We start from the raw sequence: 134716 nt of genomic DNA, 5'->3' as shown, positions 1-134716 counted from the left end.
GGTGGAGGAGGCCCCCACGTCGCAGTCACCGCTGTCTGATGTGGCGAGCTAGCCACAATGCTTACCACATCAGTGTTCCCAGCCGAGAAGCACCATCCACCCCCTGGCCAAGACAGGGAGAGGCAAGGCTGCAGGCCTGCTAGTTGGCCAGGAATGATTGATTGCTCTAAGCACTGGAGCCTTGTCTGTTTCCATAGAGCTTTGTAGAAAGCCAAGTCCTTTTCTGGGAGCTTAGACAGCAGGGGGCTGACCCTGTACAAGTTAACCCTTACCCCAGAGATGAGTGTATTGAAAACGTTTCATCTCAGAGTCTGTCTTGTTGACAGTAAGGGTAGAGAAGAATCTGGTACTTAGAGACTCCTATTTTCCTTATTTTGTGTTTGTGCAAAAATTGTACCTTATTTCCACATACCATTCATCAACTGATGATAGTATCAGTTGTTTTTGTCTTTGGAACAACTTTATTCAAGTGTATTTAAATACCAACTGCAAATATTTAAAATGTACAATTTGAAAAGTTTTGATGTATGTCTACTCCTGTGAAACTGACACCACTGTCAAGACATAGAAACAGGGGCCGGCGCTGTGGCTCACTTGGTTAATCCTCTGCCTGCGGTGCCGGCATCCCATATGGTCGCTGGGTTCTAGTCCCGGTTGCTCCTCTTCCAGTCCAGCTCTCTGCTGTGGCCCGGGAGTGCAGTGGAGGATGGCTCAAGTGTTTGGGCCTTGTACCCGCATGGGAGATCAAGAGGAAGCACCTGGCTCCTGGCTTCAGATTGGCGGAGTTCTGGCTGTAGTGGCCATTTGGGGAGTGAACCAGTGGAAGGAAGACCTTTCTCTCTGTCTCTCTCTCACTGTCTATAACTCTAGCTGTCAAATAAAAAAAAATAAGACATTGAAACAAATCCATCACCCTCGCAGGTGTCCTCACGGCATTTTGCAATCCAGCTGCTGTTCACCACGGCAAGTATCGGGTAATGGATTTGGTCTTCACCTTTGTACTTTATGAGGAGTTGCTGTGGCTTTGACCAAGTTATGCAGCTTCCATTTCGTCATCTCCATAACAGGTATAAAACTAACTTTTTAAGCCATAATATTTGAATATTAGGGACTGTAAAACAAGGACTAAAGGTACAAGTGCTAGTATATTAGTGGATAGTTCACTCTGAATAGGTGACACATGAAGAAACCATTCATCTCAGTGAGTGACCATGGGGGCCAGACTCCTGCAGGGGTTTCACTGTATCTCTAATAGCATCAGGCTGGAAGAAAACATCCAGCCTGCTGTCCGCCTCCCTGTTGCTGGCTTCCAGGTTTCCACAGGCTCAGACCAGTCTATCCTCGGAGGGAGACTCTGCCCTGGGCAGGGGAAACTAAAGACTTCTTCCACCCAAATTATGAACTCAAAACATCAAATTGCATTCTTGTCATTGCTGTTAGCATCTACCATGCACATAGGAGGGTGCCTGATCTCTCCGAGCGCAGTCCTTGGGCTTTGGTGGCTTGAACTCACAAGTTCCCAGTCTCATAGCAAGAGTCCTTTTCCCTTCTGCCCGAGTGTTCTGCCTTCACTGCACACACACGAGCCGTGAGCAGCCACTGTTTCCTCCTGCAGCTCTGACTTGTCGGCCGCATCAACCTCTGCCCAACCTCGCCTCTGCCACCTGCCACCAGCCATCCGCACCAAGCCTGACTGTGTAACTCCCACGTCCGTCTTCTCTGGCCCTAATTATTTTACACTGAAGCAGCTTCCATGATAAATTATACTTTGGTTCCTCAATCCCCGGAGTCAGCTTAGGTCCTAGTAAAATAGAAGCAAGATTTTCCCATCTGAATTCAGGATCGGTGGTTGGAAAATTGTCTTTGTACGATAATTCACCTGTGACTCCCAGAACGTGTGTGAGTGAGAATGGGTGGACAAGAACCCCATGCTCCAGAATTTTCAGTGCACACTCCCCAACTACTGGGCCTCACTGAAGAGCACACATGTTGAAAATATACAAAACATTAAAATATATTAAAATATATAAATGTAAGTTGAGCTTATTTATAAGTTGGGTCAATTTATAAGTCAGACTGTAGCTGTGACTATAAAAATATGCAGTCTATAGTATAAAATTATGATTATATATGCTAAAGAAATATTGTCTTTAAGCCCTTTAAGCCCTTTAAAATATGAAACATCTGTTAGTCATCACTACAGAGACAAGAAATTTAAATGGCAGCAAGGAAACCTAAGTTGGACACAGGGGAGAACTCTGAAACACTGAGAATGGTTAAGCCAAGAACAGGCTGGGATGATCTTTCTATCTCACCAGTGAGTTGCCTTTTGTAGACTTGAACTATTGAAGGTTTTGGAGATGATTCTAAATTGGGAGTAGTTTACACTTGCAGGGGGTAAGGGTATATATCAAATGGTAATTTCAACTATAGACAGAGATGCATGGTTAAGAGGAAGATAGTTACAGAGATGGACAGATATCACAAAACTCAATCTCATACAGCTTTCAACTTGTGACCCTAAACTTGGATATCTTTACTGGGACTTGATATCACTATTTCAGTTTCTGGCTCAGGCAATTTCCAGCCTGAGTAGAGGAGGGATTAAAGTCCAGGGCTAGAGGCACCACCTCCTGTGACTCTGAAGTTATTTGGGGCAGAGTGGCTGCTCTGGGTTTCACCTCTCACTGGTGAAATGCAACAGAGGCACCGCGAATTCTTTAGGGCCACCTCTAGTGGGTTTTCTCAGTTGGTTGGAAGGCCTCAAAGGTAAGGATTTAATTAAGAATTTAACATTGGCTCCGAAAAAGAAGCCACAACTTCTAGGTATCTCACAGAGGGGACAAGTTGAGCCACTCACAAAAGAGTTTCCTGCTAAAAATTCTTCAGTGGCATGGAGTGTGTCTCACTAATTGGGGTGATGACCAAGACGACGCCACTGGCCAGCCCTTTGCCCAGGGTGGCTGCCTCCATTAGCAATGGCAATATGGCCTTTTTGTGCACTCTGAAAGGTGCCCGGTGGGGAGGCCCGCGGAGCTCCTGGCCGCCTTTGTGAGGGGGCAGGGCTGGGCAGGCTGTGGGCCAGCAGGGCTGAGCAGCCCCCTGCTGACCGGGCCTTTCTTCCTCTTGAACAAATCCAGGGGATTCCATTAGAGAAAGTGCTGCTTTAAGCTCACCACGGCCACCTTTAATGATTTCCAGGGAAGGAAATGAGTCTCCCAAATCAATTATGACACTCAATTAGGTTATTTAGGCTGATGAATCCCCAGTGAAATCAGAGGCTGGATGTGTGAGGGAATGGCACGCAGCTCCCCCAGCTTTGGTGTCTGAGGACTGCAACCCTAGTATTTTGCTCATATTCCTATGTGCCTCTGATGTACAGTGCTTGGGGTCAGCCCAGTTCCGGGCACAGAGTGAGAGCCCAGTTGACACTGGCAGAGTAGAATCTGCAATGCCTCTGTTTTCTCTGAATGGGGCTGCTATCGAAGCACTCACTTGAGAGCGAAGAGATACTTGGTGTATGCATTCGTGAAATGAAAACATGTTGAACCTTCACAGCAAACAACTTTTCATTTCCTTACTGACTCAGCTTTTAAACAGTAAATCATACATGTAGTTTTGAATAGTACAAATGACCAATTAATTTGTTTTTCTATGAGCTCCTCTGAGCAAAGAGAAAGAGATGAGAAACAAATATTAAATCCATGCATAGGAGCCATGCAACTCTAGGGGAGCGTATCAGTATTAGAAGGTGACCTGCTACCAGGGACAGAGTGTGTGTACAAGTGTCATTGGAGACCGACCTGAGCCCCAGAGAGCTTTCCCTGATGCACAGCATGGCGAGTTCATTGGTCCTGAGGCTTCTAACCCTAATGCAGTGTCCAGTGTCCTACAGCCACCGCTAATCTCATCATTTCAGGGTGCTTCCAGTGGCTGTGGCAGCGTGCCTAGACAAAACAATGTAAGGGCACAGCGGGGGACTAAGAACCAACCCTGAGCCCCCTTCCCCAAGCCATGCTCTGCTCACTCCATCAAATGCCCCTGTCCACCTGGTGGAGGTGACGCCTCTGACCTTGTATAAAAATGCGATTCGAGCCAGCAGGGGCCCTGCAGTTGGGTCTGGCTGCCATGTCTCTGGGTCACTTGGAGCTACCTCACTGAAAATGCGTGGTAGATGTCCATCCCTTCTGACTTACACTGCAGCAAATCCCACAGAGAGACAAAAGCAAATGTGGAAAAAGCTGACATCCCAAATAAAGACTCAGAATTTTCCAGAACTGAGGAAACATGAACCCACAGGCTCAGGAAACACAAATATTCCAAGCAGAATAAAAAGGAAATCTATACCTAGATGCATTTGGTGAAACTGTAGAACACCAAAGTCAAAGGGAAAATTTTAAAAGCATCAGGGAAGAAACTGACCTACAAATTATAGGTGGACTCTCCACAGCAGTAAAGGGAGCCAGGAAACAGGGAAATAAGAGTTTATTATATGTGCGGACGGAAAACAACCGCCAACCTATCGTCTCAGCACAACTGTCTCTCAAACAAAGGCAACACCAAAGCTAAGATCATCACCACAAGATCTTCCCTGAAGAAACTGATAATTGAGGAGACAAAAAATTATTCCAGAAGGAAAATCCAAGAGGTACAAGAAGAAAAGTAAGCAAAGAACTGTTAAAACACAGACGTAAACCTAAACATCATTATTGGTATAAAACACAATAATTCTGAATTTAATGGCTTAGAAAGAAACACTGAAGATGGGAGAGAAAGCACTTACAGAGTAGTAAGAGTGATAAAGTACTTATTACTGCTTTTCTTATATTATCTGCAAGATTTCATGATGAGCACAAAACCAGAAGCAAAATCAATAATTATAGGGGAAAGTGGAATTAAAAACAAACAAATAAAAGATTCCACAATGTCCCAAAAGGCAAAAAGATGAATAGAGGACGCCTGAAAAATGCAAATCAAAGGAAAGAGACCAAGCAGGACGGTAAACAATGAGCCCAAACATATCAGGAGTCACAGCGGGTGTAATTACATGGATTGAACTTGCCAGGTAAATGTAAGACTACGAGGATGGGGGCCGGTACTGTGGCACAGTGGGTTAAGCTGCCACCCACAGTGCCGGCATCCCACACGGGTGCTGATTCAAATCCCGGCTGCTCCACTTCTGATACAGCTCCCTGCTAATGCATCTAGGAAAGCAAAAGAAATTGGCCCAAGTTCTTGGGTCTCTGCACCCATTTGGGAGACCAGGACGAAGCTCTTGGCTCCTGGATTTGGCCTGGCCCAGCTCCGGCTGCTGCAGCCATTGGGGTAGTAAACCAGTAGATGGAAGATCTCTCTCTCTCTCTCTCTCTCTCTCTCTCTCTAACTTTGCCTTTCAAATAAATAAATAAACCTTAAAAAAAAGAATATCAGCCTAATGAAAAATAAAACCCACTATATGTTATCTATAAGCAGTACACCAAAAAACATGTCTAAGGACATGCGCTAGCTGAAAATCAAAGGACTGAGAAAACTAACCGTGCAAATACTAATCAGACTGAGCTGTGACAACTACAATAACAGCAGATGACATGGACTTCGAGATAAAAACCATTTTTATGGCTACAGAATGTCTCAACATAAAGAAAAAAGCTTCAACTCCCCAGGAAGGTCTAACAATTCTAAAATTGTATATAACTAATAAAATAAGCTTCGAATAATATAAATCAAAAGTTGATAGAACCATATATAGAAATCCTTTCTTGGCCGGCACCGTGGCTCACTAGGCTAATCCTCCACCTTGTGTTGCCGGCACACCGGGTTCTAGTCCCAGTTGGGGTGCCGGATTCTGTCCTGGTTGCCCCTCTTCCAGGCCAGCTCTCTGCTGTGGCCAGGGAGTGCAGTGGAGGATGGCCCAAGTACTTGGGCCCTGCACCCCAAGCACCTGGCTCCTGCCATCGGATCAGCGCAGCGCGCTGGCCGTGGTGGCCATTGGAGGGTGAACCAACGGCAAAAGGAAGACCTTTCTCTCTGTCTCTCTCTCTCACTGTCCACTCTACCTGTCAAAAAAAAAAAAAAAAAAAAAAAAAAAAAAAAAAAGAAATCCTTTCTCATAGTGGGAGACTTTAACATATCTCTTTCAATTCTTAAAGGCCAGAGATTTGAAAATTAGAAGTACAGCTGTATTTTTATTTTCCAATAGTTTCACTTAAAACACACACACACACACACACACACCCCTCACCCCTACATCAAGAATTCATCTGAACCCATGAGAAAGCAAAGAAACCTATGCTTTACCACGAGAAGCTGCACTGTTGTTGTACACATCATTTCCTGCCTGCATGTAGAAACTGTCTTGCTTCAGGGTTTTTTACATTGTTCTTTCATGTTCATCCACTGATCTTGTGGAAACCACACATTTTAAATATAGCAATGTGGAAGACTGGAGCAATACAACTCATAAATTCGATTAAAGAACATATAGAGAAATCTCTACCCAGTTATGTTTTAAGAGTTCATGGCACAATTATGACAATTGATCAAATAGAGCAATTCTCAAAACATTTCAAACAAATGACATTGTACCACAACAGAACTAAGTCTAAAATCAATATATAAAACAACTACATACATACAGAAATAGAAGCATATAATTGATTTTGGATTTTATGAAAATAAAATTGATCAATAAAGCTAAGACATTACTGGAAAGGAAGAAAAAAAGTGAGGAGGTTTGCCTCACTAGATGTAAAGACTTGGCATATACTACATTAATTTGGGCAAAGTGATAATGATATAGAAATAAATTTGGCCCAAGAAGTCAGAAAGAGACAGAGACAGAGAGAAGACAGTTGACTTTTATATGATAAAAGTGACACTGTGTATCTTTAGGTGCAGAACAGACTATTCAATAAATGATGTTTGGACAACTAGATATTCATACGGAAAACTGAACTCCTTCTTCATTTCGCACATACAAATAAAGTCCATATGATTCAAGGCTTAACTGCAAAAGAGTTGAAAAAATTAGAAGGCAATATAAGAGAAGATTTTGTTGACCTTATGGTTTGAGAGAATTTCCTGAGCCAGACTTAGAAAGTTTAAGCCATAAAAGGAAGAACTGATTACCCAACTACATTAAGATAAAACATCCTGTTCAACCCGAAAAAAAAAAAAAAAACCCTGAAAACAGATTATTATATGATATTAAGAAACAATACATTTTATTAGAAATAATGGTATCATTTGGCTTTTGTTTTTCTAAGAATTATTTAATGTTAGATGCGCATAGTGAAATATGCCTGAGTAAAATAATATGATACAGTAGTAATTACTTTAAAATTAAAATTTCAAAGTTGATTGCATAGAAACAGGCTAGGAAAGGAAGAAGGAAAGAGGGAGGTTGGATAATGGAATGGGTACCAAAATACATTCAGATCAGAGGACTAAGTTCCAATGTTCTACAGCCTGGGAGGCTGACTATAGTGTACAATTTATTACACATTTTACTAGGAACCAGAAGATTTAATCGTTATACATTGTATACTTGAATCAAATTAGCACACTATATCCCACAAGGGTGTACGATTATTTTGTGTCAATTATAATTTTTTTAAAAAAATTTAATTTATAGACTAGAAGTGGAGGGAACAAAATGTGGTGAGGACAGGGAATTTATTTTATAATTCATTTTACTTTTTGGCAAATTCTTTAATTTCTTCAGTAAAGCAAACAGCAATAAAAGAAGACAAAGAAAAATTCCATTCATCCAAAACCACTGAGTTTCAGCCGTGCAGAAGGAGGGAGCCGAGGTGGAATCAGAAGTGAAGAGATCCGTGGGGGGGCCCAGTGAAGGACAGAGGAGAGAGGACGTGGGGCCCGTGGGGCCCGGGAAGGACTTGGGAAGGGAGGGGAGAGGAGGGATGGCACGGGAAGTGCTCAGGCTGCGGGCCACATTGAGCAAGACTTGGCTGGCAGCAGGTTATCCCAAAGGTGTGGCAGATGAAAACTGTCACCTCATTCCGTGTCCCTCAGCAGGTTCTCCCTGAACAGTGCACTCCCCAGGTTGCCACAAACATTAGCAAGGGAGTGAAAAGATAGCCGCATTCATGAGAGAGATATTCTCAGCACTACCAAGTATTCCTGCAAAACCAACAGAAGTGAAACAAGTATCAAATCGAAAAAGAGGAAAAAGACATGGAGGCATTTCGCAGGTAATGATATACATTGAATCCATAAATAGATGAAAAATCTCAGTGATCAAGAAAATGAAAACTGAAATGATTAGATACCATTCATTCCTCTCAGACTGGCAAAAATATTATCTTTTTAAAAATACGTATTTATTTTTATTTTACTTGAAAGGCAAAGAGACAGAGACAGACAGATCTTTCACTTGCTGGTTCACCTTGCATATGCTCACAACAGCCAGGGATGGACCAGACTGGAAAAAGGAGCTGGAACTCAAGCCAAGTCTCCCAGGTAGGTCGCAGGGACCCAATTCCTTAAGCTGCCTCCCAAGTGTACATTAGCAGGAAGTGGAGCTGGGACTTGAACTTAGGCACTTGCGTATGGAATGTAGCCTCCCAAGCAGTATCTTAACCTCTGTGCCAAATGCCTACCCCAGATCGCCAAAAATTCTAAAATAAAATACACCGAGCTATTGGAAGTTATGAAATAAGAAAAATGATTCATCTACTGCTGGTGCGTGCAAACTGGAAATCAGTGTGTCATTAGCTAACAAAGCTGGAAACAAGAATTGGGAATGCTAGGGACTGACAGTGTGGCACAGCAGGTTAAGCTGCTGCTTGCAACACCTGCATCACTTATCAGAGCACCAGCTCAAGTGCCAGCTGCTCTGCTTCCAATCTAGCCTGCTGCTAATGCACCTGGGAAGGCAGTGGATGATGGCCCAAGTACTTGGGCCCCTACCACCCATGTAGGAGACCTGGAAGCAGTTCCTGGTTCCTGGTTTCAGCCTGGCCCAGCCCTGGCTGTGTGGTCACTTGGGTAGTGAATTAGCAGGTAGAAGATTCTCTGCTTCTCCCTTTCTCTCTGTCACTCTGCCTTTCAAATTAATAAATACTTATATATATATATATACACACACACACATATATATGGGGTGGGGGATATATATATATATATATATATACACATTAGCTTTCTGTTGCTGTTGTAACTTATTACCTCGAAGTTGGTGGCTTAAAGCAGCACCAGTTTATTCTATGACACAGCTGTAGGCCAAAACCCTGTATGGGTCTCAGTGGACTAACACTAAGGTGCTGGCAGGCCACATTCCTTCCTGAAGGCTCCAGGGGGAAGCCATTTCCTATCCATTCACATTGTCACTCCAATTCCATTCTATGAGGATGAAGGACTTCAGTTCTCGTGGCTTGTGGGCTGTTAAATGCAGCCATTACTGATTTCCACAGGCCACCACATTTCTTGGCTTCCACATTTCTTCCTTCTTCCATCTTCAAAGACAGCACTGAATTCATGAAGAATGATATTTGCCCACATCCCCAGTGGAAATAGATGGAATGTGGCAGATTCTTGCATAGCTCATGGAAAACTCTTTGGACTCTGAACTATCTACATAATTTCAAAGAAATTCGATTTTTATAGATAAAATTTCCTTTAAATTCTGTTATACCCCTGCCCAGAGGATTGTGACTATAAAGAGTTTTCAACTTGTGGAGAAACTGGTCAATGAAAATATCGGATGATCTTAGTAAATAATCCTTACCAATATTATCTTCTAGGGTGATCAGTTACTAATTTTTATAATTCTAATTAAGTGTCTTGATATACTTCGTGTGGCCAGTTCCAATTTAGGGGTCTTTGGAACTCTAAGACCTTTACACAGAAGGGGTCACATGAGTGTTGCCCAAATAAGGACACTTTGGAGACTGAACAATTAAGATTTTACCTATCAGTCCACAAAGGATGATCACCTCCATTCTGTGCTCTTTCAATAACCAGTTGTACCAATTATTTCTAGGCCAGCTGACACTTTAAAGAAATTATTGCACATTTGCAGTGCTTTGGGGATCATGATACGCATCTCTTTTCTGTGGAGCTCACCTTCCCGTTAAGCCAGCTAACACTCACAAAGGTGAGCAGTGGACACGCAGTGGTATTTCAACTTGTTTCCAATGTCTCCTGATTCAACCCAGTTCCCCCCACATCCTCCCCCGTTTACAACCCTATACCTGCTCAGTGGATAAGCACTGGCACCGGGGATCTCAGGCCTCCACAGGCATTGGCTTCCCATCATTCCATGGCTGTCTCTGTAATTCTCTACCCAATACGGGCAGCTCTCTCCTGGCCTCTCCCTCAGAGCCAGACTCTGAGCAGCTCTCAGACTGGACGTACTCTTGTCTGCCAACCCCAGAAGGGGAGCGAGGCACAGCACGGTCACAGGCTTTTCTGCAACATGGGAGCTTCTCAAAGGGGAAAATGGGCATGTGTCAGTGGAGCTTTGCTTTGTCGGGGAAGATGACAACCTGCTTTGGAGGTGTATCCCCACCCTAAAACCGCGCCCTTGCTTTCTTATCCCTGTCTGCTACTCACTGAATAGCTGAACTGCAAACCTAATAAAGGAAAGGAAATGCAGCAAATAGGAACTTCTGAAAGAGTAAATATGAAAAGCTGGTTCTCTATTTCTAAATAAGAAAACACTCTTTTTATGGTTAAGATTTAGCCAGGGTTATTTTTACTCAGGAATTTCTCCAAATCTTTGCTTAGACTGGGGAAGAAAATGACTTTCTCCTAAACAAGAGAAAATTATTCAGCACTTATACTTTAGTCTCCAGTCTTGGCTACACAACGAATAACAAAGTGAACTTTAAATAAATACTATTATCTGGATCCCAAACCTAGAGATTCTGAATTAATGGATCTGGAGTGTGTGTGGGCATCAGGGATTGTAAAGCCTTCCGGGTAGCCAGCATTTGGCCTAGCCGTTAAGATGCCAAAGTCCCACATCCAAATATAGAGATTCAGCTCCTGGCTCTGGCTCCCATCTGCAGCTTCCTGCCAGTACAGACCTGGAAGACAGTAGTGATGGCTCAAGTAACTGGGTTCCCGCCACTCACGTGGAGACCCAGATTGAGTTCCCAGCTCCTGGCCTTAGTCCTGGCTCAGGACCAGCCACAGCAGGCACTAGGGGAGTGAACCAATGGATGGGAACTCTTCTGCTCTTTGTCTCTCAAATAAATACACGAACAACTCTCTGGGTGATTCTGACATGCAGCTAAGGTTAAGGACCAACGCCCTATCACCAGGCTAACAACGTGTACTCAAGTCCTCGTGGACAACCATGCTGTGCAGATGAGGAAGTCATGGCTTACAAGGGTTAAGTCACCTACTCATGACTACAGAGCTAGTAGACCTAAAACAGGGTCTCGAATCAGTGCATGACTTCAAAGTTTGTGCACTTAAACACTAGTAAGTGAAGAAAACCTGTCATTGTTGATAAGCACGAAATTAAACATGAGTAAAGACCTGCTTAGAGCCTCCGCTTTCCACTCCAGACCCATTGTGTCCTTACTTGAAGACACAGCTGAGGCCTCATCACTAAATCCAACTTTGGGGCCAGCGCTGTGGCATAGCAGGTAAAGCCGCTGCCTGCAGCACCAGCATCCCATATGGGCACTGGTTTGGGTCCCAGCTGCTCCACTTCTGATCCAGATCTCTGTATGGTCTGGGAAAGCAGTGGAGGATGGCCCAAGTCCTTGGGCCCCTGCATCCCAGAAGCAGCTCTTGGCTCCCGGCTTCAGATCCGCGCAGCTCTGGCCTTTACGGCCATCTGGGGAGTGAAACAGCGTTGGAAGACCTCTTTCTCTCCCTCTGCCTCTCTGTAACCTTGCTTTTCAAATAAATAAATAAATATTTACCAAAAAAAGAAAGAAATATTAAATGTTTTCCCCAGTCCATCCCTCAGCCTTGCACTCTGGACCTGGAAACTGGGTTCTGACCTAATGCCCACGGACTGCGGCCCTGACATGTCCTCTACTCCAGCAAGGATGAGCATAAAGCAGAGGCAATAGAACTGGAGGGCTGGGTTCCAGTCCCTTCTCCATCTTCCCTGTGATAGTGACTTTGGCAGTCAGTTTGCTCCCCTGAGACTCACTTCCTGTATCCATAAAGTGTGACCATTGAAACCTTCATTGTAGAGCTGCAGGGAGGAGTGGACACGATAACAAATACGAAGACACAGCATAGCAGCGGCTCAAGGAGGTGCTCAGGGAGGAGTAGATGTAGGGCAGGCCTGTGGTTAAGACACCACTCAGGCTGCTCTCATCCCATACTGGGCCCTAGGTTTGAGTCCCCACTCCACTTCTCCCCATATGGGTCCTGCTAATGCCTTCCTTGGGAAGGAGCAGATGATCCCTCAAGTACTTGATTTCCTGCCACCCACATGGGAGACCCAGAGGGAATTCTGGGCTCCTGGCTTTGGCCTGGCCCAACTCTGGCTATTGCAGACATTTGGGGAGTAATCTAGTGGGTGGAAAATTTCTCTCTCAATCTCTCTCCCTGCCTTTTAAATAAAAAAATACATACATATGTGAAATTTTTTTTAAAAAAAGAGCAGGTGTAGTATAATTATTGATATTACATACGAATGGTTATTAGTTGGTACCCCTTTTCCAGTGGAATAATGCTTTGGTCTTTCATGCATAGCTTTGATGCTATCATTGAATCCTATGGTTTGGGCCTCAATGCACACCCTAACACCCCTGCACCACCACCACTGATGCTTGAGGCTTGCCCTGTAAGACTTCAGCCCGGAACTCACAGCCAGACCCCAATTCCAGCACACACTTCTTCCATATTCCTCCTGCCTGTCTCCTGGAGACACTGAGGTTTTCCTGATGCAAGAGCAATGACCATTCAGATCCCTGCCCCGACTTGCTGTCTCCATGGCAACCCCTGTTATGACTCCTGCCAAATAGAAGGTATAATGTTAGCACATTGATCTGTGCATTTAAAAACTGGGGCTGAAGGGTGAGGCAAACCTTCCCAGTTTCCTCAGAGGGACCCCAGCTTAACCCAAAGCCACAAATGTGGTGGGGACAGAACCCTCACTTATTCCAATCGTTGCATAATCAACATAGATAAAGAGGCATAATTCTCTTGAGATATTTTCAAGGTCCTCCTTAGAGTGTGTTTCCCTCACTATTGTGGTTCTAAACTATGGCCACAGCCTCAGGACCAAATTACAGCCTTTGGCGGCCGGTTTCAGTCTGGTGGTTACAGCAATGAATTTGGAGTCAGGAATCCTGGAGTCTCAGCCAACTATTCCCTGGGTAACCACAGGCAAGTTAGCTGCCCTTCTCAGTTTTTCTATCAGTCAAATGGGGCAGTTTTTCCTTCCTTCCATCAACTTCAAAGGCATGTGTTATGACAATTAATTACCACGTGACCACAGCTAACTTGGAACCTTCTGTGCAGTTACAAAGCTATTGTCAGCTTTTTCCTTCCAAGCATGCTTGTTTCATGTTGGGATGACTTTAGGTTTTAGATGTCTGAATGTCACAGCTGTGGGCTCATTCAGGGTGTTTTTCTCTAGGGTGACTGAGCCACATACCCAACTGACTTAGTGCTGGCTGACAGAGCCAGGGGCATCTTCCAGAACATTAGACCAAAAAGCCTGGATTCAGCCCAGGGAAAAACGTTGCTAAATCACACTAGTGGCTTCTGTAGTCCAACTGCCCCAGTTCCCCATAACAGGAGCATCTGATACCACCTGAAAAATGCCCTAAAGAACATGATTTGGTATGCACAGGTAGACAAGACCCTCTCCTGTCCTTGTCTGACACCAAGATCTCTCTCTGCCATATTTCTATTACTTTCAGTTCTAAAGGAATTCTTTTTCACACTATATTTTGGTGATAATTCAATAGTGGAAAGTTCAATTAGCTCCTTTTGTGCAAGCATTAGCAGATCTGTGGGGGTGGGACCCACCTACAAGTACTGCTTTTAGAGTAACTTTGAGAATGAAATAATCTTAAACTTGAGTTCAAGTAGTTGAGAAAGTGATAGCCACTAATAAAAAAGTACAGATAGCACGTACATCTTTAAAAGTACTAAATTATTCTATTGCTTATTTTTCTCTTTTGTGTTGTTTTTGTGTTTTTGTGACTTCTGAATAAGAATGTAAATGTTGCACAGTTTAGTAGAATATTAGTGTTGTGGACTACTTAGAATATGTGGACTGTTAGAATATGTGGACTGTTAATACATTTGATTCTGTTTTCCAAAATGATTAACTGGCAAGGGAAGCAGGAAAACAAAATAAAGCAAAACAAAAACTTCTTCACACTTATCCTTTCCTGCAAAGAATAACAGAAATGATAATAGTGGAGGTTTTAGCCAATTACATCTCACAACTTTAAATAGGGTGTTCCATCATTAATGCTTAAACAGGTATGTCCTAAAGAAGACTTGGTACAATAAGTGTTGCATATATACTAGCTGTGAGAGATTAATTTGCTTTGAGCCTATGTGGCACAGTGGAAACCTTATTCATCAGTTAGCTGTAGACTTAGTTTCAGGTTCCAATCTTAGTTCTGCCTCTTAGTTCTCTGTGACTTTGGTTAAGTTCCTTCAGTTTTGGGGATCCAGTTTCCTGATTATCACGGATTGAATTGTGTTTCCTTCTGTAACTCCCCGTATCTCAGAATGTGCCTTTATCTGGGAGCAGAGTCTTTGCAGACATAATTAGTTTAGATGAGGTCACAGTGAATAGGGAGGGCCCCTCATCCAACATGACAGGTGTCCCTGATTCCAGTCCCGGCTGCTCCACTCCAGTCCGGCCCCCGCTAATGCACCTGGGAAGGCAGCAGAGGATGGTACAAGTGCTTGGGCCCCTGCCACCTACATGGGAAACCTGAATGGAGCTCCAGGCTCCTGGCTTCAGCCAGCTCCAGCCCTGACCATTGCAGCCATTTAGAAAGTCAATCAGGCTGGTGCTGTGGCTCAATAGGCTAATCCTCCGCCTTGCGGCGCCGGCACACCGGGTTCTAGTCCCGGTCGGGGCGCCGGAAATCTGTCCTGGTTGCCTCTCTTCCAGGCCAGCTCTCTACTATGGCCCGGGAGTGCAGTGGAGGATGGCCCAAGTGCTTGGGCCCTGCACCCCATGGGAGACCAGGAGAAGCACCTGGCTCCTGCCTTCGGATCAGAGGGATGTGCCGGCCGCAGCATGCTGGCTGCGGCGGCCATTGGAGGGTGAACCAACGGCAAAAGGAAGACCTTTCTCTCTGTCTCTCCTGTCTCTCTCTCTCTCACTGTCCACTCTGCCTGTCAAAAAAAAAAAAAAAAAAAAAAAAAAAAAAAGAAAGTCAATCAGTAGATGGAAGATTCTCTGTCTCTTCCTCTCTGTAACTTTTCCTCTAAAAAACAGTGTGACCGCTGTCCTAAGAAGAAGATGGTCTTGTAAAGACAGAGACACACAGCAGCAGCCATGCGGTGGTGAAGGCAGGGAGTGGCGTTCTACAGCTGCAAGGCAAGGATGGCCGCAGACTCCAGCAAGCCACCCCAGGAGGCACTGCAGGACTCCCCGCAGGTTCGAGCAGGAGCACCGCCCTGCTGACCCCTTGTTTCCAGACTTTGGGTCTCAGACTCTCCGGCTCCACGTGGGCTGGCCGTGGGTCCCTGCTGTTTTGAGTGAGTGTGCTGGACTGTTCTGGAAGCCTCGTCCAGAAATACATTTTTATTTTCCTCCATCAGGGGTCAACAAACTTGTCCCGTAAAGGACCAGTTAGTAAATATTTTAAGCTTTGCGGGTCAAGCAGTCCTTCTTACAACTACTCTGCCCATCGAAAGCAGCCACAGATGATAGGTGAAGAAATGAATGTGGCTGTGCGCCATTAAACTTGAGGTATGGACACAGAAATCTGAATTTCATAGAATTTTCCTATATCACAAAATATTATTAAAAATGTTTTTCCCCACCATTTAAAAATATACAAACCATTTTTAGCTCCCAGGCCATCAAAGCAGGCAGAGGGCTGAATTTGGTCTGCAGGCTGCAATTTGTTACAAGTTGTTGACCCAAGTTTGACCCACTTGGTATAAAACAATACTCAGCCTTTTATTGCAGACACGTGAGCTAAACGGCCTGACTGCAGGTGATAACTATACGCATGGAGCCATATCTTTCCAAAATAAAAATATATTTTATAAAACCAGCTAATAATCACATTTCAAGATGCTAATAGAGTAGCAATTTAAAAAAAATATTCTTGGGGCCAGTGCTGTGGCATTGTGGGTAAAGCAGCTTCCTGAAGTGCCAGCATCCCATATGGACACCAGTTTGAGTCCTGGCTGCTTCACTTCTGATCCAGATCTCTGCGATGGCCTGGAAAAGAAGTACAGCATGGCTCAAGTCCTTGGGCCCCTGCATCCATGTGGGAGACCCCAGAAGAAGTTCCTGACTCCTGGCTTTGGATCAGCACAGCTCCGGCCATTGCAGCCAACTGATGAGTGAACCAGCAGATAGACTTCTCTCTCTGCCTGTCCTTCTCTCTCTGTGTAACTCAGACTTTTAAATAAATATAAATATATCTTTAAAAAGAAAAAATTATTCTTATTTATTTGAAAGATAGAGTTACAGAGAAACGTAGAGACAGAGGGAGAGGGAGAGGGAGAGAGAAAGAGAGAGAGAGAGAAAGAGAGAGAGAAAGAGTCTTCCATCCACTGGCTCACTCCCCAATTGGCCGCAACGGCCGGAACTGCGCTGATCTGAAGCCAGGAGCCAGGAGCTTCTCCAGGTCTCCCACACAAGTGCACGGGCCCAAGGACTTGGGCCATCTTCTACTGCTTTCTCAGGCCATAGCAGAGAGCTGGATCGGAAATGGAGCAGCAAGGACTCGAACTGGTGCCATATGGGATGCCGCCACTGCAGGCAGCAGCTTTACACACTACACTACAGTGCTGGCCCAAGGAGTGGCAATTTTTTTATAACTCCATTTTATTAATTTAGCTCTTTGCTTTAGCATTCAAAGTTATTTTAATGGCACAAATGTTAATATGAAACTGATCACCATTTATTGAGCCCTTACTGGGTACCAGGCACACCACTGAATGCTGCACACAGTCACTGCATTAATTCTCCAGGAACTCCGCAAGTTACACATCCTTGTTACATGTCACAGATGAGTTGTAGCGAGGCTAAGTGATGTGGCTGAGGCCACGCTACTGCAAGCCAGGAGTAACTCAGGTGATTCTGACTGTGAGGTTTATCATTTAAATCACTTTACATACTGTTGTCAATGTTTTACCATAGCTAATTTTAAATTCCCAACATCAAGGACCCATGGTTGATAATAAAATCTATAAGTTTATTATCAATAGTTAATTAACTAATGAGAATTCATGCTAAAAACAAATAATGAGAGAAAAATGTCCTTTATTCTAACTCATTAAATTAGATAAAATATAACATCCAGCTTCTTTCTCAAATACTGGAAGTACGTGAACAGCCTTGGCCTTAAACCACTTAGCCCTGGGGGAAAACCTAGAGTGCAATGTCAAACTAGATACTGTTTTATGATATACTCTTCTCACCATCCAGGGAATAAGAGGATGGGACAAACCCTGGCCTGTTGGTAGCATGTGATTAAGTTCCTTATTCAAATATATTGACAGATGGCAGAAAAGAGAAGAAAGGACCTAGGTGCCAGGGAGATGCAGGACAGTGTAATCAGATACAAAGCCATCTGGAAGCTGTCCCGAGTGACCCAGTGTTTGCGCCTAAGTTAAACCTCTTGTAGGAGTGGGCGTTGCGGCACAACAGGGTCAGCTGCCACTCGGAACGCCCACCTCCCACACTGGAGCACTCGTTCTACCACTGGTTGCTCTGCTTCTGACCCAGCTCCCTGCTAATGCACCTGGGAAAGCAGCAGAACTTGGCCTAAGTGCTTGGGCCCCTGCCACTCATGTAGGAGACCCAGATGGAGCTCCAGGCCTCTGGCTTCAGTCTGGTCCAGACACACTTGTTTGGCCACCTGGGGAGTGAAAATCTCTCTTCCTCTTCCCATCACCCCTCACCAGAACTTCACCTTTAAAGTAAAGGTAAATAAACATTAAAAGTACCCTTGTTTGTTTTTTTTTTTTTTTAAATCATCACCTGATAGATCACAGATTGAATTTCTAACCTGAATCATTTCTTTCAGCAAACACAGAGAAGCGAATTTGAGGAAATGATACACTTAGTCTATATAAAGTTTAAGTCAAAGAAATCGTTAAAACGGTAGAAGAGGATGTGAGGGCTTTCCCTGCAAGGATGCCCTGAGGCTGGCACAGAGAGCACACAATACGCCTAACAGAAGATGTCCAGGGAGTGCAAGCCTAGCAGTCTGCTCTGTGTTACTTTCCAATAAACGTCAACCGGGTAAAGAGTGTTTCTATCTTGAGACTAGGGAGGGAGGAAGTGCAGTAGCTTGCCACATGGGAATCCCTCCTCCTTGTTGATTCCAGGAAAACGTCAAATCCGTACAACCGCTCCGAGATGAGACGCTTGGTCTTCACTCTTACGTTGATTAAGCTGTGCATGCTGCATTTTTGGCATGATGAGCTGTATTCATGGTGTTGACTCAGGAAAAAGCAGGCGCCACAGAGTTCAATGAATACAATATTCCCACCTATTTTGCAGTTAGACAAAGTAAGATAGCTCAAATAAACAACCTGCTTCAAAACAAGTTACATTTGGAAGTCAGCAATAAAATTAAAGTCCAGCTACAGTGCCTTTTATGAGATAGTTGAACTATGGAGTTTAATCTTGGTTCCATCGTTTCAACCATGGCTAGGTAGAAACAGTGACTGCTTCCAAAGCTACAGAACAATTACAGAATGCTTACTACGTTTTATCAGAAACTAGTTTTCAACCATTCGATGTGGTTTAGCTCACTTTTATTGAGAAGTTTACTAGTTCTGGGGGTGAAAATGCTGACGAAAGGCTCCCCCACTCATGAGGACTTTAGATTCTCATGAAAGGAAAAGAAAAAAAACAAACAGAACCCTCGAAGAGGATAATTTTACTTAAATGAGCATAAAGAGTAAGATGAAGACATCGAGTACAATGGAGAGCTGGAGGAGAGGCACTGAGCCCAAGCCGGGAGTCCCAGAGAGGCTCCGAGAGAGCACCGTGCCTAGCGTGAGTCCTGGTGGCTGACGGAGCACTCAGCCCCTGGGGACGGGAGGAAAGGCCATCCTAGCTGGGACTCTGCCGTGTGTGCCTGGGGAGGGCGCTTCTCAGAGAGCAGAGCCACTAACCTGAAAATGCCAATTCATGGCCATTCCTACATGGAAAAGATTAGGTGTCTGGAAAATATTACTAAAAGCTTTAAATTTGTAATATACTCTGTAACTGGGAAACATCTATTGCTATTATATGATGGCCATATCAGGAGAGAAAATCTGGTCCCAGAAATATCTTTTATAAAAATAGACTTAATTTTAGAAAACCAAAATATTCCCTTTGTCTCACGGCTGGTCCATGCCTGCTCTCAGACCTTGCTCTGACTCTAGGCAAACAGAACCTCAATGGCCCCTCAAGTAGAAGTCCCTGAAAATTACTCACTACACATCCTGCACCCCCAGTGTTTCTTCCCAGGCCTTCCAGGTGGCACTCTGTGTTCCTATTCCAGTGCCACTTCGTACAGGGAAAGAACACAGTGGGTGGCGGCCACCCTGCCCCATGTCACTCACTGCTGGGCACCACCCTGCAGAAGGCTGCAGCAGCCGCTCCCAAGTTCCAGCATCACCATCAGTGCAGACCCACGTGGGACGCACTGTGGGGAGGGGAAGCCCTGGGGGTGGACATTCAGGAGGGAAGGCAGGACCGCCAGCTTCTTCCCCTCTGACTTTCTCCTCTGCTTCCTCAGGCTTTGGTTATCAGTCCGGTCCTCTCCAGGACTGTGACCCGGGCCCTAGAAAGGTGTGGCATCACTGGTGCTCCAACTGAAACAGGTCATAGCATCCAAAAACGCAGAGTGCAAGAGAACAAAGACAACACCGGAAAGGCCACCTCTAGTCAAGTACCAGCTGACACGGCTCACAAAGCCCTGGCTTCTCACCATCCCAAGTCAGATTCTTAGGATAAACTCTACTCCACACAGGACTAGGACTTCATGGGCACTGTACACATGCTTTTTTCCTGGCCTCCATCCTTCTCCCTTCAAGGTACAATTTCCTTCTTTTAAAAAGTTTTTATTTATTTTCACTTTATTTGAAAGGCAGAACAGAGAAAAAGAGACAGAGATCTCCCATCTGAGGGTTCATTCTCCAAATGCCCACAATAGCCAGGACTGGGCCAGACCAAAGCCAAGAGCCCAAAACCCAATCCAGATCTCCCATGTGGATGGCAGGGATCCATCACCTGCTGCCTCCTGGGCACAGCAAGTGAGCAGGAAGCTGGATCAGAAGCAGAGGAACTGGGACTCAATCAGGTACTCTACTACAGAACGCGATGTCCTGAGTGATCATTAACAACTGCACCAAATGCCCACCCCACGTTTTCTTCTTTAGGACGCAGCACCTGCTCAGAAGGGCCCTTCCTGGCCAATACCAGGAAAACATTGCCCAGCAGAGTTAGAGGACAGGGGCTGAACAGAGCCTGCGTCACACTGCCTGGGTTTGAACACCAGCTCCGTCACTTCCAAGCTGTCTGACCTTAAGGAAATCCGTTAGACTCTCTTTGTTTCCTCATCTGCAAAATGTGGATAACAGTACTTAGACGAGAAGATGCACATGCATATTTTTCACACATAGCATATGATTTTAATTACATAACCTGCCTTCCATATAGGGCTCTAAAATTTATGATCATTTTTTATACAGAATGCATGACTTTCAGTGACCTGTGGTGACTAGAACAATAAGTAGTGTCACCCTTCAGGTGAGCTACAGGGAGCACTGTGACCCGTCAGTACGTAGTGCACTAGCCACAGCCCTGCCCCCAGACCCTTGCTGTCCCCTCTGCCTGGGCAGCTCCAGCTCCCCGCTCACCCCTCGCACGCTGAGGCAGTCACGACCAGGACACGTGGTTCCTCTCTCCTTCCTGCACGTCCCAGCTCTTTGTAGTTACCTAGGGTCATGAACTCAGCTCAGAAGAAAAGCTCTACACCTACTTTGCTTTTGGCATAGTACACAGCAGCCACGCGTGGACATGGGGATCCAGGGGGGCACCCAAGGAACATGGCTGCCCTGGAGAACAGACTTTGTGTAACCAAGAAACAAACTTAAGTACCAGCTACCATGATCTGGTGGCTGCTTGTCATCACAGCATAAGCCTAGCCCATCCTGAAAAATGTATGCAACTTAGCTCCACCCCTGCCCACACTGCCTTCCCCACCCTTGACTTCCACCTGCCGGTACACTTCTATCTGTGCAACAAGAGACACTAGAATTTCAGAAATATCTTCTTTCTCTGAAGAAAAATGTCTTTTTGCACCCAGTATGGGGCAGACTACAGGGAATCAAGAGGAGTAATGAATTCATAAAACTGCTCTTAAATATTCCAGTATGACCATGGACCTGAGGTTCTTCCATTCCCTGGCCAGTCACTTCTGCTGCCACATCTATGTTCTGAAACTTCTCAAATTAGTGGAGTCAGGTCCCAGTGGACCCATCATAAACTGGACATATTATATGATGAAAATGCATTTTATACACCTAATCCACTGAACATCTGGCTTAGCAACACAGCACATCGTGGAGAATGTGTTACCCTTGTGACCACAGGGGCTGACAGGGAGCCGTGGCTTGCCGCAAGTGGCTATCTACCTACATGTCGTGAGTCTGGGGAAAGGTCAAAAATTCAAAACCAGTGCAGTTTCTACTGGATGCCTATCAACTTTTTAGCTATTGTAAGTGGAACCACTTTGAGCTGGGCACGCTCTGTGCAGAGAAATGGACTTGTACTGAAACGCAGTCAGGGAAACTCAGAATAAAAGTGTCTTTAGTTCCAATACTTCTTACAGCTCAGTCTCCTGAGCAGTTTTGGATGGAAGCCAGCACTAGCTGATACCTTGAGCAGGTATTTGCACTTCAGCCCTCTAGCAGACATCTGCCATTTCATGGTCACTCAGTATCCCAGTCTCCCCATGGGGATGACTTAAGAGCGTGTGTTCTCGTGGGAGAGTGCTAAGTGCTACTTCTCATTGCTGTTTCCCACTTCAGAACTAGCAAGCCTTCTTCCTCCAGTTGCTCCCACCTACACCCAAGGAGGCAGGCAGTCAAACACCACTCATGGGAGTGTAAATCCTCAGCAAGCAATAAAAAGGAACAGGGCACAGGCAGAGGTCAAGCCCAAGGTGGCGGCAACCAAAGTCAAGAAGCAGTCAGCCCTAAGCGGCATCCAGGGTCATCCATGGTCCTGATGCGGGAGATAACCTCGCTCCTGTCACTTTCTCAGCTTCCTCCTGAGGTATGTGCCTCCTGATGTATTCTCCTTTTGCTGAAGACATTTAGGGATGGTCTCTCTTGCAGGTAATCAACAACTTGCATCCGGGCTGCTACGTACAGCAATGTAGGTGGTAAAACCCAGCAAAAGAAACTGTGGGGGACTGAAATCTAGCCTGTGCACCATCTGTAAAACTCACAAGGCCACAGTTTCCTGGAGGAAGGCTCCTAGGGTGGCATTTCCAATGCACACAGAGGCACTGTATAAGCTGGCAATGGCCTTGCCCCTGACCAATACATCTCTATTTTCCTGTTGTGAAACAGAGGGCTAGAGATTAAGTCATGGACATGTAAACAATGATTACAGTAATGCAATGACAATGCATTGAGCTATTCTGCTGCCTTTCTCTTTACCTGAGGAGTGAATGATTCAACCACCTATTGACTCCTGCAAGCTATGTTCTTGCCACAGTCCATCTTCTTATGATAGAGCCCACCACAGTCTCAGGTGCCTAAAAGTTGCCTGTGATTTTTAAAGGAGTTGGAAATTAAATGTAAAAGATTCTTATTACCATCTAGTACTTGGTGCTATGCTGCAGTTTTGATAGTTCAGCCTTTCCATTCATCAACACTGGCAGAACAATGAAAAGACTTTTAATTTCCTACAACTACATTTTCCTCCATTTTATAGATATCATGGAAGGGTAAAGACAGAAAATTATACTGCCCAATACTCTATTCCAATTGCTGCAATTTCCCCATAATTGTTTCACATTTCCCACTTGTCTTTTTCTCCCAATTTAGCTCACAAGTCTATCCAGAGGTTCCGTGGGCTAGTGTATGTACCCCACGCCCCATGCCTAGCACGGGAACGCCGTCGACTGTGGAAAATGAAATTAGAAGAGTCACACTCCTTCCATTAGGAATCTAACCCTGGGGCTTCCTTTCCCTTGCAACGTTTCCCTTTTGCCATATTAAATTCTTCAGTCTTCTTTTCATGTTACTATAAGATGCTGATCAAAATCTTTTGTTCCTACTTCGCTTCCCTATAAAAGAAAACTAGATTTGTTTTCAGGCTTTAATCCTGCTAAGATAAAGCGAATCAGCTCTGTTTTCATTACTGTCTGGTCAGTTCCATCAATCACTGAAGGGAATCACTAAAAGCAATCAGCCAACAAGGTCAACAGCACTCAGCAGAGGGTACTTTAGCGGATCGAAATGAACGCTGGGGAAGGGATGACAGTGCTTCACAGCCCTAAGAGGGCCAGGATGGCTTCTTAGGAAGTCGTCCCTAAACGGGAGAAGATAAGCCAGAAAGGGAAGTATCTTTATTGCGTAACAGGTCTCCCGATACCACGCTTGTTAATGTAACGAAGAGTTAAACGGTTCACTTGGGGGTTAGGGCTCTCTATTCTGGGCACTGTGGCTCAGGTTTTAGACTTCGAGACAAAAAGCCTCAACTCTCAGACCCTGTTCCTCCCCAGTAGTTGGCGTTGTCACATCCAATAAAGAACCGTGGAGACGTCCATGGTCAGGCATAGCGATCAGCTGGAGCTCACTGGTTGCAAGTGACACAAACTAACTCTGGGTGACTTACAGAGAAAGGGAATTTATAGGAAGGAATTGAGGAAATTATCATTTTATAGTGAGGTTGAAGAGCCAGATTTGAAAATAATAGGATCCAGGCCGGCGCCGGGCTCACTAGGCTAATCCTCCACCTGCGGCGCCAGCACCCCGGGTTCTAGTCCCGGTCGGGGCACCGGATTCTGTCCCGGTTGCTCCTCTTTCAATCCAGCTTTCTGCTGTGGCCCGGGAGTGCAGTGGAGGATGGCCCAGGTCCTTGGGCCCTGCACCCATATGGGAGACCAGGAGGAAGCACCTGTCTCCTGGCTTCGGATCAGCGCAGGGCGCTGGCCGTAGTGGCCATTTAGGGGGTGAACCAATGGAAAAGGAAGACCTCTCTCTCTCTCTCTCTCTGTCTAACTCTGCCTGTCAAAAAAAAAAAAAAAAAAAAAAAGAAGAATAGGATCCAAGACGCTCTGCTGGGGAGAAGGTCTCAGGAGCAGGCACTATGATCTGAATAAATTCTGACAGTCTTTCCCATCTTTGTATCCCTCAGCCTGAGACATGCAGTTCAACTGGCCCAGGGTGGGAGGTGTACCTTCACCCTGTGATTGGGGCTGGACGGAGACCTTTAGTTTTGGCTTCACCAAGACTGCAGAGAGATGCAAGGGATGGGGCACGGAATGGGGAAGAGGAAGTGGAATGCTCGTTCCCCATAAGGAAACCAACAAAGGCATGTATCCCAGTTGGCCCGGATGAAACCAACGTCCATCCTTAAAGACCAGGAGCCAACTAATTAACTTGCATTAGCAACCATTGCGTAAAACACATGAAGATTTTTCCTAGGTAAGCTAACCAACTCGTTTCAGTAAATGATCCAGGGCCAATGCATAGTAGCTACCCAATGAGCATTTGCTGAATGAGTAACTTTCTTCTGCAATAGTATTTGTTCTTGTCTTTTCATTAATGCCATTTATATTTCCTAACTTCTAGCAAATACTCTATATTCAAGAGGAATGAAGCATTCTCTCGAGGATAAAGCTTGATGCAGTGAGAACAGCACTAGATTAGAATCTTCCCTTGCCTCTGCCCAATGTGACCTTGGGGATGGGCTACACTGCTCTGGGTTTGTTTCTTCATCTGTAAAATGAAGTGGTAGAGGCAGATGCTCTTTAAGAATCTGTCCAATTCGGTAAGCCTAACATCATGGTCACAAATACATAGATGACAGAGACTCAGCAAACTTAGAAAAAATGTTTATAATTTTCACAGTATGAAGTGGCTCTACCCTGAATCTGGACAGAAAGTAAAACCTAACTTACTTGGTAGTATTTAGGAGAAATTGCCAATATTGTGGAAAATCTAGATCACTGTTATCAAACTTTAAAAGAAAGGCAGCAGAATCAATTTTTCAAATGAAATCTTACATTGAATCCCAATGTCTAAAACAAATAAAGGTCAAACACTGTGATTGAAACGAAGGAGGGGTGCCTGGAGCCCCATCCCCTCACCTTCTCCCTCAGGTTCCTGGCAAAATTGTTGACATCACTCATCTAATTCCTCACTGACTACTAGATTTTTCTGTAACTTGAAATAGTTTTAAAATGAAGTTACCAATTTTATTCACACAAAAATTAAAGAAGAGCTTTCTGTGGAAAAGTATCTATGTTCTCGTTCAAAGTCAAATGACTTGGAGACAATTTTAATTTGAAAAACAAAATAAAATCAAATAGTAACTAATCTCTTACATCATTGACTAGAAATGTGTAGACTAAGATAACTGTACCAAACAACGAAAACGTAACTTCCAAAATGTTTTACTAGCCTTATTTAACAAGTGAAATGATACAATATGAAGAAACATCTCCAACATACAAATAATAGCCTTTAAATTTTGCTTATAATGTGGCAAGTTTTAGCAAGTCATTTTTCTTTTGCATACCTTTTTCCTATAGTCCTACTTCAGAGAAATGATGCATAGGTCTCCAACACCAAGTAATTTACTGTATGTCCCTTTTAAAATCACCAAATGGCAAATTACTGAAAAATATTAAATGACATAAACAGATTGCCATCTCTTTGGTTAATGACAGTGACTTTCTTAGCAGAGAGAAATAACTGCTCTTATAAAATCAGTGTTCTGTCCATTCCTTCTTGGACATATCATCCAAATAATTCAGAAACATCTTGTTAATTTGGATCATGAATTTCTATACATCTAATACTAACCATGAGTATTAGCTTTGAATAACTCAAAAATCCCTGCTTATGTCATCTTTATTTATTATGAACATGGATGTAGACAAAAGCACACCATTTTACCTTAAGTAAGGGATTAATCTTGGAAGTCAAAGTAAGGGCTGGTCCATGTGATTAATTTGCAGAGCTGTTACTGAGGTTTAAGGATGCCTATTTTGACCAAAGCAAAAATTGATGGAGATTTTTCTGAGAAACACTTCACCACTGGCAGCAACACAAAAGTGTGTTTCAGCCATTAGTGATCCCACTGACCTTTTTGGCAGGATGTAAGATTTGAAGTACCCTGGTACAACCAATCAGATAAGAAATGGCTTACATGAATTTGTGCCTCACAAGCAAGAAGACAGCAAAGGCCACCTCTCATTGCATGAAAGGTCTCCACTGCTTGCTGGCGTGAATTGCGTCTGCTCATCTCCTGATCTCTTGAACAACGGTTTCAAGATCCACTTCATGGGGCCAGCATTGTGGCGTAGCAGGTTAAGCTGCCACCTGCAATGCCTGTATCCCATACAGAAGCCGGTCAGAGTCCTGGCTGCTCCGCTTCAGATCCAGCTCCCTAATGTGCCTGGGAAAGCAGCAGCAGATGACCCAAATGCTTGGGCCCGTGGCACCCACGTGGGAGACCCGGATGGACTTCCTGACTCCTGGCTTCAGCCTGGTCCAGCCCCGGCTGTTGCAGCCATTTGGGGAGTGAACCAGTGGATGATCTCTAACTCTGCTTCTTAAACACATAAAGCTGAAAGGAAGAAAAGAAAAAAAGGAAAGAAAAGAAGAAAAGATCCACGTCATGGCAAATATTTAAGACACACCTAGTACAGCCTAAGGATGCAGCAGATGCTATTGATGTCCGGCCCTATTCCTGCAACATTTACCATTTGCAGACAGGATAGCTCCACGTCACACTGCAGCCAACGGTGATTCTGCCTGAGCACTTTCTCTGGTACCAGCACGTACCCAGCTAGCAAATGGGCCATACCTCAGAAGTTACTGGGCAGTTTCCCTCTCAGAATAACGCCCACCCAGTGACCGAGTGAAGCTGGTGGACACCCTGGCTCCCCAACCCCCTACATGGCACCACTCCGAATTACCCTGCAAACAGCCGTCCGGAGTCCCGGGTGGAATGAAGTTCTCACAGTTACTGATGCAGTCTCTTCATTAGCTGCCTCTTTCCCTCCCTCACATTCCTACCCCTATCATCTCAGTAATAAAGTACTCACACTAATCAAGTCCCTCTACACTAAATCTACTTCTGAGGGAACTCAAGCCAAGGCAAGGGGATATGAAGAGGACTGCAATAGGGTTTCCACCATTAAGAAATCCACAATCTAAGACAGGAGACAACTAGTAAATAGAACAAGCAGGCCCGGGGAAGAGACAACATGGAGTTCTAAATGCCTGTGCACTATTGGTATGTTAGCAAATTCTCCTTCCTGTTTCTAAATGGTACCTCACTGAGGGAAGGAAAAAAAAGAACCTGAAGACTATCTGACCTTGTCACCTGGTCTAAAAGGTCATCCGGCCTTGTTGCCGTGGCCAATACTGCTCTAATACTTCCTGAATATCAGAATGCAGCCACAGGGTAACAGAGTGGGAGCATGAGCTTGTTCCATGTCAGCTATCGAACACAGGAAACCGTGACGCTACAGTGATTCTGCCTGGTAAGTGAACTCCAGCTGTTAGAAAATTATATTCATCCCTGTATCAATCATTTTAACAGTCCACCAACCTCCATGGCAACCATAGAGAGAACAAAACAAATCACTATTATGGCCATTGTTAGAGGTTAGTTAATGGCTTACATGGACATGGTCATTTGCAAAGCAACAGTAATGAACAAAAAACCAAGTAGTGTTGCAGAGCCTCTTTTGGAAGGTAATGTGCTGTGACCAGTAGATACTTAGAGGAGATGACCAGGGAAGACCTGACTTGTGAGGACTGAAATAAGCATCCCAGGGAACAACTGGTACAAAGTCCCGTGCTATGTTCAGACAACTGCATGCAGTTTAATCACTTTGTCAACTGTTTAGGTGACATGTTTTTGACTTACTAAGTGACTAAAAAGGTGACAGTTGAAAGGCAGAAGCCAGATCCCTTTTGGATTTACAAGAGTTTAGATTTTATGCTGCTTTAAGAAGCATTTAAGAAAGCAAAGGGCGACACAATCTACATTTTAGCAATATCTCTGTGCTGGGGCTGGTGTTTGTTGTGGTGGGCAAGATGCCACTTGGAATGCACACATCTCGTACTGCAGTGCTTGGGTTTGAGGCCTGGCTCATCCCCTCAGTCTCTCTCACTGCTGGTGTGCACTCTGGGAGACAGCAGGTAGAAGCTCAAGCACTTGATTCCTGCTACCCATATGGGATACCCGACTGAGTTCTGAGATCCGGGCTTGGGGCTGACCTAACCCCAGCCCTTGCAGGCATTTGAGAAACAAACCATGAAAGCTCTGTCTCTTCTGTCCCTCTCTCTCTCTCTTTCAAATAAATAGTACTAAATATTTTTGAAAAGAAGAATATATTGTAGGGCAGAAAAAGTAAAAGCAGGGAGACCAAATAATCACTACAGCAATGGTGGTTAGACTGACACTAGTAGTAGTAGACGGTGCATATATCAACCTAAGATGAATTATTTTTTTAATTTATTTGACAGGTAGAGTTATAGACAGTGAGAGAGACAGAGAGAAAGCTCTTCCTTCCGTTGGTTCACTCCCCAAATGGCCGCCACAGCTGGCGCTGCACCAATCCGAAGCCAGGAGCCAGGTGCTTCCTCCTGGTCTCCCATGCAGGTGCAGGGCCCAAGCACTTGGGCCATCCTCCACTGCCCTCCCGGGCCACAGCAGAGAGCCGGACTGGAAGAGGAGCAACTGGGACTAGAACCCGGCGCCCATATGAGATGCCGGCACCGCAGGCAGAAGATTAACCAAGTGAGCCATGGTGCCGGCCACCTAAGATGAATTATTGAAGGAAATCTGTAGGCTTATTTTACAGCAAGCCTTCTCCTAGAGCAGGCTCAATGACATCATCAAAGTTCCCCGTGTTCTTCCATATTTTCTAACCACCCTACCCTCAAAATGGAATGGTTGTTACGCTGTCTGCCAATAGCTGTTGAGACCAGATGCTCTCAAATCTAAATTTAGAAAGGATGGCTTTCTGTGGCTTAACTTTAATCAGGGCCCAGCCCGACCTGTGACTGGACTGGCCTTGAATCTCATGGTCTACATAAAAGGGTACGTGAAGCTAGGAAAATAGGAATTTATTAGGAAAGAGGTGGTGGGGAAGGAACGCTGAGCAGGCAAACAGTACTAGCAACCACATGGAATCTTTTAGGTCGAGTCGGCAGGCTTTCCAATGGATTAGATATTGAGAAAAGAGAAATCAAGAATTGTTCTTCTTGTTTTGGATTCAACAACTGGGTACTAACTGAGAAAGGGAAGGCGAGAGGAAAGACGTGGTTTGCGCAGGATAATTAAGGCTATTTTCAACAAGTTAACTTTAAGATATTCATTAGAGAGGCAATCAAGTTTGTTTGTTTTTAAGATTCATTTATTTGAAAGACACAGAGAGATAGAGACAGAGTCTTCCATCCGCTGATTCACTCCCCAAATAGCCACATTGGCTGGAGTTGAGCCAATCCAAAGCCAGGAGCCAGGAGCTTCTTCCAGGTCTCCCATGCGGGTGCAGGAGCCCAAGGACTTGGGTCATCCTCTGCTGCTTTCCCAGGCGCATTAGCAGGGAGGGAGCTGGACTGGAAGTGGAGCAGCCACAGCATTCAAGTTTTTAGCTGGATATTTGAGTTTGAAATTTCAGGGATAAGCCCAAACAGAAAATAGACTTGAAATCATATTTAAACTATTTTTCCTTAAAGCCAACTGAGATGGGATGAGATTACTAAAGACATAGCATGATAGAGCAAGTTAACTCAGGTCAGAGTCTAGACACAAGCCAAGATTTGTTTATGTATTTTTTATTTGAGAGGCAGAAGGGGAGGTGGGTGTGTGTAGGCAGGAGGGAGGGTAGAGACAGAGAGAGAAAATGCACATTACCCCCTTCTACTAGCTCATTTCCCAAATGCCTGAAATGGCTAGTACTGGTCTAGGCCAAAACTGGGAGCTGAGAACTTCATCAGGTCTCCCATGTGGTGGCAGAGTGCCAGCTACTTGAACCATCACCTGCTGCCTCCCAGTGTCTGTCTGCGCTGTTGGTAAGCTGAACAAAGAACTAGAGCCAGGAATCAAACCCAGGCACTCTACCATGGGAGGCAGGTATCTTAACCACTAAGACAAATGCCTGACCCAACAACAAAACTTGGACTTGGAATACAACAGCAATCATTAAGGTAGCCAGAAAATCCAAGAACATCCCAGCATTTGCATGGGTACCGTGATTGTGGTGCAAGTTACAGTTGTCTGCCAGAAGGGTGGGTTATACTCTCTCTTGACAAGTGTGGGATGAGAAACGGTATATATGGGGGGCGCCGTGACACAGTAGGCTAAGCCTCTGCCTGCAGTGCCAGTTTGTGTCTTGGCTGCTCCTCTTCTGATCTAGCTGTGTATGGCCTGGGAAAGCAGTGGAAGATGGCCCAAGTGCTTGTGCCCCTGCACCCACTTGGGACACCCAAAGAAGCTACTGGCTCCTGGCTTCAGATCGGCCTAGCCCTGGCCATTGCAGTCATTTGGGGAGTGAACGTAGATGGAAGACCTTTCTGTCTGCCTCTAATTCTGTCTCTCAAATAAGATTAAAAAAAAAAATGACAAATTGTTTTCAAAATTCAGTGCAGACTGTGACATGTCATACAAAATAAGGTGTTAGTATTTCACACAAACTTCTAAAAGGCTATGCTAGTCCTCTAAACATTTACTGGGAATACAGCATCCATAGCAATTCTAAGCCAAGACCTAATGAAAAATGCTGATTGTTACATGTAAAGTATTTCAAGTATAAATGAATTATGGAAAATGATTACTTAATATTTATGAAAAAAAGTCATCCAAAAAACAAATACTACAGAAACTTTTTTTTTTTTTTTTTTGGACAGGCAGAGTGGACAGTGAGAGAGAGAGAGAAAGGTCTTCCTTTATCGTTGGTTCACTCTCCAATGGCCGCTGCAGCCGGCATACCATGCTGATCCGAAGCCAGGAGCCAGGTAGCTCCCATACGGGTGCAGGACCCAAGGACCTGGGCCATCCTCCACTGCACTCCCGGGCCACAGCAGAAAGCTAGACTGGAAGAGGGGCAACCGGGACAGAATCCAGTGCCCCAACTGGGACTAGAACCCGGTGTGCCGGTGCTACAGGCGGTGGATTAGCCTATTGAGCCATGGCGCCAGCCGGAAACATTTTTATCAATAAAAACTACTGTGGAATAAATTTTCGGTAAATTTCATTTCTCCATCTATCCACTCAATTAAAATTCAAGGAGCACTTAATGTGGAAGAGACTTTAATAGGTGATACTGAGAGAGAAATCCAAGTTGTATAGAACAGAGGTTTTTTTCCTTTTCCCATCACTTCCTAGCTGGGTGACTGTAGGCAAATTACTCAGTCTCTTGGTACTTCACTTTGTGAAATATGACAACATGTCCTCTATCAAGTTATGAAGATTAAATTAAGGCACATAAAGAGCTTAGAACGACGTCAGGAACACAGTACTTAGTTATTAAGGGGCGATAAAGAAACTTAGTAGTGGTAGAATAGCTCAGCAAGGAAAGAAACAAGAACTTCTTGATTACCACTGTGTGGATCATTACTGGGAGTTATCTTCAGCTCTGCAGGTATTCTATTTCTACAGAACAGGAAAACCGTTTTGAAACTTGCTTGGGGCCGGTGCTGTGACGTAGTAGGTTAATCCTCTGCCTGCAGTACCGGCATCCCATATGGGCGCCGGTTCAAGACCCGGCTGCTCCACTTCCAATCCAGCTCTCTGCTATGGCCTGGGAAGGCAGCAGCAGATGACCCTGCACCGTATGAGAGACCTGGAAGAAGCTCTTGGCTCCTGATCCACCCAGCTCCAGCTGTTGCAGTCAACTGGGGAGTGAACCAGTGGATGGAAGGCCTCTGTCTCTCCTCTCTGTGTATAACTCTTTCAAATAAATAAAACTTTAAAAAAAAAGTTTACAAAGACTCCTTCTGCCTACTTCACAAGGTCGTTGCCAAGATCAAAAGTTAAATTTATAAACTGTAATATCTCATAATTTTTTCAGATGCCTACCTCTACTACACTTCATCATCCTGATGCCAAGAACCAGTTTTCAGGTACCCAATCCAAACTACAGATAATTCATTGAATCCAATGCTCAATTACTAGGAGGTTTCAAAACTGTACTGTACAAGTTAAACTTAGGTCACATAAAACAGACATCACTCTTGGTACTGATCTGATACTGTTAAGGTGAGTACCTCCGAACAGAATCTTGAAAAAATATACATCAAAATATTTCTTAGAATATTATAAGATTAACATGGTTGCCTGTGCTTCACTAAACAGCAATAGTGCATTTGATCTTCTAGTAGTTCTGTCAGGGGAAGCAAGCCAAGTTTATGCGTGTCTTAGGAGAGAAAACATGTTGGTATTCAAAATCATCTTGAGACATAATTTGTATTTCAGGTCACTCCAATTTTGGTGTCTACATTGCATTATGTTACACATATATTTGAAATTACTCAACAGTACAGATGAGTCTACTTTGTAATGAGCAATAAATTTAACTCTGAAAATATTCCTAATAAAAATTCTGCATGAGCTTCCTTCTGTCATAGCAGAATGAATCCTCTGCATACAGAATAAAATCTCACACTCTCAAAAGTAGACAACAGTGATCACTTTGCAGAAACTTAATTGTACTACTTAAATTCGCTAGTAGGGGCCGGTGCTGTGGCATAGCAGGTAAAGCTGCCGCCTACATTGCTGGTATCCCATGTGGGTGCCAGTTAAGAGTCCCAGCTGCTCCTCTTCCAATCCAACTCCCTGCTAATGTGCCCGGGAAAGCAACAGCGATGGCCCGAGTGCTTGGGCCCCTGCACCCATGTGGAAGCTCCTGGCTGCTGGCTTCAGATCAACCTGGCTTCCAGCCATTGTGGCCATTTGGGGAGTGAACCAGCAGACAGAAGATCTCTATTTCTCCCTCTAACTCTGCCTTTCAACTCAAACAAAAAAAAAACAAAAAAACAACAACCCTGTTATGTAGTACCTGAGAATATGTACATGTCATGTTGATAAAGTATCTGGAGCCTGCTTACCCGATTTTAACGGGAGATACTGTTCTTAGAACTGTCATCAAACCACACTGGACTTTAAGACTTTAAGTACTAATAATACTCTACCAACCATTAATAATATTATTAATGGCTCAGGAACTGAGTAAATTACAGCAATTTAAAATGATTAATATTTTAAAAACATAGGTTTTGAAGGGTCACCTTATAAATGTCAGTAAATGTTGTGTAAGCTATCAAAATACAAACGAGATTAAGGTTTAATGTGATAGAAAAGAAGTACTTTATGAAACAGGACTAGCATTGATCGATGCAGTTTAAGAAAAATACTGAATTGAGGAACATATGAATTGTAGCCCCCGCTCACTTGAGATTTAAAAAGAAAAAATTTCATAATATGAAATTTCACTTTCTAAATATAATAAAGTTCTGTAAAATCATTAATATAAAATTAACAAATAGAGGCAAAAGATCAAGACTTCTGAGCCAAACCAAACTTAGAGCAAAACATTTATTTTTCTTGTGCTACAAAAACAAAAATAAATCCAAGCAGATCCTGGGTTCTCCATCCTAGAATTTAGTCAACAGTTCAAGTTTAGGTTACTTCAAAATTTCTTCTGAAAGTTATGAAGTCTCCATCTTGTAACCATGTTTCTCCAGTTCAGCTCTACAAGAAAACACAAAGAATAACTTAGCATCCTTGATAAATTCTTAATAAGTATAGTAAATTAATGAGTTAAACATGGGGCACTAGTTTAAAATATTACCAAATAGCTTTGTTTCAGTCCCTAAAAAATCTATGAAGGAGACTGGATGTGAGTCAATATAATACTAAAAAATTTTGCTTTTGCCATTAGTTAACTGATATTTTATCTTACTTAATTTCCTGATAAATTTACTAATGGAAGAAATTTACGCAATTTATTGCTATTTCTGAATACTACATGTATTTTTTGTTCCTAATAAATATTTAAACATCAATTTGAGAGTCATTAATCTTACTGCTAAATACATACTGAAATGAAGCCTTTAGGGATTTCATGATCACCAGATGCAGCATTAGTATTACAGATACAGAAAAAAATAAACAGTTTGACATGTATCTACTGCTCTAACCAAGAAAAAGTTATTCATCAAACTTAAGGATATATGACAATCTTCTGTATTAACTATTTTTAGTCAAAAATAAAAATAACACCATGACTATTAAATAATACTTTACTTTCCTAATCTCAAATGTGGATGAAAATCTCAAATGTTTCTATAGGTATGGGGTCAGCACTGTGGCGTACAAGGTTAAGCCTCCACCTGCAGCACCAGCATCCCATATGGGTACCAATTCAAATCCTGGCTGCTCCACTTCTGATTCAGCTCCCTACTAATGCACCTGGCAGAGCAGTGGAGGATGGCCCAAATACTTGGGCCCCTGCACCCATATAGGAGACCTGGAGGAAGCTCCTTGCCCTGGATGTCTTGGCCATTTGGGGATGGAAGGTTTCCCTCTCTGTAACTCTGCCTTTTGATTAAATAAGTGAATAAAATGAAAAAGCTTATGTTGGTATAAATACAAAGACTTTTTAAAAATAATTTTAAATCATTTATCCAATCTGATGTTTTAGTCATATATTTTGAGAATTTCCACTGCAATTGTTATTTGCCTTATATAAAACATTTGCTCAAAAGTTTACCCCTGTAATCAACTTCAACATTAAACTACTATTTCAAATATAAACAGCAACTTATCTGCCACAGATTTTACAACTTATTTGCCACAGTTCATGGCGAAATTATCGGAGGTCTAATCTGTCATAAAACATTGTATAAATATGATTAATAAACTTTATATCCAGTAAGATAAAAAGATGTGTTCCCACGTATAATTTGGCATAGATACCATCATACTATCCAATGGAAACACTTTGTAAAAAACACGTAACAGGAATGGTGTGTCGTGTTTATTATTCATTTCCCCAAACTCCTTCATTCTCCTAAAAATTTGTTATTTATAATACTGACCTAATTTCCATGAACTATTTAAAGGCCAGAGATTACTCAAATGAATCATCCTTGTCGTCTTCTCAGGTGCAGAGCACAGTATGAGCTGCTGGGATAAACAGTGGATTAGGGGTCAGGAGTCCAGCGCAAGCCTTCTATTCTGACCCTTCCTTTGGGAACTAAATTAAATAGCTCCCTTTGGCCTCCTTCCCCTTCTTTAGGAAACCCAAGATTACAGTATCCGTTCTTCATTCACAGTAACTCATCTCCATTCTCTGAGGTTTAAATAAGAGTTACACAAATGTAATGTAGCATTAACATAAGAACCGAAGCTGAAGGGAAAAGATGCTAGCTTCACTGACCACAGAAAATGCTGTAAATATTTCCTAAAAACCTTTCTTTAAGGAATGTGATAAATGTCTTTGAATTTTATCTTCTGGTAAAATTTTTTAACTTTCCTATTTACAATGAAAATGATTTTACAGCTTTCTTAAACATTAGTTTTCTGCTTCCTTTTACAAATAGAAGTAGAAAGAATGGGGCCATCTTTGTCTCCAAGTAACTAAGACATCATGGTTTTTGTTGCTTCTGTTATCATTTGTTACACACAGTAGAAATTTACAAGATGTTTCCCAACCCTGTGCCCAGTCTTAGATAAAATCTCCAAGAAGACAGTATAGTTCCTGATCTACCATGTCAGATAGAACCACTGTAATAAAGCCAAATAATTTCTTTGATAGAGGGATTCTCAAACCTGCTAGGGGCTTAGACTTTTTTCTTGTTTTGTTGCTTTTGTTTTAAATAGGCTGTATCAATTATGTGTCTTATTTCAGTTGTGCTGGATTTCTTCTTTTTGTTGGATTTTTTTCTGTTTAGTAGCCTCCTCACATTAGTGTGTTTTATATTTGTGCTTTGTACTTAGTGACCTCAATTTCTTTTTCTTTTGGTTTCTTACAAATTCTAGCAAAGAATTTTTAGTCTTGTTTAAGAACTTGGCTGACTGTAAGCATTTCATCATCTCCCTGTTTGTGAACAATTTATAAGTAAAATTGGTGACCCTTTTTTTTTTTTTTTTGGACAGGTAGTTAGACAGTGAAAGAGAGAGAGAGAAAGGTCTTCCTTTTCGTTGGTTCATTCCCCAAATGGTCGCTACGAGTGGTGTGTTGCAGTTGGCATGCCGCCTATCAGAAGCCAGGAGCCAGGTGCTTCCTCCTGGTCTCCCATGCAGGTGCAGGGGCCCAAGTACTTGGGCCATCCTCCACTGCCTTGCCAGGCCACAGCAGAGAGCTGGACTGGAAGTGAAGCAGCAGAGTCTCGAACCGGCGTACATATGGAAAGATGGCGCTTCAGGCCAGGGCATTAACCCGCTGTGCCATAGCACCAGCCCCGACCACCTCTTAACCACAGTGATAAATACACAGAAACTTGAAGACCAAATTTTATGTTCTTGCTATTTAGGTCTGAGGTTGAACTTTGGCTTTTTGCAATGACCAGGGCTGGGCCAGGCCAAAGCCAAGAGCCAAGACTTCATCCGGGTCTCCCAAGTAGATATGGGGCATGAGTACTTGAGCCATCTTTTGCTGCTTTCCCAAGTGCATTAGCACGTAGCTGGATTGGAAGCAGAGCAGCTGGAGATTGGAACCAGTGTCCATATGAATGCAGGCCACAATGCTGTCCAGAAGACAACATTTTTTCTTTATAGAGAGTATGAGAGACAGAAAGGTCTTTCTTTTGCTGGTTCACTCCTCAAATGGCTGCCAACAGCCAGAGCTGAGCCGATCCAAAGCCAGGAGCTTCTTCTGGGTCTCCCATGCAGGTGCAGGGGCCCAAGCACTTGGGCCATCTTCTGCTTTCCCAGGCCATAGCAGTCTGGATAGAAGAGGAGCAGCCAGGACATGAACCAGCACCCATGTGGGATGCCGGTGCTGCAATTGGAGGCTTTGCCTACTGCACGACAGTGCCAGCCCCCAGTAGACAACATTTTTAAAACAAGGACTGTCCATGGCTCTGAATTCAGTACAGTAGTCATGTGGTTATTTAAATTAAATAAAATACAGAATTCATTTCCTCAGCTGACTAGGCGCATCACAATTGCTCAAAACTCCCAAAGGACTGATGGCTTCTCTGCTAGATAATGTAGCTTACAGAACATTGTCATCACTATACTCAATTTGACAGTACTAGTGACAAATCAACAATCTTAGCGAGGAAGAAACTCATGACTCAAATAAGGAAATAAATACAACAGAGAATGTAAGAGCACTTGGAAGTGTATTACAGAAACAGTAAGCCACAAAGAATATATAGGTCAGGCTTTATTTCTAAACCATTTCAAAGGAAAGAAGTAGTAGTGATGAGGAATTCAATTATCAACATTGACTACTAAAAATCCCTTGAAAAAATTCATAATACTCAATTATGTCTTGAAAATTTTAGATAAAAGTGTACTTTTATGGCTAAAAGAAAACAAAAGAAGCAACTCTGGAGAAATTGAATTCTTTTGAATGGCAAAGGAAGAAAACTCAACCTCAACTTTCAAAGAATTCACCCCCCCCCCAATTAAAAAGCCACCCAAAACCGTAAAATATGATTAAGAACTTGGAATAAAGCTCAATAGCACTGGAAGGTCGAAAATAATTTAATTCCAATGAGGAAGAAAGAGGAGAGAGGTATTTCATAATTTTTTAAAAAAGGTAGCAGGGTGTTCTCTGAGGTCATTTTTAAAAGACAAATGTAGGCTGGCGCCGCGGCTCACTAGGCTAATCCTCCGCCTAGCGGCGCCGGCACACCGGGTTCTAGTCCCGGTTGGGGCGCCGGATTCTGTCCCGGTTGCCCCTCTTCCAGGCCAGCTCTCTGCTGTGGCCAGGGAGTGCAGTGGAGGATGGCCCAGGTGCTTGGGCCCTGCACCCCATGGGAGACCAGGAAAAGCACCTGGCTCCTGGCTCCTGCCATCGGATCAGCGCGGTGTGCCGGCCGCAGCGCGCCGACCGCGGCGGCCATTGGAGGGTGAACCAACGGCAAAGGAAGACCTTTCTCTCTGACTCTCTCTCTCACTGTCCACTCTGCCTGTCAAAAAAAAAAAAAAAAAAAAAGACAAATGTAGGGTCAAATGTGGTACAACGGGATAGGCTACCGAGTTTTTGGCACTGGCAACTCACATGGAATACCAGAGAGCTGGCTTGAATTCCAGCTGCTCTACTTCAGATCCAGGTCCCTGCTGATGTACCTAGGGAAGCAGCGAAAGATGGCCCAAGCTTGGGACCCTCCCTCCCCATGCAGGAGATCAAGATGACATTCCTGGCTCCTGGCCATGGTGTGGCCTACATCTGGCTGTTGGGGCCTTTTGGGGAGTAAATCGGGAGATCAAAGAGGCCTCTTTCTCTGCCACTCTGCCTTTCAAATAAATAAATAAATTAACCTGATCCCAGAATGGGCTGAGATTTGTAAAAAGAACAGAAAAGCCTTTGGCCAACTGTTTATTGGCCAACAAGAATCAGAAAGGAAAGGGCCAATGCTTGGAATACATGGTGAAACATAAACAGATTTTAGAGAAAAAGCACGATTATTGTTCAAAACTGTCATTCATATCTTGCCCACAAAACTGTAAAAGGAAAACGCGTCATCATTAAGACAAAATTGAAAACTAAGACAGGTGAGACAACTCCAAATTGCATTAAAGCAGTTTAAAGTCTCAAGGTAATAATTACATCTCAGGGTACTGGAAGAGCCAAAAGACAGTCAAAATTCAGTTAGCAAGGTTTGAGAAATCATGCAGAGTTGCAAAAGAACCAGAATAATAGTAAAACACAAATTGCACTATTTCCAAAGAGGAGAAAGAAGATGGGTAAAAGTATTATCAGCCTCCAGCAAAACTGTAGTCTTCAAAATACAAAGGTTTTAAGCTAATTTTTTTTAAATATTGATTTTATTTATTTGAAAGACAGTTACAGGGACACAGGTAGAGTGAGAGAGAGAGAAAGAGAGAGAGAGGTCTTCTATCTGCTGGTTCACTTCCCAATGGCCGCAACAGCCAGAGCTGAGCTGATCTGAAGCCAGGAACCAGGAGCTTCCTCCTGGTCTCCCATGGGGGTTCAGGGACCAAGCACTTGGGCCATCTTCTACTGCTTTCCCAGGTCATAGCAGAGAGCTGGATCGGAAGTGGAGCAGCTAGGACTTGAACTGGCACCCATATGTGATGCCAGCATCACAGACCCAGGCTTTAACCTGCTGCACCACAATGCCAGCTCGTAAGCTCATTTTATGAAAAATGAAGTGTAAATCAAATACAATTTTCTCACTATTAAAAATACATTTTTAAAACTCATTAAAAATTTCTCACTTCCTTTTTAAGCAAGCACACTAGATTAGTTGATTAGAAGATTACACTAATCCTTCTGTATCATGAATGGAGCCAAACATGCTTCGATATCCTTATTACTAAGACAGGTAAAATCAAACTGAAACAAAACAAAATCAGGAGGGGAACAAGACCTTATTAAGACTGCTGCTGAGATAATGGTATATCCACATGCAAAGGAATAAGCTGGATCCCTTCTTCAAATCATATACTACAATTAATTCAAAATGTACAAACACCTAAATGTAATAGCTAAATTATAAACTCTTAGAAAAAAACATAAGAATAAAACTTCATTACTTTCAACTCAGCAATGAATTCTTTATTTTTTTTTCAATGAATTGTTAAATGATACAAAAAGCAAAGTAACAAAAGAAAAAAAAAAACAGGTAAAATAGAATTCATAAAAATTAAAATCTTTTGCAGGGGGCCAGTGCTGTGGCACAGCAGGTAAAGCCGCCACTTATGATACCAGCATCCCACATGGGCCCAAGTTCATGTTCTGCTGCTTGACTTCTAATTCAGCTCCCTGCTAACGGCCTGGGAAAAGCAACAGAAGAGGCCCAAGTGCATACCTGCCACCCACATGAGAGACTTGGATGAAGCTCCTGAGTTAGGCCTGGCACCATGCTGGCCACTGTAGCCACCCTGGAGGGGGCGGGGGGGGGGGGGCGGTGTTGTGTGTGAACCAGTGGATGGAAGATCCGTCTTTCCTTTTCTTTCAAAATAAATAAATAAATCTTAAAAAAAAAAAAAAAACAAACCAACACCTTTTGTGCAAAAAACACTATATGAAGAAAGTTAAAAGATGACCTAACAGAAGAAAGTATCTGCAAGTTCTTTATCTGATAAGGATTTAGAATCCAGAATACACAAAGTCTTAGAACTCAAAAAAAAAAAAAAAAAAAAAAAAAAGACAAAAGAAGCCCAATTTAAAAATGGGAAAAGCATTTGACTTGAGTAGACATTTCTCCAAACAACATACACCAATGGCCAATAAGCACATGAGAACATTAGTCATCAGGAAATTCAAATCAAAACCACAAGGAGGTAATAAGGTACCACTTAACATTCTTCACTTATAGAAAGTCATTAATAAAAAAAGAAAACAACTTTTGTGAGGTGAGGATCTGGAGAAACTGGAACTTTTATACATTGCTAGTAGGAGTATATAAAACTGTTCAACTGCTGTTGGCAGTTTCTCAAAAAGTTGAACACTGAATTATACAACCAATAGAACTACCAATTTTACTTTGTGGTATATACCCCTCAAAGTTGACAACAGGCACTCAAATACATGCCCATCTTGTTCACAACAGCCAAAGGGTGAACACAGCCCAAATGTCCATCAGCTGACGAATGAATAAATAAAATACATCAATATAATGGAATATTATTTAGCCTTAAGAAGGGATGAAATATTGACAGGTGCTACAATGTAGATGAATTTTTTAAAAAAAATCATGCTAAGTGAAAGAATGTAGACATATAAACACACACGCTGTATGATCCTATTTTCATGTAATATCCAGAACAGGTAAATCCATACAGTCAGAACGCAGACAGCCACTGCTAGCAGAAGGGGAAATGAAAAGTGACTGTTTAATGAGTATGGTATGAGGTCTGCTTTTGGAAATACTGGAACTAAATAGAGAAGGTAGTTATACAGTGTCATGTAAGTATACTAAATGCCACTGAATTTTGTACTTTAAATGTTTAATTTTGTGTTATATGAATTTTACTTCAATAAATAAAATTTGGTAGATTTATACATGAATATGGAAAAATATACTCCAAGCCCCCAAATCCATTCCAGTTTGAGCAACAATCTACTGGGTCTCAACCCTCTATGTTTCAAATTTCTGAGTTTTTCAATTTTGGTGGGAAATTAATTAACACAGAACAGAATTAAACATACAAAGATAAAACAGAAAAATATGATTCCATTTAACTATCTTTGTAAAGAAACAAGAATAAAATTTATATATACACAATTACACAAAATATTCATGTTCAGAAGCACAGGAGATGAAGGCAATGTGTCTTACTTTTACATAATTCGAATTTCAAAGATTAAGTGTCTTACCCTGTGCTTATAAAGAATACTGAGCTATATTAAAAAATTGGCTTGAAACTTACCGCAACTGATTGGAGAAGTCATCCTCGACATTGTCATCATCCCAATTATCCTCCCAGACATGTGCATCTTCATCTTCATCTAAACCAGCCCAGTCTAAAAACAGAAAAACACATGCTGTCTAAATACTTCTCAGACATTATTTCCACAAATAGAAAAACTTCAGAAAATTTTCTGATGAACATAGGACAACTATGTAGTACTATGTAATATTATGGTAATCTTCTAAAATCTCAAAGTGCATGCTGCCTTGTTCTTTCACTCTTAAATTTGCAGGAAATCTAAAACATGACTTAATAAAAACGAAATCCCACTTGCCATGAAAACTTTAATTTCAAGATGATACTTTTTCTTTGAGCTCATGTTTATAGTCTATTTCATATTCTTTCAAAATAGCAGCAGCAACTTAAAGAAAGCAGACAAGCAGAAAGATAACAGTGTGAAATTCAAAACACGAAAAAGGATCACTCACATACAGATGCTGAAAAGTACGCGAGGAACAGGCACTCAGTCTAGCAGTTAAGATGCCGTGATCCACACCAGAGTGGCTGGGTTTGATTCCCAGCTCAAGCTCCTGATTCTAGCTCCCTGTCAATGCAGACCCTGGAGGCAGTGATGACTCAGTAACTGGGTTCCTGATACCAGAGACCTGGACTGTGTTACCAGCTCCTGGCTCCTGCTCTGCCCAGTTCTGGCTACTATGGGCATTTGGGGAATGAATCTGCAGATGAGAGTTCTCTGTTTCTCTCTACCTTTCGATTAGAAAAAAAAAAAAAAAAAAAAGTAGATTAAATTATAGGCCATCATTAATGTTTGGCTACTATCATCAATATAAAATTTGGGCTTTAATTATAAATATACATAAAGAATTAAATAGTTTTTAGTTTTCTAAATTTCTTCTTTTCTTCCTTTGCTTTTAGGGTACAGGGGAGATTTAGACTAAGATTCTAGCTTCTGTTTGGAATATTAAAAATATATACATATATAAACTAACATCTCCAGGCAGGTTAATAATAAGAAATATTAAGAAAGTAATACTATTAAGACAGAAATTAGAGACTATTAAGTACTATCAAAAAGACAGCTTTCCTACAACCTAATCTCTAATCATCACTTACATTTCAGAAACCAAGGAGCACACAGAGAAATAGGCTTAAGCTCCTGAACACTACTCCTGAGGCAGAACGTTCAAATTAGGACTGCATTCCCAGGTCACACTCTCCTTTAGTGCCATCCTAAGTGATGTATTTTAGCAATATGATTTCCAAATTTGTCTCCCATGCAGAACTCTTTCTTGAATTTTAGCATTCTACGTATAATTGTCTACTGGACACAAGCTCAACACCACCAAAATCTAGTTAATTTTCTTCAGTTACTAGTACCCCTAACCAACATGCTTTTCTGGCATCACTAAGGAAATACGCAAACGTATCCACTCAGTCATATCAAATGCTGGGTGAGTCATCTTAAATTTTTTCTCTTCATGACCCAGTCCTGCCATTCTATCCCTTGAATCATTTTCCAATATATTCCTGTGTCTCCATCCATATCAGACACTCCCATTACTCTGTCTCACCTATACAATGCTAATATTCTTCCAAGATATTCTTCTTGCTATTACTGTCTTATGCATTAAAAATCGGGTCTGTAGGGTGCTAACATCACCAAATCCTCTTGTCATCTTAATTACCTCAAACAATCTTGGAACCAACAGTTCCAAGCACACCCTGCTCTCTTCTTTTGGTTTACGCCTATTATAATTTTATCACGGCATTACATTTGAAAACACACATACACACTGCATTATACTGTATTATGCATTTTTTAAATAAAAAGATTTTAAATTATTAACATTAAGACCCATTGGGAAGACTCCCTGATATTAGTCACTGTGGCTCTCTCCTATACATACCATACCTGAAAAATCTAACAGAGAATAACCCACAAGATCTTCATTTTTAATTCAGCTTCAGCATGGTTTGGCTTTGTATTTTAAGTTTCTATAAAATGGCTAAAACTGAAGACTGCTTACAAATTAGGGGCTTTTGGAGACACAGAAGGTCTTAAAGAAAACTGTATCATGGAACTTTAAAAAGTTCGTGGAAGGGCCTGCTCTGTGGTGTACTAAGCTAAGCTTCCACCTGTGGGGCCAGCATTCTACATTGGCAATGGTTCCAGTCTTGCTGCTCCCCTTCAGATCCGGCTCATTACTACGACCTGGGAAAGCAGTCGATGAGCCCAAGTGCTTGGGCCCCTGCACCAGCATGGGAGACTTAGGAGAAGCTCCTGGCTCTTGGCTTTGGATGGGTGCAGCTCCAGCCATTGTGGCCATTTGGGGAATAAACCAACGGATGGAAGACTGTCCCCCTCCCCCGTAACTCTGCCTTTCAAATAAATAAATAAATAAATCTTTGAAAAACAATTAAAAAACTAAAAAGTCCACAGATGGGCATTATGGTGCAGTGACGTATACTGCTGCTTGGGATGCCCACATGCCATACTGAAGTCCCAGCTCTCCTCCCAATCTAGCTTCCTGTTAGTGTGCACCTTGGGAGGCAGCAGATAATGGCTCAAGTATTAAGCCCCTGACACCAATATGGGAGACCTAGATGAAATTCCTAGCTACTGACTTCAGCCTGGCCCTGCCCTGGCTGTTGCAGGCACTTGGAAAGTGAACCAGCATAGAGAAAATCTTGCTCTCTTTCTCTGCTGCTCTGCCCTTCAAATAAATAAGCTTAAAAAAATCATTAAAGATCTATGCATGGATTTCCAGATGTTTTGTACCAAAGTAAACTCATCCTGTAATTCAGTTTTTTTTTCATTTTATTTATTTATTTATTTACTTACTTGAAAGGCAGAGTTACAGAGAGGCAGAAATAGAGAGAGGTCTTCCATCCACTGGTTTACTTCCCTGATGACTGCAATGGCCAGAGCTGTGCTGATCCAAAGCCAGTAGCCAGGAACTTGTTTCGGGCCTCCCACAAGAGTGCAGGGGCCTAAGGATTTGGGCTATCTTGTACTGCTTTCCCGGGCCATAACAGAGAACTGGATCAGAAGTGGAACAGCCGGGACTCAAACTGGTACCCATATGAGATGCTGGCGCGTCACGCCAGGACATTAACCCGCTGTGCCACAGCACTTGCCTCTCCACGAACTTTCCACAGCACCCAATATCCTTCTTTGTTTGAAAACTGTCACCATTACCACTACCAAAATATAGATAAATGTAAAGAATGCCTTACAAAAAAATATTTTATAACCTCTCTTCAAGCATTATTTTCATAAATCTCAGATGTTATATGCTGTCGAATTAAATATGTTTTATGGATATTTAAGGTGTCTTTATAAAGATATCTAATGGGAGTTTAATTTTCCAAAATCATGTGAATAAAGACTGGGTACTCTTATTTCAAGATTTATTTATTCATTTGAAAGGCAAAGTTACAGAGAGGCAGAGGCACAGAGACAGAGAAAAGTCTTCTATCTCCTGGTTCATTACCCAAATGGCTGCCAACAGCCTCAGATGGGCTGACCTGAAGCCAGGAGCCTCCCCTGGGTTTCCCATGCAGGTGCAGGGACCCAAGGACTTAGGTCATCTTCCAATGCTTTCCCAGGTCACAGCAGAGAGATGGATCAGAAGTGAGCAGCCACGACCTGAACCCGCATCCATGTGGGATGCTGGCACTGCAGACAGCAGCTTTACTCACTATACCACAGCGCTAGCGCCTGGATACTCTGTTCTTGAATAAAAAGGGTAACGTAACCTAAATTGATGAAACTGGCTTTACAGTTCTAAGACACTGAGTCTCTAGTCAGCCTGAACCACTTTCAACCACCTGTCTTTTAAAGCAATTGCCTTTTTAGGAACAGTAAATTATAGGCCCTCAGGAACTTTTATTCTAATTATGACTTCATTCAAAATGTTGATTTCAGTATCACAATTACTTGAAGTCATTCAAATGTCTCCAAGCCTGCTTACACTTTGGAAAACAAAAACTTGCTAACTTGTGGCCAAATACCTCAGGGAATCACCAATCCAAAAGGAAACACAAGAATCAAAAACTGTTTTATAGCAGTGCAATTCTTAAAAAAAAAAAAAAAATTGAAAGAGTTACCAGTTAAGAAAGAGAGCCAGACAGACAGATCTTCCATCCACTGGTTTAATTCCCAAATGTCTACAACAGCCAGGGCTGGGCTATGCTAAAGCCAGGAGCTCGTAACTCTATATACATCTACCACGTGGGTAGCATCGGCCCAAGACTGTCTTTGCAGGCACATTAGCAGGGATTTTGCATTGTAAGTGGAGCAGCCAGGACTCCAACCAATGCTCACATGGGCTGTCAGTGGTTTAACCCTCTTTGCCACAATGCCAGTCAGGAGTGCCAGTTCTTAACATGAAAAAAGTCAGTACTCATTTAGCCTAAGTAGCATACGCCTCCTCCTCCTCTAACGAGCATCTCATGTTAGGGCAACAAAAGCAATAAGGTAGAAATAAAGTTCCAAGAAAAAGAAACTGGCTCCGGAGAGGGGAACAACAGTACTTTGTGTAAGGTTTTAGGTAGACTACACACAAAAAGATTCATGTTAGCACCATATTTCCTTGGTGTTATTATACAGTACTTCATAATTATGATACTACTATATATACAAAGATGAACAAGCTGGTCAAATTCTTCTTTAATCATCATATAAATTCACTCTTTAATATCTTATCCCAGGAGTAAGATGTATCAAAATGTACATAATACAGTAACATTCTTCCAATTATTAAAATGAAAAAATATACAACTTTTTTTAAAGATTTATTTTAAAAATTTTTTTAAAGATTTATTTTATTTATTTGAAAGAGTTGCAGAGAGAGAGAGAGAGAGAGAGAGAGGTCGTCCATCCACTGGTTCACTCCCCAGGTGGCCGCACCTGTGCCAATCCGAAGCAGGAGCCAGGAGCCTTCTCAGGGTCTCCCACATGGGTGCAGGGGCCCAAATACTTGGGCCATCTTCTGCTACTTTCCTGGCCATAGCAGAGAGCTGGATCGGAAGTGGAGCAGCCAGGACTTGAACTGGTGCCCATATGGAATCTGGCACTACAGGTGGAGGCTTTACCCACTACACCACAGTGCCAACCCCACAACTTTCTTTTAATTTATTAAGCATGTTAAATTTAACAAGATTATTAATAAAATTAGTGTTCACAGTGACAAACTAGAATCTAATCTATTTTAGATGGAAACGACAAATACTGTTTAACTGATTATACACTAAACTATATTACATATAAAGCTTTTAACTGATACAGTATAATACCCAAAATGGTAAACCCTTGTACACCCTCCATACAACTCCATATCTTACAATATATGTAATTATTCATCATGAATATCATGAAATGCTATTTAATACTTAAAAAAGCAAAACAAAACAAAAAAATTTGAGAAACAGAGAGATAGCTCCCATTTACTGGTTTTGTCACCAAATAATTATCAATGTCCAAGGTCAAAGTTGAGAAGTCAATCAGGTCTCCCCATATGGGTGGCAGGAACCCAAATACTTGACTCATCTCTCTGCCACCCAGGATCTGCACTTGCAGGAAGCTAGACTCAGAAGCCAGAATTGGGACAAAAACCCAGGCACTCCGATTAGGATGGGGTTTCCTATTCAATGTCTTAACCATCAGGCCAAATGCCTACTTCTAATCATTCATTTTTAAAGACCTAAGTCCAGGTATAACTTTTTTAAAAAAGAGAAATATAAAACCAAAAGAAAACCTGACTGATGTCTAATGTCATCTTTCAATATAGATGACCTTATAAAATACACACTTTAACTTCAACACTAAATTCAATGCCAGAATTGTGATTAAGCATTTAAATAACCACAGCTGTGTTTATTTCAATGTACAGGCCTCCAGATGGTTAATAAAAAAGAAAAAAAGAATTACCATATTTTAAAAAGTCAGAATTCAGAATAACCAACAGCAGATGCCTAATATGCACATAAGTTTCCAGCAATTCTAAATTATTTAAGACTTTACCCCAAATTTGGCTTTCTTCACATTTGGCACCTGAGAATTACATCTGTAACTAGCTTTAAATTTCAAAAATCAGAGCTATCAAAGATCCCACATACTTCATCTCTCTAAGTATCACCTTGACATTTAAGTGTGAAAAGGGTTTTCTCTCAACTTAGAAAAATGTCTTTAATATTTACTCTCTCCATTCCCAAATTTCTTAAAGGTATGAAGTACACCATTTTGGAGAAAAGTAAAGCGGGAATTCCACTTTGTCTACTAAATAAGGTTACAAATGTTCTACTCTGTATCAATTTTCAGGAACATCAAATTTTCATTTCCTAACAGTCAAGATACTCCAAACAAAACCACAAGTTTCCTCCAATAAAAAAGCCTCATGTGCATGCAGAACATTACATGAACAGAAATAAACTAAACTGTACATTCACCATCACAGGTGAATGTAAAGGAGAACAGCTGTAGTTGCAATTTGCAACACTACACTCAGGAATATGATAGTGAAGCCCCACCAAATCTAGTCATTCTGAGATAAATTGATATGTTCCAGCCAGGGTTGCATAAAGATTAACATCTCTTCTAAAATGTAACTTCTGTAGGTTATCCCAATGCAAACACACACCCTACAGATCAATTCAGTAGCTACGAAATCAGTACCTAGTGCAGCACTACTGTACCACTTCTCTAACAAGAACCCAAAGTGTCAGTGGGCAATTTGAGAGAAAAGAACCGGTTAAGTCATAAACAATGTTGCTACCAGGCCCCTGGTGAACTTTTAGTTTTTTGTGGTGAAGAGTCTGAAACCGAGGCTCAAAATAATTTATATAACCATTAAGATCATATTTTTAATAAAGTAAATTCAGATCCAATTCTTTGCATAATTATTACATACAAAAACTCATTTCAGCTCTTTGTCTGATCCTCCTGCACAATACTGAAGCAAGGGTATCCAAAAGATATCCTACCATCCATATTTCTATTCATGTAAAGGCAAAATCATAACCCCTGGTTTTTTTCATATTCCCAACATCCTGTATCAAATTAGTTGCCAAAGATCCATCAATTCTACTTCTTCCATTAATTCTTGCATTACTCTCTTTACTACTTTAATAATAACTCACTTCAGGCCCCCCATAATTCACCTGAGTTATTTCAACAATTTGCTAATTAGCCTTTATTTTAGTCTCTATTTTTTTCAAATTCTGCTGGGTTCATGTCTCCTAAACAGTCTACTGCCTAAAAAACACACATATCACTGTCATAAGCAAAGAAACAAAAAAATCCCACTTCTTAAGCAAGAAGACAAACTGGTCATTTTCCTTAAAGCTTTCCAGTTAGGCCCCCCCTAACTACCTGCATTTGCAAGGACCATTTGACAGGTCAAATACTTGTAAACACACACCTTTATTTTTTACCTCAAAGAAATCTCTTTTCTACATATCCTTTTTGAAAGATCCAATGCTGCTACCTCACACTGTACATAACTGCAAATAATTTCCATCTCTCTTTAAGAAATAGTTTTATTCATTTGAAAGGCAGAGTTATGGGGAGAGAGGGAGGGAGAAAGGAGGGGAGGGGGAGAGTGTGTGAGAGAGAGCTATCAAATATTCTGTAACTTGGAGATTTCTTCACAATAAGTTTTTAAAAGAAATAAAAATGCACCTGATAATTTTTCCTAATTTATCTTATAGATAGCCCAAAAACATACAAAGATCTAAGAATATCCATTCTGTCTGTAATTGCAACAAAACCAAACTAAAAACTACCTACACATATATCAATAAGGGACTAAATTATTAACATGCACACAGTGGAGAATGAGATGGATTTTTATATTAATGTGAAAACATGTCTAAGATTAAATAATAAAAAGTAGAAATATATAGTATGTGTCTCTGAGTATTTAAAGAATTTATACAAACCAGCACAATGTATATATACATTCTGGAAGAATAACTAATAAGTGGTAACCACTGGCACAGGAAAATTTTGGGGTTGAGGAGCAACATATACCATTTTATAGGTTTAAATTTTTCACTATATGCAATTACTTGTACATTTATCCTATAAGAATCTTCAAAATTCCTTTAAAGTGTGTATTATGAAAAAAATTTAATGCATTTCAATTTTTTTGCACCAAAATAAACATATCTTTTATTTCAACTAGACTATAAAATACTTTAAAGAAGCTAAGCATGAATTGACAAGCTAACATTTTTGAATGGTAGATTTGAATTTTGGCCTGATCTTGAATTCATCATGTTTACTCACCCAGAGGTTCAAAAACATACTCCTTGCATGCAATTACGAATAAAAGACATTGAATAGGTACTCTGCCATTTACTATATTTTTTTTCCTTTTTAGTAACATGAGTTCTCTATTTCTTGCTACTACCATGTAACTAATTTAAATGATAATATTATTTACAAGTCCACCATATTAAATCTACTAAGGGCAAACAGCAAAGCCCCTTTTAGCTCTAGGCAAACTGGCAGGTATCTGACATGGCCAACACTGGTTGAGTACACCTTCTATATCTAACATCCTCAGCAATGCTTCTATTGATTGTTTAGTACAGCTGGTACGCAGTATTCACGTAAGGATTTCTCAGTGGCACTGACTGCAGGATAAGTTTTTGTATTATACTTGTCTATGCAGAGCACACATTTAAAATCCTGGGCCTATACCCTCGAAATGCTGGCAGATTTTTTATACTCCTATCTGTACAGTGAAAGTGATATTCAACCCACCCCTCCCCCCAAGGTAAGAACCACTGATGGCCCTTTTTGTCAGGCACAGGTGACAGTGCTTTAGACTTTCCAGCATAACTGAGGCAGCATTAGGGAATTATGGCCTGTTTGCCTCCCCGGAGATTCCTATCAACATCTATCCAGCAACTTCTCCAGGAGGGTGTTAGAGTGTGGAGAGGCGGGTAGTAGTCTGTCTAATCCTGATTTCTTCATACTATACAGCAGTTTCACTGCTTACAGGAAAAAAAAAAAAAATTACAGAACACTGCTGCTGCAGCCAAACTCAACTTCATTTTAAATGTCCTTAAAAAAAACAAAAAACAAAAAACAAAAAAACCACTCAATTCTGACATAAAGAGAGAATACTCTGAAGTACTTTTTTTTCAAACTTTTACTCTCACCCACTTCCAACTGTCCCAGAAGAAATTAATGAAAACATTTTTTAAACCTTCAAAAATCTCATATGAAAAACTATTCAAAATTTCAAGTGAATTAAAAAGTACTTCAGTTTTAGACTCCACTCTACTACCAACAGCCTGTGTGATGGTGAAACATGAAATCTTTTCTAGACTTTTAGGTACTCGTTGGCTCTCAAATTCTAACCATGTCAAGGCCTCCAAAATTATACTAAAATCAATCATGCCCAGGGCTTTGAATGTCTTCCTAGTAAGCCTATGTTTAAATATTCAGTATTTAATAACTTTAATATTAAATAATTTTAAATAAAAATATTTTAATACTTAGTTTAAATAGTCAAATTGGAGAATGCATTCCACAAAGATCCTAACCATGATTTTTTTTTAAACTGTTCCTGCTTCTGGGCTGGTTTAAACACTCACCAATTAGAATAACTGGGAGAAACTGCTATGTAACACAGATTCACAGCTTAAATAAAGGGCAGGAGGGAATAAAAGCAGCATGCGTTCCTTTATGCCTTCAGAGAAGCACTGCAGATTTTACACTTCATACTGAAGAGCTTCTCAGAAGAAATGAAGACTCCAGTAAAACATGTTATCTCCGCTTTCTTTTTAGAAAAGAATCCCCATCCTTAAAATGACATCCAACCAAACAGGCTAGCAAGGATGAGACATATCAAAAACACTTCTTTGATCAATCATGAATGCATAATTTCATAACCGTCTTGAATGTGACAAAGTTCTAAACTACAAATACCCTAGAGAGCGGGCATCATAATTTTAGCAGTACCTGAGACTCAAAGAAGCTTTTAAAATTAACAGCCTCTATAGACTGCAGATGACTTACAAAGCTGGCTTATTAACAGCAATTTTAATTTGTATCAGTAAGTCTGTTAATGGCTCAGTTGCCATAAAGACAATCATAAGAAAATGAATCTTCCAAAAAAGGGAAAGCGAAAGAAAATCAGGGGATTAATAATTGAACACTGAAATACCAAAAAATTCAAACTTTAATGTACACAGAAATTTGTTTAGGTGTCCTGGTAAAGTCCAGACTGACTGAGCAGGTCTAGATTGAGCAATTAGATGCTTTCTTTTTCTATTATTTTAAAGGCAGTTACATAGACAGCGAGCTCTTCCATCTACTGGTTCACTTCCTAAATGGCTACCAATGGCATGGGCTGGGCCAGGCTGAAGCCAGGAGCTTCATCTGGGTCTCTCACACGGGTGGCAGGTGCCCAAGCACTTGGGCCATCTTTCACTGCTTTCCCAAGAGCATTAGCAGGAAGCTGGATCAGAAGTAGAGAAGCGAGGGCTTGAACAGGGCCCAGAAGGGATGTCAGTGTTGCAGGCAGCAGCTCAAGCCATTGCCTCACAACACCAGCCCAGAGATGCTGCTTTCTAACAGGCTCCCCACACAATGCTGAGACTGCTTGCCTAAGGATAATCCTTTGAATAGCAACCAGGACTGTAAACCATGACCAGGTCAAAACATGAAAGAAAGGTACAATTTCTTTAAAAGATGTTTATATATTTGAATGGCAGAGATACAGAGAGAGTGGCATTTTCTACCCGGAAGTTCACTCCCTAAACGGCCACAACAGCTGGGGCTGGGCCAGACAGAAGCCCAGAGCTTCATCCGGGTCTCCCAGGCAGGTGCAAGGGCCCAAGGACTTCACAGGCTCATTAACAGGGAGCTGGATCAGAAATGGAGCTGCAGGGCTCGAAATGGCACCCATATGGGATGACAGCATTGTAGGTGGAGGTTTAGCTTTATGCCACAGTGCTAGCCACAGAAATGTACAATTTTAAATGAGAAATAATCCTTTGGAGATATTTTCCAAGGTTTGTTTTTTCTGGGGGGTGGGGGTGGGGGTTATCAGAGCAGTTTTTTGTTAGTAAATATTGAGTGGTTTCACCCAACAGGCTGATTCTGTATTCAGCAAAATCTCACAAACTCATATTAAGGAAATTTCTCTAAATAATAAACAAAGGAAGCAGAGCAGCAGGAACACAGTTCAGGCATTTCAAATGTTATTTCTCATTCTAGAATGAAGTTTCCTGAATGAATTAGCATCTATACATTCAAAACTGAAGATAAATTATTCTGCGAGGAGACCAATAAATAAATTACTCAAGACTAATTAGAGATAAAGCCTGGATTTGGGAAGTCAGACCTTTCAGATTCTGGCTTGGCTACTTAACAGCAAGGTTTTTTTGTTTTATCTGAGTTTCCTTTCCTTAGGGCGATGGTGATAATCAGCTTGCACAATATAAATAAAGTGCCCAACATTGTGCCATGTAAATGATAAATAAGAGATACTTGCTATATCAAATATGAAGCTTGAGTAAAAACTAAATCCTGCTTTCAACAAGCAGTTTTCTACAACATACATAAACCACCTTGAGAGTGAAGTGGGGGGGCCGGCATCCACCCCTTATGGGCACGGGCTGGAGTCCCGGCGCTCGACTTCCCATCCAGCTCCCTGCTAACCAGCAGAGGATGGCCCAAGCCATCTTGGGAGGCCCGGAAGAAGCTCCTGGCCTCGGATGGGTCCAGCTCCAGTCGTTCCGGCCCTTTGGGGAGTGAACCAGCGGATGGAAGACCTTTCTCTAACTCTTTCAAATAAATAAATCTTTAAAAAAAAAAAGAAAGAAAAAGAAGTGAAGGGGGGGGGGGTGCTGCACAGAGAAACCCACTATCTAAACAGAAAAACTAGCAATCCCGACAGTACATGACGAATTCCAGGACTGAAGGGAAACGCACCTCGGGCTGGTGCAGGGGTCTGTGTAGTACCTACACGAACGTTCTCCTCCACGAAACAAAGTAACAGGGCCCACTCTCCACACACACAGACCCATCCTCACAAGCAGCCAGGAAGGCGGCCAATTCTGGAAACCTCGCCGGGAACCAAGGCCGACGCTGTCAAGGCTCTGGGGGTCGGCCGGGCCAGGTGCCCCGACGCCCGGTCCAGCGCTTGTGAAGGAGACGGCGTTCACGTAAGCACAGCCCGGAGACGTGCTCTCCCCACCGACAGCGGCCACGCAGAGCCAACAGCAGCCGCTCCTCTCCGGTTGTGAGGCCAAGACAGAAAGAAGGACAAGGTTTAGGGGCTCACGACGCCTGCACCCGAGGCCGGCCACACCGGTGAGCAGCGGGCCGGGGGCAATGGCGGGCCGACCGTCCTTAGCAGACTAAACGCGGGGAGCCCTCCCTGGGGACGGCAAGTTAATTGTGGGAAGGTTTAAAGGCAAAAGCAGGCTGCTCAGCCCCGACCCGCGGCGGGGAGGGCTGCGTCGGCACCGGCCAGGCGGCGGGCGCCCACCGAGCCGACCCCGCGCCGGGGCCCAGGTCCGCGGCGGCTCCTCCAGCGGGGAAGCAGGAGCCCCTGGTCCCCACACCGCGACCCCGCGACCCCCCGACCCCGCGGCCGCGGCCCGCAGCCGGGCGCCTCCGACCCTCCGCCGCCCCACACCAGGCCGAGCGGCCGCGCCGCCGCCCGCCGAGGCCTGAGTCGCCGTCCGCGCGGCCCGCAAGGTTACCTTCGGCAGGGAACTCCTCGAACTCGTCATCCTCCTCGAGGAGACCCAAGTCGACCGGCTGCTTTTTCTCGGACATCGCTCCCGTCCGCGCAGGACACCTCGCAGGTGAGTACGGAACGTGGAGGCCTCACTCCTCCCCAACCGAGGCCGCAGCGCCGCTTACGACGCCGGGGCTACCATAGAGACTCGGGGGCAGAGCTACGGGAGCGGCGCGCGGAATGCTGGGATAGCGGAGGTCCGCCGAGCGCTTCCTGCGGGCTTAGCTGTTCCAGACAGGTGGGTTTGGAGGGCTGGTAGGGTGGGAAGAATCACTACGTTCCTAAAGTTGTATTGATGACAGGCATCAAGTTTGTATACCTTAAATGAAAGGTTTCTAGGGAGAAACTAATTAAGAAGTAAAAATTTAAAAAAAAAGATGGTTTTTTCTTCCTGCCTGGTCGGACTGTAGCGTGGGGTAGCTTTCCCTACGTGAAAGAGACTCAGTGTGTAAAAAAATGAACCGTCTTCACCGGGTTTGTAAGTGAGGAAGGGAATCTGGAGCAGTACAGTGACTGCCAGCATGCCTTACCAAGTCCTCCCAGCCATCCCCTGGGCCTGGAGCTGCAGGCCCTCAGCTGGTGCTGGGCAAGCCAAACGCAGACCTGCGTAGGGACTCCCATCTCCGAACTCCAAACTCCTCCTCCAGGCAGTGTCTGGGTGCTGGGCGGCGGGGGGAGGGGTGACCGACTCTGGTTTGCAGGTTATTATAAAACAATGCAAGGTCAAAGCTGATATGTGTAACATGTTTTATGTTCACAATGTATCCCTTAGACTTGCTTATATATGGATGCGCGTATATGTCTGCTTTTGAAGTGCATGTGGCAAAATGCTAAAAAATTATAAATTTAAAAATTAAAAAAATAATTATTTAATAGTATTTGAATATAGCAGTAAACTCCATGGGACTCTGTATGCAATATATATGGATATGTGATACAGGTGGCTATTATGGGATATATATGTAAGTTATTTAGTATTGTCATAAATCTGTTGCACATGTCTTTATATATTTAAATCCATTCCCCCATTCAGCAACCCTAGTTCATAGCGTCTACCAAACCCTGTGCATCAAACATGATAGACGAGGCCATTTTCCTCAGGAGCTCGTAGTCTATGCAGAGGCGTGTAAACAGGTGAGTCACAATGAAGCATGGTAACCCATTTGAATCTCCGTCTTAACGTTGTGTAGGAAGTGAACAGAATGTATGGGAGTACTAGAACAGAACAACTAAATAGAGAACAAATTTGGACAACAAAGAGAATTTGATGTAATTTTTAAAAAGTAATATCACTGTGGCAGGACGGGGATGGGGTGAGGTGCACATTGTGGCTCATTGGGCTCATTGGGACACCTGCATCCCATAACACAGTGGCGGTTCTAGTCTTCTGTACTCGGGTTCCCAACCAGCTTCCAGCTAATGCATCCTGGCGGGCAGCAGATGATGGCTCAAGTACTTGGGTCCCTGCTCCCACACGGGATTCCTGGATGGCACCTGGACTCCTGTCTTTGGTTTGGCCAGCCCTGTCTGTTGGAGGCATTTGGGAAGTGAACCAGTGGGTGTAAGTTCGATTGATCAGTTGATAGATTAATCGATCTTTTCTTCCTTCCTTCCTTCCTTCCTTCCTTTCTTCCTTTCTTCCTTCCTTTCTTTCCTTTCTTTCTTTCTTTTTCTTTACTTTCTTTCTCCTTCTTTCTCTCTCTTTCTACCTTTCTCCCTTTCTTTCTCTGTGCCTCTGACTTTCAAGTATATGAAAATAAACATTAAAAAAGTAATAGCTCTTATAAAACTATTTTGATTTGTATAGACTACTGAAAATATAGGTATATCAGTACGAAAAAGAAGTATATAAAGCAATGTATTAAAGGGTACTTCAAAAAGTTCGTGGAAAATGCAATTAAAAAATAAATTTGTGGGGGGCTCCAACAAGGCCGCTAAGCCTTTGCTCGAGTTTGCTGCACTTCCGCATCTCAGTGACTCAGCGTTTCCAACAATCTAAGATGGCCCCCGGGGGAGGTACCTAGCCTGACAGGAGACTTCCGTATTCGTGGACAGTATGTGTCCTCAGTTGTGATTGGCCCTTGAGGGCGTGCCCGGCTCATGTCCTGCCTTACCTTTCAGCTGGTTGGCTCAGTTCCCTTGTGGCCTGGACAGCCCCCTTTCTGTGTCTACAAAAGCTCTTCCCCTCCCAATAAAGTCAAGAACTCGGCTGCGCCCTGGGTGTCGGCTGATCTCCCGGCTCTGGTGTGGTTCCTTTGCCGCCGACACTCATCATCCCACTCAGCTCCTGAGCTCCCCAGGCTGGCCCTGAGGAGCTCTCTCGGACATGCTGCCCCGTGACGAGCAGCATAAATTTATTTTGGTGCAGAAAATATTGAAATCCTAAGGTCAGACTCAGTCTCTGCTGTTAACTGGTTGTATACATCCCAAGAAATTCTCCTTTGTGCCTTTTTTTTCCTTTTGTGTCTTTGAACTTAAAATAGAAAAATATCCTTCCTCACTAGGTTGTTGGGAGAATTAAATGAGCTACTGCAGATAAAACACTCGGCAGGGTGCCTGGCAGCTGACACAGAGTAATGTAGTTTGAATTAGAAAGGAGGACGATAGTGCCAGCCCTGCCCTTTCGCAATGTGTAAACTCCTCAAAGCTAGAAGAAAAGTGGACTGTTGTTTCCAGCAGCTCAGTGTTTGTCACAAGAAGTCCTGAACATTTGCTGTGCTCAGGACTCTAGAACTCCGCCTTTTCTAACCAGAACAGCCATTTGCTGTAGCTTCTCGCTGAGTGTTCACAGGCAAGTTGTAGATGAGGTTGTAGCCACAAAGTTGGGCTGCTGCACATTTCAGGAACCTCCTTTCCCTACTATGTCCTCATTTTTAGGCAGCTAGCAAAACCATTATCAAAAGTCCAAATAATTGTGATAAATCTAAGTGAAGCTCTAGTAGAAGAAAATGGGACTATTGAAAGATTGGACAGACCAAACCATATAGGAAATCTCTTATTTCACAGAAATCCATAGCTCCCTGTTGAAATTGTCATTCTCTTTTGGACCTTTAAAGCTTACTCCCTTTTCCCTGAAGCAGATCTTGAGGGTCTTTAGAACAGTGGTGCTGTGGCGTAGCAGGTAAAGCTGCTGCCTGCTTTGCCATCATCCCTTATGGGCCCCAGTTCGAGTCCCTGCTGCTCCACTTCTAATCCGGCTCTCTGCTATGACCTGGGAAAGCAGTAAAAGATGGCCCAAGTCCTTGGGTCTCTTCCCCCACGTGGGAGACCTGGAAGAAGTTCCTGACTCCTGGCTTTGGATCAGCACAGCTCCCGCCGTTGTGGCCAATTGGGGAGTGAAACAGCGGATAGAAGGAAGACCTCTCTCTCTCTGCCTCTCCTCTCTCTGTATAACTCTGACTTTCAAATAAATAAATAAAGCTTAAAAAAAAAAAAAAAAAACAGTGGACACTAAGTATGCAGGCAGATTCTGGACACTTGGAGCTAGCTCTGAATCTACTGTGATAAATGTGTGGAGGGTGTTTTTAGTAAGAAGATTTAATGGGAGATCTGCCCTCTTAACAAATTTTTCAGTGTACAACACAGTATTGTTAACAATAGCTCCCATGTTTACAGCAGATTTCTACAATGTGTTCATCCTATATAACTGAAACTTTATACCTACTGCACAACAACTCCCAGTTCTCACACCCACAGCCCCTGATGACCACCATTCTGTTCTCTGTTTCTGTTGTTTCTGTTGGACTATTCTAGAAACCTCATATACATGGACTCACTCAGTGGTTGCCCTGTGACTGATAATTTCACTTAGAATGATGTCTTCAGGGCCAATGTGGCACACTGGGTTAAGCTACCACTTGTGTTGCCTGCATCCCACTTTGGAGTGCCAATTGGAGCTGCAGCTGTTCCACTTCCAATCTAGCTTCCTGATGAAGTCCCTGGGGAGGCAGGAGAGGATGACCCAAGTGCTTGCACCCCTGCCTTCCATGTGGGAGGCCAGGTTGGAGTTCCTGGCTTCTAGCTTCAGCTTGGCCAAGACTTGGCTGTGTGGCCATTCAGGGAGTGAGCTTCAGGTAGAAGCCTCTCTCTCTCTCTCTCTCTCTCTCTCTCTCTGCCTTTCAAATAGCTACCCATCTAACTAAAGATATATATCCTTTTTTAAAAAATCTTCCATGTTATCACACATGGTAGGACTTCCTTTTTTTTAAAGGCTGAATAATATTCATACACACACACAAACACACACACACACCCCCCACATTTTCTTTATCCATTTATCAGTCAATGGACATTTGGGTTGTTTCTGTATCTCGGGTATTGTGAATAATGCTTCAATAAACAAGGATGGGCATGCAGGTATCTTCTTTGAATTCTGATTTTAGTTCCTTTGGATATATATCTAGATGTCGGATAAGTGAATCATGTGGTAGTTCTATTTTTAATTTTTTGAAGGACCTCCATACTGTTTTCCACAGAGGCTTTGCCATTCTACACTTCTACTAACAGTGTTTAGGGGTTCTAATATCTCAACATCCTCATCTGTACTTGTTATCTTTTTGAAAAAACAATCATTCTGACCAGTGTGAAGTATCATCATGACTTTGAACTGTATTTCCATGATGGTTAGTAATGTTGAAAATGTTTTCATACATATGTTGACTATTTGGGTGTCTTCTTTGGCGAAATATCTATTAAAGTCATCTGTTCATTTTTTAATGGGGGTTCTTGAGTATTTTACTATTGAGTTGCAGGAGTTCCTTTTTTACGTTGTGTTATATATTTCTGTTAGCCGTCACAAAGCACACCGAACACCGGAGTAAGGGAGAGGGTTCATTGGGGAAAACCCAGCACACCAGAGGGAAGGAGCGAAGAGGGAAGGAGAGTAAGAGAGAAAGAGGAGAGAGGAGAGGAGGCTAGAGAGAGTGAGCAGGAGTGAAGAGAAGCCAAGAGAGAGCCACGTGTTCAGGAACAGGTCCTTTTAAAACTTTGCCCGAGGGCAGGCAGGGAAGCAGGAGCAGGGAAGCCCATTAGGATGGGGGTGGGGCTGACACCAGTGGTTGGGCCACGTGACCACCTGGCTTTCAGTAATGGTGGCAGGGGCTAGAGCCTAGGATGTAAATCAGGGTGTAGATCACCCCATAGATAAAACTGTGCCAGTCTCCTAACATGTTGGATAGTGATCCCTTACAAAATACATGATTTACAAATATTTTCTCCCATTCCACAGTCTTCCTTTTCATGCTTTTATTTCCCTTGCTAGAGCTTCTGAGTTTGGTATAGTCCCAATTGTCTATTTTTGTTGACTGTATTTTTGGAGTCATATCCAAAAAACTATTGCCTAGACCAATGTCATTGAAGCTTTTTCCTCTAGAAGTTTTAGTATCAGGCCTTAAATTTAAACCTTTAATTCACATGAGGTTGATTTCTGTGTATAATATGTTTAATGGTTTGGTTTATGGAGGGGGCAGTTAAAATGTATAACCATTTTCTTTTAAAAACATAAAACATCAGTTTGGAAATAAAATAATATTTTCATCTTCTTTCCCCAAAATTATTTAACAATGCTTATAGATTCTGCCTTAAGCAAGACACTGTGCAGATACCACATGCAGATATGGTCCTTTCTTTCCCTGTTATGGTTTCTACCCTGGTGGGTTCTGAGAGTTTACATCAGTTCATTTGGAATAAAACTTACATAATTTTTCTGGAGTGAATATTTGGGGTGGGTATACTTCTAAACCTTAATATGCTTGTGAATCTCTTCTGATTTTGTTAAAAATCAGATTCTGATGCTGTCAAATCTTTGTGAAGCCTGAGATTCTGTTTTTAACAAGCTTCTGGGTGACACTGATGTTGCTGGGCTGGAGGCCACATTAAAAAGCAAGTGTTTGGATGAAATCAAAGTAAAAGAAGATTGATCCAGGTTAACAATACTGTGTGATGAGTGTGACTTGTTGTGACTCCTTTTGCAACCACACTAAATAGAAATGTTTGCCTCTCGCCATTGGAGCCTTTCCTCTAAGTGTTCTGACTCCTTTGAGAAGTTTAGCTGCTCTTTCCTATCTGAATGTCTCACACTTACATCTTCATTAATATAATGAGCACTCCATACCAGTGGTTGAGTCTGAACTTTGGGAAGCATTACAATCTCAGTAGAGGAAGCCTTTTTGGCACTTTTCTCATGACAAAAATTCTTGGACAACTAACATGTGAAAATCATAATTTTAAAATAACTCTCTGAAATATCTAGATCTCAGTGTGCAGCAATTAATAGCAAATAAAGAAACAGTACTATAAATGTCAAATGCTAATAAGAAGTACTTACTCTACCACAAAGTAAAAGCCCAGCCAAAAAGGACTCATCTTGCACCAGAATACATGTTCAAAAATCGATATTTGCATGCCCAAGACTTGTTTGAAAAGGCGATTATGGTCTCACAAGTAAATCATAAGAATTTTTAAAATTTTGTAAATGCTGTATTTATATGACAGACAAGAACTATTCTGAAGGAATCATTATGGTTTGGGAAATGATATGCAATTTCAAAATCATCTAAATCATTTCAATTGCCTGTATTTACATTTATATAATGGGTATTTATAATGGTGATTATTTTAGAACTTACCTTGTTTTCCAGGATCTCACATTGGTTTCTATGGGAACCAGAATGGTTTTGAAGAGGAGCATTTTAAGAACTCTTTTCACATTCAGTGACTGCTAACTGAACTGTAAATTCTGTTTGTCTGTTAACGGTTTTTAACACTTAAATTTTAACACAGAAATAAAAGTTGAGCATTCTAGCTTCATAAATCATGTTAAATAATCAAAAATTATTTTTATGAAACATCTGGCATATTGAAACATTTATAAAACAAAATAACTAGCTTTAGGAGCTAATAATCTGTTCACTTTATTAAATTCATTAATGATTAATCCACACTGGCCATGAGCGTGCCCTTGGAAAATGGCGTAGAGAAAAACTTCATCTGATCTATTGTTAAGATGCATTTTCTCTGCCATGGGCACAGAGATATGTTTTCATACTTTTGGAAAAAATCCCTTAAAAGAACAGTGTAAAATGCTCTGCATTTAAAATTTTCCCCAACCAGCACCTCACTCATTCTGTGCTATTATTTACCCTGGTGCCACCCTGTTGTACCACCACTCAGAGCTGGGCCTTTCTCTATGTTCTCACACCAGCTGGAACTTATTTCTACTATTTTTTCAAACAAGCTCTTAAGTCTTCAAATTTCAATTTTTCTTTTTCTTGGAATAGACTTTTAGATCATAAAAAGCCTAACGTGTAACTTATGTGTTACATTTGTGCAGTTTACTGAATTTAATATTTCCCCACATTTCATGTTTTACCATAAACTTTATTTTTTTAATTCCCTGGAAAAATGAAATTTCAGTATATTTTTATTTAATTCCCTCTCAAAGTAATTAAACCCCACTAAAAATAAGAGAAGCCTATTTCAGAAAAGAGGGCTGAAACTTAAATTTTTTCTTCTCCTCAAACTATAAAAGATGCTAGTTAAAAGCACATGGCATCCTATAACCAGCTTATGTAATAACTACTTCAGTTATTGCTGATATATAATCTGTTTTAAATCCAAAAAGTGCAGGTTGATGGCAGAGGGCCAGGTGGGGTGGAATAGGTGCTGGGGTGTTTTTTGCCTTCCTTGGATTAGTGAGTTTCTCCCCCTGCCTGGCCCCGACCTTGGATGCAGGAGACTAATGATGGTTTGAGAAGTGGAGCTCCTGGCATCTTTGTGACCAGGAGATCATTCTGTAACTCATGAGCCTGTGTAGACTCCGTGAAACATTTTCTTCTTGTCTTAAATGATTTTTCATTCAGATTTGATTTTGTAAGATAAATTCAGATCGCCACACTTGGAAAAAAGTGAGTATAAATGAGAAGTATGTTATCAAGTGTTTTGGGGGGAATGGCTATTGGCTATCTACTTTTTAAAACTGATTTTGGATTGAAGTAGGAGACTAAGGGAAAACTAAAAGGAAGTCTAATGGGAATCTTTACATGGGAAAGATTTATCTTAGAAAGTATCTGAATAAACACGTTTATCTAGCACAAGGCTATCTAGGGTAGAATCCACAGGCTAGTTGGTGTCTGTCCAAGATAGCCACAGAAAGAATGGACAGATATTTTAACTCTTAAATCCTCTGACTCACTTCTTCCAACTCTGTCATTTGTATTTTATAAAAGTCAGTCCATGGCATCTGGGAATTTTTCAAATTTGCCTTTCACTACAGATCGAGATGTGTTGAGTTAGCATAAATTACTAAAACCAGAAAGAAAGACTGTCAGGTAAACCTTGTAGTATGGTGAATAATTTACCCTGTGTGCCTCTCTTGGAAAACTGGGAAGTGAGCTGTTTTTATCCTTGAAAGATCTCCTAGCCCTGGAAGAACATTTATTTTTCATGAGATTGCAGCAAAGGAGGCTGAAGCAGGTGTTGTTCTCTCCTTTTGCAAGTATAAGCACAGAGATGCAGAGGGCTTGAGTGAGATTTCTGATATTACATAATTACCATGAAAATTTTAAAGTCAAGTCAACAGTATCACACAGAACTTAATGTTCTGATGAATAAAATAAATCCCCTGAGGTTGGCTACGGCAGCAAATTGCATATATTTGCAATACTTTTTCTTAAAGTTTCAGAAGGAAAAGATTTGTGTTAGGGTCCTTTCATGGGAGACTAGTGAAACTACACATATTGCCAGTCAAGGGGAAGCATTGGAAGGAATTAAATTACTGAAATAAAAGTTCAACAAAGAGAATGAAGAAAGTGTAAGGTAGGAACACATGTATAGTTTGGCTAAAGAACAGATAGAGCAGAAATGTAAGACCACATCTCTTTGAAAGGTAGAAAATCGCAGAAGAGAAGGGGGCTTGCTGCCTTGGACTGTGAATAGGAGAAATAAAATGAAAATCTGAACAGGAAAGTTTAGACAAAACATCAGGAATTCTTGCTAATGGACAGGAGTATTAGGTTAGTTGCGTGGGCGCCCAAAGGAATCTTTGAGGACATTTAAAACCTTGTTGAATAAAGCTGTGGAGCGTGCATTGCAGAGAGCAAGGCCGTAATGGGGAGGGGATGGCGTGGATCAACCACAAGGTCTTTTCCAGCTCTGATTTCTACTAGTCCACAGCTCTGTGAAGAATAGTTGCTAAATTGCTTGATCAACCCAGACAAATAAAACCCAACACAGGAATAAAAGCCCAGACAAAACAATAAATCAACCCAAATGGAAACACGCCCCCCAAAATAAAAAAACCAAATCTTGCATCATATCCCAAAGACAACAAATTCGGGCTCTGGCAACCTGCCCAGAGGAATAAATTCCAGAGGCAGGATACTTCACTAAGCAAGCCCAACCAACAGGTTTGGGAGAATTCAGTTTCTCACATGCGCTTCCCACCTCCCAGTCAGTCTCAAGACTGGAGCAGGCTAAAAAGAAAGAGGGAAAAGGAAGACAGTAAAGAACCCAGTCTATGAGCAAATGACTCCATTTACTCAGGTGTCTACCGTCTGCCAGCCACTGCTCTAGGATGGAGCCCATCAGTGAAGCAGACGTGGAGGCTTACAATCTAGCGGGAGGAACACTCATGCACAGAGTAGGCCCCATCTTAAGAGGTGCTGGGTGCTAAGAGGGGAAAAGGATAGGGGAAGGACTCAGGGAGGAGAGGCATTTGTGCAAAACTTGGAAGTGGGTGAAAGGGGGAAATTATTGGGGGAAGAACATTCCAGAAGAGGAGAGCCTGTGAGGCACAGCGTGGCTGTTGGAGCAAACCTGGCGTGTTTGAGTGACAGGAAGGAGGCCAGTATGGCTGGAGGGGAGTGAGGGTGGAGACCAGAGAGGCCTCTCAGGCTGTTCCTAGGACCTCATTTTTTTTGTTGTTGTTGTTCCTAAATTACCCCACAACGTCTTGCTGCAAGAATCCTAGGAGCTCAGTGAAGAAGTTAATTCATGGCAGGTGTCAGCCTCCGTGGGAAACCACTCAGCCACACACCCATACATCAGGAGGTATTTCTGGGTGCCCCTTCAAATTGCTCAGGTGGTGAGATTTTTTTTTTCTTAAGATTGATTTATTTGAAAGGCAGAGTGACAGAGAAGGAGAGACAGAGATATCTTCTGTCTGGTAGTTCACTCTACAAATGGCTGGGCCAGGCTGAAGCCAGGAGCTTAGAACTCCATCTGGGTCTCCACATGGATGGCAGGGGCCCAGTCACTTGAGCCACCCTCTATTGCCCTCCCAGGCACGTTAGTAGGGAGTTGGATCCGAAGCAGAGCAGCCAGGACTTGAACTGGCACTCCAATAGGAGATGCCAGCATCGCATGGGGCAGCTTAACCTGCTGTGTCACATAACCAGCCCCAGGTGGTAAGTTTTAATAACCTCGGTGTGATCCAGCAGTGTGTCCTTGCTGTGTAAATACATCCTGTAGCTTCTGCAATGGAGAATTCAGGAAGAATCATAAAAATTAGAACTCTTAATACTGCTATTTTTTCTTAGCCCAACAATTAAAAAATCCAAACAAAATTAAACTTGTGATCTTTGGTATCTGTGTATCTATGAAATTTGCATTCTGTCAAAGAAAATAAACCCCTACATATCTGGCATTCAGTTAAGGGTTCATGTTCTAGCAAGTCTAATCTTTACCAAAGGTTTGGTAAAAATCTGAAGGTTACTAGGAAACCGTCAATTGAGAAGACAAAAATGGAGCCACTTGTGAGAAATACAGATAATATCAAGAGATTATGAGATGTTTTCAGATATTGGAAAAGATGGTTATAAAATTAAAGGTTAAGTTGGAAAACCCTGTTAATGTTCATTCATTTATTAGAAAACATGTGTTCAGCACCTGATAGGCGCTAAGCACGGTTTCCAGGCCCAATAGATGTAACACTTCTTCATCTTGTAGCAATGTGTGGCTGAGGATGCAGGGCAGCGGTGACTCAGCATCCTTGTTCAGGTTGGACGTGGTCAGGAAATGGTGCCTCATGACCCGTTCCCATCTGGCTTTTTGCTTTGAAAGTCCTTAGACAGAGACGACATCCCTGAGTGTGCACAGCCTTGGAGCTGAAACTAGGTTCTCTAATAGGAGAGCCACTTGCCACATTTCAGTTCCTACTGAGCAGTTGAAAGGCGGCTATTGCACATTGAGATGTACTCTATATAAATTACACAGGATTTTGGTGGCTTAGTATAAAAAAGTGTACACTGTCTCAAAAAATATCCATTGCATGCTAAAATAATATCCTTCATGCATTGGGTTAAATAAAATACATTATTAAAACTAGTTACTTGGCCGGCACTGTGGCTCACTAGGCTAATCCTCCACCTTGCGGAGCCGGCACACCGGGTTCTAGTCCTGGTCGGGGCACCGGATTCTGTCCGGGTTGCCCCTCTTCCAGGCCAGCTCTCTGCTGTGGCCAGGGAGTGCAGTGGAGGATGACCCAAGTGCTTGGGCCCTGCACCCCATGGGAGACCAGGAGAAGCACCTGGCTCCTGCCGTCGGATCAGCGCGGTACGCCGGCCGCAGCGCGCTGGCCTTGGCGGCCATTGGAGGGTGAACCAACGGCAAAGGAAGACCTTTCTCTCTGTCTCTCTCTCTCTCACTGTCCACTCTGCCTGTCAAATAAATAAATAAATAAATAAATAAAACTAGTTACTCTTCTTTTTTAATGTGGCTGCTAGAAATGCAAGCTTGCATAGGCCGCTGACAGTCTACTGAGTTAGGGGGCCTTCATTTTCTTTCCAGATCTGCTCAGGGCTGTTGCATAATAAAGGCAGACACTTACTGTGTCCCCATTAAGTGACCAGCCCTCTACCAAGCACATTGCCTGGGTCCAAACATTTAATCCTCATAATAACCTCTTGAGGACCCGTTTTTCCAGATGAATACTTTGAGCCCCAGAAAGGTCAAGAAATCTGCCTGATGTTGATGATCTAGTGAGCAGAAGAACAACTGGGCTTTTGAAGTTGTAACTAATCCAGTGGCTCTCCAACCTGTGCCTGCCCCAGCTTCACCTGCAGAGTGTGTTAAAACTCAGGGATGAGTACTGCCCCCCAGGGTTCTAACTTACAGGAGGATGCCCTGTAACCTGAGAATGCACAGCTCTAACAAGTTTGCAGATGCCACTGATGATGCTGACCTGTGGGCGATTTTGAGAACCATGGGTCTAAACTATGCACCATACTACTTCCCTTCAATCTTATTAAAGTCCTCACCTTTTTGGACCCATGGTTTCTTTACCTTAAAGCATGGAGAGTCCAAATACCTACCACACATGCCATAAAATCCACCATTTGAAAGTGTGCACCTCTCTGGCTTTCAGCATATTTACTTTAGCCACTGCCAATCACTAATTCCAGAATATTTCCATCACTCCAGAAGGAAGCCCACTACTCATTAGCAGTCACACCCCAATTCTCCTCATCCACAGGCCTGGCCAACCACTAATTTCTTTCTGTCTCCATAGATTTGCCCAATCTGTATGTTCCATAGCAATGAATCATATAGTATGTGGCCTTTCCGTGTGTATTTTCCTAAGCATAATGTTTTCATCCACATTGTAGCATATATCAATACTTCATTCCATTTTATGATTGAAGAGTATGCAGTTATATATGCATACTGCATTTTGTTATTTGGTCATTAGTTGATGCACATTTTGGGTAGTGTCTGTTATGAATTTATATGGACATATGTTTCCATTTCTCTTACCATGTAACTCTGAGGTGGCCCAGTAGGAGTAGAATGGCTGCTTTATGGTAACTCTCATGTTTAACTTTTTGAGAAATTGCCAAACTGTTTTCCAAGTGCTACACAATTTATACCTCCCTCAGCAGTGTCTGAGCATTCCAGTTTCTCCACATCCTCACCAGTACTTGCTACTTTCTTTTCATTAGCCATCCTGCTGGAAGTGAAATGGTGTTTTTTGATAGTTGATTTGCATTCCCTAATGACTAATGATGTTGCTTATCTCTTTATGTGTTTAGGACATTTGTGTATCTTCTTAGGAATAAAATAAGTTGATCCTTTTTAAATTGAATTGTCATTTTATTGTTGAGTTAGAAGAGCTCTTTATAGAGCAGGTGTTATGGTGTAACAGGTTAAGCTACCTCTTTTGAGTCCCACATCCTATCTGAGTGCCGGGGATCTAGGCCTTCCTCTGCTTTCAATGCAGCTTCCTGCTAACGTGCTTGGGAAGCAGCGGATGATGGACCAAGTATTTGGGTTTCTGCCATCCATTTAGGAGACCTGGATGGAACACCTGGCTCCTGACTTTGGCCTGACCCAGCCCTGGCTGTTGAGGGCATTTGGGGAGTGAACCAGCAGGTGGAAGCTCATGCTCTCTCTCCTTTCCTCCCCCTTTCCCTTTCTGTTTCTCTGCCTTCCAATACATAAAAATACGTAAACATTAAAAAGAGCTAAGTACCTATCCTTTGTAGAAGTCCCTTATCAAGTGTATAATTATGTCTCCCGTTCTGTGGGTTGTCTTTTCACTTTCTTGATGGTGTCCATTGAAGGAAACAAGTTTTTAATTTTGATGAAGTCTGTTTTATCTAATTTTTCTTTTGTCAGTTGTGCTCTTGGGTCACTCTTAAAACCATTGCCTCATCCAAGGTCATGAAGATTTTTCTGAATCTAGGTCTATGATCTGCTTTGAGTTGTTTTTGTATGTGTTGTGATACAGATCCATTGCCATTCTTTTTTATGTGGATTTTCAGCTGTTGCAGCAATATTTGTTGATCATAAAACCCTTTTAAAATTTAGGTAAGCTGTTTTATAGGCTGCATTAATTAACATTTTATTAACATTAATTATAGTAGTTTTTTTTCTTTCCTGGTACTTGTCTAATATTCTGTCAAAGTTTTGTAAGTAATGTAATTAGAACAAAATAAATGTCTTCTGAATTAAAACACAAGTCTTTAATGACTGGCCATAGGAAGGCTTGTTCAGTCACACCCTGTCATTTTCTGTTATATAGAATAAAGTGCAGATATCCTTACCATTATGTCATTCTATATTAGCTCTCCCATTCACACATAGAGGATAGAGAACAAAGGAATGTTCATCCTATATAATGGTCCTTTATGATTTTATAATGCCATGTTACTGCTGTCTACGCTTATGAAACCATTCAGCTGATGTTATAAATACAAATTTGAAATGTGATGAGTTATTCCCATATACTATTATAGGTATTGGGTGTATGGGACAGACTAAAATACGAGAATATTAGAAAACAAGAAGAAAAAGGAAAGCTATGTTAGGTCCTACCTGCTTGAGATCCACAGCAGTTCACAAATTCTATACATGGATACTCCTTTCCACAGGAAACCAGGAAACAGAAGGTAAAAGACAGGCAGGCGTAGTCCACAGGTTGTGAAAGCTTGCAGTGGGGGACAAAAATGCAGAATTCGCAAGGTGTAAGTGCATATGGCATCCAGAAAAAGGAGGATTGTGCACTAGGAAGCTTTTGGTGCATCCCCCAGCGTAGGGCATGCAGATTGTGACAGAAATATTTGGGCTGCTGGACGGATGTAGCTCCACAGTGCCCAAACTGCTTCTCAACTTAAAACTGTTCTTTTCCTGATTCCGTAGTCAATAAGCCCAATGTTGTTCTGAGTTCACTTCTGAAGCTGCTATCCAGAGGGAGAAAAACTAACTCTCGGTGTAAGTGGTTCTAGATATCAAGTAATAAAGGTTTCTGGTTCCTTTATGGCCCACAGCCTGTCAGATGAGCTTCTGATGTGGGCTGTGTATAGCACGAAGGCCTGCACTGGTGGTGTATCCAGCAACACTGCTAAGTGAGGGGACGAGAAAGAAATGACAGCCACACAGTCACACTCCTACTCAGTGAAATTCCAGTGAGTAATGCTCCTGAGTCAAGCAACAAAAATACAATTGGAAGCTGTATCTCTGATTCTCAGTATATTGATTGAATAACTCTTTAGCATGTGGAGGATTCTGGGTAAGGAGACAGTTATCCCAACCATATGTTGCTGGAGAAGAGCCCTCTGTTGTGAAAATGCCCGCCAAATTTGGTAGCACTCACCAAAAGTCCCTGAGAAATTAATATTACTAACAAAAGGAACCCAGTCAATATTTTTCTTTATGATTTATTATGACTGTCACTTTGGCAAACAAGAATTGAAAACCAAAGGGTGTCATCCTACAACCTCTGACCAGGGATACGGCTGCAAGGATTTCATGAGGCTTTTGTAGCTTCCCCCGTGTTTATTCCCTCCACGCCTGGCATCAGCATTTCTATAGTACGTGGTCTAAACTTTTAAGGCAAAAATAGTGTGCATGGCTACGCAGTCAATAGAGAAGCATTAGGAAGTCTAGGAGTCACTCTCCACTCTCGTGGAGACGAGTAGAGAGCAGAAGCTGCAGGGATAGAGGCAGCAGGGGTTGTGTGAAGGAGAACACTAGTGCAGATATCTAGTCACTTTCAAGTCGCTTGGTGTAAGAAGTCAAGCCACGGAGTCTGATGGAAATATATTCCATAAACCTCGTCAGTAGTGACCATGAGTTGTCTCTGGTCATCACCTTGAGTTTCTGGTGCCTCCATGAAGGCATTTTGAAAAGCACTTGGAAATGACCCAGAAGTTCGCATGGAAGAAATTAAAAACCTGCCTGTCTCCTGTGCCTCCCACCGGGTGAGGTGCTCTTCACATTGGGCACCAATTGCAGAACCCACAAGAACAGCCACAGCCCAGAAGTCATGACTGAACTCTGCACTGCCTGCCTGGTTTCTGGCTTGGTTTCAGTCAGATCTCCTTCAGAACCTGTAGTGTCCTTACTATCTTGTGACTCTGATCACACGTGGGTTTGTGCTGCACACGCACCTGTGGCTGAATTGAACCTCTGATTACTTCCCTCCCCCTCTCATTGCCTGAAGAGATCAAGGGCTTAGGGATCGTGAACAGAGGCGGAGCCTGAGCAAATGGAATGCCAGCGCCTGGAGTCTTCGGGAAAGCGTGTATTTTGGGGATAGTTGAAAAGCAAGCTCTGGTTAGTTTAATTCTAAAGTCTGGGGCTGATTCCAAGCAAAGCAAAACTCCGCACATCCTGGGCAAAGCAAGTCGATACGTGTGGTGGCCTTGATGTCATCTCCCCAGTAATCCCTTGTCTCCCCTTGGAGCAGCAAGGCCAAGTTTTCCGTGTATGGAGGGGCTGATTCATGAAGCAGAGACTTGCACATCTGGGTCACACTGTACCCTGATTTTCAGAATAGAGCTGGAGCCAGGGTGTGGACTGTCTATGCAATTCTATACCAACTTGTGTCAGCTTGTCCTGGTATTTAAGTCAAGTTTAACTGCATGCTCATCGGTGTGAAGAAAATCAAACAAAGGAATAAAATCTCTCTAGGACTCTTGGTTGACCAGAAAGTCCAATTGTCTGGCCAGCATTTGAAATTGATTATTTTTTTAAAAAGCTCTGATATTAGAATGCTAGCCCTAAAGTAACTATTTTTATACATTATCTAACTATATCATTTCATTAAATTTTATAAGCATCCACGAGGTAAAACCTTTATCTATTTTGTGAAGTAAAATGACCTTTTAAAGATCATAATTAATCAACAACAAAGGTAAACCTAGCACTGAGTTCCTTAAACTCTATTCATGAAGACAAGATAGAACAGGGCTAATTTATTATACTTTTCCTGATGACCACAATTTCTGTGAATTAGGAAAAAACACTGTCCTTTGCTCTGTCCTTTAGGTTTTTGAAGAAATCTGAGAACAGGGGAAGGTGGATACACATTTTAAGGAATTTATACAGAACAAAATCCAATTTACATGCTCTTTTGTCTTATTCGTTCACTAACTTTTTTCAGTTTTAGATTTTAAAAAATGTATGAAGTTAGTACAGAGATTGCCATTTAACTCACATCTAGGTTGCTTCAATCAGTGAATCAACACGAATACCTTACTATTAGATTCCATATTCAAATTTCTGTCGTTTTTACCCAATGTTCCTTCCAGTTCTGGGATCTCATGCAGGTTAGCATATAATGTTTACTCATCATTTTTCCTAGACTTCTCTTGACTGACCATTTCTCAGGCTTTCTTGGATTCTGATGACCATGACAGTTTCAAGGCAAACTTCTATTTTGAAGATATTTATTTCACATACATATGAATGGTATTTTGTATTATGATCCTCTTTTGGATTTTTTTTCTGATTTTTCTCTACAATTAGACATGGTTTATGTGTTTGGGGAGAGAGATCATGAAGATAAGGTCCCATTGTCATCCTGCTGGAGCAAGAACATGACTTACCACCACTGATGTTGACCTTGGGCACTTGACTGAAGTCATTTGGGTCAGGTTATATGATCTTTTGAAATTTTATTGAATTATACAGCATGATTCCTTATTAATTATTATTATTAATACTAATGTCAATATTAATCACTAATTGGGACTGGCCATTGTGGCACAGCAGATTAAACCTGCATCCCATATCTCAGAATGCTGATTTGAGCCCTGGTTGCTTTTCTTCCAATCCAGCTTCCTGCTAGTGCACCTAGGAAGGCAGCAGATGATGGCCTGAGTACTTGGGTCCCTGTCATTCATGTGGTAGACCCAGATGGAGTTCTGGGCTCCTGGCCTCAGCGTGGCCCAGCCCTGGCTGTTGTGATCATTTGAGGAGTGAACTAGTGGATGGAAGATCTCTCTTTATCATTCTGCCTTTCAAACAAATAAATAAATCCTTTTAAAAAAATGCTCCCTTAATTAAAAACCTATTACATTTAATTTAAAACATTTTCCCCAGTAGCAGTTAGAACTAGCTATTAACTACACAGGTTAAAATGCACTAGAGTTGACATTGCACATTTAGGAGAGCAACAAAGAGGAGGAATTACACAACAGGAAAACTGGTTTAGAGCCTCTGAAAGTTCATCATATATACAGTTCCTGTGGAACATGTTGATACTGTCAGTTCTTCATTAGCATATTTTACTTTGCAAAACATGTTGCAATCTCTCTTTGGTTCTTTTTTTTTTCTCAACATGCCTATGAGGATGCAAAGTAAATTTTCCTTTCTTTATATTCAATGGATAGAGGCCAGGCATTGGAGCCGTAGACACTTGTGTTTGATTCTGAACTTAGCCTGTTTCTATCTGTATGGCCTTTTCCACAAAACTTTTTGGAGTATATAAAATAGGTAATAATACAAACCTTCTAGGTAAAAAATATGTAGAGTATCTCTATGAAGCTTCCCAAATACATGTGAGACATTCATTAAATCCTAGTTCCATTTCTTTCCCTGATTTGTCTTCCTCATTCCCCTTTCCCAACTTTTCATGTTTATAAAAACTTCAGAATTGGGAGTTAAAAGCACATGTTTGTATTAAAACTGATTACTTTGGGGCCGGCGCTGTGGCACAGTGGGTTAATGCGCTGGCCTGGAAGTGCCGGCATCCCATATGGGCACCAGTTCAAGACCAGGCTGCTCTGCTTCCTGTCCCGCTCTCTGCTATGGCCCAGGAAAGCAGTAGAAGATGGACCAAGTCCTTGGGCCCCTGCACCCACATGGGAGACCAGGAAGAAGCTCCTGGCTCCTGGCTTCGGATCGGCACAGCTCCAGCCGTTGCGGCCATCTGGGGAGTGAATCATCGGATGGAAGACCCCTCTCTCTCTCTCTCTCTGCCTCTCCTCTGTGTAATGCTGACTTTCAAATAAATAAATAATTTTTTTTAAAAAAACTGATTATTTATTCAGGGCTAGGGTTGTGGTGCAAGTGGATAAGCCACTACCTTTAATGCCAGCATCCCATATAGGCCCTGGTCTGAGACCTGGGTGTTCCACTCCTATTCAGATCCCTGATAATGCTCCTGGAAAAGTAGCAGAAGGTGGCTCAAGTCCTTATGCCCCATGAACCTACTTGGGAGACCCAGCTGGAATTCCAGGCTCCTGGCTTCAACCTGGCCCAGCTCCAGTTATTGTGGCCATTTAAGGAGTGAAGTAGTGGATGAAAGATTCTCTCTCTCTCTCTCTTTCCCCCTCTGTAACTCTGCCTTTCAAATAAATCTTATTTTAAAAAAATCACCTGACCATCAATTTGAACTGATCATGTAAATGTCAACAGATGTAAAACAGTTTCAATCAATGTGATGGGGATCTTTTGGGAGTAGACTGACACAGTTTCTGCATCTACCCAGATGTCAATGGACTATCAGTACCATGGTGAAGAGGCAGCCACAATTTCCAGGAGCTCTTTAAGTCTCAATTCTAGATCTCCCAGGTTCTGCTTATGGTTTTCTCTACCTTAAGAATAGTAAAGAGAAAATGAGGTGTTAGCACTTGAGTCAACACAATGTGTTCGAGCGTTAACATTGTTCTGTTGCTGGGGTTATCCCAGTGTGGCGCTGTGGTGATCAACAGTAGTGTGAATATATATCCTATGTAAGGGAGTTGCACCGTATGTGCATTTAGCTTGCAATAAAGCAGTAACACCTACTCAGGGCAAAAATAAATACACTGAGAGAGAGGGATGGAGAAATCACAGCTTTACCTGTCCTTCTCTTAACTGAGCAAAGTTGAGATGAAACCATGGACATTTCTTCCTTTCCCCTTTAGGAAGCTGAAATATGGCCCAAGATGGAGGGAAAGTCTATAAACTGTTTGTCGCCAAAGTTGGTGCCCTGAAGGTATTTAAATGGTCAACTTTGTACATACTTCTTGCCCTAGATCCTATATGATACAATTCCACTATTTCTATGGTTAATGTATTTATACTTGGATATCAAATGACTCATCAAATGATTTTTTTGAAGATTTATTTATTTATTTGAAAGTCAGAGTTACACAGAGAGAGGGGAGAGAGAGAGAGAGAGAGAGAGAAAGAAAGAAAGAGATCTTTCATCCAATGGTTCACTCCCCAATTGGCCACAATGGCTGGAGCTGCGCCGATCTGAAGTCAGGAACCAGGAGCTTCTTCCAGGTTTCCTGGGCCATCTTCTACTGCTTTCCCAGGCCATAGCAGAGAGCTGGATAGAAAGAGGAACAGCTGGGACCGGCGTCCATATGGGATGCCAGCACTTCAGGCCAGGGCATTAACCCGCTGCACCACAGCACCGGCCCTATGATTTTTTTTCATGTGAATCCTTTTGGGGGATTATTTGATAAGAAAAAAAATTAGCCAAGTTGGGACAAAACCTACAGCCCATCTGGTTACTGGTACCTAGGCAAAGACTGATTTTCCCAGGTTAGGCCTGCTCAGATCCCTGCCTACTTTGTCATGGAGCACACAGCTTAATGCGTGAGAGTTGTGCACCCCGACACCTGATTCCCAGCCCTTCCCCAGACCCAGAGTGAGTTCCAAGAGAAGAGCGCTTCTTTTCTCCTTGCGTTAATGGGAGGAGGTTTGAGAACAACAAATGTCCATTCTGCTGGGAGTGAGAGAAGCAGGAGGGAGAGTTCTCTGAAGCTCAGGGTTTTGTCCTGTGTGGGGTGAGTAGACAGGAATTATTCTCTTCTGCCCTGTATAAAGGAGTGGATGCATTCTCCCTTTCTGTGAGCCCAGAAAAGGCTGAGCCCAGAAGTGGCAACGGGTATAGACCTCAGAGCAATCAATTCCTACTGGTCTTCATTTATCTTTTCTTGTCCTGGGTGGCACATCGATGGAATACTTAGTGAGGTGGTCGTGGTAGGGCCACATGCATTAAAACATAGAAGAGGTCAATGTGCAGTAGGCTAAACAGGGAGACACCAGCTACTGCCAGGTGCAGCATGCGAACTCTGTAAATTTTATCCTATACATTCGCGTGCTCGTTCTGCAGCTTCTGGTGCAATAGAAAATAAGCAGCACATATTTTTCTAAGACTGCATGTATGGCAGAGAGGTTTAGGCTCTGTGTGGTGCTGGGCATGTTACTGAACTTAGCCTTGATGTAATCATCTATAAAATGAGTATTATGTGGGTAATTAAAAGCAAGCACCTAGCACATTTGTGATGTTAACCAAATAAGCATTTTAATAAACTTTGGAGAAACTGAGAGTCAGTTTGCTTCTGGAATAAATGGCACAAAGCCACAGACAGCATCCTCAGCTGCACACTCGCGGCGAAGGAACTGGGCTCAGTGTCCTTGCAGGCCATTATTTTGACATTTTGTTTAAGGCTAGTTCCTAATTTGACTCAGTTCTTTTAGGCAAGAATGCTTTCAGAGACCTAAGTGATATTATTAACAAATGGGTTACATCTTCTCTTCACAGAGTTAAGCCTCTAATTAGACCGGGAGTTGATTTATTAGTACTGCAGGCTTCGACATTTCCTCACTGTTAAGACCGACTGGAGACACAAGGTAACTGTCCACATGCAAGAGTTCTGAGTGGCACACACACTGCAGAGGAAGGGTGATGTGTGTCGCATGAGTCACAAGGAAAGGCTCAGAGAAAGGTATTAATTAGGGTAATAGGAAATCATAACAAGTGAAATATGGGCTAAGTGTCAGTGAATTTCCCTCAAGGACATACTTCCTATGATAGTAGGGGAAAAGTCTTCTAAAGGAGGTGATTAAAGACTCCAAGCTTAAGACCTTTAAAACTAGACTGAACAGAGTCCCTGTGAACATGCCAGAGAGGAATCCTACTGGAGCTGGGGAGGAAGTGGGCAGTAGGGGACCTAATGGCCTTTTGTACTGCTGAATGCAGCGCTGTCCCTTTAGGGTGTAGCTGCCATTCCTATGGGCACTATTTTTGGGGGGCTAATCTTCCAGTTTCACAGATATTAATATTAAAAATCCCAAGTCTGCTTTTATTTTAAAGATCCAGTATCTATTTTGATCATACTTCCAAGAAATGAAATTTTAATTCTCAAGATATAAAAGAATCTATGTCAATTTCAGTTTCCTCAAAAGGATTATACATTTTTAAGTGCAAAATTGACTTGTTTGGGGCTTAATTCTTTTATTTGTTGCTTACTGAAGCACTGTTAGTTTGGCGTTGTCAAAGGAAAAGGAATGAGCCCCATCTCTGACACACTGCGACACCAAGGCTGTGGTGGAATGAGGAACTGCTGCCAGTATCATTGTTCGAGATCCAGTCCGGTGAGATCTCACAGAGACTCAGTCTTAGCTTCAGCAGCTTTGCACCTTCCCTGTGGTTACCACAGCAGGGCTGGTCTGGATCTCAGACAACACTGGACCCTAGCACAGCTTCCAGACCCGTTTTGTTTGAACTTTTGAACCCCCCCCCCCCCCGCCCCATTCATGGGCAGAATAGGTGGCCACCCATGTAGTGGGATTTCTGGCATGCTGGAAGATCCTTCTCACCTGCTTGGTGATGCCTGAAATAAGTATCATTCTTACATTAGCATCAACGTGTGGCCCCATCCTTGCCATCATCATCTATCTACCTGCTCATCCTGTCCTGGCCTTCTCTTCACTTCTCTTCCTCTCACCGTCCCTAAAGCAGTAGCACTGCTATAGACTTTGCCTTATCCCAGAAACCTAGGCGTGACTTCATACCTTGCTCTCTCGTACCCTTACTTCACTTAATAGCCCAGTCCTGTTAAATCCACTTCCAAATATCTGTGAAACCTCTCCTTGGCTGTGCTGCCTTAATTTGATGTACACTCCTCTCTCTCTCTCTCTCCCTCTCACCCTCTCTCCCTCTCTCCCTCTCCCTCTCTCTCTCTCTCTCTCATTTTGAGCCAAACTGAATTATGGGCAGCTTTCCAAACATGCCATACCTTCTTTCTTGCCTTAGCTTTTTTTTTTTTTTATCCTGGATGCTTTCCATTAATCCGTTTTCACCTGAACAATGCTCGCTCATCACACAGAATTGGCCACAGATGACTTATTCTTCAAATATCTTTCCATGGTCTCCTAAGATAGGATCAGATCCCATTCTGTGTCCCCTGTGTTCACCCCATGCAGCCCTATCATACCACAGTGTTCCCCAAGAGATTGTTAACCAGTAACTGATCATAAACGGGGCTCTTTTCATTATGTTAGCACTAGCATTTTGTACAGTCCTGGCACCTAGAAAATACTAAATGAAAATTAATAAAAAATGATAAGCAATAAATATTCCTGTGTGAGAAGTAATAAATTGATTTAATAGTGTAAAAGGGAGATGAGTTAGGGAAAATTACCTGGAGAAATTTTGTGGAAGAGGTATAAGTAGCAATGGGGAGAGAAGGAAACATTTGGGGTGAGAGGAACTATATGAACACAGACACCAACACTGGGCCTGGTGTCCTGGTGCACCAGGTTAAGCCACTGGCTTGTGACTAGCATTGCATACCAGAGTGCTGGTTCACATCCTAGATGCTATGCTTCCCGTCCAGAGCCCGCGCCATGTATTAGACCAAGATGGGGTTCTTGGCTCCTGGCTTTGGCCTGGCTCAGCCCTGCCTGGTGGTTGTGGCCATGTCAGGGGGAAATGAGCAGATGGAACATCTCTGTCACTCTGTCTTTTGAATAAATAAATAAACCTTAAAAATACCAAGATAGGAATAGATTAGACATTCATGAACCATTGAAGAGTCTGGCTTGATTAGAATGTAAGATTGTATGTTGAGGAAATGGAGAATGATGAAATTATGAAAGATTTTAAAGAAAAGGAAAAAGAAATTAGACATAGTTATAGCTGCAAATAGTGATGCATCCATGATTTTAGAGAAGATTACTGACATGGTAAAAGTGGTGTTTAAAGATTAGTTTAGGAAGTACACACAGCAAACACTGGACAAGGATGGCACGAGAGTACACAAAAGCCATTGACAGGCCGCTGAGGAATCATTCATGAAGAAGAGGGTGTGGTAGACTAAATCACTATTACAAATATTTACTGCTTTTCTCACCCATGCCTTCCACCTTTTGGCTGTGGACTTGGCCATGTGACATGCTTTACAATGTCACGGGAGGTAATGTGAACAAAAACCTGAGAAGCAAGAGAGAAGCATGTCTTGGCTGTCCCGTGGGGAGAGAGCTGGGAAGAGCTGAGCCCCAGCTAAGCCCGCCTTGCTGAGCTAACGCTTAGCCAGTCCACAAGCACATGATAAATAAGAAATGATTGTGTTAAGACTGAGTTTTGGAATCTTTTGTTATACAGCAACAGTAACCTAAATGGTACACAAGGAGGTGGTAATGGTATGGAAAGAAGGGAGGGAATGATTTTGAGGTGTACTTTGAAGGAGAAATTAATCATTCTTTGGTGTTAACAGATACCAGAGTTAAAAGAGAGAAAGCTCAAAAATTACTCCAAATTGTTACCCTTGAAGTGAGGTAAGAGGGCTGACAATCTTATGACAGAGAAAATGAGGCTGGATTTTGGATTTGTTGAATTTGAAGAGACAGAGGAATACTCAAGGGGAAAGGTATAGCAGGAAGTTAGAGAAAAGGAAAAAGAGCTTGAAGTGGAGGAGAGAAGGCAGGACAGAAAGTCATGACTTGCTGTGGACTGAATTCTATTCCCCACAATTCATATGTGGAAGCCCTGGCCCCACCCCGGCTGCCATTGGAGATAGAGGGTCAGTGAGGTCAGAACAGTGGTATCCTAACGCAATAGCGTTAGTGGGTTTACAAGAGGAGGAAGGGACACCAGATCTCTCTCTCTCTCTCTCTCTCTCTCTCTCTCTCTCTCTTCATATACACGTATGAAAGGGAAGGCCATGTGAGCACGTGGCAGGAAGGTGACCATCTGCAGGCCGGAGAGCAGTCAGCCTTGACCCTGCTGGCACTCTGCTTTCATACTTCTGACCTCCAGAGCAGTGAGCAAATGAATTTCTGTTGCTTGAGCCACCCAGTCTAAGGCAGGTTGTTACAGCAGCCTGAGCTGACTAATATGACTCTAGAGAAAGCTTGAAGCCAGGGGTGGGTGTGAGGAAGAGGGGTCCCGGGTCAAGGATGGAGACAGAAAATGCCCATAATCAAGGGGATCGGAGAGGAGGATGCCGGGCAAACGAGGTCACAGATATAACCTTCACAGACATGAAGGGGCAAAACGTATGGTGTGGAGCAGAGTTGTTCTTTGGGCAGAGCAAGGGCTTGGCAGCAACGTGACCTAGGGCTGACTCCCTCCTCTCCTACTGGGATCCCTGAACAAATACTTAGCCCCTTTAGACCCTACTACTTGGTATTTTAATGATGATAATTGTGGTTCCCACATTTTGTGGTCATTTGAAATATGCCAAGATTAATGCATGCAAAATGGTTACTATTGTCTTGCATATAATTAACTGCAACCACACAGCAGGTATCATTTCAGGAAGTATGTATGGGGGATATTCCATAGCATCAAATATTAGATAGGTCAATGCAAAAGAGGATATATTCACTGTCATTAGATTCTATAGCAGAGGAATCTTTAGTGACTGTGTGTGTGTGTGTGTGCGTGCACAGGGGTGTGTAGAAGAAGGAGAGAGAACACAAAAAGTTTATGTGCAGAATAAAGTGATGTAAGTGGACCAGTTGGAGTTTAGAAATGAGGATGCAAGCAAATGAAAATGAAAGCCAGAAGGGCAGTGGGGTGACTAAATTTGAAGGATGGCTGTTTTGTCAAGAAAGGAGAGACACTGGTACATGCAATGATACAAGGGAAAGACAAATCAATACATTTTTATTGCCAAACTGCTCATAAAGCTTGGGACTCTAGTTATGTGTAATTTTAGGAAAAATTGCTCCCGTTGGCATAAACAGTCCCTAGCATTTATTCTGTCTTGATCTGCTGTCTGCTTCCTGGAGCTGCCCCTGCTGCTTGGTGCATTTTGAAGCCCAGGGAGATCTGCATTGAGAGTCAGAGATGGAGGATTCTATGGTGCCCCTGATGTGGAAGAGGCAGAGACAGGGGCAGAATGAAGTGTGAGACCAGGCGGGGGTCGGATCAGAAGCTAAGACTGTTGTTCTCTCTCCTTCCCCACTTCAAATTTACAGAAGTAGGACCAGAGCTTGAAGAGCACTTTTCTTTATTGAATATATTGGGAATATCAGTACAAGAAAATCTGAAGTAATGAATAACATTGTTATTCCTAAGAAGCAGTTACTTCGGTATATTCATTCCCGTTTGGGGATAAATTTAGTTTTCCAAGTGCTGTATCTGCCACTTTGTGCATTTGCATCCACAAAACCCCTTATTTGGTGAAATCCTTCTTTTGGAAAGTGTACTTGTCAGTTAATTATCTACTTACAAAGGCGGGAGGATGATGTCATTGAAGAACAGTTATTCTTGTGGATTTACATAAATCCAGAATGCAAATAAAATAACATTTTCTGAATAGTTCCCTGCACATTTTCATTTTGGGAGCAAACAAAGATTGACTGTAGGTTTCTGGTATTTTTTCTCTCTCCTGTAGACGATAGGTAATTTGGAGTGACTAATCCAGCTGTCTTGACTCAATTATCTGGCTGGCTTCTTGCACATTCGTAGTAGAGGTCAGAGGGGGGCATCATAATCAGAAGATGAAAGAACCGAGTTGTGCTTTGCTTAACAGATTCACCTTTTGTTGTTAGAAAAATTGCATTGTAATATTTTAATTTTGGAGTCAAATCCATCATCCTTGTCTAGACATAATCTCTGCCCTTCCACCAAACTTCCTGTCGCAAATCCGCTTTCAACTGCACCCCACTGTGTGCATTCACATTGCTATGGGCAAACAGCCTCTGATTATTTTACAAACAGACAGAGGGAGGGAAGAAGAAAAGAGAGAGGTGGAAACAGTCAGGAATAGAGTAGGAGATAAAGGGAGCAGGGGCTGCGGGGGTGAGGTGGTGGGGGGTGGAGAGGCCAAGAAGGGAATGAATGAAAACATTTCTACGGGTTACTGGAGGCCAACAAATATGGCTGAAATATATGAATCTGTTGAGTCCCATCATGTTGCTTTGTCCTAGCTGTTTCCTTGTTTGCTTCCTTCCTTCTTTTGTCCTTCCTTTGTTTTTATTGGAAAAGCAGAACAAGAGAGAGAGCGCACTTCAGTTAGCTGGTTCACTTCCCAAATGCTTGCAACAGCCAGGACCAGGCCAGGCCAAAGCCAGAAGCCAGGAACCCAGCCCAGGTCTCTGATGTGCATGGTAGGGACTCCAGCAATTTTCCTATCACCAAGGGAGCACATTGGCAGGAAGCTTGGTCAGAAGTTGAGTAGCTGGGACTCTGATGGGGGCGTTCTGTTTCTTAGCCAGTGTGTCTGTCCCTGGCTGTGTTCTCTCTAAAAGCTGAGTGCCTCAGCAGAAAACTGCCACCCCAGGCTAAGAAGTGCCCTCTTCCATCATTGCAGAACTAAAATCATACTTCTGGGCAGACTTGTTTTCTTAATCATACTTTATACATGAGGTCTGGGATACAGTTAGGAGTCCTTAGAAAGTGGTTGATCAGCCTTCTCAGGAAAGTAAACTAGCTCTTGGTGCTGACTTTCCCCCGCAGAAAGGGAGAAATAAAGGTGGAGGAATCAAAGAACCTGCTGGGGAAACAGTGAGATGCTCTTGGGGTATCAGAGGGTGTTGACTCCCATGTGGGGTCACAGCAGTCCAGAGCAGAGGACCAGCTGTCCCACGCTCTGGTCAGACCCTGCAGAGGGAAGAACTCTCCAGCTTGGGTGAAGAATCCGCCCTCCCTCTCTGCTTCTGCTTTCCATGGATTGCAAGGCAGAGAGGCAGGTCTGGACAAAGGGTAGGTCCATAGGCCAAGCTGGAGGAAGATTTCAAAGCAAGCTGTCCAACAAGCAGAATGAGTTCAGAAGATTAATTATGACACCAGAGACACTCGTCCTGGAGGGGCATGACCTGCCCAGTGCCCAGTGCCCCATTGTGGGTACAGAGAATGCTAAGGCTTTCGCTGCTTCAGCCTGGGAACATTACCAGCCAAGGAAGCAGTGTTTAAGGTACAAACACTATGAAAGAAAATAAACTGAACAATCTGTACTAGATGAAGCTCAATTAATGTACCAGACAGAAAAAAAATTAGACGCATAAATAAAAACCCTCAAGGAAGTAAGAGAGATTATTAGAACACACAGGAGGCACAAATCACTATAAGAATAAGTCAGTGACAGAAACTAAGCATCAAAATACAAGAGCTGAAATAAAGTACTCAGTGTATCTGAAGATGAATTAGTGAATCATATGGTCAGGTAGCCAACTTGCTTAGGAAATAGTGGGCTGGAAAATATAGAAGAAAAGAGACACAGAAGGCACAAGTTGAAAAAAAAAAGAAAGTTGAGATCTGTGTCATAGGAGGCCTTGGAAGGGGGAACAAATGGGTGGAGGAAAGGAAATATTTGAGGAAACAATAAATAAGAACTTTTCAGGGCGGGGGCTGTGGCACAGCAGGTTTAGTTACCATCAGCAGCACTGGCATCCCATATGGGCGCCAGTTCAAGTCCTGACTGCTCCACCTTCAATCCAGCTCCCTACTAATGTGCCTGGGGAAGCAGCAGAGGATGGCCTAGCTCCTCACTCCTGGCTTCAGCCTGGCTCAACCCTAGCCATTGCGGCCACTTGGGTAGTGAACCAGAGGATGGAAGATCAATTCTCTCTCCCTCTCTCTCTCCTTCTCTTTCTCTCTGTAATTCCGATTTTCAAATAAATAAATAAATCTTAAAAAAAGAATTTTTCAGATTAAAGAAATATAGTAGACCCTGAATTAAAATGACTCATGGACTGGTAAACAGAATAGATGAAAAATAGACACAATACACTAACATTTAAGACCAGTAACAAGAACAAGTCTATAAATTTCAAAATGGGAGGGGTGATGACTACATAGGAGCAGAAATTGCCATCATGGGCATCAAATGAGTTACTGTATGTAACTGATTAGAATACCCCTTTGCACAGAGTATGATTCTGTGTTAGCTTTATAATCGCATTTTCAACAATAATCCTAGCAGAAGAAGATAAAAGAGTAGTGTTTGTGTTCCTGGTCAACACCAGTGTTAAAGGAAAATATTTTTGAGTTTAGGCTTTTCTGATACTCTCTGTAAAGTAAAGCTAAAAAACGTATACTGTAAGACTCTCTTACACTATACCCTTGGACAAATATTTCCACTAGGAAGAGAGTTAGATCCCAGAGGATGCTCTGAGGTACACTGGGAGTAATTTTGAGTTCATATTAAAGTGCAAGAATCGAGAAGAGAAATAAGATAGAAGGATTTGTCAAAAAGACTGTGAAAAAGTAGAATTAAAAGATTAGCTTGGTGCAAAATTTTTGAAATCCCTGCATAGCTTTTTCATAATATGCATTTTCACCAACTTATTGAAGACCCCCTTGTATGCACGGATTTCAAAACTTTCATACCCAAATAAACTAATTTTTTACTTCTAGTTTTCATGAACTTTTGGAAATACCTTCATTGATCTAATTAGTGCAATTCCAAACTAAAATTCTATATGATACAAAGTGGCCAGATCCTTTGTTTTGCAAAGGAAAAAGAGTGGCAGTTATAGGTACTAATTAGTATATGAACCTGATAATAAAAGCATCAGTAAGTATCAATGAAAGATAAAATTATAACATATATCTTCCAAAGAAGCTAAAGACAATGTCTGCATTTTTGAGGAAGAAATGAATCTTACCCTGGTTATCCCCAAGAAAGCACAATCTAAAGCATGTAGGTAGTTTATTTTGGGAAGTGGTCCCAGTGAGCAGAAGTGAGGGACAGAGTGAATAGAAGAGGGAATGGAAAAATACGAGGGAGTGGCGGGTGTTGCGGTGCAGCGGGGGATGCCTGCATTCCAAATCACAGTGCTGGGTCAAGCATCTGCTTCTCCACTTCTGATCCAGCTTCCAGCTGATCCGCCTGAGAGGCAGCAAATGATGGCTCAAGTGACTGGGTTCCTGCTACCCATGTGGGAGACCTGGATGGAGTTCTTGTCTCCTTGCTTTGGACTGACCCAGCACTGGCTGTGGGGGGCTTTTGGGGAGTGATTTAGTAGATGGAAGATTATACCCTCCCCATCTTTTAAATAAATAAATCTTAAAACAAAAAAAAAAAAAAAAAGAAGAAGAAGGGAAGGAAAACTGACACATGGAAAATGTTTCTCACAGTTGTCTTTTCAAGGGTTGGAAGAAGACATTTCTCCATGGGATGAAAACTCAAGCTTGTAGTCTGCTCATGAATAAGCTACACAGGCCGTGCTGCTGAATCAGCCTTGGGACAGAAGGCAAGAAGCACTATAAGGTGCAGGTGAGGCCAAATGCTGTCAGGCAAGATGCACAAAAGGTTGATGACAGCAGGGAAGATGACAGTAAAAGGTAGAATGAACATGTGCAGGACATACTCCAGACACCTGAATCAGTATGGGCGATGGGGGGAAAAACACAATACACAAAATCATATAGTAGAAATAAGTCCTAGTAGAAATAATAATGGCAGTAGATAGTCACCAATCAAAAGACCTGTGTCCAGATTGGATAACAGAATAAAATATGTTTTAAGAAGATATAGTGCTTAAAAACATTTATTTATTTAGTTGAAAGGCAGAGATAGAAAGAGAGAGAGAAAGAGAGAGAGCATGCTTCCATCTGTTGGTTCACTTCTCAAATGGACGCAATGGCTGGGGGTAGGCCAGGTTGAAGACAGGAGCTCCTTCCAAGTCTCCCACATGAGTGCAAGGGCCAGGTACTTGGGCCATCCTCCACTACCTTCCCAGGTGCATTAGTAGGGAACTGGATCAAAAGTGGAGCACCCAGGACTTGAACCGGTGCCCATATGGGATGCTGGCACTGCAGGCACAGGCTTAACTTCTATGCCACAGCACCAGCCCCTTCAAAATCTTTTTAAAAAATGAAAATAAAATATTAGAATAAGATTCCTCAGGCAAATATGAAACCATTGCAAATAAGACGAGTGAGCTCAAGTTTCTAAGATGACTCAGTAATTGACAAACCAAGAGCCAGAAATAAGGAATGATTTAAAAAGACAAATAACACAATAAACTTAGACTAATATGTATAGAAGTTTATACTCTTCAAAAAATGTGTATTGTTTTAAAGCACAAATGAAACACACAGAATTTCTCCACAATGTTCAAAAATTTAATATTTCACAGACTATAAATTTAGATGTTAAAAAACAAAAAAGAATAACTTACAAACTGGTGCAGAGGACCAGGCGCCTGGCTGAGCAGTGGAGATGCTGGTTAGGACTCTGGCATTGCACACTGGAGAGGGGCTGGGCTGGATGCCTGCCTCCTGCCCCTGACTCTAGCTTCCTGCTCGTGCGGCCCGTGAGAGGCAGGGCTGACTTTTCCGGGGGTTGGCTTCTTGTCAGCCGTGTAGGAGACCTAAATTGATTTCTTGTCTCCTGGCGTCAGCCTTGGCCAGGCCCCAGCTGTTGCAGGCATTTGGGGAGTAGAGCAGTAGATGGGGGTTCTCTGTCTCTTTACTTCTCTGCCTCTCAAACAAAAACAAACAAACAAATAAATAAATCCTGTGAGTGGAAACCAAGCCCTCTCTCTAACACACACACACATACACACACACGAAGGGATATGAAAAACATTGTGAAAAATAGAGTTAAAGGATCAATTTATTTTGGTGCAAAGAAAATTGAGATCCATGCCTCGGGTTTTTTTTTTTTTTTTTTTTTTTGCATAATATTCATTTCCCTGAACCTTTGGAAGACCCCCTTGTATATTGCTGAATAATTGTCCAGTTAGACTCTAAAAAGAAAATAGACAAGAAAGCAATACATACCAACATTTCTAGGGTATAGCTTGCAGTGTGACGCTTGAACCTAAGATTCAGTACTAAGTGTTGCCTTGACATTGGAACAGAAGGACCTCAAAAGGCCTAACTGTGAATTTCCCTGCCATTGCCAGGTATGAGCTACTGCCGGTGGCTGGTTCCCCGGTCAGCTATGCCAGCTGATCCTGCACCCCACCTGCTCTTCAACCAGACAGACTCCACTGCCCTGCCAGCCCACGAAGCCATCAGCTGAGAGACTGGAGGGCGAGCACATGTGGAAGCTCACAGAAATTTAACCGATTTCAATGCACGCATCTGTACACAGATGAGCTTAGACTCTAACTGAGGAAGCTAGAAAAAGGCTATGAGAATGAATGCACAGGAAAAGGAGGGGACTAGCAGATACGAAGTAAAAAAAAAGAAAGAAAGAAGGAAACCTAGGTAAAATATATAAATTTTGAGAAAAAAGCACAAAAGGTATAACTGGCACAAGAAGAAATAGAAAAGTTTAATAGACTCATACAATTAAATTTTTTATGGTCATCAAAGTATTTTTACAGTTTTATCGTTGAATTTCAACAAATTCTTAAAGAACTGTTAAACTTTATATGAGTTATTCCAGAAAATAGAAAAAGAGGCAAAGCTGCCCAAGTAATTCTGTAAAGCCAGTAAAATCTTCATTTTCAACCCAAAGGAAAACAGAGCAAGAAAAAAAAAAATAAGTGCACTTCACTGATGAACACAGATGAGATATTCTAAATAAAGACGTCAGCTAATGGACACAGATGCTCCTGGACTTACAATGGGTAGTCCCAATTGATCTATCCTAAGTTGAAAACACTGTGCTTTTTACACACCCAACCTACTGAACAACCCAGCTTAGCGACAGAACACACTGTAGACAGCCAGCTGTTTCCCTGGCTGACTGGGCCAGTGAGGGCTGCCCCAGCCCACCCTGACAGAACACCCTGCATCACTAGCCCAGGAAAGAGCCAAATTCAAATTTTGAAGGAAGGTTTCTGTGGAATACAAGTCACTTTTGTACCATCATAAAGTCCAAAATATTCCAAGTCTAATCATCATTAAATTGGGACCACTGTGTTTTTTTTTTTTTTTTTTTTTTTTTTTTTACAGGCAGAGTGGACAGTGAGAGAGAGAGACAGAGAGAAAGGTCTTCCTTTGCCGTTGGTTCACCCTCCAATGGCCGCCGCGGCCGGCGCGCTGCGGCCGGCGCACCGCGCTGATCCGATGGCAGGAGCCAGGAGCCAGGTGCTTTTCCTGGTCTCCCATGGGGTGCAGGGCCCAAGCACCTGGGCCATCCTCCACTGCACTCCCTGGCCACAGCAGAGGGCTGGCCTGGAAGAGGGACAACCGGGACAGAATCCGGCGCCCCGACCGGGACTAGAACCCGGTGTGCCGGCGCCGCAAGGCGGAGGATTAGCCCAGTGAGCCGCGGCGCCGGCCGGGACCACTGTGTTTTTAAAAAACAATATGATGATCAAGCAAGTTTTATCTTGGGAATGCAAAAGTGGTTTAACATAACAAAGTTTCCATATTAATGGACTGAAAGACAAAAAGTCCATATTACTCAAATAACTGTGGAAAAATAACCTGCTAGAAACTATGTTTTTAAAAAACTATTACGGAGGCCGGCACTGTGGCATAGTGGGTAAAGCCGCCACCTGCAGTGCTGGCATCCCATATGGGCACCAGTTCAAGTCCCTGCTGCTCCTCTTCCGATCCAGCTCTCTGCTATGGTCTGGAAAGCAATAAAAGATGGCCCAAGTCCTTGGGCCTCTACACACGTGTGGGAGACCTGGAAGAAGATCATGGCTCCTGGCTTCGGATCAGCCCAGCTTTGGCCATTTCAGCCATTTGGAGAGTGAACCAGCAGATGGAAGATATTTTCTCTCTCTCTCTCTCTCACTCTCATTCTCACTCTGCCTTTCAAATAAATAAAATAAATCGTAAAACAAAAAAGCCACACCACCAATTCTTAGTAATACAAACAACACTGGGGCCAGTGTTGTGGTGCAGCAGATTAAGTCACTGCTTGTGTCCTGGCATCCAATATGGGGGCACTGCTTCGTGTCCTGGCTGCTCCGCTTCTGATTCAGTCCCTGCTAATGTGCATGGGAAAGCAGCACAGATGATGGCCCAAGCACCTGAGCCCCTGTCACCCATGTGGGAGACCATGATGGAGTTCCTAGCCCCTGCATTGGCCTGGCCTCCCCCTCTGACTGTTGCCGGCATTTGGGAAGTGGACCAGTAGATAGAAGATATCTTTCTCTTTGCCTCTCCCTTTCTCTGTCACACTGCCTTTCAAACGAATAAATAAATAAAATCTTTTTTAAAAACTCATTGTGGGGCCGGCGCCGTGGCTCAATAGGCTAATCCTCCACCTGCGGCGCTGGCACACTGGGTTCTAGTCCCAGTTGGGGCGCCGGATTCTGTCCCGGTCACTCCTCTTCCAGTCCAGCTCTCTGCTGTGGCCTGGGAGTGCAGTGGAGGATGGCCCAAGTGCTTGGGCCCTGCACCCCATGGGAGACCAGGAGAAGCACCTGGCTCCTGCCTTCGGATTAGCACACTGCGCCAGCGCACTGTGCTGGCCGCAGCGGCCATTGGAGGGTGAACCAACAGCAAAGGAAGACCTTTCTCTCTGTCTCTCTCTCACTGTCCACTCTGCCTGTCAAAAAAAAAAAAAATTGTGATACTTGCACAACAACAAATAGAGCAGTGACTGAACAGAAAGCTTACATGGATGCCTGTACATGTGACTTGCTATATCGTTGTGGAAGCATCGCAAATCAATGGCAAAAAATTCATGATGCTGGCTAAGCTGACTGATCAGATAGGGAAAATGAAGTAATGATGTACTTTACACCACACATAAACATGTACTCCCAAGGAATTAAAGACCAAGAGATGCAAGGTAAAAGCATAAAGCCAACAAAATAAAATGTAAAGACATATTTTCTCCTTTCCTTCTTTTAAAGATTTATTTATTTATTTAAAAGGCAGAGTTATAGAGAGGCAGAGGTAGAGAAAGAGAGAGAAAGAGGTCTTCCATCTGATGGTTCACTCCCCAAATGGTCCAAATGGCTGGAGTTGGCCCGATCTGTAGCCAGGAGCCATGATCTTCTTCTGGGTCTCCCACGCAGATGCAGGGGCCCAAGTCCTTGGGCCACCTTTTACTGCTTTTCCAGGTCATAGCAGAGGGCTGGATTGGAAGTGGAGCAGCCAGGACTCAAACCAGTGCCCATGTGGGATGCCAGCACTGCAGGTGGTGGCTTGACCCACTATGCCACAGCACCAGCTGAGGAATGGCTTTTTGAAGCAAAGAAGCACAACCCATACTGCCTGGCACTGGCACTGTGGTGCAGTGGGTCAAGTTGCCACTTGCAATGCCGGCATCCCATGTCAGAGTGCCGATCTGAGTCCAGAAGGTGTTCTCCTAGACCTTTAGTCTGTCTTGTACATACAAGGTGTGATGTGGTGAGAGTGGGGGGGAGGGGAGCTGCATGCAGTCTGAGAGAAAGGCATTCAAAAGTACTTCAAAGAGTTCATGGGAAAACGGAATTAACAGTAGGAGTTCAATGAGGTGTAAAAAACCTTTCTGGTGCAAAATATTTTTGCATAATAAGTGGAAAATGCATATTATGAAAAATTTATTAATGGATTTCATTTTTTGCTCCAAAATACACTCATAATTTTAATTCCATTTTCTGTTACATTTTAAAAATATAGTAAATGTGCCTTATTTAGAAGCAACACACTAGATGTGTGCACACAGAGCAACATGGGTAGATTTTCAAAACATTCTGCTGTTTTGATAGTTATAATGCTGTCTTCAGTGAAGACAGCATATTATGTAATAATATACCCTTCTTTCCTCACTTTATGATCCTTGTCATGAATCCCACAGTATGTGATATTAATATCCCCACTTTGAAGAGCAATGATGTGTCTGTGTAATATTTACATAGGAAGTGAATATGGCAAAATGTCAAAAATTATTAAATATAAAAAAATAGAAATTTTGTTGTGTTACCAAACAATGCAGACATGAACACAGTTCAGTCCTGTGCATACTTGATGACATAAACAGACCAGGATGAGTATCCAAATGACTGCCTATTGGTAAAGCAGCCACTGGTGTTGAAACAAATTAAAGTTAAATCAAGGAGCCAAGGATGCAAGAGTGTGATGAACACAACGGTTCTGGAGAATAAAGGGAGAAAATACAAATCCCAATGTTTCACTGTCCAGTTGTTCCTGCTAGTTCTCCTGTGATCGCCAAGTACTGAGTACATGCATGCACACAGATACACCCTGAGAAAGCCAAGCCAGGCACACTGGCTTTGTTTCCTTTCTGGCGGAATGTATTTGCACATCTAACCAGCGGCCAGATCGGTTAGGGCATTGAAGCTGATTTGTGCCTTGGTTTTCTCCCTTCCCTTACACAGATGCCTCCGCAGGATCAGCACCCACCCAGCAGCTTCTGAGAATCAGTAATATCAAATGACGAAAAATAACTCGCAAAACTAAAAAGATATAATTCCAAATAATTTAGTGAAAATGCAGCCACTCCAGGTACTGAACTATTTTTTTTTTTTTTTTTTTTTTTGCACAAGTGAATTGGAGAATTGGGTAATTAAGCAGTAATTTTGATTAGTAGTTGCCAACATGAAATTAAAACCCCTGTGGCTCAACAGGCTGATCCTCCGCCTAGCGGCGCCGGCACACCGGGTTCTAGTCCCGGTCAGGGCGCCTGATTCTGTCTCGGTTGCCCCTCTTCCAGGCCAGCTCTCTGCTGTGGCCCGGGAGTGCAGTGGAGGATGGCCCAGGTGCTTGGGTCCTGCACCCGCATGGGAGACCAGGAGAAGTACCTGGCTCCTGCCATCAGATCTGCGTGGTGTGCCGGCCGCAGCGGCCATTGGAGGGTGAACCAACGGCAAAGGAAGACCTTTCTCTCTGTCTCTCTCTTTCACTGTCCACTCTGCCTGTCAAAAAAAAAAAAAAAAAAAAAATTAAACCCCAAGCTTTTCCTCTTGCTCAATGGAAAAAATGTCAAGATGTTTCTGTCTCCATACTGAAAGAGAAAGCGCAGCTCCCAAGCACACTTTATTGACATCACCAAGAAACTGAAACAATAGTGTGGTCAACCAGAGGATTCCTGCTCTTCCCAACTAATACCATTGAAAGTATTCAGATGCTAATAGTTAATACTTGTGGGGAGTTTGCATGAAATACCTGAGACTCTCCTGAGGTGATTACCACCATTATTACCTTTTAGTTCAAATGAGGAAACCAAGTCTGAGAGATGGGAAATATTGATCTATAGATTAGCTAGCCATGAAATGGTCAAAATGATATGCCCAAGGCAATCTCTTGAGGGTGGACAGGTGTGGCTAGATGTTTTCTAGAAGGGAGTGGGGGGGAGGGTTAACACTCCAACACTCAAGATATGAATTTTAACTGCTCTTTCAACTTGTTTTATATAAGTATATAAACTTCATGTATTTCATAAGTACAAATTTAGGAGCATAGTGATTCTTCCCACCCTACCCTCCCTCCCACCTGCACTTTTACCTGATATCTTAAATAGGTTTTTTAACATTATTAAGCTAGTAGTCACATCTGAGAATCTAATAAAGCTGAGGCCCTCTCAGAACAAATGCAAGTGTGAGTATACACCTGGAAGTTTTTTACCTGGAATCTTAGAAGTTCATAAACTCCATGAATCAGCCTCAATTGAGCAGCCCCAGGTATAAATGGTATCTATGTCATCCAGAGGACTAGCTGACATTTTCCTGTAGTTTTAAAAATTTTGATGAATGCCCTTTTTAAAAAAATATTTATTTTATTTATTTGAAAGGCAGAATGCCAGATAGAAAGGAGAGACAGAGAGATTTTTTTCATTTGTAGGTTCACTCCCCACATGGCCACAAATGCCGGGGCTGGACCAGGCTGAAACCAGGGACCTGGAACTCCATCTGGGTCTCCCATGTGAGTGGCAGGGAGCCAAGGACCTGGGCCATCTTCCACTGCTTTCCCAGGTGCCTGAGCAGGGAGCTGGATGGGAAGCGGAGCAGCAGGGGCTCATGCCAGCATTGCAAGGGGGCAGCTCTACTCACCGGGCTACAACTCTGGCCTCTCCTGTAGTTTTAATGATTATGATTCAGCCCATTCATTCATTCATTCATTCACTCATTCCAACTTTCTACAAATATTTACTCATTATCTACTGAGTGCCAGAACTCCAAAAACTGAAAACACAGTTGCCCTGCAGGACTCTGGGATGGTAAGGGTACAAATTAGGGCAGTGGGTGCCTATGACAGAGTTGGTCAGCCCCAACATTATTGACATTTTGAACCAGACAACAATTGATGGTGGAAGATGTCCCATGTCCCCTGCACACTAGCTCCAGTAGCACCTCCTCTCCCACTTGAGATACCCCCAAATATCTCAGACATGGCCAGATGGCCCCTGGAAGGAAATGGCCCCTGATTGAGACCCGGTAACGGGGAAAGAGCTGAGTCAGCCCAGTCAGGGAAGGGTGTGCAGAGGAGGAAACGATGGAATCCGACCTGAGGAAGGTTGGGCTGCCTTCCTCTCGATCCAGTGTCCACGTGGAGGATGTTTAAAAGTGCTTCCCTGGCCTCTCGGTCCCCTTTCCTCACTCTGTCCCAGTGAATAGAAAATGACTCGCTTGCATGGTAAGTCTGAAAAAGAGGGATGGGCTTCCTGAGCTGTTTCCTTCGTTGGGACCTGCCATCCACAAGGTGCACGTGTAGCAGCGCCTCCCCAGGGTCTCAGGCTGTCAGGGAATGTTCTTCCCGTGAGCCCTGCTGCAGTGGGCTGGCAGCTGCCCCAGGCTGGGCTTTTTATTAGCCTCCCCACTAGGTGCACGGACCACCTGTGCCCCAGTCCTAATCCAAGTGTTATTTATCTCCCAAACCTTCCTCAGAGCAGAGCTGGGGATAAGGAGTCTTCTACGCTGAGTTCCTTCACCGATGCCCTCCTAGGAGATGGTGAGGAGTGCATCGGGTAGATTCGTGGGGAGGGGGGAGTGCAGGCCAAGGAAGTGTCATCAGCAGAAATGAGAAATGATGTGGTTATGGGCTGTTCAGGAAGCTCCAGTGCAGTGAGCAGTCTTGGAATCATCGGAGCAGCCGATGACAGAGGCAGGGACTGGGTCACAAAAGGCCTCCTGTATCCCGCTGAGGAATCTAGATTTTTTTTCCTGAGATAATTGTTGGTGGCTGCGGAGGAAGAGTTGAGAGAGCGTGGGTGCTGCAGAAGTCGGTCAAGAGCGAATGGGGCCTCAGCAAGGGTTGGAGTGGCGTGCACGGAGCTGTTTCTATGACGTTCGTGCCCGCATCTCAGTTGTTCCTAATTGATCTAAGGCAAACTGCATTCATTGTGCTGATTAGGAGTCAAGTTTGCAGTGGCAAATAAGAATGGGTGGGGAGGGCGTCTCCTTTGATGCTTGGTGTGAGTTTTTCTCCATTTGTCCACTGAAGTGCTCTATGAGTTAGCAAATCCTGCACTCGGGAAAGAATTCACCACTGAGAAGGACACAGATGTGAAGCATGACTGACAGAGGAGTCACAGGGCACCACTAAAGGGTCCGCGAAGCCAGACTGGGAGGAAGAGTCAGGGGGCTTCGAATGAGAGGCAAATAATTCACAAAGGTGCTGATTCTACCCAATTTCATTAAAGACTTACATAAGCAAATGGGTTTTAACAGAAGCCTAAAAGCATTAGATGGGCTGGAATAAAAACAAAAAGTTTTGGCGATAGGAATAGAATATTGGAATTACTGGGAGAACTGTGGCATGTCCTGCAACAGAGTCCCTAGTAGTAGGCCTTCTAACTATGGTATATACTGGATGTGAGATACCTTAAAAGGAAGATATATGGGGGCATTCCAAAAAGTGCGTGGAAAAGGCATCGTGTGAGAACACTAAGCATAGATTTTTAAATGTTTTTCAGTAAAATACGTGTATTTAATTCCATTTCCCACAAACTTTTTGAAGTACCTGTGTGTAAAAAAGACTGCTATGCATATATGCTAAAGCATTGATTTTTATTTTGTTTAACACCAAAAGGATCATTTTGGATTTCCAGTGTAGCAACCAGAAAAAGCAAAATACATCCCACTCTAGAAATTGGCTGATATTTTCTTAGATTCATTTCACTTAACAAACACTTTTGAGCTGTTCTAGGTGCTGGGCATAAAAGACTGAACAAAGGAGGCAAAAATTCACATCTATATAGAGTTTACAATCTCAGTCAGCTGTGATTGGGATACTGGGATTTTAGATAGATATTGGGGCTAAAGAGAAAAACTCAATGAGAAACGCAGTTCTGTGGGTGTCTTGTGCAAATGGGAAGAGGTATAAGGGGATGTGCAAGTTCAGACAGAGTGGCTAGGAAAGGCATCAGTGTAAGGGTGGCATCTGAGCAAAGCCTGAACGTCAAGGGAGAAAGCCACGATGTAGCTCTATTCTCTGGCAGAAGGATTAAGAGGTGCAAAGGCCCTGGGTCAGGCATATGCTGGAGATTCAGTGAGCGAGAAAGAAACAAATTAGTAGAAGAGTAATAGGAGAGAAGATCTGAGAGATGAGGAGGGCAGATCACACAGGGGCTAGAACATCTGTAGAAGGGCTTGGGTCTCTGTTTATACCCAAAGCAATGGATTTTAAGCAAAGAAGTAACCCTAGAGCACTATGGGTACCCCCTGAGAATAAACTATGGGTGCTGGTAGCAGAAGCAGGAAATCCAGTTAGAGGACTTCAGTATCCCAGGTGGGATGACAGGGGTCTGGAAATATGATGAGCAGCAGCTGGATTCTGAGCATTGTTTTTTCTTTTTTTTTTTTTGAGGGTAGAGTCAGTAGGACTCTCTGATGGCCCAGATGAGAGTATGAAAGAGAAGGGGCAAAGAAAACTCCAAACTTTTTTTACACAAGCAACTGAAAGAATGGGGCCACCCAGAAATCGAGGGCTCTGTGAAAGAAGAGGCTTGGGGTGTGCGCAGCCAAAGCTCCAGTTTGTCTCAGTGGCATGAGAGGCAGCCTGGTGTCAACGTCTCTACTACGCAGGCAGCTCTGGGAGGGCAGCGGATTGTCTGTCTCACTGCACCCGTTTTCCCCGCCACCACTTCACACAGTCCCTCATTGACCTACTGCTACAAAACAAAACAAAATACCTCTGCTCTTCCAAGTTTTAAAATGCACATGACAATTCTGCTTTGCTTTAAATTTGCTCTTGGGTTTTATTTTGTCTAATAAAACGCAATACACATTAAAATGCCTGGCACACGGTAGGCGTTGAATAAATATTTGTTGAATGAATGAATGGTAGTGGGGAAGCCACAGAGCGATTTCCCTTTCCTGAGAAGACCACACAGGAGTGGAAGGAGAGCACGGCCATGCTGTTAGGGTCTAAATAAGAACCACTCTATATCTGTGCATTTTCAGAAAACCAGTGAGAGATGAGAAATCCAGAAATCCTTTACTGCTGTAGACCCTAGAGACTTGGACAAAAGCCTTCAAACAACATATTCCATTAAAGAAAGAACTTTTGAAGAGAAAAATGCTATGTTTTTTCCTTTTCCTAATCTCAGCCTTGCAACTCAAACCAAGCATAAAGAATTGGCAGTATTTTTTAAAGCCTTCCTACGATGAGAGATTGAAAACTCAACAGTGTTCCCAGCCAACAAGAGAGTGGTTTGCAGCTTGATGGGCAGATATATTAATCTGAGGGCTGTGCAGCTGTGAATGACTCACGGGTAACATACAATGTAGTCTTTGGGAAGAGAGCGTAAAGATCCAAGACAAAGACCTTGGGTAGATTTGTAATCCATGCGTAAGGACCCTTCTGGAAAAAACGTCTGAATCTTATACAGGAATCCTCAGAACAGAGGCAGCAAATACCATGGCTGGGTATAAATGCTTAATTAGGGGCATAGCTTTACTCTCAATGGTTGAGAAAGGCCCCTCCAGTGTGGGAAGGGGATGCTAATGTTTGGTGAACATGACAAGGCAGCGGATGAAAAGGTTCTAGTTCCTCAAACATATCATGAAAATCTGGTTGTGTCTTGGAGGGAGTTGATGCTGCGGTGGAACGGAGTGGAGGGCAAGTGCCTGACTCGGGGCAGGGCAGTGGAGGAAGTGCACCTGTGTGAGAGAGGGCAGAATGGAAACAAAAGCCTTCAGCTTGAGATGCAGCTCTGGCATCCGTGGAAGAAAGGGGACCGGGAAGCAGAATTCACCAGGAAGGGCCTCACGGGATGAGAAACAGGCAACAAGGTCTAGGCAACTTAACAGGGAACTGCAGAGCGAAGACAACAGGGCAGAACTGGCCAGACCGTAGTGCCCAGCCATGACCAGGCATTGGCCGGGGACTTCCTTGCAAGATGGTGGTGACCTCTGCGGCTAGAAACCAGGAAAGAACCACACACCTTGCAGATGATTGGAAAACTGTTGAAGAGAAATACAAGCAGGGAGCCTCCGTAGCTGCCGCACAGAATGTCCTGGACTTACAGAGGGAGGCTCCTTCACTGTAGGAACCTAGCATACGATGGTGGTGAGTGTGCTGGAAACCTAGAAGACATTGCTAAACACACAGTGCATAATGCTTGCTGGAACATGTCTTACAAACTCACATCTCTTCAGACATGTTTTTGAAATGGTGCTGCTGTACCTATATAAACCTCCTGTCAGTAGTTCTCCATAGATTTGTAAGCTAAACTCAAACAGGTGTAGTAGCAACAAACAATTGGAAAATGAAATTTTAGAAATACTATTTGCAACATAAAATATCAACTATCTAGTCATCTGACAAAGATATGCAAAGCTTCTATGCTGAAAATTGCAAAACTTTGCTGAGAGAAGTTAGAGAAGAGCTAAATAATTGGAGAGAGAAACTATCCCCTTGGATTAAAAGACCTCCGATTTTTGAGATAACCATTTCCTCCCAAACATCTACAAATAACATGTAAGCCTAGATTATTTTTTTTTTGCTAACAACTTTACAGATGCAAAATTTCTAACAAGATACTCATATTTTGAAGGTACATTTCAATAAAATTTGATACAAAATTTATCTAATGTATTCACCACCATACTCAAGATCTAAAACACTTCCAACGGGGCCAACGCCGCGGCTCAGTAGGCTAATCCTCTGCCTATGGCGCCGGCACCCCCAGGGTTCTAGTCCCGGTTGGGGCACCGGATTCTGTCCTGGTTGCTCCTCTTCCAGTCCAGCTCTCTGCTGTGGCCCAGGAGTGCAGTGGAGGATGGTCCAAGTGCTTGGGCCCTGCACCTGCATGGGAGACCAGGAGGAAGCGCCTGACTCCTGGCTTCGGATTGATGCAGTGGGCCAGCCGTGGCAGCCATTTGGGGGGTGAACCAACGGAAGGAAGACCTTTCTCTCTGTTTCTCTCTCTCTCTAACTCTGCCTGTCAAAAAATAAATAAATAAAAATTAAAAAAAAAAAACCACTTCCATCACTACAAAACCCCCTCTACACCTAGTCCCTTCCCTCTGCCACTACTTCCAGGATACCACTGACCTGCTCCCTGTCTCATTTCCCTGACTGCTCACATGAATGGCATCAGTCAGTGGTGTTATTTTTATGTCTTGCTTTGTTTCACTGGAAAACGTTTTTGAAATTCATCCATGTGGTTGCACATTTCAGTTGCTTGCTTTTTCTGTTTGCTGATTACTATTCCATTGTATGAATACATCCCAATTTGTTTATCCAGTCAACTCTTGATGGATGGCTGAGATTTCCTAGTGTGTGGGTGGGGGGACGGGGTTGGGGCTACTATGAAGAAAGCTTTGAGAATATTCATTTGTAAGGTTTTGTGCAGATCAGGGTTTCTCAACCTCAGCACTACTAACTTTTAAGGTGGGAACCCTTTCTTGGGTATGGGGTAATCAGTGCGTTATAAGGTATTTAGCTTTCAGTTGCACCCCCAGTTGTAACAATAAAAAATGTCTCCAGACACTGCCATGTATTCCCTGTGGGAAGAGGCCTTTTTTCATTGCTGTAGCATAAATACCCAAGAATGGAATTACTGAGTCCTCGTGTAAATGTATATTTAACTCTGTAAGAAACTGATTGAGAGGCTGTTTCATTTGACATAATCACCAGCAATATATCAGATGCCTAGATGCCAACATTTGGTACTGACAATCATTTTCATTTTAACACTTCTATTTCAAATAGGTGGTTTTAATTTAACAATCTAACAATTAATAAAGTGCGATTTTGAGCATCATTTCTTGTGCCTGTTAGCACTGTATTTGCCTTTTTATAAAGTGACTGTTCAAGTCTTTTGCTCATTTCTAAATTATTATCATTCTTTTATTGTTACTTTTGAAGGAACATTTCATATATTGTGAATGGGATTCCTTTATTAGGCATATGTGTTTCAACCATTTTCCAAGTCTGTGACTTATTTATTTGCTTCCTAATGATGTCTTATTTACTGATATTTTCTTTCCTATTCCAAAAAGATCTTCGTTCTGTCTTCTCAATGTTGTGAAGATGTTCTTAGGAGGTTTTATGTTTTGACCACGGTCCATTGTGAATGTATTTTTGCAGATGGAGGAAGATAGAAGCTCAGCTTTGTTTGCTTCCATTTGTACATCCAGCTACATCCCTATTTGTTAAAAAGATTTTCCTCATTAGTGACTTGACAAAATTCAATTCAGTGCTGTGTCGGGGTCTGTTTCTGGACTCTCTCTGTTCCGTTCTATTTATCTAGTTGTTTCTCAGTCTCTTTTATTATCAGACCCCTCCCCCCCAGGAGCTTTTCTGAACATTTTTATTCTTAATTGTCCTTCTCCTTCATGAACTTTCTTTCTAACCTTTTTTTTTTTTCCTATTGGGTAAAATACACGTAGCATAAAATTTTCTATCAACCATTTTCTATCATATATATTGTTATGTAACCATCACCACTATCCATCTTCAGAACTCTTTTCAGCTTGTAACACTGAAATTCTATACCCATTAAAAGTAACTATTCGCTGTTCCCTCTTTCAGATACTAACCACTTCATTTAAGTGGAATTCCATAGTATTTGTCCTCAGGCAACTGGCTTATTTCACTCAGCTTCGTGTCCGCTTGGCTCACCATGTTGTTTGTGGTGTATGTCAGTGTATGTATGTGCCTTCCTTTTTAAGATGGTGCCGTATCCCATCGTATGTGTAGACCACATTTTGCAGGTTCATTCATCTGTTGATAGACAAATGTCTTGTTCCCACATTTTAGCTATTTCGAATCACACTGCTGTGAACATAGGTGTTCAAATATCTCTTCTTTTGAGTATGTACCCAGAACTAAAATTACTAGCTCATATAATAATTCTATTTTTCATTTTATTGAGGAACCACCACAACATTTTCCAAAAGGGCTGTACCATTTTATTCCTAGCCACAGTGCACAAGTGTTCTACTTTCTCCACATCCTTGCCCACACTGGTTATTTTCTGCATTTTTTTATAGTAGCCATCCTAATAGGCATGAGGTCATATCTCATTGAACTTTCGATTTGCATTTCCCTAATAATTAGCCATGTTGAACATCATTTTCTTATATTATTGTTCCATTGTATATCTTCTTTGCAGAAATGTCTATTCAAATCCTTTGCCCATTGTTAAATTTGATTTTGTAATTAAAATTTAATTATCTACATATTCTGGCTATCATTTATCAGATATATGATTTGTAAATATTTTCTCCCATTATGTCAATTATCTTTTTTTATTCTGTTGGTAGGGATTTTTGATGCTTGAATTTTTAAAATTTTAATGAACTCCAATTTATCTATTTTTTGTTTTATTGTCAAAAATGCCTTTGGTGTTATTTCCAAGAAACCATTGCCAAATTCAATACCATGAAATTTTGCCTTATGTCTTTTTCTAAGAGTTTTACAGTTTTGGTTCTTACATAGATCACAGATTCATTTTAAGTCAATGTTGCCTATGGTGTTAGGTAAGAGCATAACTTCACTGTTTTGCATGTGGATACCCAGTTCTTCCAGCAATGTTTGTTGAGAAGACTTCCCCACATTCCTCCATGAATTTAAATATCAGAGATTCATTGTATATCTGTTCATGTCTAATATGTGCACATAATCTTTATATATGAAAAAATAAGATTTTTTTTCCCTCCAAGAATGAATTTCTGCCTCCTTGGGGGTTATATCATTCTGATTGTGAGTACATAATCTATTCTTACACTAATATCACATTGCAGAGTTACAGTACATTCTGAAATACAGTGTAAGTTCTCCAACTTTATTGTTCTTATGTTGGCTACTCTACAGCCTTTGCTTCTACAGTAACTTTTAGAATCAGCTGTCAATTCCTTCCTGAAAACGTGTAGTCAAATTCTGCTACTGGCCATGATGGAGCAGCAGGGACTAGACTTACTTTTTCACCTAAAGCACATGGGAAAAGGACCAAGCACATAAACAACTTTGTGTTTTCCAAACACTGGACAACAGGCGATGCAGGACTGTGGGCCTCAAGAGAAGCAAAATAAATAAATGGACCACCCCAGCCTGGGCTTTGAGGCACATCCTGAATTTGGAACAGGAAGAAGCAGGTCAGCAGCAGTCTGGGTGAGCCACGCTGGCGGAGATGAGAGTTCACCCGTCGGAGGGGCTGGGAGTTCCAAGTAGGGAGGCAGCTAAACAGAAATAGAGCTTCAGAAAGTGACAGGACTCCCTGGGGGTTTTGCCGCAGGCGATGCCCTGCACCCATGGAGTAAAACTCTCTGACCTCCAGAAAACATCACCAGCTCATGAGCAAAACTGCTCAGAATTCACCCAGGGCTTCGTATTTACTTCCCACCAGACAACTGGTGGTCAGGGTATTCAGTGGAAATCACACGGGTTTTTGAAGTCGTTTTTGTAGCAAGGCTAATCTGTCCTCACAGTGATGATTACTCTACAGATTCTAAAAGCAAGTCTTGTAAACATCAAACTAAAATGCAGGTAACTTAACAGTCTGTCAGAGCTAATTTAATACTTCTTACAGGAAGACAACAAAACAGCACTAAGCAATAAAACATCCACCATAACCAGCAAGAAAACAAAAATTCACAGACGCTACAAAAGCTGCCGAGAGTGTACTTTCCACTTATTTCATGTTTGAATAATGTATGTCAATAAAAAGGTAACAAAAAAAGTGAAAGACAAAGATTTCAGTAAAAAGGGAGTAGGAGATGGGATGGTTTGAAGGTGGGAAGGTGGTTATTGGGGGGGGAAGAACGGCTGTAATCCGAAAGTTGTACTTTTGAAATTTATATTTATTAAATAAAAGTTTTCTATATAAAAAAAAAAAGTACTGTTGGAGCAAGTTCATGGGATACTGCCATGGTTATCCAACTTTCAGAATTGCCTGTAGACTTGTGTTGTTAAAATAGATTTCTGGGCCCAACCCCTAGAGTTCCTGACTCCTCTGTTGGTTGGGGGATCTGGCAAGGAGGATTTCTAGCAAGTTCCTAGGTAGCTGTTGCTCTTTCCACTGGCAGGATCGCACATGAGAGTCATTGGAATACTATTCAGTTTTAGCGTATAGAGTAATCAGCCATTTAACAACTTGGGGATCTTGGCTGTGTTTCTTAACCTCTTAAAACCTCAACTTTTGTCACGTCATGTTGTCAGATAAGGGTATCTACGTCATATGATTGATGTGAGAATTAAATGATGTGGTACTTTAAAAGTTCACAGAAATGTGAAATTAAAAGATGAGTTCTTTTAGATGGAAAAAAGCGAAATCCAAGTGTAGTTTTTCCACAGACTTTTTGAAGACCCCTCATGAACTCAATATTAGCACAGAAGTATGAAATAAAAGTTAGCTAGTTTATTATTAGTGTTATTACAGGGATTGCTAGCTATTTTATTATTATCATAAGAACAAATACTCTCTATATTTATTTTGTGGCCCTAAATTAGCTGGCATTATTGTAGTTAAATGTAAGAAAATTCTTTTTAATCCAACTCTTTTTTTTTCTTTTGTTTATATAACTATCTTCCAAAATATTCCTTTGGGGCTAAAATTTTCCATGCTTGGTTTAAGCCAAAGGATGATTTTTTTTTTCAAGACCAATGAACAAAATCAGTTAAGCCTTGTTGAGTTGTGGGAAAGGGAAAAAATATTTTTCATTGCTTTAGAAAAGGAATCTCATAGAAATATATAAAAATATAAAATAAGCTCAGCTTGTGCATACTAATGATTTTCGGGAAGAAAAAATTGAATTGATAGAATTGAAAAAGTAGAGATTTTATAGTGTAGGATTTTATTGTCCTTATATTTATTAAATTTAAACTTCTGAAGGGAAAATTAGTGCTAAGATATTGTAGGTGACAAGTAGAAAAATCCCATAGAGCAGCATAGTGTCGTGGAACAATGAAGACACAGTGAGAAATCAACTCCCCAAGAAGAAATCTTTCTTGTATAAAAGTGTCTGGGAACCAGTGCAGTAGTAGTGCATTCTGATATGTATTCTGATAGATTACATTCTGATACATATATAAGTAGTATTCCTTTCAGATATAGAAAGATTTTGATATAAATTTTTGGTTGAAGAATACACCTAAGATACACCTTTGGTTCAATTTTACTCTGACATCCAAACTGGATCTACATATGATGTGGCATCATCGTGGCTGACTTTGGCCATGGAGGCATGGAGGGAAAGGATGTGTTCCATTTGTGAGCAAAAACCTTTCAGAGCCATCACTGCCCTCTCTCTTTTCCCTCTGCACTCTGTAATGCCCTAGATGGGGACTGATCCTTCAGTTGGGGTCCCAGAAGGAAGACAGTAGGGTTCTGAGTCTCAGGTGGCCAGGGACAGGTGAATAGTATAAGTTAGAAAAGAAATGTGGTTCTTCTTATCTGTTTTTTTTGTTTGTTTGTTTTTTGTTTTGTTTTGTTTTTTGATTACTGAGATTCTAGGGTTGTTGAAGCATAGCTTAGGCTAAGCAAATATACATATATATGCATGGGTACTTCAAAAAGTTCATTGACAATGCATATGATGAAAAAACCATGCGTGGATTTCAAACTTTTTTTGCACCAAAATAAAATTATTTTTAATTCCATTGTTCCATGAGCCTTTTGAAGGATCTGATGTAGATATTGATATAGTGATAATCTCTGTGAATTGAGGCTTGTGGTGTGCACACCTAGGAGTACACAGCACTCATCAGAAAAGGATTCTTTTCAAAATTATGGGATATGTACTCTATAAAATACTGTACAGCAGTAAAAAACAATGAAATCTGGCCATTTGCAACAAAATGGAGGAATCTAGAAAACATCATGCTGAGTGAAATAAGCCAGTCCCAAAGGGACAAATATCATATGTTCTCCCTGATTGGTGACAACTAACCGAGCACCAAAAAGGAAACCTGTTAAAGTGAAATGGACACTATGAGAAATGGTGACTTGATCAGCCCTTGCCCTGACTGTTGATGAACAACTTAATACTTTATCCCTTTTAGTATTTTTTTGTTTGTTCTGTACATTGTGATTTAATGCTATAACTAGTACTCAAACAGTATTTTTCACTTTGTGTTTCTATGTGGGTGCAAACTGTTGAAATCTTTACTTAATATATACTAAACTGATCTTCTGTATATAAAGAGAATTGAAAATGAATCTTGATGTGAATGGAAGGGGAAAGGGGGCGGGAGAGGGGAGGGTTGCGGGTGGGAGGGAAGTTATGGGGGGGGGGAGCCATTGTAATCCATAAGCTGTACTTTGGAAATTTATATTCATTAAATAAAAGTTAAAAAAAAAAAAAGAAAAGGATTCTTTTCTCCATCAGAGTAACCTCAACAAGAAGGATCAGAAACAAGGCAAGGTGATGTAGGCAGAAAAGACTTGAGTCTCTTTCCAGATTCACTTTTTTTGCCACTTTGGAGAAGCAATTCAAATTTCACTAATTTCTATAAGGAACTGCATGACTGCACCTACTGGTAGGCCTAGCCCCAGACTCAAAGTGCTCCGTAGTTAATTAGTTACATCTGCACACATGAATAACTGATAATGTTACTGACCATAGAAAACCAGAAGCACTTTTCTCCGTGAGTAATGATAAATCCATGAAATCAACGCCATGCGTATATTTCTAGACAAAGTATTCTGAAAATATTCTGTAGACAGCCTATATCCTAGGAGTTCCTAGCTCAGTGGTGGGGTGTGGGCAACACAAGAATGGGAGAGAGAGGGGTGAGGAAAAATAGGGAGAACTGGATGGCATCACCCAAGAAATGAGAATTAATTAAATGTCTTTTTGCGGAAAAAATAATAATATGGTAGAAGACAGCAAAACACACCAGCTAACAGCTCCTTACACACAGTTTCACAAGTACCAGGATTGCCTGGGAACATTTCCAATAGGAACACAGGGGCTGTGCTGTCAGGAGGCTGGGGATGGTCTACAGCTCGCAGAAGAACAGGTCTGAAGGTATTGGACCACATGGATTTTTCTTGAGTTACAATTTCAAAGACTTCTGCAAGTCTGTAGAATCCATTAAGTGAATTATATGGACTCTTTCAAAGTCAAACTGTTTATTAATAATATTTTATAGAAAGTTAGAATGTTAGCATTTTATTAAATATCTTTCTGCCCCACATTTTAAAAAATTATATTTTAAATAACGGTGGTTTGGGCTCATCAAGCAGCTTAAACTATTTTTGAAAAGTTTTGGGTTCAATCAAGCCCAAGCTGCTTTTTTGCCAAGCACCTTTCCCTCTCATTTTAAAAACCATATGTATTTTAAAGGACATTTAATCCATGTGTTTTTGATTTATTTAAATTTAAATAATCAAAATGGTGTTTTTTACAAGCCAGTTGATGTCAAAGAAGCTTTTTGAGTCTCTTAAAGAGACTTTTATTCTAAAAACAAGAAGCAATGATTTGCCAAGTGTAAATGCATTTCAACACCAAGAGCCTTGTATTAGTTTGTAACTGCAACCCCTGATTCGAAGTCCCTTCTATATCTGGCAGAGATAGGTCATTCCAGTTCTGTAACGTATTGGGGCCTAGACTCCCAAAAGTTAGCTGCCTTTATGATGAAATAAATGTATTAAGGCTGTAAAAATACAAAAAATGGGGATGATTGTTAAAGTGTTTCAAGAAGTCATTGGTGGGACAAAAGGCTGTGTAACTAAATAAAAGTATTCCCATTTGTATGACACCAAATGGGAGAAAGATGCTAAGATGAACAAGCCACGGTCCCTTACCCCCAACTGAAGAAGAATAAATTGGAAGTGTGCCTTGTTCATTCATCAAAATAGGGGAGACACCAAGACAGTCCAATTAGGTGCTATTTTATGAGGAAAGAGAGCTGAGATTTGGGCTTTGGAATTTTCAAAGATGGGAGTAATGTGGATTAGGTTAAGAATGAGAGGGATTAGAGTTAACAGGCTTTTTTTCTCTCCTTAGCTCTGTCCTTCTCTGGGGAAAACAAGTTACTAAAATGGCAAACCATGATGGTTAGTTTCAGGTGTCAGCTTGATTGGATTAAAGGATACTCAGATAACTGGTGAGGTATCATTTCTGGTACATCTGTGAGGATGTTTCTAGAAGACATTGGATCAGTGAACCGAGTAATAAAGGTATTTCCTTCTCAGCATCAGTAGTCACCTGCCAGTTGGCTGAGGACCCAGATAGAACAAAAAGATAGAGGAAGAGAGAATTCACTCTCTTACTCCTTGAACCTGGGATACCTTCTTCTCCTGCCCTTGGACATCAGAACACCAGGTTCTCTGGCCTTGCACTCCAGAACTTGCACCAGTGACCCCTGGGTTCTCAGGCCTTGCTCTTGGCCAGAGACTTCTACCATCGATTTTCCTGGTTCTGAGGACTTTGCTTCTGGACCGAGTCATGTTATCAGTTTCCCTGGTGCTCCAGCTTGCAGTCTTTCACGGAGTTGCCGCCCCATGGTCACATGCACCAGTTCCATTAATAAAGCCCCTCTCCTAGTCTCTGAGTACTTCTGTTTCTGTATCTATCCTATTGATTCTCTGGAGGACTCTAATACATTGACAAAATCACAATATCCTACAAGATGGTATGTACTCATGCTTAACAGATACTTCTTATAAATTTTCAAATATCCCCTCTACAGTTGGAGTTGACTTAAATATCAGAGGTGTAGACTCCTTGCCTCTCCACTCCGGTTCTCAGCAGCCCCTTTTTCTGTACAGTAAATATGCAGAGCATCCAACACATAGATTTTTAGGGACATTTGGGATAGCACTTCATACCCTTCCTTGGTCTCTGGAAATTTGCTCTGAACAGAGAATTATTTAATTATCTTACTACCCTCCTCCTCTTAGAGATGAGAAGGATGAGAGGTGGGGAAGAGAAGAAAATTGCTCAAGAATTTGACCTAACTTAAAGACAAAACTCCTAAAAAGACAAGACTTCAACTCGATAGCTTCTACCATGTTTTACAGATGTCAAAGTCTACTTAGAGTAATATAATTCTTAGAGTAGATGCAGCATGCTCAGACATTATAATGGAGCTCATTTTTTAGGCACACATAGAACTTTACATATTGTCAAAGAAAAGGGGGCTAATATAAATAAGACTGCTACCCATGATTGTTTAGAACAAATGCTGTTCTGTTGTATGGTGACTCCATACATAAATGAAAAGTTCATGGAGATGGTTCAGGCATGGCTGGTTGCAGGTGGTCAAATGATGGAATAAAGGATCCCTCCTTCACTCTCTCTCTCAGACAGACAGACACACACGCACAGACATCTAATAACATATCTAATAAAACTGCACTTATTTCTGGATTAGGAAAAGCATTGACCCTTATTATCAGCAGCAAGTAGCTGTTGTCTACTGTATGCTGGGATGGTTCTAGGTGTTTGGTATATGCTGATGAACAACAGAGACAAAAGAAGAATTCTCTGCCTTGTGAAGCTAACATTGTAGGGGAGTTTTATATCCAATGTGAATGAGAGTATCAGATTTTGTCCCTAAGTGGTATCTGACTTGTAGGGGGATAAAATTGGAGAACCACAAATTACCACAGGGGACAAGAGGCTGCTCTGAGCAAGGAGAGTGGGTAGGCAGGAATAGAAGAGTAGGAGTGTTGGAAATAAACTCAACTGCTTTACAGTTCTATTTGAGATAAACACCATTTCCCTTATTAATGTAAATGGGAAAATTCTATTTAAAAACTAGGAAGTGTAAAACTAGGCAAATACATTATGCAAGGTGATTTTTTTCCCCTCACAATGACTGTTTCTGCTTTTCGTGTTTTAGCGTAATCCATCTACACATGGGTCAGTCAGCAGGTCACTCGCATAGTTTTCCAGTGTGGCACTTCCTAGATAAGAATCCCATTCTTTCTTTTTTCTTACATGGTTTCAAGATCTGTCTGGCAGGCTGTTGAATTGAACCCAAGGATGCTTTTAGATTAGTGCCATGAAACAGGCAATTCACCGTATCTCCATAAGGCACATTACTGTCCCCCAGTGAATGATATCTGACAGAAACTGTAAAGAGTGACTTATCTAGCATCTAACAAGCATTTCATTTCCCAGGATGGGCTGAGAAAGGATGCCAAAGGAAGCATCGCATGTAAGCCTTAGCATCGCTGAGTAATCACAATGAGTACATTGTATGTCAGCTCATGCCAACCATTGTGGCTGGAAAACCTATACTATGGAGCCTGTACTTGAAAAACTCAGATGAGTGAAATTCCATTTCAAGTGAAATAGAATAAAAAGTCCAGTTCTCTGGGAACACCAAAGAAGTAGCTCTGAATAGAATTTTCCATGGGGATGAAATACCCCCGATACTATGTATAAGACCAGAGTAGACTTCTACTGGCAGACTGTCACTGAGTCGTGTGGAACCACAGAAGCAGAGCTTCTCCTAGGCATTCACCATTGGCCAAAACACTTTCCTGAGATTTCCATTCAATTATTGGTGTGGTCTCAGAAGTGCCTACTAAAGCCAGAAGAACGTACTATGGGGGACAGCGATATGATGTATTATAATATTATATAATGCACAGGCACACACATGCATATATATATATATATTCAATGCAAATATACACAAAATGGCTGCTGGAAACAGACTGAAACCTAACTGTAAGTAAATACTATGATACTGAGGCAGAGGAAGACTTTCCTAGTCTTTAATGGTTCCCTTTGGACTTGTTTTAGTTTCACACGGAGTCACAAGGTAGGTAGCATGGGGAATCAGTTCCAGATTTCCATTAGATTCTGTATTCTGAAAATTGCTTCACCAATGGGCAATGAATTAGTTCATAGTTACTTGAGGTGGATGGGTGGGAAATGTCATCACAAGGATTGTTTCCCAATTCATAAACCAGTAGGAATTTTTTTCCCTGGGAAATTGGACACATATGGAGCTCTGACTAGCCTGATGTTTAATTTTTCATTTTGGAAAAGGTATGAGTAAATATCTGTGGTGTACAGTTATCTGTGTGTTAGCATCAGTAGAGTTTAGATTTGAGTGAGGTTGAAACTAGTTTTAAAAATAGTTACACTATCTTTACAAAGTATAAGTTTAAAACAAAAACTTTTCCTGAGGGGGCAGATTCAATCGAAAGTTAAATCCATATTTATCATGCTCTGGCTAAGGCTGGTAGTCAAAGGTTTGCTCCAAAGCACCTCAAATCTCTGAAGTGGAGCTCGTTCCTTTAATGTTACACACTTGCTTCTCTCACACTTCCCTCTTCAGCCCCAACAGATTCCTGAGGCTTTTGTGTTGTATCTTCATCATTCTGATTGAATAATTATTCCCATCTCATCTTGCTCCTAGTTCTTCTGCATCGTCTCTTTTGTTACAGATTTAAACTTGCATGCACTCCCTCTTGTCTCTTCCCTAGTAATCCCGCCCAGCAATGATTTTACATGTGAATAGAAGGTGTTGACTGTTCAATATGTTTTCTGTGTATTGTCAGCTGCTTCATGACTGCCTCTCCCCAGTTCTTTGCTACTAAGAAGCATGGAGATGTTCACGTAAATCATTAGGCTTCTGTCATGTCACGGTGGGATGGATGCCTGGCATGGAGCAGGTGCTCTGAGTCAACTGAAGGTTCTGTTGAACTTGTGTCAGCAGCAAAGTGGCAAAGAATACAGAAATTCAGAGAAAGCATTCTCAGAGTGGAAGCATCTTCCCAGAAATACCAGGCTATTGCCCAGGGTCTTGCCATCTTGGTGAATGAGATTGAAGGCTCAGATTTTGTGGTTGTCATTCAAAGAATATGGGAGAGCCGAGATACAGTCTCCATCAAAATGCAAGCAAAACTGAGTGTCTCTGAGGCCATTTCAGTAACTACTTCCTCTGAAAAATCCATCACTATCATAGAAGAGCCTTCTAAGTTATATCTCAATTTTGAGTTCTCTGAAAATCATTGAAATAGGTAGCCCTTAAAAGACAAGAGATGTAAAGTAGGTGTTTGGCACAGTGGTTTAGATAACACCTAGGGTGCACACATCCCATATTAGAGTGCCTGGTTTGGATCCTAGTTTTGCAACCAATTCAGCTTTCTTTTAATGTGTACCCTGCGAAGGCAGCAGATGATGGCTCAAGTACTTGAGTCCCTGCCACCTATGTGGGAGATCTGGATTGAGTTCCAGGTTTCTGGCTTTGGCCTGACTCTCCATCTGCTTTTCAAATAAAGTGAAAATAAATAAATTTAAACAATAATTTTTAAAAAAGGGAGAGCATTCATCAGGACAAGGAAGGTTGTTCCTGCTGGCTTGTTAAACACAAATGCAGTGTGTAATATATAATCCCACTTTGTTACACATACACCAGAAACACACACAACCCAGGGAACAAACAATGACATTAAATACACCAAAATACCAGCTGGGGATTTTCTGAGTACGGGGATTGAACAGGCATCTTACATGTTTCTCTACATTCATGTTTATTTTCACAGTGAATGAAAGCAATGAATGCTATATATTATAAATTAAACCATAATCAATTTGACTTCATATATAAAGGGCTCCCCGGGGATGGGACAGACATTAGAAATAAACAAACAAAACAAAAAGCTTCATGTTACAGTTATACAGTTTGAAAAAGAGGGACTTAGAGGTTTTCATAATGATTTATTGGTTCTGAGAGTGAAAATGCATTCTGATAGATTTCAAATTAATTTGGTTTTCCCTGAGATTGGCCAACTACTGTTCCAATGTGTGCTTTGCTAATGTCTAACACTATTTCCAGATGGTTCAGAAGGGAAAAGAAATATTTTATGGCAGTACCATCATATTTTATTCTCATATTTAGAAACAAACATTACTTTATTGTGTGTTTTATGCATATAGAGATATACTTCTTTTGATATATTTAAAGAATATTGTTCTGCTTCCCTGGATACTGATTTGCAACTTGGATTTTTTTTTGTTTGTTTCTATTTAGTGTTTTTTTGATCTCTCTCCAAAAGCTTTATGACAGCTGAGTTTAAGTGGTTGCTTCAGGCTACAGAAGTCAAAAATGAAATTGAATTATGCTTCCAGGCTTGGCACACAAAATCAAGAAAAATTTCATTCATTATGATTAATTAATCCAGAAACACAGTGGTAGTATTATGATCATATTGTATCTGGATCTTGGCATATTTTCAACTGACATTTATATGGCAAAGGAGAAAAGGGAATAGTGGTGAGTGTGCTTAGTATACCACTCCACAATAGACAGGCTGGGGAGGAAAAAGAAAGAAAGAAAGGGCAAATAGGAGGAAGAAAAGATGTTATGTATTTTGTGGGGACCCAGGGGGATGCATTGAGATTCCTTTTCCTCTTTATTACCTCCTGGAGAAATCCCATACTATGGGATGATGAATGACTTGCAAGTCAGAGTTACCCTCAATAGCACTTTTACTATGCCTCAATTTGTAGTACATGGTGTTACAATGAAAATTACTCATAATGATAGTGACATTCACCAATGAATAATAAAAACATTTCCCAAATGCCTCTTAGAGAAGAGGCAATGCTAACAAGCAGTCTGCTCATGTCCTTTTGTATGGATTCTTTTCTTTTGTTGGGATGAACTTCAAAAGTGCATTAGCTGGGATTTGCATTGCTCTGTAGCATGCAGCTGACAAACCTAAGGGGCCAGCACCAGCGAGTGGGAGGACTTTCTTAAGGATACCTTGACGTCGAGACATCACCTGGGACTTCACATGCCATATCAGAGTGCCTTGTTCAAATCCTAACTAATCTGCTTCTGATCCAGTTTCCTGCTAGCGAGCACCCTGGAAAGCAGCAGATGATGGCTCAGTTGCTTGGGTCGCTGCCTCTCATGTGGGAAGCCCAGATGGAGTTCTGGCCTCCTGCTTAGGTCTAGCCCTGCTCTGACCATTGAGGGCATCTGGGAAGGTAGAGGATCTCTTCTCTCTTTTTCGTCTGTCTCTCTCTCTGTCACTGCACCTTTCAAATAGATTTTCTTATACACAAGGCAGAGGTACAAGAGAGAAAGCTCGACAGCTCAGACGCTCTTCACATCTCTGAACACTTGGTATCTGTTAACATCCCATTGATCAAAGGAAGTCACCTGGTCCCAGTGCCAGTAGGACAGGGAACTATGTCCTGGCAACTGTGTGCATGATTCTATGGGCAGTGAAGAACCATGAGGAGTAATTCCATTGTCACAGGGAAAGGAAGGAGCAGGGATCTGGGAGTCAGAGAGACAAGAGACAGAGTGAGCCAGAGACTAAGAACTCCATTCAGTTCTTCCCCTATTCACAGTCAAATGAGAATCTCATAGTGGTAATGGTTGGTTTCAGTGCTTCCAAGTGTGACTGTTTCTGCTTTGGGGGCCTCCATTAAAATTTATTTTGCAGGATTCTTGCTAAAAATATGACTTTGGGACACATATTCTGTTGTGGGTTTTAAGACCATGTGGCAGCAACTTTCTTTCTGGTATATTGGCATGGAGTATTTTTTTCTGAGCCGTGTGGGAGAAAGTTTCTGTGAATTTCCATTTGTCTTTAATTTTGAATCATGCTGTCATCCTGACAGCTCAGGGGCCTTACAGATGCAAACATCAGATAAGGCAGGTAGGTGTAAGTCAGGTTGCTCTCTTAAATGCACTGTGCGTCAGTGCTATATATGGATGAGGATCCAAAATATACCTTCTATGTAATGGAGCAAGTTAAAGACAAAGAACATGTTAATGATTAAGGCTTATATAGGAACTTTTCCAGAAACTGGCCATTGTATCTGGTTCTATATCCTTTTGTATAACTTTATGCAAAGCTAACCCTTTATGGTCTTTTAGGTTACCTCATTTTCTATACCTAAAATGAGATATTTAAAACATGTAGCAAAACCTGTAACCGAGAGCCCGGCATTGTGGCATAGTGGCATAAGCCACCACTTGTGATGCCAGACTCTGGTTTGTGTTCCAGCTGCTCTGCTTCAGATCCAGCTCCCTGATAGTGCACTTGGGAAAGCAGTCGAGGATGACCCAAGTGCTTGCACCCCTGCCACCCATGTGGGAAACCTGGATAAAGCTCCTAGCTCCTGGCTTCAGCCTGGGCCAGCCCTGCCATTTGGATTGTCAACCAGCAGATGGAAGATCTCTCTCTCTCTCTCCCCTTCTCTCTGTAACTCTGCCTTTCAAACACATATTTTGGGAAAAAAAAACCTATAACTGAAAGATCTATACTAAAATATTCAAATCTATAATTTTGAAAAAACTAAAGGCGTTCTACTTTCAGAGTTTTACAGAAGCTTTGCGGCATAAACATCTAACCCAACAGATAAATGACTTCTAGGCAATGTCAAGACCACACTAGCTCACTGGTATCTTGTCTGCCAGGCCCTCTTTCCTTTGAATATTTACTACTTCTCAACTCCAGGAGATTCTGAGGGGGTTGCCAATTAGGAGACACTGTCCTCCCACCACTGCCACCACCAGTGCAAAGATCATTTAACCCTGCCTAGGACATCCTGAGCTGTGACATCCAGGGATAGAATCCTATGAACTGATATAAAGCAAGTGCAGCTGGGGTATCCAATGGCAGGGCATGAGATGGAGATGATGGAGATGGAGATGATGGAGATGGGGATGATGGAGATGATGGAGATGGGGATGATGGAGATGGGGATGATGGAGATGATGGAGATGATGGAGATGGAGACAGAGTTAGAGACAGAGTTGAGGGACAGAGTTAGTTCTTAGATTCCATTATCCTCAAACCTGCACTGATTTCCACCTTTCCCAAGACTTGAATGTTACTTCTTTGGCTATGTAACCACCTTTCTTGCCAATAAATGGCTTACTTGCCTATGTTAACCAGAGTCAACTTTTTTGCCTGCAAAGAAACAACATGGAGGATAATGTGGAGGGGCTCAGGTAGCCTTCATTCCACGCTCAGGCTACTCTGACTTCTCATGCAACCAGGGTTCTGGATGAAACTTAAGTTCCAGCAGTTCAGTGCATTAGTATGGGGTTTTAAAGTCTGAAGTGAGGCAAATGCCATTTGCCTGTCCTGCTTTGTCTGTCCCTGCTGATAATCATGGTTCAGAATATCTGAGATTATCTGCAGTGTTTCAGTGTCCATTCTCCTGTGTCCTTGGTGGTGGGAAGAATTTGTGGTGGTGATGGCAGCAGCAGTGGCTACTCGATCTGATCTTCTAGTCCTTGCATGTTACCTGCTCAGGGACCCAGAATGGCGGCAGCAGCCAGGGAGGAGGTTCTTGGCTCAGACAACGCTTTAATGGTGCCTTGGTGGTCGTAGCTGGTGGGTCCATTCTGTATGCTTCTGCTATTTATTTATTCATTTAAAGAGGCAGAGAGACAGAGAGTGATAGAGCGTGAGAGAGAGAAAGCAAGAGAGAGAGAGAGAGGGTGTTCCCATCTGTCAGTTTAGTCTGGAAATGCCTGTAACAGCCAGGGCTAAGAAGGCCAAAACCAGGAGAGAGAAACTCAATCCAGGTCTCCCACATGGGAACAGGGACCCAACTACTTGGACCATCACCTGCTCCCTGAACTTCAACAGTAGTAGGAAGCTGGAATGGAGACGGAGCCAGGACTCAAAATCAGGCACGTCAAAATAGGATGAGGGCAACTGAAACCCTGTACCAAATGACCACCCCCATAATCACTTTTATAGACAGGACTACAGCCTGGTCCTTCCACACTTCTAATGGTTTTGTAAGTACTCATTTTAAGTATTAAATTATTCCTGCAAGTAATACTTAAAGTGGTCTCTCCTGCATTCCACTCTGCCTAATATAGAACCCTAACTGATACAAAAATATAAAGGATCTAAAAAAGGATCTAATGAGCCATTTTGGAAGGAATATGCAAATAAAATGAACATGGTACAAGGATGGTCAAACTAATGCTGTATTTGACTTTCTTCAACCCAATCGCCAGCAGATATGTATGTATATAACCAAGACTAGAGGAATAAAAATTGTAAGATATAACTAAGCACTGGGTTGTAAAACAATTCATCCAAGAAAACCTAATAATATTTTTGTCTGCCATAAATAGCTACAGCAGACAGATTTTTGGATTTTTAAAGATTAAAACACTAATTCTAAAATATATTTGAAGGAATAGCAAACAAAAGAATAGACAAGACATGAGTTTAGAGGCAGTAAAACCAGAACAGAGGACTTCCCTCACCAGATGATGATTTCTTCTAATGCAGTGACAAACGAGGTAAATCGATGATTGACATCCAGGAAGATTCTCAGATAGTGTGGGAACTTTGTGTATGACAAGTCTGACCCTAGGATCATCATGTAGACTTGCTACTACAATATGCCAAGAAAACTGCTTCTCCAAGTAGGGAAAAATAGAAGTCCTCCTCCTCGTGCATACATAACATGAAAGAGTCTAGTGACTTAGCCACCAATGGCAAAACTTTGACATTTAAAAACCTTGAAATGACTATTGGAAAATAACTTTAAGACTTCCGGGCAGGACTGAGTCAGAAATTCTTTTTTTTTTTTTTTAAGATTTTATTTATTTATTTGAGAGGTGGAGTTATAGACAGTGAGAGGGAGAAACAGAGAGAAAGGTCTTCTGTCCGTTGGTTCACTCCCCAAATGGGTGCAACTGTTGGAGCTGTGCCAATCCGAAGCTAAGAGCCAAGAGCTTCTTCCTGGTCTCCTATGTGGGTGCAGGCGCCCAAGGACTTGGGCCATCCTCTACTGCTTTCCCAGGCCACAGCAGAAAGCTGGATTGGAAGAGGTGAAGCCAGGACTAGAACCTGGCGCCCATATGGGATGCTGGTGCCACAGGAGGAGGATTAACCTGTGCCACAGCACCAGCCCTAAGTCAGAAATTCTTTTTTTTTATTATTTTTAAATTTTTTGACAGGCAGAGTGGACAGTGAGAGAGAGAGACAGAGAGAAAGGTCTTCCTTTGCAGTTGGTTCACCCTCCAATGGCCGCCGCGGCCAGAGTGCTGTGGCTGGTGCACCACGATGATCCAATGTCAGGAGCCAGGTACTTATCCTGGTCTCCCATGGGGTGCAGGGCCCAAGCACTTGGGCCATCTTCCACTGCACTCCCGGGCCACAGCAGAGAGCTGGCCTGGAAGAGAGGCAACCGGGACAGAATCCGGTGCCCCGACCGGGACTAGAACCCGTGTGCCAGCGCTACAAGGCGGAGGATTAACCTAGTGAGCCGTGGCGCTGGTCCAGAAATTCTTAAACAAAATACAACAATCAGAATCGAAAAAGGTCAGCCTTAACTTTGACTCTAGTTGGTTCCTGAAAAATTCAGAGTCGCAAACTGTTGAAATCTTTACTTAATGTATGCTAAACTGATCTTCTGTATATAAAGAGAATCAAAAATGAATCTTGATGTGAATGGAAGGGGAGAGGGAGTGGGAAAGGGGAGGGTTGTGGGTGGGAGGGACGTTATGGGGGGGGAAGCCATTGTAATTCATAAGCCGTACTTTGGAAATTTATATTCATTAAATAAAAGTTAAAAAAAAAAAAGAAAAAGAAAAAGAAAAATTCAGAGTCAGATCAAGATCACAGGCCTTGAGATTGGTTGGGCCAGGTCTTCCACATTGCAGCAAAGTCATGGTGGAATGACCGGCATGTGAGGAGGACAGACTAGGTTCTAGGAGATGGTATATACACCAGATCTGTGAGCACAGTGGGCACATGAGGGTCACAGACAGAAAACCGACTGATGTTCCAGAAGATGCAAGAGAGGGGGAGGGGAGACACTCAACACAGACTCTGATCGCTTCAGATCTCATCGTCATGTCTTAGTAGCCACCCCCACCATGTCTCATTAGATGACCCAGAATGACAAGGCTTTATTGCTATGCTCACTGTAAATTCCGTTCAGTGAAAAGCCTTGTAGAACATATAGTATCTCTAGTTTCCCTACAAGTAGGTATTTAAAACATGAGGAGAGGCCGGCGCCGCGGCTCACTAGGCTAATCCTCCGCCTAGCGGCGCCGGCACACCGGGTTCTAGTCCCGGTAGGGGCGCCGGATTCTGTCCCGGTTGCCCCTCTTCCAGGCCAGCCCTCTGCTGTGGCCAGGGAGTGCAGTGGAGGATGGCCCAGGTGCTTGGGCCCTGCACCCTATGGGAGACCAGGAAAAGCACCTGGCTCCTGGCTCCTGCCATCGGATCAGCGCGGTGCGCCGGCCGCAGCGCGCCAACCGCGGCGGCCATTGGAGGGTGAACCAACGGCAAAGGAAGACCTTTCTCTCTGTCTCTCTCTCTCACTGTCCACTCTGCCTGTCAAAAAAAAAAAAAAAAAAACATGAGGAGAGCCATTATTCTTATTTTTCAATCACCTGGTATTAATTATTTTTTAATGAATGTAAGATGTATTAAAACATCACAGACTTAGCAAAAGGTCTATTGACATTTTAAGAGTCTTGGAAAGAAACTGATGAAAAATTCTTTCTTTGGCATGGAAGGATTGTTTTAGGGAATCATAGGCTAAGGAATAGACAAGAAGAAATGAAGATAGGCAAGCTCTCAGCTAGAATTCATCGACCAGAGCAGAGAAAGCCAAACATCTGAAATGGAAAACAGTTCCTTTCTTTTTATACTGGAGTGAAAACTCACCTCAAGGAAAAAAGATTGTTTTAATAAAATGGAGGTCTACCATAATAGCAAGTTAGGAATAGGATGACTGATAAGACAAACTCATGTTTCTTGAAAAACACGGTTTCTTAAATCCTTATGAACAAAACCTCCCAAAGGCTAATGCCCTTGAACTAGGATAGGTATTTTACTTTTTATTTTAACATTTTCTCTCTTGGAGATTTCTTGACATTTGAGATAAAACCTAACGCAAGGGCAATACTCTCTCTCTGTCAAAGGCAAATGTTTACAGCCACTTTACTCACATCTTTTAAACACCTAGAAACAACCTAAATGTCCATTAGTGGATAAACAAATGGGGCATATCCCACAACAGAACTATAACTGACAATAGAAAGAACGACACGAAGAACAACACAAATCAGTCTCAAATGCACTATCCCAAGGAAAGAAATCAGATTTGGAATTCAATACTGTATGATCCTACTTGTGCGATGTTGATCAGTGGTACCAGGGGTTGGGGGAAGGCACAGGTGTTGGGGGCAGAGAAAACAAGAGAAAAGAAACTACACTCATGACTCACGATGATTGGACAATTTTTCAACTTTTCCATCGTGTGAAAGTGGGGCACCATCAGAGAAATTGTACTTTTAGACAACTTGATCTTTTCCTGGACTAGGGATAAGCAGTCCAGCAGTCTCCTGTGGTACTGAGCCGCTACAGTCACAGCCCTGCACTCACCAGGAGAAACAACCGTTGTCCACGGTGAAATGTTTTTAACCTAGGATGGTCAGTAGGTTAGATGGATTAAATGCATTTCGACTTCTGATGAATTTATGGATATGAAACTCCATCATAAGTCAGGGAACATCTATATTTAAAACAAAAGTTGTGTTATTGTAGAGTAACACAGAAAAATGATGCCTCCTTTACCCATCTATGGCCGTTCTGTCTCAAGAACCCCTCCACACCAGAAGGCTTATATTTACCTACACAGCTGTGTTAGAATAAAACAGGTGTATTCAGGATACTTCCTCCCCATGCCCCTGGAATAATCTTTTTTATTAATTTTTTATTTTTAATTTGTATATATCTCATAAATACAACATTTTGTACATAGTAATTCTTCCCCCTATACCCACCCTCCCATCCGTTCTCCCTCCCCGTTCCTGCTCCCTCTCCTGTTTTATTGGAGAAAGGAAAAATTAAAAAAAGAAAGAAAAAGAAAAAAGAAAAATGAATGAATAAAGTGAAGAAAATGAAGAGATGTGTCCTGGAATAATCTTTTGACTGCAGGCATGTAAATAAATGCACCTAGATCTCAAGGGTAGTAGGCTCGAGGTCCAATAATTAGTGTTGAAATTTTAAGCAAATCTCTTAAGTTTCTTACATTTAAATTTCTTACATTTTAATTTTCTTGTCTATAAAATGAAGGCATTTCAGTGTTAGCTGAAAACAAAGGTGAAAATCCAGACTGGCAGGTACTAAGCACCAAGAAAGTTAGATCCTGAGTTTATCAGAAGACCAGGCAGGATGCATCAACAAGAGCATAACAGAGCATTGCCCATAAGAGAGGCTGGGTATCTATGGAACAAGCCAGAAAGACAGCATTCAAAACAGGAAGTGACGTTCGTGGAGCCTGGGCCTCCTGAGCAAGTAGCAATTCCAGCCTGCGGGGCTGAAGAGTGAGACGACTCTTGTGGAAAGCTCTGTGTGCTGAGTATGGAGCCCATGCTTGCAAGGGGCGGAGCTTCTCACCGCCCTCCTGTCTCAGGTCCTCCCTTGGTGTGTGGAATTTGGAGAGCCTCGTCCAAGGGACGGGGACACAGGCTCTGTAGCAAGGTGAGAACAGAGGTTGGGGGAAACCAGCAACCTAAGTAACAATGTGGTTTTTAAGGCATTGAGGTGCTCATGGACCATAACGAACAGGAGGAGGATTTCATTAGCACTTTTGTAGAACCAGAGAACACTTTCCTAGACAGGCTTCATGGCTGTCAGCCCAGAAACCTCACTGCAAATCATTTGGAAAATCATGTTTGTCAACAGAAAATTAAAATGCCTTTAATGGTCGTTGCTTAAATGTCGTCTCTTGTTTTCACCACAGCCTCCTTTCCTGGGGAGAAATTTTCAAATTTGTCATTATTATCCCCTCTTGGAAGTGGCTCAAGGCAATTGTTGTATGAAACATAAACCAAAACACAACAATCAACTTCCGAACGGGATGCCAGCGTCCTATAAGGAAGCAGTGTGGAAACCACAGAGGGAGGAGGGCTGCAGAGGACTTGTCAGGTTGCCAGCAGAAGACAATGTCTAAATTCCCATGACTACATCTGCCTTTGCAATAGTTCATGTTTTCCGAGTCAGACCTGGGGCTTCCTGGAATGATGAATGGGAACAAACAGCAGACTTTTAATCAGTACAGCTTTGAAATGTATAGCTGCAGATTAATCAGGTGGCCCTGTTCAGGTAAAGAACATGATTATGCAATAATGTTGCTCATTTTACACATGGAAAAAAATCCCAGAGTAGTTAGCCTGTCCTATTAAGTCATGTGTCTGTTTAAATATTTATTGGGGGATGGGCATTTGGTTAGTAGTTAAGATGCCACTTGATACCCGTATCCCATATCAGAGAGCCTGGTTCAAGTGCTGGCTCCCCTTTTGACCCAGCCTCCTGCTAATGTGCACCCTGGGAGACAGCAGATGATGGCGTTAAGTATTGAGTCTCTGCCACCCACATGGGAACCTGGACTGAACTACAGGCTCCTGACTTTATCCTGGTGTAGCCTTGGCTGTTCCAGCAGGTGGAAGAGCTCTCTGTCCTCCTGTCTCTCTCAAATGAAAATAAATAATTAAGAAAAATGGCTTTGTAGCCTTTGTTTATATGCTATTGCTTCTATGTGAGTTAATCTATATCTCTGCCTGATTTTTAATACCATGTACTGAATGAAGAGTGGAGAGACTGTATAGTGAAGAAAATGGTGGGCCGTGTCTGATCTTTATTACATGTGTAACAGACAGCTGCTGAGTCAGTCATTGAAGCTTTCTGAGACTCCCTCCAAACTGTAAGTAGGGATCATCACACCCACTTCACAATCTCGTCATGAGGAATAACCCCAGGGAAGCTCCGTGCAAGGCCTGGCACTCAGCACCTGTTAGTTTCTTTTCTTGTTCTACAACTGGCCCCACCCTACCTACTTAGCCACAACACCTTCACAGCTATAAATCTACAACTTTATTTCAGCAAGGCAAGTCTCCTTCAAGTTCCTGTCATGCTACTTCTCACTGCAGGCTTGGGTTAGGTCACTGTGGCCCCTCCCTCTTCATCTAATTTCTATTAGCTCTCTGATCTACAAGGCAAACATGCCTACATGTAAATATCAACAACATGGGAAAAGTCAGGTATGTTATTTTATTTTCCTTCTATCTCTAATATCTTTTCCTGGATACACATTTGTGTAGATGGACACTCATTTTTTAACTTCTAGATACCACGTGGATGCATAAAGTAGATTTAATAAGGTTCATCTTTGTAACATTTCTTTCAGTTTCTATAGATATTTGTTGCTTCTCTACTATGTTGAGGACATGAAGTTGAAAAGGAATCAGTCTCTTTCCTCATGGGCCTTTATTCCTGCAGGAAGAAATCTGAGTGATACTACCTGCTTTATTTTTCACTCAGCTGTCATGGAGTGTCTTGTGTCTTCGTACTTTGTGAAGTTCATGGCTTATATAGCCTTTTGCTTAAATTTTCTTGATAATAAACTAAGATGATGGAGTTAACACTTTAATATCGTATATGCTGATTTTTAGACAAGATGCTATCATTTTCCATTCAAGATATTTAAAATTTATATTATGTAAAAATAAATTTTACAGTTTTGTTTTGAAGTTGCCAACAAATTATAAATTGGTAATTGATTTGTTAGGAGGCAAGCAAAGGGCTTAGTAGTAAGGTGATATAAACAGAACATTCTCAAGAGTGATTACATTTATCAATCAAATGAAAAGTATGTGTTTACATACTAGAGTATATATCAATCCATGGGGTTTAATCTGATTTTAAGAGGGCCTTTTTCTTACAAAATAAACAGGGGGCAACGAAACACTTTCTAGCAATCTTTAGTGTGGGCTGGTTGGTAGGGATTTTTATTGCTTTTGCCTCCTTGTGTTGGAGAAAGGTACTTTAGACTGACGATCACAAGCCTTCCAGTTGCTCATCCGTCTGAGAACCTGCCGAGCATGACTGCAAATCACGAGTCGGCCTTGGCTTTTCCCAAGCTGGCTGCAGAGACAACGTGTCCAGGCTCCCAGCGAACAGCCACAGCCCGCAAAGCATGTGTGTTTACCCAGACCTCTTCCATGGTTTACTTCTGAAAATTGGTTCAACCACATGGGAATCTAGTTAGACTCTTGGAATTATAATCTTTGACTGGTATGTAACCCAAACATTTTTTATAGGATTTGGAAATCAGATTCGAGTTCAGAAAATGAGACAACCATGAGAGCTCAGATCGAAACCCCTTTGAGGGCCTCCTGAAATCGACCTGTTCAAGCGTGTGTTCCACCACCAAATCATCTGTTTAGTGGATGTAATGGCAGCAAACAGCACATCCGTGAGACACGTTGAAAGATGGTTTTCAGTCCTAATGGAGCTCTCTTGGAGGGTATAGGGACGGAAAATGCCCCTCTCGAATGACCTCTTATTCAACTAGATGTAGTCTACCCAGTTGCCTAGGAGGATAGATTTTTGTAGCATGAGGTCAGTTTTACAGCATAAACCTATGGTATTTCATCCAAGAACAAAGAACAATGCTATGTCCGATGCACCAAAGTGTTGGTTGACAAATAAACTCTCTTTAGGAATCCTTTAACTATTATATCTTGCATTTCTAGGAGTAAGAAGGGAATAATTAAGATGGATGCTTACTTGAAAATATATTGTTTTTCTTGTTAAGAATAAACCATAGTAACAAATAGAAAAAAGCTTACCCATCCTAGAAAGATAGCAAAATAAATAAATAAGTAAATAAATAAATAAAAAGTGCTATGCAATGAAGAACTCTCCTTTTCTGGCACTACCGTTCGGTAGCTGAAAGCAGATCATTGCCTTAAAGAAGTATTTACCAATTTTAAAAGGTCTTGGCCCATCATAGCTAGTGTTAGATTTGGAATATAGCTTTTGTTGCCAAGGTGACAAACACTTATAAATATAACACATCTTCTAATGTGCTTTTAACTTGGTATTTTTATGGCTTTTAAATCAGATACCATTAGCAAATATATTAGGTAATTTAGCTGAAAACCATTTTCCTCTAACACTTTTTGCTGCGTTTCCCCAGGTATTTCAGTAAATGTCTGTTGTGACAGCCTACTCTTGCTAGGATTCCAACGTAAGGGGACACGGGAAGTACATCTGATAAAGATTAACATAGATTACCTTGCCTTTTTTATTGATCACTGAAAAATGTATAAAAGAGAGTTCAGTTTGTCATCTCCTTGAAGAGCGGTCATTGTTCCTATTGTTATTTTGGGGTCTATACCTCCTCCCCCCAAATAATAGTCTGGCGTCAAGATTCAACACAGAGAGAAAAGGGTTTGGGGCGCAAGATAATAACTATATATTAACACTCCCCAAAACTCCACACCTAAATGCTTTCTTGAGATATCAAAAAAGAAGGCTTTGAGGAAAATAATTACAATAGGCCATCTGGTGCCCTAGTACTTCCACCAGTCTAAGTTTATTGTTCAAAACAATAAACCCAAACAGCACAGGCAAGGAAGGAATTAGCTCTAAATGTATTCATTGGGTTTTTAAAAGAAGGCTTCTGAGGTGGACATGTTTGTCAGAGCAAAGATAAAATCGGATGAGACATGTTTTGTCTAGGTCCAAATTTGCATTTATTGTTACCTTGTCAGAAATCCTTCTTAAAACACTGTCCATATCATTCACTCATTCATTCTTTTTTTTTTTTTTTAATCCATTCAACCAACACATTTAAGGAGCATCAACTCCATCCCAAGCACTGGAGATACAAAGATAACTGAAGCTGGGCCCTCAGGAAGAATACAGGATGAGGAAGGAGGCAGACAGATAAACAAAGCACCAAGACATGCTGGGTGTGAGGGCTCAGGCAAAGGTGACGCACGAAGGAGAGGTCAGAGAGGAGTCCCTCCAAGGGGAGATCTTGGTAAGTTCTTTTTACAGACCCAACTCAGCCAAGAGGAAGAAAGATTTCATATAATCAGCCGAACTCTTGAAAGTTGGTATTTTATATGGTAAATCCAGAATTGCTATTTCCCTCCTGTGTGATCTCCAATGCCTCTCTGCGCTTCTGTCCTGCCCGCCCCCGTCAGCCCCTCATACAGTGTCGATAATTATCCTCGCCACCGCATAGCACATAGAGGATTATTGATAGAAATGATGGCACATGGTGGTGTAGCCATGTGAATTCTCTGGGAAAGAAAGACACTGTGTAAACACACAGCATCCTGATTATTGCAAGCGGTAGCATTTTGGATAATTACCGTATAATGCTGCACCTTTGTGTGTGTGTGGGTTGTTTCTTGAGAGAAAGGCAAGTGCTAATGTTGAGTTTCTCTAATAACTTTGGAAGCAATTTTAATCCAGCAGACAAAACATCATAATCTTTAGAGTAAGTTAAATCCCTTTGTATTTGAGTAGATTTTGTTATCTACCAAGGTCTTAGGCAATTTCACCACAATTATGAAAAGCAGCGGCCAGCGAGCCCAGCTCTCCCAGCCGGTCTTTGAAAGACAGGGCAGCAGCTTCTGTACAACAGACACAGCGTGGCGTGTGTGTGTGAGCATGTGTGTGTGTGTGTGTGTGTGCACGCATGCACCTGCACCTGGGGCTTGCCGCAAAGCGATGGGAACGAGCTGAGACTGGCTGGCATACCTGAAGCAGCTGTTACTCCGTGGCGCCTGGATTCTTCTCTCAGACTCCAGGCTTCCTCCCCTGCTCCACCTCCTCCTCCTTCCCACGTCTAACCCTCTCTCTCACCGTCTTTCTTCTTCCTCCTGTGATGTGATGGGAGATTCCCATGGCCTGAACCTCTGGTCTGGCCCTGCAGCCAGACATTCCAGGACTGTCTGGCTGGGGGACGTCGTCCCACTGGTCGGGACAGGAAGCCTCAGAGAAAAACGACTCTCCTCACTCTTATCTGCCTCATCTTCCCTCTCTTCCATTCTCTATTTCTCCCTCGCCCTCATCTCGATTTTTTCGTGCTGGAGATTAGCCAGGAATTGCCATGGCAACCAGGGAAAGTGACAGTTCAAGGCTGATCTGCTCTCGGGTCCCGACACTTGGCGTTGGGCTTTATCAACAAGACGGTTGTCAATCAACTTGACCTGGGGTTGGCCCAGGCAGTCCAGCCATTCACTATGAAAGAAGTGGCCTGTGGAAAGAGCCCATGGGGATCCCTGCTCTCCACCTGGAAGCAGCGCTGCCCAGAGGGTTTGTTCCCCAAGATGCCAGAGAGCAGCAAGGTTACACAGTAAGTGGCTGCGAGAGTGTTAAACAACACATTGAGGAAACCTCCCTTTCTCCATTGTGGCTGGCTTTCCCTGGTTGAAGCAGTTTTCTGTAGGCCGCCTCGGGAATTGGATGGACAGAGTAGCCGTGGATGAAATTTTCTGAGGATGAGAAAAACGCCAGTACCAAACCACAAGGGCAATGGTAAGGACCTTAGAGACCCAGAGGCTCCTGTGCCCTTGACAAGGGTAAGAGGTATACGTCGCCAGTGGGAAGGCCAATGATATTAATCCTAAGAGATGGTCTCCAGTTACATGCCCTGGACTCAGGCCCCACTGACAGAAAAGAGCAATTACTTATAGTCTTTTTTTTTTTTTTAGAATTTGACAAAGATCCCAATCACGGTGGATTAGGTGCACTTAATATCTCAATTAATAAGCCTTCTACAATAGTAACATGTCAACTTTGGTTCAAGAAATCCACTCCAGTTGATAGTCATCCAGGAAACGTCTTTCATGCCCACATATTAAATTTAATCTGCCACCCCTGTCTTGTAAGACTTTGCATTCATCTGCTGAAGAAAAGATGCTTATTTAATCATTCCAATTTAACAGCATGCTTAGCAAAGTTGATGGGTAGGAGTTTAGAAGATATTCATTGAATACCTATTTTGTATATTTACAAAAGAGGCAGATTTAAGGGAGTTACCCAGAAGGAATATGTTTTTCGGTCCCGCTGCTATCCCATTGGTCTTCTTTCATTCGGCAGATTTATCTGTCATGAAGAATTTAAGTTTCATATTTTCCTCTGTCAGTTGTGAAAAGGCCTGTCAGCTGGGCTTACACTCCAGTTTGCCAGGAGGCCCGGAGCACACAATGACAATACAATCTTATATTTGTGCTCCCGTCTCCGGATAATCCCCCGCTTTCCTCCTCGGCAGCCCAGTTATGATCAGGCTTAAGTTGCATATTCTGTTTTTAGGCAGATTTTGCTGATAAATGCTATCAGCAAGACTGAAATGAAATACAGCAGGTTTAGCTCTTATTACCAGTGTAGAACACGCCTGGGGAGTTTTGTGTGTGCTGTGGAGACAGTAGTTGTATAAAACCAGTTAGTTCATGGGAACTAAATGAAGGAATGTTAATGGCATTGGCTTTTATCTGAATATCCCATGATCCTTTACTCCTATACCTTTGAAAATACAGCCCCTTGATTAACATTCTGCGGAGGTGTGCCTGAGATTCCAGGCCACTTTCTACCTTGTTTCTGGTGGAGATGTAATCCAGAGAGAAAGCTGTGCCAAGTCTTACCATCATTTATCAACACACGCAAACACACGACACTTTGTCTTTGCCATTTTTGCTCTGAGTTCACACACATATGCAAGATTTACATTTCCCATACTCATTCATTATTCTTAAATGGAAGCCATACAAACTGTGGGAGGCCTGCAAGCTTTCCTTTTATAACCCACTGGGTCAACAGCAGAAAGAGGAAGACTGCCACATTAGAAAAATGCATCATGGACTCAGCCAAGGGCAGGGAAGGGTTAATCATCATTCCTAGAACTCTGGAGTGGAACGAAAGCTTGCAGCCTGACACCAAAATCACAGCACAATGAAAAGTGAAATTGCTTCTAAGGCGAAATTGCTTCATTTGAAAATTGTAGTGATACCGAGAACAATTATGTCACTTAAACTTTCACAGTTTTGTTTTTACAAATCAGTTATGAAACTATCATGTGGTTTAAATGCAATTATTTAATAAGGGCATTTGTAATTGTCCAACATAATCAATTATAATTCCATCAGGCTCTTCTCTGAGCCTGTATTTTGTTAGTGCCCAGGTCTTTCTCATGGTAATACATACCTTTAGCAAAAGCCAAATAAAATCATGGTTTTGTTTTTCAGAAAAGTCCTCTCTCCGTCCCCCACCGCCTACTGTCCTCTCTCTCTCCCTGTCTGATTACCGAGCATTTCCCCAAGAGCAAGCTGAGAGTCAGAATTCTTGTTTCTCTCCCTCCTGGTCTTAGAAACTAAGTACCTACTCAGTGCCTGAGAAGGGAAAGCAGATTGCTAAATAACAGAGCCAGTGGCTCTCCAGGAGTCAGGACAGAGTTGCCACATGTGTGTTGTACACCTGTGGTGGTGCACGTGTTACCCAGCCGGAGCCACAGCAGCGGTGCCACAAGTCCCAGCTCGTGACTTCCATGATGGAAGAAAGAGGAGGATTCATTCGGGGCTGCATGGAGGGGCAGCCAGGTCTCCCAGAGACGAGGCTCTCAGCTACTTCCTTGTGCCGTATGTGGGTGTTGGTGCGCTTGCACTGCCAAGACAGCCATGTTTTCCTTGTGAATTTCATGGAAGTCTCTGTCCATGCCTTCGCCCTGTGTTCTGCTGGCTCCCTCCTGACTACCGGGCTGCCCGGCATGACCCAGAGACTTCTCAGAGCCAGCAGTCAGCGCTCTGCACTCCCTTCCCATCCTGTGCTCACTGTGGCCCTGACTCCTCCTGGACAGCTTTCTTTCCTCTACAGGCTCACGCCACTTCCTGGTGATTGTCAGTCCTTTCTCGTCTCTGCTGGGCACCTGCCCCTTTCCGACAGCTGAGAGAATGAATGAGCCCCACCAATGAGTACCGATGTGGACTCAGCAAGACCGGGGGAGGGATCCCAAAGGCCTCACCACATGACCCAGTGAATCTGTTCTGAAACCCGCCTCTGACGGTTCTGCTTCCCAACTTAAAACCTGCTTATTTTCTTATTTTAGCATGAAAGCCCCAATGCCCTGTGTGCGCTCGCGCCCCTCCAGTTCTTGAATTTCTCTCATACTCCTCTGCCTTTCACTCTCTGTCCTGACCACAGGGTTTTCTCTCTAAATTGTCCACTTTCTCCTCTAGCTCAACGTCTGCATGCCGGCTGTTTGTTCCCTTTGCTTCTGAGGCCTTCCTGCCTCCCACCTGCAGCCAACCCTCACCCCAAGTTCTTTACCAGGTTCATCCCTACTCATCCTCTCTCCCCTTCTAGACCAAGCACCACTGCAGGAAAACCAACTCCAAGCCAAGCCAGGCTCCCTGTTCTGTGTGCATCCAGGGTGATGCACACTTCCTGCAGATGGTTTATTGCCCTGGTATGCTTATATTTATTTGTTATTTATATGTTGTTATTTGTTTATTTGATTATTATCCTATTCCAATGCCCCTCCTCAAGAATGGGATGTTTGTTGCTGCCTTTCCTGGAATCTGCACTCGGAGGGCACTCAGACTTTCTGTGGAATGAATGAACTCTTTGGAGTTCATAAAAATTTTGTATCCAAACTCATAAGGAGGGCAAATTTCCTAAACCTGAGTCAAGTAAAGTTTTGAGTGCACCCTCACATGTGTTCATGCAGAAAGGTATAATGACAAATTGAAAACAGACTATCAGTGGAAGAACAGATAAATAACTGGTGCTATGTTCATAAAATGTTAAGACTGTGTCGTAGTTAAAATTAATGAATTGGTACCATATGTGTTCACCCAGCTAAATCCTCAAAGCACGTACATACAGACAATGATCTCAATGAAAATATATTTCGGTGTGTTTTGCCTTGAGTGCATGGAAGGAGTGGTTAGAAGCAGAGACAACAGGACAAACTAAATATAAAGACTGCAGATGCGATTGAGAAGTGTGAGAAGATGAGGTCTCCCAGGTCTTTTCCTTCCTTTCCATGTCACTCCCCAGCCAAACTGCAGCAGGAGGAATGTAATTCACCCTGCTCTTTTTTTTTTGGCTCCATCTTCACTGTTTATTTTCTAGAGCAGTCCTTCATGACACTTGGGAACAAAAATATCTCCAAAGGGTACAGATTAAGAAATCACTGGTAAATGGAAGAAGCAGAAGGAAATAAATGAGAGAATAACACCAATATATCAGAAAAATCAATATATAAGACTATGAGTTTAGTCCCCTTTTGAAATATTCTGTGGAACTAAATTTGAAAAAAAAAAAAAAAACTCAGTGAAAAACACAAGACTTGGAAGATTCCAGAGGCTTAAATGAAAGTTGAAAATTAAGCAAAATTAAGGATTCTCCAAGACTCAGCCATCAACTCTAGATGGGAAATATTAGACATCGAAGTGTCTAATGGATTACGGCCTCACTCATAGTGTAGGCTGCCTCTCTCTGTGCATGTGTGTGGAACTGCAAAGTTGAAGAACTCACTCTTTCCCAACATATTTCTCTTACTCAAGTTGCTAAAATGTCTTTGCATCCATTTTCCTTATTGACGCTGAGTCAATGCATTGAATACTTCTAAAACCAAAGGATTTTAGAATGAGGATTTTTACTTTTTTATATTAGATAAGGGAACCAAAGCTTGAGATGTTGAGCTGGCAATCCAAGGCTAAGGCCCTCACCTGCCACATGATTGGGAACCAGAATTCAGGGGTCCTCAGTCCTGGCCTACTGTTCTTCCCAACATACCACACTGGTGTTACCAGGGCATCTTGTGTTAATCCCGCATTGCTGGCTTGTGCCACCATTTGTGTGTGTTTGGCTGGGCAGTCACCCAGTTGATACCCAAGAGAAAAACAGAAAAGACAAAATCCAAGGAGGAATGGTAGTCACACATAATGGAGTATTATTCAGCTCTAAAACAAATGAAACTGTTACATAATGTGACATGGGTGAACCTCGAAGACACTGGGCCAACCCACATACAAAAGGGCACTATTTTAGGATTCTACTTCTATGAGATTCCTGGAGAAATGAATTTCAGAGAGACAGAAAGGTGGATGATAATTCCAGGGGCTAGAGTAAGTGGAGCACGGACAATGAGTATTTAATTGGACAGAGATCAGTCTGGAAGATGAGAGTTCTGGAAGGTGGGTGGTGGCAATGGTTGTGCAACAATGCAGATGTATTTAACGCCACTCAATTGTACACTTAACAACGTTTATCACCGTGAGCTTTATGTGATGAATATTTCTTCACAATTTTGAAAGATGAAAAATAAAATCAGATTAAGAGTCATGGGTTATGAATTCCAGTCCTGAGGGCTTGCGCAGTGGGAATTCTAGGCATTCAGAAGGTACCGTGAGCCTCTAGGTGCTTGAGGAGAGTGGGAGGAGATAAATGAGAGAAGACAAGGATTTCATGTTTAAACCAGGGCTGCCAAGGTGGTTAGTGCTGCTAGGACCTGAATCTTGACTCTAACTGAATTTAATTTACATTTGAATAGTGTGGGAGTAAACGCTTATTGTTGCAGGCTCCCTAAAAGGACTTGCGTTTCTGCGTCTTCTGGTTCCCTTCTGTAAACTGCGGTACTGTTTATTCAGTCACAGTCAGAGGCAGCAGCTGTAATGCACCTCATCTCTGCCAGGTGCTTGTCCCAGGCCGCAGGGATGAAAAGGGGCGGCAGAACTCCGTGCTGCTGCTGGGAACACCAGTGAGGGTAACCACTGCGACACCCAGGGTCATGGTTTGCCCCGAGGGCAGAGATGTTCCTATTCTGTGGCCCAGAGCTTCCCTGTCATAGAGAAACCCTTCTAGTGCTCCAGGAGACTTGAGCATGCAGCCAGAAGAGGCCCGGAGATGCGCAAAAGAGCAGGTGAATCGGGCCACGTTCACGGAAGGATGCTATGTAGTTGTTAAAGTTGATGAATGACTGCCACAGCCCCCAAGGTGGCTAAACATCCCAAACACAATATAAGTAAAGAGAAAAACTCAATCGCAGAAGGATACGCACAGGATATCAGCATCTTTAAAATAATTTTTTTTAAGCTTGCAACTTGTTATTTGTGGACAGGTATGTATGGACTACACATGGAAATGTGTGAACCTGAGAGACTGAGCACTTCCGGGTGCTGAGCACTTCTGGCAGGAGATGGAATGGGATAAGGGGGAGTACACAGAGGTCCTCCATCTTTCCACAGTGCTCTGTTTGTTAAAAAAAAAAAAAAAGACCTGAAGCAAGGGGTCAGCGCGGTGGCACACCAGGTTAACACCTCTACCTAAGGCGCCGGCATCCCATATGGGCGCTGGTTCTGTTCCCGGCTGTACCTCTTCCCATCCAGCTCTCTGCTATGGCCTGAGAAAGCAGTAGAAGATGGCCCAAGTCCTTGGGCCCCAGAACCCACGTGGGAGACCTGGAAGAAGCTCCTGGCTCCTGACTTTGGATCAGCGCAGCTCCAGCCATTGCGGCCATCTGGGGAGTGAACCAGCAGATGGAAGACCTCTCTCTTTGTCTCTGCCTCTCTCTGTAACTCTTTCAAATAAATAACATAAATCTTTTTGTAAAAAAAAAAAAAGACCTGAAGCAAGCAGGACAAAGCCAGAAGACAGGCTATTATTAGCTACACTCTGTGAATACTCCATTGAAAAAGAGGATGCATAAGACGTGGCCTTGCTCCTTGGGAGCACTCAGGTGAGAGGGAAGTCATAATTAAATTGGCAATAGCATCTTAAAAGTATTACTAGGAGGGACATGAAGTAGGCCCAATTCTGGCTAAGTCAAGAGGAGGCAGGAAAGAGCTCACAAGGTGGTTACAATTGAGTTTGTTCTCGAGAGGCATAAAATACACAGGGATGCTTCCATGTGGGGAGAACACTGTGCAGAGGTTGAGGTTCTGAAGAGTGTGATGTCTTCAAAGAACTGCGAGGAAGTCTGGCCTCACTGGAAACTAGAGTTGTCAGTGTAGAGGAGTAAGGTTGGTAAAGCAGATTGCGATTGGTGCAGGCTAAGATCTGCAGTCCAAGCCAGGGCAGGGGAGAGAAGGGAAGGAGAGAGATGCATTAGGAAGCTTGGGTGTTTGTTCAAGTGGGAGGGTGATAGCTGGTGATAGCTGTGAAGATGTGGAGGAGGAGGAGGGGGTACCACAGGCACAATCTGTACAACTTGGGGACTGCTGGAATGAGTGTGAAGGGGCTGAGCGGAGCAGAGAAGCAGAGAGGAAGCTCCTATCCTGACCAACTTTGGCTGGTATGACCTGGGAGGGGAAACCAGAGCAGAAGAGGCGAGGTTTCTCCAACCTCGGGAGTTAAAACAAGAAATGAGAAGATAGCGGGTTTGAACTGAGATGTGCTGAATTTGCAAAGTCGCAAAGTAGAGATGCCTGGAAGGGGATATGGACAGCAGAGAAATAAGAACTGGAATGTGTGGCACAGGCAGGGGACAGCCCAGCAAGCTAGAGAAGATTGCACTACGAAGCTAAGAAGTGGGATCGCCGTATTTTAGGCACGCTAAGCCGTTCCTCCCAGAGCCTGGTCATGTATTGGCAGGAGAATCGGAAGATCTCTAATTCAACAGCAATAAAGAGAACTCAACAATGGGATCTTGCCCCAGGGTTTGGCATCCAGCCTTGGCAAACTTGTATGGTAACGAAAGCACTGGCTCGGAAGTGAAACAGACTTGCATTCAACACATTTGCCATTAAACTTCATTCGCCTCTCACTAGGTGTAAACTTGGGCAAGTCTCCAAACCTCCGGCTCTCAGTTTCTTCCTCTGGAAATGGGAACGATCATACCTCTGCTCAGGTTTGTGGTAAGGGTGAGGTGCAATCATGCTGGCAAAGCCTTTAGTATGTAGTAAGCACTTAATAAATATGAGTTCCTTCCCCTCTCCTTAGCTCTTATCCTGGCTGTTGGCTAGACTTGCCTCAGAACATTTTATTTAAGTAAACTGCTCTTTCCTCAAAATATGCAAAGCGCTCCTGAGTGCAGAAATTCTAAATGCCTGGAAAGCAGAGGCTATGTCTTTTACTTTGACCCATCAGATACGTATTCCACATACATACTATTTTCCTAACAAGTTACAGACCACCACTAGCATGCAGTTCTGTGCTGAGTACATAGCAGGTACCCAGTAAATAAATAAATGCCTCCTGAACTGAAATGTATTGTTACTCAACCAATACAAAATAACTGTGAAATGATTTATAAATAGGTTGATAGACAATCCTTTGGTAACAAACTTGTTAAGCCTTGCAACATCCATTGGCAATGCACATTTTATAAGGAATGGAAACTAAAGGTTATTTGTTCAAGTTCATAAAAAATATTACAGAGTCAGAAATAGATAGCAGCTAATCTAAATCAGTAAGTAGGGGGAGGGTCCCAGTGGTATTTTAGTGGTGGGCACAGTACAAGAGAATCAGCATCAACATAGAAGAGTTCCTTTCACATAGTTAGTCCCTAGTTCTCTAATCATAATCCAAGCAGCAACCAGGTCCTCTGCCCAAGGAAGAAGTGCTTTTTACTTGAAGGGGGCCCTGTTTGGGTTCACAAGAATGGATGGTATAAATTATTAAATGGGCCCTTGTACTTGATGTTTCTTCTAATAATTATACAGAAAAATAAGCTGATAGCATAAAGGGTCACCAAATAAGAAAGGAGGTATGCTGTATTTTTTTTAATCTTTGGGATTTTCTGCTTAGACTGAATGTGGGAAAAGCAGGATTAAGCCACAGTCTGAGGTGAGCCAAGATTTCACATCCTAGGGTTTAATACGTTTTGCCAGTGAGTATTCAGAAGTGAGGCTAGTGTGTTGGTGAAAAGCACTGGCTAGCTGTGATATGAGAGAGGAGTAAGAAGATAGCAAACCAGGAAAGGAGAGAGAGAAGGTCTCATGAGGCAGAATTTGAGATGGAATAAATTCTCTGTGGAATGCTCAGATCAGAAGTTTAGAATAAGAATAAAGGGAAAGACATCTATCTGGAATAGACAGGTTAAAAGTGCGTGCTGTGTGTGCAGTGCAGTGTACTGTGTGCTGTGTGTTTAGTGTGCAGTATGTGTAATGCGTAGTGTGTGCAGTGCCTGCAGTGTGTCATGTGTGCAGTGCCTGCAGTGTGTCATGTGTGCAGTGCCTGCAGTGTGTCATGTGTGCAGTGCCTGCCACACGGAGGTGGAAGGATCGGCAGCCAACCCGGGAAAGACCAGCAGCAAACCCGGGAAGAGCCGAGCAGACAAAAGAACAGCGCAGGGTCCTGTGTCGTTCCTCCGCGAAGAGGGGGAGCGACACAGTGCCTGCAGTGTGTCATGTGTGCAGTGCCTGCAGTGTGTCATGTGTGCAGTGCCTGCCATATGTGAAGTGTGCAGTGCCTGCAGTGTGTCATGTGTGCAGTGCCTGCAGTGTGTCATGTGTGCAGTGCCTGCCATGGGTGAAGTGTGCAGGGAGTACAGTGTGTGCAGTCTGCACTGTGATGTGTGTGTAGTGCATACAGGGTTGCAGTGCGTGCAGTGTGCAGTGTGTGAAAGTGCACATATACAAAGATAATGGTGAAAAATCTACTCCCGAAAAACAGAACAAAACATCTGTTGCTCTGTTGATCTGAGATGAAGGTACCAACTGGAATTAGGGCTGGCAGCATAGAGAGTTGTATGGTCAGTAAGCAAGGTCAAAACCTGAAAAGTCAAGAAGACTTCAGATGGGTTTTCTCTTAGAAAACCATTAACGCTCGGGTCATCCTGTGATGTAGCAGGTTAAATTGCCACCTGAAGTGCCAGCATCCCATATAGGAGCCAGTTTGAGTCCTGGCTGCTCCACTTAGGATCCAGTTCCCTGCTAATGCACCTGGGAAAGCAGCAGAGGATGAACCAAGTGCTTGGGCCCCTGCATCCATGTGGGAGACCTGAAGAACCTCCTGGCTTCATCCTGGCCCAGCCCCATGTGTTTCAGTTACTTGGAGAATGAATCAACAGGTGGAAGAATTTTCTCTGCCTCTCCCTCTCTCTGTGTGTAACTTTGCCTTTCAAAATAAATTAGATATTTTTTTAA

General features: G+C 42.5%; 4 long non-coding RNA genes across 9 annotated transcripts; 2 read left to right on the top strand and 2 right to left on the bottom strand.

Moving 5' to 3' along the window:
• Positions 1-33938: 33938 nt before the first annotated feature.
• On the bottom strand, positions 33939-54852 carry LOC108177235 (uncharacterized). Its single transcript, XR_001794058.4, has 3 exons — positions 54665-54852; positions 41933-42026; positions 33939-34108 (listed from the first exon to the last, which is right to left on the bottom strand). It is a non-coding gene; the product is annotated as an uncharacterized LOC108177235 (long non-coding RNA).
• On the top strand, positions 54818-90925 carry LOC103349505 (uncharacterized). Of its 6 annotated transcripts, none has more exons than XR_011383202.2 (5): positions 54818-54940; positions 55736-55836; positions 75965-76053; positions 84734-84872; positions 90841-90925. It is a non-coding gene; the product is annotated as an uncharacterized LOC103349505 (long non-coding RNA). The 6 variants fall into 6 exon arrangements; XR_001794059.4 differs by lacking the exon at positions 90841-90925 and adding an exon at positions 86509-87156; XR_016222763.1 differs by lacking the exon at positions 75965-76053.
• LOC149121831 (uncharacterized) lies at positions 54884-55327 on the bottom strand. The gene is made up of 2 exons (XR_016222767.1): positions 55233-55327; positions 54884-54954 (listed from the first exon to the last, which is right to left on the bottom strand). It is a non-coding gene; the product is annotated as an uncharacterized LOC149121831 (long non-coding RNA).
• Positions 90926-93287: 2362 nt separating the features above from the next.
• On the top strand, positions 93288-97883 carry LOC149121830 (uncharacterized). The gene is made up of 2 exons (XR_016222766.1): positions 93288-93409; positions 95272-97883. It is a non-coding gene; the product is annotated as an uncharacterized LOC149121830 (long non-coding RNA).
• The last annotated feature ends 36833 nt before the right edge of the window (positions 97884-134716 follow it).

The sequence above is a fragment of the Oryctolagus cuniculus genome, chromosome 16 (assembly GCF_051225735.1).
Source record: "Oryctolagus cuniculus isolate XC-2025 breed Fujian yellow rabbit chromosome 16, ASM5122573v1, whole genome shotgun sequence".
Lineage (NCBI taxonomy): Eukaryota > Metazoa > Chordata > Mammalia > Lagomorpha > Leporidae > Oryctolagus > Oryctolagus cuniculus.
This window is presented reverse-complemented; position numbering and strand designations above follow the sequence as displayed.